Source organism: Vulpes vulpes, chromosome 10 (assembly GCF_048418805.1).
Source record: "Vulpes vulpes isolate BD-2025 chromosome 10, VulVul3, whole genome shotgun sequence".
NCBI lineage: Eukaryota > Metazoa > Chordata > Mammalia > Carnivora > Canidae > Vulpes > Vulpes vulpes.
The window spans coordinates 81652746-81796924 of record NC_132789.1 but is presented as its reverse complement, the minus strand read 5'-3'; the positions used below and the strand labels follow the sequence as shown (position 1 = coordinate 81796924).

Here is a 144179-nt window from a genome sequence, read left to right as displayed (position 1 = left end):
TCTGCCTTTGACTTAGCTATTTTAGCCAATATGAAATATGCTATTTCTTTTCCTACATTAACAGCAACTTATTTTACAGAAACACAACACTGGAAATTTGTACTTTCAGAGATGTATACTTTGTGTTTTGGAAGGAGAAAAAGTCAACATAATCACCTGCAATTCGTCTCCTCCCGCTGGTGGCAGCAGTAAAACAAACATGTCAACCATATCAGCAACAGCAAACTCCGACTGGCCCACACCTGAAATTGTAAATCACAACTATATACTAAAATATTCATAGTGATTAGACTTTCTCAACTACCTTGACCATCATTTCATTCACTCGTACCCATGGTCACACACTCAAGCAGATCCCACTTTAAACACCCCACCTCTGAAGAATTTATTAAATGCACTGCCTTCCCTATGAGAAGCCCTGTGACCTCTCCTCTCTCCCTCACTTAACCTAGACCATGCCTGTCAAGACATTCAGCTTTCTGGTCTTGTCATCGTCTTAGGAGCCCTGCAGACCCCCACCCACCCATGGGTCAGTCCAACTCCCTGTGTTCTCTCCTCTGTAAGTATGCCGGAGAAATGGCCAAGAAGAGGCACCACCACAGGGCCATGGCATCTACCATCTGCCACCCGCCCTGCACCGCCTGGTCAAAGCAATGACCGTGAGCGCCTTCAGTCAGCTGCTTTCCAGACGCTTGTCACAGTCCCATGACCTCCCCCACAAGGAGGATCATGGCACCCACTTGGCAGTGAAATAAAGGTGAGGGCTCCCTCAGCTTCTCCCTCTGCCCCTCCACAGACAGACAGGTTCCAATACCAGCTCTGCTCCCTGGCACCTCTCAGGTCTCTGAGGATTAGCCTCTCCTTCCCTCCCACTTCCTCTGGGCCCTTGCTCTGCTTTGTCTTTGACCTCTCCTCAGTCCCCCACCTCTTGTCCCTTCAGCACCTCATAGGAACTGTGCTCATGTCTTTTCCATCCAAAAACTAAACAAGACAAGAAAAAAGCAGGACAGAACTCACAACCTCCTCCAATTATCACCATATTTCTCACTTTCTCTTTATAGCTAAGTATCCAGAAAAAAAAATCAATGTTCATTACTTCACATTAATTTCAATCCACTTAAATCTGATTTCCACATCACCTGCTACACTGAAACTCCTCTCAAAATTCTGTCCTTTGTTGGGTTGGCAGAGACTTCTAGTTGTCCAGCCCATATTTATTCTTCCCCATTTCCTAACCCCGGCGTTGTGAGGAGCACCTACACACCAGGTGAAAGCCCACATCACCAGACCCCAGTTCATCTAAAGATGATTAATGAGTAAAAACAGAAGTCACTAGATGGGGTTTCCAGGAAAATTCTTGAAGGGGGCTAACCCAGCTAGGAGGTACACCTCCTCTGCAGGCCCTGGTCCCCTCCCTCTGACTCTCCCTCTTCCCCCCTCCTCCTCCTGCCTGCAATGCAGATGTGACTGTCAGAGCCCCAAGAGCAATCCTGCGGATGGAAACTAAGCGCTAAGAATGGGGAGCAGGGACAGAAGCCAGAAACACTGAGGGTACGGTGGAACTACCAGGCCTGCTTGGAACTACTTGCCTGTACATTTCTGGTCTCCAGCCCATCTCTCTTTACCCTCTATGCACCTCCACACTCTACACGCCAAGTATCCTGAGCAAACCATGGTTCTGTAAAGGGGCTGTCTCCTCCACTTTCTCTATTTAACTACAATTCCTCCTTCAACACTAAGTTCAACTGTCACCTCCTCCTGGAAGTCTTCCTGATCCCTCAAACCTGAGTCAGGTTGTGTCACAAACATTTATCACTCAGTAACAGGAGACTGTCTTTCCATAAGCAGGTGGATTTCTTGGGGTTCCCATTTCAGTATTTTCGTTGTGTATAACTATGTACTAGGGATATAAAGATGAAATAAAACATGGCCCTGAATTAAAGAGATACCCAACTACATGAATTTTCTCAGCAAATATTGTAGACATGTGAAATGTACTTAAACAAAACAGGAATTAAGTATTGTTTCCAATGGTTACAGTACTCCTCTGGCACTTACAACATACCACTCTGTGTAACAGTTCTCCAGATACATGGCTATTCTTTTAAGGTCAGGATTATAGCCTGTATTTTTATATCTCCTATAGAATCCAAGCTACCTTTAGTAAATATATGGTGAGTGAACACAATGTTGTTAGTTATCACTTATCTTTATATAGCATTTGTTATAATAGTATTTTATTGTTATGAAATAGAAAATCACACTCACCTACAGTTTCAATAAGAACGATGTCATATCCCCCTCCTTCACACAACAGAATAGCTTCATTTGTGGTCCTTGTCACACCTCCTAAAGTACCTCTAGTAGGAGATGGCCTGATGTATGCATTCATATCTCTTGATAACTCAGTCATTCGGGTTTTATCACCTAAGAGTGATCCTAAAATAAAGAGTTACATTTTATAATCATGGAACACCTATAAGGGCCAATTGTCAGCCAATTCCCAGGTTAAGTGCTTTATGACATTCCTCCCAAAACCTCAAAATTATTTCATATTATTGAGCTTTGGTGCAACACTGTGTATGTGATGCCAAAGTAATCATGTATAACATTTCAAGCCCCTCAAAATTTGTAATGGTTTTCCACTGACTAGAGGTTCCAGTCTGGATTCTTTAGCCTACCACAAAAGGCCCTCAGGATGCAGCCCTACCTTACCCGTCCAATTTCAGCTTCCACAGTCCCTAAACCAATCTTCCATTCAGCCAAGATGGTTTCTTTACTGTCATCTTAACATTGTTATCTTTATGGTTTTCAACAGGGGATGAGTTTGCCCCCAGAGGAAACCTGGCAATGACTAGCGAGATTTTTACTTGTAACTGGAGGTAGGATGCTACTGGTATCTGGTAGATAGAGGGCAAGGCTAAACATCCTTCAGTGTCAGGAAGCTGCCCCAAACAAGAATGCCATTTGTGCCAAGGCTGAGAAATTCTGCTTTAATATAAGCTCCCTGCCCATGGAATCATGCCTTACAGATTGTGTAATGAGTGCTTGTTCACAGTAGGCACTGAATATAATGCCTCCTATGGAATAAAACTAGTGATGTTCCAGGGCTTACTTCAGTATTTTGGCAAATATCACTCCTCGCAAATTCTAGAAGACTAAAAGACCTGGAACTATGAAATTACCTCAAACTTTTACTTTCCTTTAGCCATATAACAACATTTGAAGGTATAGTGCTATTCTAACTTGGATTTTAATTTTCCACTCTGCCTAAGAGCTAAGTTTTCCACATAAAGTTGATGCTAAACATTGAGAAGTCCCTCACAGATAGATATGATCTCTCCCCTCATGGTTCCAGTTTAGAGTTCTCATAGGTTCTAATTCTAGAGAGCATACTTCTACCACATATCTTAACTACCTTATTTATTGCACACAAAACTTTTTTCTAAAGTCATTTCCTACATGAAATCATCTCTGTGTAAGTCAACAATCTGCCAAAGCTGTACTTGAAATTATTATCTGATAGATCCTAATATACAGAACTAAACATTATGAAATTACTCTCTCCTCTAATGGTCTCGGCCAATGAGTACAAAACTGTCTGTTGTAGACTGCCGGGGTGGTTTCAAAGCTCCTGCAAAGGGTCTGTGAATCCAAAGCACAACAAAGATTGATTCCAGGCCAAAAAAGTAATACTTCTCAACTTTAGCATCATGCTGTTTTTCAAATATATGGTACTGGAGCAATAACAGAAATGTAGAAACTTAGAGTGTTTCTACATAAAATAAAATTTTATTTTATGGTTAACATTTTTATTATAGTGAATTAAAAATTGTGCATATTCTCAGCTAAAGTTCTCAATAGGTGGTAACAGAAATTGTTGTCTGCCTCTCTACTGACCTAAAGCCCTTGAAATATGATATCATCTCTATTTTTTTTTAACAATAAACCCATAGTATGTAAAGCAAACACTTCCACTAAATGCCCTGTATTTTCCCCTCGCAACACACATTATGTTGTAGTGGCCTGTGTTTACATGTCTGAATCCCTCATTAGATATAAACCTTTAGAAGGCCAAGAGGACTGTGTCTCAGTCACCATCACACAAGACAGTGCCTTCTTGGTACAGTGCCTTGCCCATAGTAGACATTCAAATACTTGTTAAATGAGGAACTGCAATGTGAGAGGGGTAAGGGAAGCAAGTTTCCTGAATATTCATATGGTATGCTTGATATTTTCCTGAAATGATCCTTTGAGGAAACTAAGTTCATTCATTTTCTCTCTGATGAGCTGCAATTAAACTTTGAGTGACTGTGTCCCCTCAAACCAGTTACGTAGTTGCTGAGCCCTAGAAGGGACACACCAAGCTAAGTGCTGGAGGGAGAACAGTGGCGTGTTACATGGTCCCTCTAAGAGCTTTGTTTCACTGAACATGTAATGTGAACAGGTGACAAGTTATAAAAGGCAGTAAGATACTCATAAGCTTAAGAGATGTTACGACAATATAAGAAAAAAGTGATTGAGGACATGGACCCAATTTCTGAACCGTGTAGGGGCTGATACAGCCAGGAAAAAAAACAACGAAGGGAAGAGGGGCCTAGCGTCAGCTGAATAGACACAGAGTTGAAATTGGCTTTTGATTTTTAACTTCTGGCCCCCTTTTCCTAGTTCTCTAAGAAGTCCCCAAGTTCCTCCTGGACTACCCACAAACTAAGGAGCCCAAGGCCCCAATCTCTGCCTCGCCCCCTAAAACTCTCTCCTTTCAGTGAGACCAAACTCAGCTGGAGGTTAGAAGTCACAGGACTGTGCAAATTCCCATTAAATTATGTAACAGGGAGCCCGATGAGCCCCTGCTCTGCAATTTAAAAAGAATCAGCAATACTTACCACCACTAGTACAAGAAGAAGGGTCCACAGCTAGTACAGATAATTTGTGGCCTCTCTCAGTAAGCATTTTTCCAAAATACTCTATAAAGGTTGATTTTCCAGCACCAGGGGGCCCAGACAATCCTATGTTAGAGAGAAACCTAATTTAATGAAAGGAATGAGATCAGCACTATGATAAGTTCTACTCAAATATTAGATTACTTTCTATTTCTCATAATGTATTGAAGCCATCATTAAAGTATTTTAACATTTCCTAAACAAAAAACCATTTATCTAAGTTCCTGAGTAATAGGAATATAGGAAGAAAACAATTCTGAGTTCCATATGTTCTTCAAATTCACTTTGTAAAAATATGATTTGCCTTTGTACAATAACATAGATCTTTTTGGACAGACTTCATTGCCTATGTTGTTAATGTGCCGAATTCCCACATTTCATCATGATCAGTGATTATTCCACCTACCCCATTGCTGTACACTTTATCTCCCCATCAGAAAAACAACTCACTACTCTAGAAATTCCCAGTGATTGCAAAAATAATTTTCTATTTATGAAAGATAATTTTTCTTCATCTTACCCATACTCAAAATATAGGATATAAGCTGAATCCTGAAAAAATTAGTCTTAAGAAAGGCAGAAAATTTTTCTGCTTGGAGAGTTCACAGAGCATGGCAGCTAAGAGCACCACACCCTGGAGCCAGGTGGCCAGTTTTGGTTCTAGCACTGCCTCTTATGCGCTATGTAATCCTGGTGAAGTTACTTAACCACTCTGTACCTGACTACACTCTGCAATAAAACGCATACGATAGTACGATAGTACGTATCTCTTCAGGTTGTTGTAAGAATTAGATGAGCTGATATTTGCAACGTTTAGAACAGCACATGGCATTAAATATATATATTTAAGCATTTAATTGTAATTATATTCCAAAGTATGTATATGTCATAGGTATGCTTGGCTCCTTTCCGTAATTTTCAGGGCAGGTCTCTTTCTTAAACATCTTTATGGGTGCGGAACAAACATTTGTTACTTGTATCTATGATGGTGATAAAATAGCTACAATAAAGACAGGTTTATCTGGCCCCATAAGACCAAAATGAAAGAACCAGAATAGCAATGAAAATTTGTGAGTTACTAGTTAGTTACTGTTGAGTTGCTGGTTAACTCAGTGTATTTCTGGGATGTTTTCTCTTCAAATATCCTTTAGATGTAATAAGTAAACACTTTGTTATAACTGCAATTTCTCTTTGGGAGTCTGCTATTTTGTCTGTCTACACAATACATAAAGATTAACAACAGTCAACACAGTACTCTCGAAATGAGAGTTCCTTCAGGACAGAAGAATAGGATTTATGAACAATGCAGACTAGTACCAGATATGTTGGTGAACTCTTTTTGAAATGATCTTTAAAAATTTATACCCTGTTACCCTAAAATTAGAAGGTTTTAATCCCATATCTTCAATAAACTAAGATATATGTCTAATATAATGACAGTCAATTTTTAAGTGTATTTACTCAATCCTCACAAAATTTCTGCACTTCGTCTACCATTTCAAGTTCTTTTCAGTGGGACGGTTGGTTGGAATCACCTACTTTGCCATCATGAAAAGCTCTCATTCCACCCAAACATATTTAAATTGTTTAAAAATGCACAATTAAAAAATATATAACAAGCTTATTTGCAATCATGTAACCTCATCAATTGTTCAAGAAATCAAGTGAACATCTCATATTTTTAGACAGCAAATGAATATGGTCTCTCCTTTAAAACACATTTTGGTATTGAGATCGCTGGGCTTAGAGTCAAGCAACTCCCAGAAACTTTAACAAAAAGTACCTGAAAGAAGTGAGACTTGCCGTAGGGAGACTAATAAAACACCTAAGAAGTAGAATTTTGAAATGTGCTAAGGATAATTATACTTGATATAAATACAAAAAACAAGGCATTCACTTCAGACCATCAAGCAGAAGGACTACCAAGAGAAAGCAGTAAACCAGTTAACAGTTATTCATATGCATATTCTATTCTGGGAGCCACAGATTCTTGCCAAAATAGGAGTCTTATATTATTCTCTTAAAATATAGAGCCTCGGTTCAAATGACCATGATATTTTCCCCTCAACATAAAAAGACTAATATTTGGGGAAAAGGGGGCAGGGAGCATTTAAAATCCAGCCCAAAATTCTGGAAAGAAAAAAATAATTTCCATTAGATTACAAAATGTTTAGACTTACTTTAAAGCAGAAAATTTAGAAAAATAGTTACTGAATGGACCGAAAGGAAAATAAAAAAAAGACTGACCCACTCGAAATGCTAGTGGTTTTCCTTTATTTATTTGTTCTCGCTCTCTGTGGTAGACTAATACTTTCTGAAGAAGCACCTGAGCTAACTCTTTTTTCCTCTTGTGGGTTGATTCTATAAGAGTTATGGCCTCTGCTAAACAGGCCCTGTGCCCTTGGATTAAACCGGTATAAAGTTTATCCACAAATCTTTGTTCTTTATCAGAAAGTTCTTCCGTGTGTTCCTTTAAGGTTGTTTGTACACATAATTTTCTCTTTAAACCATTTGACAGCAGTATCCATTCTGTACAATGGAGTCTGAGAGAATTAAATGGCCCAGCACAAGGGAGTCCTGATCCGAGATGAGTACTTGAGTGAAAGATGAAGTGGTAACGACGGAAAGGTGTTCTTAAAAGGCCTTTTAGGAAACGCTGGTGAGAATGCTGCAGTAGCATGGGAATATTCATTTTGTTTGTAACCACAGAAAACACTGGATGTTTTTTGGCTCAATGTGATTTGTGACTCCCTAGAAGAAAGAAAAACATAGTTTTTGCCAATTCAATATACAATTAAGATACTGAAGTTAGTAAAACTGCAAGCTTAGTGTTTTCCCTATATTCTAAACACACATAATCAAGCTTCTGGGCAGTACAAATGGGTGAAAATTTCTTATCAAATCTAAGAGAAGATCTCCACCCCCCAACCACCACCGACAGTTAATATTCAGAGGAGCCCAAATGATGGATTATTGCTCTACTGTGAAATACAAGGTACATTAAAATTTTCTTCTAAACAAAAAATAATATTAAAAAAATCCTGTTAGGGTGGAAATTTTATGTCATGCTTATTTTCTTCTGTCTACAGACTTAACAATTTCCTCAGGTCAAATACATCCTATTTTGCATTCTAAAGGTAAAAAAAAAAATCCTCCAATGCTAGCCTTTTATTCTTTTTCTAAAAAAAAAATAAATAAATAAAAAAAGTGAATAGTAGTGTAGACACTTGTGGCATAAATTTAGATAAATTTATGTATTCAATGGGCTCACCCTCGAACACAGATATATGCAAATAATGGCCTAACATAAGCACACCATTACCACCCCCACCCTACCCCCAGGCCTTCATGTGAAAAGAACTGTGAGGTTTGTATGGGAACTAGATCAGGGTATTTCTAAGTTTGGCTCAAACTGCCTACAAAAAATGCATATTCCCAGGTCCAGGCATCACAATCTCTGTAGGTAAAAAAGCACACTGAAGTCTGAACCACTATGGAATTAGATGAGGAGGCTTTACACAGACTTACTGATACTCTCCATTTCAAACCGTATTCCACAATGAAGCTGACAGTACACGGAAAGTCGGGAAAGTGCTGAGGTTATGAGCCTTGGCCACTGTGAGTCTCTGCCAACTTAAGCTACCATGATATGACCACCTTGTGCCTCGGCATCCTCTTGAGTTAACAAAACAGGTAAAGAGAATAGGATGGCTATGAAAATGAATTCAGTTAATTCATGCACAAAACCTCAAGTAAAAAGCCTGGAACAGTGCCTAGCATAGAGTAAGACCTCAATAAACATTAGCTTTTATTATTATTATACCAATTTATAAAACATTAGTACAAATTAGGTCATAGACCTAGCTTCCAGTGGCAAACTAGACTTTACATACAAATGATACATATGGCCTACCAAATTTGTGTTTACTATTTGAAAATTTTGATTTTTCAACTACCTTATAGCAGAATGAAATAAATTACCAGTGTGCTCCAAAGTACATCTCTAAATTGTATTTCAAGGCCAATCAGCATGAAATTAATTTTACTAAATAAATTCTAATAGGAAAAAGAAGACATATTTTAAGTTTTCTATTGTTAGAACTACAACTGCTCATTATTTTTCCATGGGGGAGGGGGGACAAAGGGGCATTAGGACTTCTATTTGTACAAAATTAGTCTTATTCTAAAAGGACAGTTTATGGAAAACCTAGTAAAACCAGTCCTAAAAAAATTTAAAAACATCCTTCATGCAAACATACAAAAAGACATCTAAAAGAAGAGTATTAAGAAGGGATCTATTTTGGAAACTCTCTTTAAGCACACTTCTCAACAATACCACTGCCATTCCTACAGACTGGAAGCTCATAAGGAAGAACTGTTATTTTTACTCAACCACTCACTATTTTCTGAGCATATACTGCTTTTCAGGTCCCATACTAGGTTTAAGAATAATAATCATGGGGATCCCTGGGTGGCTCAGCAGTTCAGCGCCTGCCTTTGGCCTAGGGCGTGATCCTGGAGACCCGGGATCGAGTCCCACGTCGGGGTCCCAGCATGGAGCCTGCTTCTCCCTCTCTCTGCCTGTGTCTCTGCCTCTCTCTCTATCATGAATAAAAAAAAAAAAAAAAAGAATAATAATCATGACAGTGTTAGTGTTGGTGGCGACAATATTATTTTACTATGGTCCAGTCATTTTACTAGGACCTTTTATATTAGGTTCCTAAGGCTGCTGTAACAAATTACCACAAACTGGGTGGTTTAAAACAACAGAAATTTATTCTCTCACTGTTCTGGAAGCTGGAAGTCAGCAATCAAAGTGCTAGCAGGCCTGCACTCTCTATGAAAGCTCTAGGGGAAGACTCTTCCTGTCCCTCCTAGCTCCTGGTGGCTCCTGGTGTTCCTTGGCTCACAGCCGCACAACTGCAATCTCTGCCTCTGGCTTTCATATGGTCTTCTATCCTCTGTGTCTCTCCTCTGCGTGGAGATTTGTCACTGAATTGGATCCACACAGATAATCCAGGATGATTTCATCTCAAGATCCTTAACTTAGGGGCACCTGGGTGGCTCAATCAGTTAAGCATCAACTCTTGATTTTGGCTCAGGTCATGATCTCAGAGTCGTAGACTGAGCCCCAAGACAGGCTCTGTGCTGGACATGAAACCTGCTTGAGATTCTCCCTCTCCCTCTGCACACCCCTGGTTGCACACACTCGAAAGAAAGAAAAGAAAAAAAAAAAAAGAAAAAAAAGAAAAGAAAAGAAAAGAAAGAAAAGAAAGGAAGGAATAATGAAAGGAAGGAAGGAAGGAAAATAGAAGAAAGAAAGAAAGAAAGAAAGAAAGAAAGAAAGAAAGAAAGAAAGAAAGAAAGAGGGATCCCTGGGTGGCGCAGCGGTTTGGCGCCTGCCTTTGGCCCAGGGCTCGATCCTGGAGACCCGGGATCGAATCCCACGTCGGGCTCCTGGTGCATGGAGCCTGCTTCTCTCCCTCTGCCTATGTCTCTGCCTCTCTCTCTCTCTCTCTGTGACTATAATAAATAAATAAAAATTAAAAAAAAAAAGAAAGAAAGAAAGATCCTTAACTTAAATATCATCTGTAAAACCTCTTTTTCCAAATATAAGTCATATTCACAAGTTCCAAGGATTAGGACATGGGTATATCTTTTTGAAGACCACCATTCAATCTACTACACCTTCTAAGGCGGACTGTCTTATTATATTACTCTAAATGACATAATCCCAGCACTTCATCTCACTTTATTCTCCCAGACAATTCTATGCTGACATTTATTATTATGATGATTTATTCTCATTTAACAAGGGAGGGAAAGCAAGAGTGAGTTAGGTGACTAATGTCATAGACAATGGGAGGGCCGGGACTGACTATGGCATTTTTTTCTTAACAAATTATTTTAGGATTAAAGAAAAGTCCTCTAGCTAAAAGGTAAAGAGATATTACTAATCCTGGCCTTCCCAAAGCAAGTAAAAAGCATTTTTTTTTAAAGTGTGTAGTGAGGGGCACGTGGGTGGCTCAGTCAGCTAAGCATCTGACTTAGTTTGGTTTTGGCTCAGGTCATGATCTCATGGGTCATGAAATCAAGCTCAGTGGGGAGTCTACTTGAGATTGTCTCCCTCGGCTCCTTCCACTCTCTCTCTCTCTCTCTCTAAAATAAATAAACTTAAAAAAAAAAAAAAGTGTGCAGTGTGGTGGCATTAGGAAGAGCCAAAGAACACAGAAGAGGAAATGCTGACCAAGATACAGAACATTCTTACTACCAAACCTAGGCCTACCCTCCCTTAGGGAGAGATGCTATGTGGTCTAAGAAAAAAAAAATTAGCTATTTAAAATATGCCCTTTAATTAACAAATCTTACCATGACTATCTCGTTACCCAACATAGTTATGATCAAAAAACAGCAAAGTAATATGCTGAGAGAGAGGGAGAGAGAGAAACAAGATTATAAAGCATTCATTCAATGAATATTTGAGCATTTACCATGTGTCGTGCAATAGTCTAGCACTGGGGATACAACAAAGATCAAAACAGAACAAAGTTCTTGCCCTCCTGAAGCTAACACAGTAAGGGAAGAGAGACAACAGACATATAAATAAGGAGGCCAGTGTGGCTAGACGTGAATAAGCAAGGGGGAAAGCATAAGAGAGAAAGCCAAAGAGGGGGTTAGATATATAGCCATAGATATGACTGAAAGAACTTTGACTTCGAACAAGAAGGGAAGCAAGAGAACAAAGGAGAACCTGATCTGACTTCTGTTCTAAAAAGATCTGATGGGGATGCAAGAACAGAAATGGGAAGACCAGTTAAGAGATGACTGCAATACTGCACATGAGAACTGAGAACTGATGAGGACATGGATCAGGTGGGGCTGGTGTTAAATCAGATTCTGGATGAATTCTAAAGGATCTGCTAATAAATGAGATGTGGGATGGAAGAGAAAGAAAGCAGTCAAGGATTCAGCACAGGTTTTACCCTGAGCCACAGCAAAGATGGAGTTGCCCTGTCATGAGCTGGGGAAGACTGATGCCTACCAAACTGCCAAGTGGGGTCCTAAGTGGGAAGTTGCATTACTAGTGTAAGAAAGAGGTCAGAGCTTAAGTGTAAATTTGAGAATCATTAATATTTAGGTGTTAATTAAATCTATAAGACCAAATGAGATCAGCAGAAGAGTGGCTAGAGATAAAGAGTTGTTACACCATTTTTCATAAAATTTTACACACACATGCACAGAAATGCATATGTCAAAATGTCAACTTCGTCTGTAGCTAAATGGTATTATAGTGCTTATATGTTGTTTTTTAGCTAATCATATTTTTCTGTTATAGGCAAAATAATGATCCCTCCCCCCAAAGATGTCCATGTCTTAACAAAGGGCTACTAATGCCTTGGTTTTAGTCCAGTAAAACCCATGTCAGACTTCTGACCTACACAACTGTAAGATGATAAATTTGTGTTATTTTACGCCACTAAGTTTGTGGTTATTTGTCATAGCAGCAAAAGAAAACTAATACAATTGCTATTGTAAAAAAAATCTTTTTAAAAGATAAAACAAAATTTGTATACTTTTAATAAGAAATATCTAATAACTACTCATGATTTAATTTTACTTCTATATCTATAACCTGTAACTTGCTTCCTTCTGTATTGAGATTTCTTCATAATGTGAGAATCAAACTTGATGAGTCCTTAATTTAAACAGTGACTATGACTATCAGCATTACATTAAATATATATTTATGTCAGTTTCTAAATTAGACATAAAATTAGCATATATACTTTTAAAACCTAGTAAAAAGAATTATGTACAAGGTGAAAAAAGTGATAATCATGTTTTAGCTATGCTTCTATGCACATTCTATCAGAATCATCACATTAAGATATGAAGTTCAACAGTACTCTGAAATAATGGGATACACACGGGCTAGTAATCATTTTGAGCATGGCAGCTTTAAAAAAAGTCTTTATGCTATAATAAAAATTAGGTGTCTAGGATGCTTATCTTCTACTTTTTTGCCTGACAAAGTCTTACTCAGTTCAAATATCACGTCTTCTAAGACACATCTTCCCCTACCTTTCCCAGGCAATCAACTGTTCCATCTGCAAAGCTCCACAGCCTTTTATTCATCTTGTTTTCTAATTTATCCACTTACAGATCTCTCCCCACTAATTTTATCCCTCAGCCCAGCTGATGATCCTCCTAAAGAAAAGACAATATTTTATTATGTTTCCTCAGAATCCAGCATAGTAATGTGTTAAATTTTTTTCAAGGTTCCTGTTCCCTGTTTTGAATCAAAGCACCGTTGACATCTAATGTTCCAAAACAGAAAAACAGAAAGATAAGTTTGTAAGGAATCAAGACCTAGTAATGAGATTTACTAGATGAAAATATGTCCACTTATAATAATGCAAGCAAACAGTAGTCTCTAAATGAGATGAAAAAATTGTCTAATAAATAGTACGCAGGTTGCTCTAACAGAAGAGTTATTTCCTACAACAATGTAATCGAAGTCTTTCTCAGAAAATCCGTGCTGACAAGCTCATGGTTTATATTGCAGGGTTTAGTACAAATTGGGATTGCGAAGTGGTCTGCTCTTTGATGCCAATACAAATCTTAAAAGGCCTTAAGTAAAAAAAAAAAAAAAAAAGAGCCAGGAAAAGGATGACATCATTTGCTAAAACCAAAAAGCTATCCAGATGTATATAATCCAAGGTTTTTACACCTTCAAATCTCTCCATGGAGGCTGATTTTCTTGCTGCCCCCAAACCTTCTGGACCATGGGAATGGCAGAGCAGCAGCTACCTTTCACTGACCATTTATCATGTTTGAGATATTTTTGCATACATTTCTTCAGCTGAGCCTCACAACAGTACACACGATTCTCTTTTACAGGTGAGGCTCAGTAAAGTTACACTGATTGACCAAGGCCTCACAACGAGCGGCAGAACTTGGGAGAAATGACAGATTTTAAAAATCCAGATGTATACGAGAGAAGTGGTGTAATGTTGCACCAAGGGAATACCAAATAACATTTAAATATGGAATGAGGGATGCCTGGGTGGCTCAGTGGTTGAGCTTCTGCCTTCAGCTAAGGGTGTGATCTCGGAGTCCCAGGATTGAGTCCCATATCGGGCTCCTTACATGGAGCCTGCTTCTCCTGTCTCTGCCTCACTCTCTGCTTCTCTCTTTGCCTCTCTGTCTCTCATGAATAAGTAAATAAAATCTTAAAAAAAAAAAAAAAGGAATGATTATGGCAAACTGTCTTCTTCATTTTGTTTCTTTTCTTTGCTTAGGCCAAAATGAAAAATAGGTTTACATTTTCTGGGCAAACCTTACCAGTAGGACATCCCAATAGTGTATTAGTTGACAGAACAACCAAATTTCTACAGTTTTAAAATGTTTTTCACTCTAGAGAATAATTCACATTTGACAATCAAGGGCATAACATGTAACTCATTCTTGTATGAACAACTCTTATAACATGTCACCGACAGAAAAAACTAAATCTACTAGAGTGGCAAAATCATCGAGGTAGGGAGAAAGACCTCCCATCTACTTGTGTAACTAAGCACCTTTTCCTGCTTTCTTATGGAAAGACATTTTAAAACTTAGCCAAAAATCAAATCAAACAGTTTCAATGAATTTTCATGATTCCTGAGAATCATGGAGGTCTCATCCTATAATTTTAAGCTCAGTACTACCTAAATACACGAGAAATTTCACATTTACAACATTCAGTAAGATCCCTCAAAGCCTTGCCATTCTTAATAAACCAGGATGTTATTAATATACAATGAAAAATATGAAGTAGGCATTTTTCCCCTCTCAGGGAAAAAGGTTCGATATGGACGGCAGCATTTAAGATTCACATTTGTTTTCCTCCAATATCTCTTTTTAAATTCTCTCTTTCTTTTTTTGACAGAGAATGAGAGAGAGAGAGAGAGAGTGAGAGAGAGAGAGAGAGAGAGAGAGAGACCAAGTGTTGGGTGGGCTGGGGGGAGGGCAGACAGAGAGAATCTTAAGCAGGCTACACACCCAGCATAATGCCTGAAGTGGGGCTTGATCTCACCACTCCGAGATTATGCCCTGAGCTGAAATTAAAAGTCAGAGGCTTAACCCATTGAGTCAACCAGGTGCCCCTCTGATACCTTTTATATCCATTTCCTCCTTCTCCACCTCCTTCCCATATTTCTCTACTCTAAAGGCTTTCAAGCTATGATCAATGCCCATAGGAAGAAATGTGCTTACATCAGTCAACACATAGGAACATAAGTGAAAGAAAAGTTTCACAAAACATTTCTCATTGTTAGTATATGTGATACATTCTAATATTATATTTCTATTCTGTATTTTATTTTTTATTATTTTTTATTTTTTAAAGATTATTTATTTATTTATTCATGAGAGACACACAGAGAGAGAGAGAGAGGCAGAGACACAGAGAGAGAAGCAGACTCCTTCAGGGAGCCTGACGCGGCACTCAATCCCAGGTCTCCAGGATCACACCCTGGGCTGAAGATGGCGCTAAACCACTGAGCCACCTGAGCTGCCCCTCTATTCTGTATTTTAAAATGCAGACTGCAAACGACCACAGGCGCAACATTAGGTTTGAAAAACCCTGATCTACTACAGCTACCTCTATGACCATTATTAATTCACCTTCCATATTACCACTTATCATAAAATGTAAAATTTTACTCCTCTGCTTAAAATACATTTAGAGTCCCCTTTGCCTTATCTGTAAAAGAAACCGTTTTTCTTTAATTCAGCCATTCATTTATTCAGCAGCTATTTATTGAAACCTACTGCACACACTAGGTGCTGTGCTATACATTGGTGTATGGACCCAACATAGGTCCTAACATCATAAAGTTTACCATCCAGTGAAGACAGTTATTACAAAAATATTACATACTCTTTAGGAGTGCTCTTATCTACCTTTCCAATTTAATTCATTTTCCTCCTTCACTTTTACCGCATTGCTGTCACTATTCTGATTTGCACACAGGTCCCAGAAAAAACATACTCTTTGCCCATTGTCTGTGACGTTCTTTCTGATTGGAATGCCCTTCTCTCCTTTAATAATCTCACAGATTCCTCTTCAGCCTTCAAGAACTAAGTTCTTGAAACTAGAAACAATGCTCCCCCTTCCCATGCCCTTTCAATTGTCACTCCTATCTCTTGTCATCATGTATAGGTCACATCCCTCTACTCTAATATTGGTCACATTGTTTTGAGTTGTTCGTCCCGCCTACACTATGGGTTATCTTTGTACCCACAGCATAGTTTATTGGTCATAGAATGAATTAACGTATACTATAATTGTGCTTGGGTCAATAACTCCATTAGGCTGATTGTTCAATGTTTGAAAACATACATTTTTCTAGATTTTACAGTAAATATGTTTATTTTAAGGACTTTCTTTTTAAAGTCTTATTTCAATATATGGATGTTTTCCTTCATTAAAAATTTGCTCAGCAGCAGCCAGTCTAACTTGGGATATTTGTCTTGACATTGATCCAATGAATATTCTCAATTTCAATAACTACTCTGGCAAGAAAAAGCATACAGGATTTCCAAAATCAATACATTAGGTCAGTGTCTGCAGCAAAGCACAGTTCATACAGGCAATACAGTGTTACACCATGTGTTTCCATTTCTCAATGCTAATCATTTTTGATTTGAAGATAAACTGTCAGATGCCAATAATCTGTTTCCCATTTCCCACCATCCCCCACAGAAGATTTTACATTGTCCTTTTCAAATAATCTCAGGAAATTTTAGTAGAGAAGAATGACTTTTTTAACAAGCAACCCTTAAATAGGTCATTGTTATATAAGAGTAGTACCAAATACATACTGAACTCATCAGGGAATATTCTAAGGTTCTCTGTCCACTTTACCTTTTATTACTTTTCCAGTTAAGACTCAGATTTCCCAATTTCCACTTTTTAGGTTTCAATCTGTTGGAGAAATCTCTATTTTTCTAAATTTCATCACCATTAAACATTTTCATTCACTCCCATTGCTATCACTTAAGTTCAAATCCAAAATGGTCTCAGGGAGCCCTATGTGTGATCTGCCTATGAGGGACTCACATGCCCACATGGTAATAGTCAGCTGAGGGGCAAATGTTTCAGGCACTCACCAGTCCTTTCCATGCTAAATACACGTTTTCTTTAGACATCTTCAAATATCTCAAGTTGAGATTTAGATTTCTTGTGATTATCTAAACTTTCATGTTTCTTTTGCCTCTAATAGCAGCCCTTAAAATAGCTGAGTTGTTCCTTTATAAAAATTCTTATTACCGTGAACACAAAACAGTATTAAGTGTTTACCAGTAAAAGAGTATTTTGGACATTGCAGATGACCCCGAAATGATTAAGAATCTTCACAGGCGTCCTGGAAACTGGGGTTTTCTACCAACTTGGAAAAGCTACAGCAATCTATTCGTTTTCCAAAGTATACGTATTAGGGCACAGCTCTTAAGAAAGGTAATAAAATAAGAAATTTTATGCCCTTGCTGCTTAGATGCTCTTTCATTTGCTAAAGACAAATATAAATTTGAATACGGCACGACTGCTGGAAAGGACTTGGCCTCTCCAGAGTATCTGACAAAGCCTAGATTCTCTGGGCGACTTTCAGTTTGAGCCCTACTTTTACACCCTGGATTTTTTTTATAATAATAAAAAATTTATTTTTTATTGGTGTTCAATTTGCCAACATATAGAATAGCACCCAGTGCTCATCCCATCAAGTGCCCCCCTCAGTGCCCATCACCCATTCACCCCCACCCCCACCCTCCTCCCCATCCACCACCCCTAGTTCGTTTCCCAGAGTTAGGAGTCTCTCATGTTCTGTCTCCCTTCCTGATATTTCCCACACATTTCTTCTCCCTTCCCTTCTATTCCCTTTCACTATTATTTATATTCTCCAAATGAATGAGACCATATAATGTTTGTCCTTCTCCGATTGACTTACTTCACTCAGCATAATACCCTCCAGGTCCCTCCACGTTGAAGCTAATGGTGGGTATTTGCCATTTCTAGTGGCTGAGGAATATTCCATTTTATACATAAACCACATCTTCTTTATCCATCATCTTTCGATGGACACCGAGGCTCCTTCCACAGTGTGGCTATCGTGGACATTGCTGCTAGAAACATCGGGGTGCACCCTGGATTTTATTCCACGGAAGGGGAGTTTTGATTTCACTCTTTGGTAGTAGCTACACTGCTCCGTGCTTTCTCCGATCCACTCTCCGCTTACCCACCCGCCAGCTCTGGCAGCGGAGGGACCAACGCCCTTTCCAAAAGCCTCCTTACTGTGGCAGAACGGTCAGCTCACAAACCTGCCTAAAATGATGCAGATTTTAAATCACCGCGTCGAGAACGTTTCCTTTTCAAGGAAAAAAAAAAGCAACGAAACTTCTCTGTGGAACCCCTTTTGCCGACGCCTGCCAGTGGGCGTCATACCCCGCATTCCCAGGAGCACCCAACATAGTAACAGTCTCCTTTTCCCTCCCCCACCCCAAATCCTCCAGGGGGCGCCCCCGACGCCGGGGTGGGCCCCCTACGGCAGCCCAGCCCCGGCTCCGGACTCACCCGCCCGAGGCCGCGGAAGCGCAGCCCGCCCCGCCCCTTCCGCCGCGCGGGGCCCGCCCCGCCCCGCGCTGGCCACGGCGCGCAGGCGCAAGGCGCACCGCCCGCCGCGAGAAGCCCAGGGGCGCCCGGGGCCCGGACGGGGGCGCGGGGGCGGGGCTAGGGCCCGGCGGACGTGGCCGCGGAATTCCGGCGGGGGGGGGGGGGCGCGTGCGCGCGGAGGCCTGCGGGCCCGCGTCGGCGCGGCGGTGGGCGGGGCGCCGGGGAGCTGTCGGGAAGGGGTGGGGGAGGGCGGCGTTCGCGGCTTCGGGAGCTCTGCCGCGGCTGGGCGTTGGCCGTCGGCTCCGGAGCCGGGGGTAGCGCTCGCACCGTCCCGCCAGCGCGGAGGCTTCCAGGGTGGGGTAGAGGCCGAGCCGTGGGGTCCCGGACACCCCGGCCTCCCCCCCGGCCCCGGCAGGAAGACTCCCAGCCCCGCAGAGCACTTCCCAGCCTATGGGCATGAATGTCGCCCGAAGTACAGCTCAAGCGTTTAAGTCGTGGCAGAGTTTTGTGGTTTTCATCTTTCTTAAAAGTTAACCATTGCTATTAACATTTTAACTCGGGCCAAAAGTAAGGACCCGCGACTGCCCTTGGACCGTCGCCGAGGGCGCGAAGGCTCCGCGCTGAAGCGGAGATGGACGCGAACCTGCTTAATGCTCGCTACGTCGCTGCGGGGGCAGCGCGGGAACTAAGTTTTTGAAAGCCTGTTGGATTGTATAATACGTGATAAAACCTGAGTTGTACCTGAGTTCTAGGGTTTTTAGGGAAAAATGAAGTCTCCCAAATGTTTGCTGTAACCGATAGGCAATAAATAGGGACCAATAAGGCAAATAGAAATGGTCATCATTGGGGCTCTGTTATAATCAGTATCTGAAGCCGAGGCTGCAACCCGCCCCCCCATAATGCGCATGTGCCATTGTGAGGGGTTAGGCCTTCCTCAAGTGCTTGATATGGGTTCATTGTTGCTGGATATAGAGCAATTTTAAAAAATGGACTGCTGGTTTTCTTCACTGTCTTCATTATTTTTGAGGCTAAAAGCCCACCACTTTTACCCCAACTGTAATTTACTCGAGTATAGTCAGTTACAGAAAACTAAACAGTAAGTCCTGGAAAACATGGATGTACTCAAATCTGGTTTCAAATCCCAGCTCCTGAACACAGTAAATACAATAAAGACAAAAACTGGGGAGAAGTTACTTCATCTCTTTGAATTGGGGGTTATTCGTCTGACAATGTTTTGTGTGTGTGTGTTTTTTAAGACTATTCATGAGAGACACAGAGAGAGCAGAAGCAGGCTCCATGCAGGGAGCCCGATGTGGGACTCAATCCCAGGACTCCAGGATCACGCCCTGGGCCAAAGGCAGGCTCTAACCCGCTGAGCCATCCAGGGATCCCTGTGTTTTGTTTTGTTTTTTTTTTTTTTTATTTTTGGGGTTTTTAGCAAACCTCTGTTTGCATTACCGAAGGAAATGAGGCAGCTTGTTAATTTAAAAATGGTTTTTAATCCTTACCGGTTTTTATTCTACAAACTGTTTAACGCTTTAGTTCATTTCTCATCTCTCTCTCTCTCTCTCTCTCTTTTTAAATATATCCAGGTGTTTCCTAAACTGTTCTATGGAACATTAGTCCTTTGCAAAATGTTAATAGATGCTTCATGGAAAAAATTTCCAGCATCAGTGCTGGGAACGCCGTACATTTTGCTTATTGCAAGTTCATCTATGTAGCATTCTTGCCAAAAACATTTAGCCTGAATTTGTGAGGAGCACTCAGATAAATTCACAGTGTGATTTATTTTGACTTTTCAGTAAGGTCGAAGCATAGAAGAAATAAAAAGACCGATCTGCCATTAGGGCAACTGAACTGGATAGCATTGTGGATTGTTTTTCTTTTTAAGTTTTCAAAGAATCCATAGACAATTGAAGAAATTTGAACACGAGAGCAAAATAGAGATGTTGTTGACTTAATTTCTCAGGTATGATAAATTGTGTTTATTACAAAAATGCTTTTGTTTTTAGGAGATATATGTTCAAATCTTTAGGGAGAGATCATGATATTTGTCTGGGAACTTCTTTCAGATAGTCCAGGCCAAAACAAAGCATATATGTAAAGAGACAACATAGCACTGTGTTAATTATGGTTCTAGGAGAAGAGTATATGTCTTTCAACTCTTCCATAGGTTTAAAATTTTTAAAGATTAAAAGTCGGGGAAGAAATTGTAGCTAGCAGTTACTAGCTTTTATTTTTTTGCTAGCAATTACTTTAGGAAATAAAATATACTAATAATGCTTATTTATAGGAAAATACAAAATTCATTTATATACTGATTTTCTTGTAATCTGACCTTAAGAAGTGGTGTGCCATGTATAAGAACTGTAGGAAATTGAGAAATGACCTCATTCTTAAAGGCGTTATATTGAATCTACACTGAGGCTTATTCACTAGAGTAATGTTCATGTACATCGTCTAATGATCCCTGCTCTATGCCGTGTATGTTGCATCAGAATTAACAATATTAATGAACTCTTGTAATCTGTTAATAATTTTTTAAATGTTCATTTATTCCTACAAGTATTTCTTTACTGCTGTGTGCCCAGGCACTATACTAGGTTCTAGAGATAAAGCCTCCATCAATAATGTACAGATAAAGTTCCTTCCCACACACAGCTTACATTCAGGGAATAAGAAAGAACACAGAGTACAAGCAAATACCTATCGAATGATAAGTGCTATGTAGAATAATAAACTCGGCTTTTGAGATTAGGGAACACCAGGTAAGGATGAGCAAATACTACTTTATACAGGGTGAACAAAGAAGACTTCACTGAGAAGGTGACATTTGAGCAGAGATCTGAAGGAGGTGAGGGAGTGGGTTGTGGATATAAGTAAAGTGTGGACTGAAGGGGATAGCATGCTTAGCATGTTTCAAAAATAGCAAGGAGACCAAGAAGAATGAATGAAAGAGGTAGAAAGCAGGAGGTAGAGTTGTAGGCGATGAGGTGAGAAAAGTAGCCAAGGCCAGATCATGTAATATGCTTTCAGAGGTGTTTTTGCTCCTTTAGCTATCATCTGGGAAGCACTTGCTGTAGTGCTGGTACATGTAGGACACAGTAACTGCTAACTCTTATTGTATTCATTTTCTGTTGTGGTGGTGAGAAATTACCACAAATTTAGTGGTTTAAAAGAATGTAGATATATTGCCTTATAACTCTGTAAGTCTGAAGTCCAACACAGGTCTCACTGGGGGTAAAATCAAGGTATCAGTTGACTGCATTCCTTTCTGGACAGAATCTTCTCTAGGGAAGGCTCTGTTGCTTTGCCTTTTCCTGCTTATAGAGGCCACTTATATTCCTTAGCTTGTGGCCCCTTTCTATCTTCAAAGCCATTAACAATGGTCAAAGATTCTCCAGTGTTAAGGATTCTTGTGATTAAATTGGGTACACCTAGATAATCCAGGATAATCTGTCCATATCAAGGTTCTTAACCTTAATCACATCTGCAAAATCCCTTTATCCTTATAAAATAACTCACAGATTCTGGTAATTAGGGTGTGAACATCTATGGGAGGGGCATTGCTCCTACCACAGTCCATCGTCTGGCCTCCAAAGATTCATGTCCATTCATATGCAAAATCTACTGGCCTCCTCCCTCGATCCCCCAAATTCTCAACATATTACAGCAGTCCATCTAAACTTCAAAATTCCCAACCTCATTTAAATTATGTATAGATGAGGCTCTGATAATCCATCCTGGGGAAAAATCCCTTTCCATCTATAGACCTGGGAAGCTAGAAAACACGATGTCTGCTCCCAGACAGGCCCTGGAAGAGGAGGCACAGGAGAACAAGTGCAGCCGTTTCCATTCAAAGAGGGAGAAAGTGGAAGAATAAAAGTAGTCACCACCCTGAAGAATTTCAAAACCCAATCAGGCAATCTCCATTAAATTTCAAGGCCTAGGAATAATCTGTGGTTCTTGGTTCTGCTCTCTGGGCTCACAATGGCTCCACTCTGGGCACTGGGAATTACAGCATGGATATCTTTGTATGACTATTTTTCTGCCCATCACAAACATCGTTATTAGATTTAGTATTATTTTTTACTAATCTTCATTCAGTAGTGGCTCTTTACCTCTTAAGTTTCTCCATTAGCCCCAGTCAAGAGGTTAATTACCTTTACACAAATACACAATCAATACTTGAGAAGCTCACCATTGTAATGAACTTTATTGTACATCATTTCATGGTAAGTGCAAATATCTCATCTAATTTCTCTTAGGTAGAAAAGAATGCCTCCCAATTTTATATACAGATCATATTTTCTTTATCTGCAGTTAATTTATTCTAAAATTATTGATTTCTAAAAAAAATTAAAATTATTGATTTCTTTCAGGCCCAAGGGTACCTATATTCTTCGTTTTATGGGATAAGCAAAGTTTTACAACGTCTAAGGTCATCACTCTTGCCCTTTAAGGACACTGGAAACTCACTTCTGCCTCCCAGCAGGTGGCAGCAAATCAATATTCGATAAGGTACTGTAAAATTATTAAAATTTTCTTGTCTCAATAAGCGTTCTGGTGTTGTAGATTGTGGCTTTTCTTAGCTAGAAGAGCAAAAAGGCTATTGTTACAGATTGTAGGATTTTTTAAAAAATATTTTATTTATTTATTTGTAGAGACACAGAGAGAGAGAAGGAGAGAAAGAGACAGGCAGAGGGAGAAGCAGGCTCCACGCAGGGAGCCCGACATGGGACTCAATCCTGGGTCTCCAGGATCACACCCCTGGCTGCAGGCGGCGCCAAACCACTGCGCCACTGGGGCTGCCCAGATTGTAGGAATTTATATCAATTTATCAACTATGTGGGAGGGTGTATTTATGTGACTTATATTTAATACTTATATTAATATTGTTCTTCATTGTCTCTCACAGATCCCAAGTCCATTTGTAATCAATTTGGAATAACAATAATGCTCATATAGTCTCTCCATAGATAAACAGTAACTCTCCCTAGCCATTATTTAGCTAATATCAATCAACACAACACAGCATTTAAAAATTTATGGGAGGGCATCCCTGGGTGGCTTAGTGGTTTAGCGCCTGCCTTTGGCCCAGGGTGCGATCCTGGAGTCCCGGGATCAAGTCCCACATCAGGCTCCCTGCATGGAGCCTGTTTCTCCCTCTGCCTGTGTCTCTGCCTCTTTCTCCCCCTATGTCTATCATGAATAAATAAATAAAATCTTAAAAAAAATAAATAAAAATTTATGGGATACAGATAAAGTGTTCTAGAGGAAATATGTATAGCTCTTTTATTCCCTTATTAAAAAAGAAAATTAATGATCTAAGTCAAGGTCAGCAAAATGATCCATGGGCCAAATTTGGGGCAGAGCCTACTTTTGTACACATTACAAAGCTCTTAACAGAGCTAAAAAAAAAAAAGAGAGAGAGAGAGAGAGACAAATTACCAGTATTTGGAATGAAAGATCAGTAAAGATCCTACAGACATTAAAACACTGGTTCTCAACTGGAGGAGTTTTGCCCCCAAGAAACATTTGACAATGTCTACAGATATTTTTGGTTATCACACCTGGGGAGGCTGCTACCAGTGTCTATTGTGTAGAAGCCAGGAATGCTGTTCTGCACAGGAGAGTTCCCCACAGCAATTTTCTGGCCCCCAAAATCAACAGTATTGAGGCTGGAAAATTCTAATTAAAACAATAAAAGGAGAATATTATAAATTTAAGGTACTAAAGTTTGATAACTTAGAAGAAATGAATAAATTCTTTGAAAAACAAAACTCAACCAAAACTGACTAAAGAAGAAGTAGAAAATCTTAGTAGTTGTACATCTATTACAGGATTTGAATTCACAATTAAAGAACACTTTGCAAAGGAAACTCCATGCCAAGATGCTTTCACTGGTGAATTCTATCAACACTGATACTGTCAATTTTACATAAACTCTTTGAGAAAACAGGAGGAGAGAATACTATCCCACTACTTTTATAATAACATCATAACCATGACAGAAATATCTGACAAAGACATTAAAGGAAAAAGATCGCAGGCCAATAATCACTCATGAATATAAGTGCAAAAATACTGTATAAAGAGGATCCCTGGGTGGCGCAGTGGTTTAGTGCCTGCCTTTGGCCCAGGGCGCGATCCTAGAGACCCAGGATCGAATCCCACATGGGGCTCCATTCATGGAGCCTGCTTCTCCCTCTGCCTGTGTCTCTGCCTCTCTCTCTCTCTCTCTCTCTCTGTGTGTGACTATCATAAATTTAAAAAAAAAATTTTTTTTAAAATACTGTATAAAATACTAACAGGTTGACCCTAGCAATAAAGGATAAAATGCAATGGCCAATTGGGGTTTTTTCCTAGCATGCAAGTTTTGCTCAACATTAAATAAGTTAAACAATGTAGCTTACCGTATTAATAAAAGAGAAAAAATTTTACAATAATTTCAAAACACTTAGAAAAAGCATTTGGCACAATTTATTGCCAATTTATGTGGAAAACATTCACAAAACTAGAAATAAAAAAGAACTGACTTTGGGGATCCCTGGGTGGCTCAGTGGTTTAGTGCCTGCCTTCAGCCCAGGGTGTGATCATGGAGTCCTGGGATCAAGTCCCACGTTGGGCTCCCTGCATGGAGCCTGCTTCTCCCTCTGCCTGTGTCTCTGCCTCTCTCTCTCTCTCTGTCTCTCTCATGAGTAAATAAATAAAATCTTAAAAAAAAAAAAAAAGAACTGACTTTGTTTTATAAAGAGCACCTATGAAAGACCAATAGCTACTATCATGCTTGATGGTGAAATATTCAATCCTAGGATTAGGAAAAAGTTGAAAATGTCTGCTCTCACCGCTTCTATTCAACTTTGTGTCAGAGATCTTAGATACTGCAATAGGCAAAAATAAAATAAAAGCTGTAAAGATTAGAAAGGAAGAACAAAACCATCTATTCACAGGGAGCTACATTGAAAGTTATTTTTACTTCATTTTTTAAAAGATTTTATTTCCTTATTCATGAGAGACACAGAGAGAGAGGGAGAGCACAGCAGAGACACAGGCAGAGGGAGAAGCAGGCTCCACGCTGGGAGCCCGATGTGGGACTCAATCCCAGGACCTCGGAGTCAAGATCTGGGCCGAAGGTGGCGCTAAACCTTTGAGCCACCCAGGCTGCCCAGAAAGTTATTTTTAAAAACTATTAATTATTTGCCTTTAGGTTAATATCTGTCCATGTAGAAAATATTTGAAATCTACTAGAATGAATAATGGAAATTAGTGAGCTCAGGATAACAGATCAGTATATAGAAATCAGTATCTCTATGTATTAGCAAGCAGCAAGTAGAAAATTAGTTTTTATATATAACATTTAAAATAGCATTATAAATACCTGGGAATAAATTTAATGAAGGACATGCAAGAACTGTACTACTCTAAAATATTGCTGAAATGAAAGACCTAAATAAATGGATATGTGAGTGTGGATGGATTTCTCTCTCTTTCCTCCTATTCATGCACACAGAGCATACACCAAGAAAGACCACATTCTGGGCTATAAAACAGGCTCAATTAATTTGTAAGGATTGAAATCATGCAAAATATGTTTTCTGACCACAATAAAATTAAAATAGATGTCAATAAGTTTCTGGAAAATCTCCAAATCTCAGTAATCAAAGGCATAGATTTTCTGAACTGCTGGCCACAGGAATTCCAGCTGACACTGAAGACATGTTTCTTCTCTCCACAGCCAGTTGAATCATACAGGAATTGATTGTGGACATACTAGCACCACATTCTAACCAACTGCACTAACCTGGCACTCCCCTGAGCGTGGGGTATGCTGTGAGCAACTGTAGACGGCTGTTATATACTTGAATATTGCACTGGAACAGAGTTATAGCATATTTAAAATTCATGAGATCATTCCCATTTTTTGCTTTCTTTCCCTCACAGCCTGAAAAAACTGATGAAAAATCTGGGAACAAGACTGTGGGTGTAGTTGACAAAACAGAAAATCTGTTCCTGGACAGCTTTTGATGAATTTAATAAGTGAACAGATAATGAACCTAGACTACATTTGCATAATGGCATAACAAAAATTCATTGAATGATGCTAACTATCTGGGGAAACTACACTTTGGAAACTGAATATAAGATTCTGATCCTGGCAAGACTATCCATTCTGTCTAATGATGTACATGGCTTTCAAGGGGAGGGAGGGATACCCCACATGCTTTATTCTCACTGATCTTAAATATCTTTTCATCCTATTTTTCTGGAAATAGTTACAATTCATTTTCTAACAGAAAAAGTTCCAGCATCCAGATTCATCCTAAATGTATCTCTTTCAGGAATTTATAAAAGTATACATTTCTCTTTAGTAGACCTTCAGAGGATTTGGGGCTATAAATCATGTTTAATATTAAAAGGTTTTTTCCATCCTTTGAAAGAATTTTAGGTTACCTCCCACCCCATAATTATTGATTTTTACTGTCAATTATGGTTAATTTAACCAGATAATTTTCAAATTTCACTTTGTAAGAATAATTTAGAAGATCTTTCTTACCAGAAGTTTCCTTCCTTTTTTTCTAAAAATATATCTTTATTTAACTGTTCTTTCAATATCTACCTTTTGCAGTTTTTAACTTCATGCTACTTCTGATCATTCTGAAATAATTATACCATTTTGGTAATTTGTTATACTATTTTGGCATACATTTCTAAAATCTCATGGGAAGTTTTCTTTTCTAATACTCTTTCTATTCTAGGATTGAACACAAAAAACCAAATGTGATGGTTTGTTAATAGCTAATCATAACTGATATTATTGAGCTATTTTATGGCCATTATGCTATTATCATAATACTAATTGTTCCTCCCAACATTCCTATGAGATAGATACCACTGGTGTCCACATACTTATCAGGAAACGGAGACTCAAGGAGATTAACCAAAGTGCCCAAGATCCTATCATAATGAGTAAGAAACCCAGGGCTTGAGTTCTTATAACTGACTACAGTCTCCACATAATTAATCATTGGTGTTTACTAGGTCTAATTTTGCTGTGCATTAACTAAAGTCATAGGATTGTTTCAGATCCCCCAACTATTATGACTCTCCAATTTCAGTGCTCTCTCTATAAAATGTGCTATAATGGTACCCTGTCTTCCTCTATGTGGCAGGTTTTCTAATGTTATACACAATTCCACCACATGATGGTGCCAATGAAGTGAGAAGCCTTGTGCTGCCGGTAATTGACAGAGGCTCAGACCTAAATACAAATGTCAACAGAAAATAATTAAAGGTGTTAAAAAATAAGATTAAAAAAAAATCGGCCACAAAGAATTACAGTCTAGAATATCGCTTTAAAACATAAGGAATGAAAAGATCATAACTATAAAAAGGCTAAGAGTAACTGACTCATAAAAGTTAAAAATAAAGATAAAAGATGAGCCTTTGTATTCATAAAGAAGTATGTGGGACAGATGTCAGAGACTTCCCACAGGAAGGAAAACACCAAAGGAAATGAATTAAATGAGAGCAGGTGACTTACAAAAGAAAAAAGAAAAGAAAAGAAAAAAAGAGACCAGCTGTATAGTGATGCAGCTCCAGGGTCAAATGGGTAAGTGTTCCAGTAAGATTCCACAGTAAGTGCAAATGCGGTAGCAAAAGCCAGTGAGTAAGGATTTTAGAGAACCTTTTAATAGACATCACTATTTCTTTCTCTAGCCAAGATAAGTATTACTATTTTTTTCTCTGCAATATCAAAGATACAACTTACTGTGGAAGGAAGAAGCATTATTTTTCAGAAATTTATTGAAGCAAATCTGTATACATCCTGTTAATTACAGCTATTCCAGTGATGCTATATGTGATCTCTGGACAATCAGCATCACTTGAAGTTGTTATAAGTGCAAATTCTTCAGCTGCATCCCAGACTGAATCTGAAACTATGGGCACGGGGCTCTCCCAGTGCTTCTGATGCACCCAAAAGATTGAAGTCCAGCTGTATCACTTAAGAAAAACAAAGAAAAGAAGAAATCCATCAAAACATTATTCATACAGAGATATTGAAATTTATAACATTAAAAGAATATTAAGTAAATAATGAAATGTTATCAGGGCATTTAAGCAATTCTGATAGTTTTTAAGAATAAAAAATAAATGTAATAGTGGAAAATTCAGTATACAAATAGTGGAAAATTCAAAATACAAAATTGATCTCAATTATGTAAAAATAGTTCTGGAAAAAATAGAAGGAAACAAGCAAGACCAGTTAACAATGGTTGCCTTGGAGTGATAGGATTATATGCATCTTTCTTTCTGCTTCTTTATACTACAGATGCTGTTTTCAAAATTTCTATGAGAAGCCATTTTACAAAAAAACCCAATCCTATCAATATAATGATTTAAACAACTTTTAAAAACCTTAGACTTTCCAAAGTCAAAATACTATTTACAGATTATATTCTTGCCCATTTGTTTCTCTATATATGGTTAATTAGGGGAAAGTTGACATAGTGACAGCCTAAAGCATAAAGAAGAAATGTACTTATGTTGCTTACTGGAGAGACAACACACAGAAAGATCATAGAGTTGATGTATTCAGTGTTGAAAGTGGTACAGGAAGTAAAAATTTGAGAGAGAAAATAATCTTTTTACATACACTAACCAGGAGCTTTACTCTTTCAAGTATCATTACTTAAAGTATTAAGCATTCTAAAGTAATGTAAAGGAAAATGTCTTCAAATTTAAGAGAACAGGCTTAAACATCTTACTCCCAAAAAGCTGCTTATTTTGTCCCTATGTCATTTGAATAAATGGCCTGACAAATCAAGTAGGGGGAAAAAATCCCTCATATGACTATAATTTTAAAGATTAATATCTATGTGTATAAATATCTTGAATGCTAGACCCTACATATGATTCTTTTTTTTGACAAGCACTTATAAAATATATGTTGAAATTGATAAATATATTAGGCCACAAAAACTCAGTAAATTTCATTTATTTATATTTTTTTAGTAAATTTTTTTTTTAAATCTGAAACTAAACAGGCCATACTCTCTAAAAAATAATAAGATACAATCAAAATCAATAATAAATGATCAAATAAGAGGGGGAAGAAAGGAATTGTTTGAAAATGGAGGAGGTAAATGATTCCAAATAAGTCTTAGGGCAAAAAGGAAATCAAAACTACAAACCTTCAGAAAAGGAGCATGTGAACAATAGAACTAATGGGATGCATCCAAAGTTGAAGTCAAAACGACATTTATTAATTAAATATTTTCATTACTCATTACTTAAAGAAAACTTAAATGAGGTACTCAACTCAATAAGTTAGGAAGAATTTTTTTAAAAAATCATAAGAAAGCAAATAAAAATAAAAAAAGTTAAATAACTATGAAATAAGAACTATTAGACATATAAGTGGACCAAGTTGTTTCATTAGAGGAAAAGTACTATAAAAATGTCCTGGGAATTTCTTATTAAAACACACACACACACACACACACACTAATACATTAAGAATGAGGAAGGGGATAGAAACACAAGTTGAACATAATTTTTTAAATTATAAAATAAGACCTACCTTTCTAATCATATGGCAGGCTACACTATACAGGCCAACCCTCCCAACTGGAAGGAAGGACAACTTAAAATAGTGAGTTACACAAAAAGTAAGTTCTTAAAAGCAACACAGATCTGATGAGACTGTAAGGAATTTCTGGGCCAAAATTAAAATAGAGAAGGACCCCTCAGATGTTAGCAGAGCACTTCAGTTGCTTTCCCCTTAAGAGCATTTGCTAAATTAAGCAAACTTCCACTTTATTTATTTATTTTTAAATGTTTTATTTATTTAGCCATGAGAGACACACAGAGAGAGAGACAGAGAGAGAGAGAGAGGCAGAGACAGAAGCAGGCTCCCTACTGGGAGCCTGATGTGGGACTTGATCTGGTAACCCCTGGATCATGCCCCGAGCCAAAGACAGGGCCCAAAAGCTGAGCCACCTAGGCATCCCAAAAACTTTCACTTTAGTGACCTTGTAGAGTGTGGACAACAGAAATCAAAGCCCAGGTGAAGATCTAAAAGGAAACCCTTCCCAAATAAAGTCAAGATACCCAAGGATATTCCCTCAATCTAAGGATGAATCAAAAGTTAACCTACCCCACTTGTGCAGGAAGGTTGCCTGAGCTCTAAGCAGAGCAGGGATGGGAAATAAAAAACTTCCCTGAGATGTTTTAACCAGATGAATGCTTCAGGAGCTTGCAAATCATAGTACATCACCAAGATGGTTCCAAAACAATTAAGCTGTTTTTCAATTGATAGTGTTCTTCTGTACCAGGCAGAGACAAAGATATCAGCACTCTAGGCCTGTAGGAATCCTTAAAAATAATTTTCCAAGGGAAAACAAAAAGCAGCTCACAGTCAAAAGTAACCAAGTGCCACAGGGAAATCACCAAGAAGAAAAACCAGAAGAAACAACAAACTGCAGAAACAAAAAACATATATTGAATTTAGCTATTGAATTTTTCAGGGACAGGTAATACAATTACTATGCTTACTTACTATGTTTTAAGAAATAAAAAACAAGCTTAAAATATTTTTGGAGAACAGGAAACTATAAAATATAAGCTAGCATGTTTGCAAGAGAACAAAACAGAACTTGTAAAAATAAAAAATAATTAAAATAAAAAACTCAATGGAGATTTAACAACATAAAGAAATAGTTGAAAAAAGAGTTAATGCATTTGAAGATAGGTAAGAAGAAATCATTCCTAATGCAGAGATACAAAGAGGTGTTAAGTATGAACAAGAATTTATGTAACATGGAGCTTAGAGTAGTAAAGTCTACTACACATCTAATAATAGTTCCAATTAAAGAGGAAAGAAAAAGAGATGAGGCATAGATAATGGCTGAGGATTTTCCAGAAGTACCCAAAACACTAAAAATAAACCTCCACCTGGAAACACAGTGTAACTGTAGAAAGCAAAACTTAAGATTTTAAAGGAAGCCAGAAGGAAAAAAAAAGGATATTATATTCAAAAGATTTTCAGTTAGATTGACAGCAAATGATGAAAGCCAGTAGATAGTGAAATATCTTTAATATGTTGAAAGAAAGTCACTGCTAATCTAAAATCATACATCCAGCAAACTTTTTTTTTTCAGCAAACATTTTTAAACAAAAAATATAGTTTACCACCAGTGCAAAAATCCCAAAAAAGAAATTACAAGATACAACTTTGACTGAAGGAAAATGATCTGAAAGGAAGAGTCTGATAGGCAAAAGGAAATAAAGGGCAGAGGAAAGGCCAAATGGTATGAGTAAATGTGAACAAGTATTGCACGTTTCAAACAAAAAATAATAGTGTTTAGTGGAATGAAAAATTACTTAGACTTAAAATCTATTAAAATAATGAAATGTTATTTGGGCACAAAAAGTAAATGGATTTAAAAGTGTTGTAGGTCCTGGTAGATAAATATATTAACTTTAGGTTCCAATAAAATTAAGTATTAATATTGTAATTTCTATGTAAACACTAAAAGGAATGGGGGAAACTGAAGTGATAAAAATGACTCAATCAACCCAAAGGAAGACCTAACATAGAAAGAAATGAATATGAATGTCCATTAACAGTAGGATAAATAGTGATATTTTCAAACAAATAAACTGCTACATGGATGAATACTAGGGAGTCACAACAACAAAATATTCAGGGAAAGAATTTAGACACAGAATTTTTATGCTATATGATTCAATTTAAAGTTCAAAAATAAGCAAATTACAATGTTTATGGATACATACCCGGGTGAGGAAACTAAGGGGAATAAAATAGAAAAGTGATTGTTTTTCAAGTCACTATCATGGTTACCTGAAGTTGGAGGCACTTGTGTTTGGGGAGAGGAATGAGGGAGCTAAGCGAAGGTATGGAAGCTCGGTACCTCTGCCCCGCACTCTGTGTATCTCCTCATCGGGCTGCTCGTTGTACCCTGTATTGTATCTGTAATGGACTGGCAGGCTGAGTGCTTCCCCGGGTTCTGCCAGCCGCTCTAGCAAATTAAAAGGACCGAAGGAGGAGGTGGCCAGAACCTTCAGTCTGTAGCCAGTGGGTCACAAGCATGTTACCAGCCTGGGACTCACTGGCCACTGGCATCTGGACTGGGGCACGGGACAGTCTCAGAGAGCTAGACCCTTAACCTGTGGCATCTGATGCTGCTTCCAGGTAGACAGTGTCAGACTTGTTTTGTGTGGTGTTCCCCGCAACCCACACTGGAACTGGGTCTGGGGAACCCAAAAAGAATTGACTTCATTAGAAGCAGGAGGACACAATGGAAGGAAAACTCTGAAAGTATAGAGAGGAGATGAATTGATTCAGGACCCCAGGACAGGAGAACATCTGATGCGTTTACCCAGTTTTGCTGTTGTCATCTGACTCAGAGAAGTCTTTTCTAAAGAAACTCTAATAGTGGATAAACAGCTTTGTTCCAAAGAAGTTTTAAGCAAAGAAAAATTAGGGTTGCCAGATTTAGTAAATAAAAATACTGTGTCTAATGCAATATTCCAAATACTAAAAATGTTTTTATTGTTTATCTGAAATTCAAACTTGTCTAAGCATCCTCTATTTTATCTGGCAATCTAACCTAAACCTAAATGCATTTCGGACTTCTAGAAGTTTAATGGTTAAATTACCACAATTATCTTAGAGCAGTGGTTCTTAACTTTAATGACAGATTACAATCAACTAGGGAGCTAGGATCTCAGGGGTGGGAATGGGGCATCAGTATTTTCACAATCAACCCCCATCCCCCACCCCTCTCCCAACCAGGGAATCCTAATGTGCAAGGTATAGAAAAACTGGATCAATGTTTTCAAATGTTTGAGTATTCTCCAGTTTATACAAAATGACATAAAATGAAAAACCAAACTTCCACAATAGTTACCATAATCTAATTTAATGTCTTTAAATACATTGTCCTAACTTGACAGTAGTATGTGCAATTTAGCTGACATTACCCCATCACTTTACAGGCAGCCTGTTTTTTTACTACATTTCTCTGGAAACATTCAAGCTTCCTTTCCTCTCTTTCAGGAGAAAAATTGCTAAAGGTGATGGTATAAAAACAAGCAAGGGCTCTTTCTTAAACCGAAATGAAAAGCAATTCAATGTATTTTTTAAATTGTATTTGGTGATGGACTTTTATTTCAAAGTAGAAGGAAATAAATTTTTAAAAAACAGATTATATTAAAGTATGAGAATTGCCTTGAAGCATAATTCAATATTTATCAAATTGTTTGTGTATTTCTGCTGAACTTGGAAAGAGTAGCTTTGGTCTCAGAAGACTAATATTAAACTGTCTATATCTTTAGTTCCCTTTACACCAGATTCAATGTGCTTATTTTGTTTCTTTTCAATTTCACAAAAAAGGGAGACAAGACCAAACTGCTGAATGTTTTTTTTAATCTCATACACTATTTCAACTTGTTAGAATAAATAAGAAATGTCTGTTTATTTAATTAAAAGACTTCCTTTGGCTGTTAGCCCGTCTTCCTACTGATAGTGAAGGTAACTCTACTTAAAAAAAGATCAAAAGTTGCAGGTACAATTTCCCTACATTTTCTAGTCTGTTCTGATAGTTCTTAGTAGTATCAGCCAATTTTTTGAAAATGGTTTATTCTGAGACTTGAAATAACCATTTCCTACCTCACATTTTAAATCATTATTTCTTCCCTAGGGATTATTGATGGAGTGCCTCCAAAATATCTCATGATTTTTGATTAATGAAAATTCCTGATTGGAAAGAGAAGTTACCCTAAAGCCAGGAGTCTCATAGGAAAAGCCTGCTGGTCACCCCAACATGGGTAGTGGGGTACAGCCAAACTTCAGCCTGGCAGACTCACATGTGATTTATGATCTCTCAGGTAAAGACTCATTGTAAGCACTCATGGACACTAATGTGTGTGACCAGAATTCCAATTTATTGATTGGTCATAAAAATATAACATTTAGTTGTCAATAATTTTACAGGCCAATTTCCACTTGAGGCCAAATTTCAATCACAAGAGGAGTCAGATGATCTTAGTAGTAGCGTTATTGATCTATAATACCTAGTACACCAGTTTCGTTTTAGGGTTTTATCTCCTACACTGCTGATCACCAGTTTTGACTGATAGATAGTTTTTTTTTCCACATATATCTAAATATTCCGTCAGATGACAGTAGAGTGTTGTTAGGTAAGAGTACTTTTCTTTATCCCCATGGAGATCTTGTGTTATTAGCGAAACGATGCTTCATAAGCTTTTCTAATGGCTCACTCCAGAGTTTAGTCATATTTTTCTCTTTTCTTTTCATATTCTGAGTAGCATCTTGACCCTGAATAAAAGCTTCATGAAAAGCTCATTCACAAGTACACCTCCAGAGTCTAGAACAGTGCCCATAAGGCAGTTAAGCACTAATAATAATAGTAATAGAGCGAAGGAACAAGCAAGCCTGTATTTAGTTATTTCTACACTACACAAATGTTATCAGGACAAAGAACATGTCCTAAGTACCCATGGATTATTCTTCTTTGAGGATCTCAAAGGAAATAGCTCACACAGCACTTGCCTTTGACCCATCAGTTTCAATTAGACCTTGCCGTTCTCACCCACCTACTTTATTATTCTCTCTCATCTTTTTTCTTTTTCCTTCAGCACTTACCACAGTTGGTAGCTTGCAATTTATTTGTGTTTATTTATTTAAAGTCTCAATCAGAAGCTCTGGAAGGTAAAGACTGTATGTTTTATATATAGTCTCTATCTATAGTCTACCTTTATGCTTTATGTGCTTCATGATATTTAACAAATATCGTTGATCTATCTTGTAGTCATAGGAAGAATAACAAATGACTTGGGGATTTTGGATATCAGGCTAGTTGGATGATGAGCTATTTCTGCAGGTAGCCATCCCAACACCTCAAAATCGTACCCCATAGGAAAGTGCTGCCCACAGGCAAACCACGGATCATTGGTGTTCCCCTGGCTATCTACAGAAGGACAGAGCAAGGAAACAATTTCATGTTCATTTTGTAAATTTGGAAGTTAAGAATAATTTATTATATTTTATAGAAATCTATTTGCATACTTAATTATTATTGTGTTCCTAAAAGTTGCCCATCCCAGCTAATATTCCATTCATGGTGAACTTTGCCTTGACTATTGAATTTTATACATCTAAGTGTGCTATTTACATCTGCTAATTTTACATTTTGATTGCATGTCATGATAGCCAATTCACAGGAATAAATCAAGTGCTTAAAGGTAGCTAAGTGTAAAAGTAGTGTTGCAACGATAACATAAACATAATAGAACCCTATAAATGTAAGCAGTGAACAAGAGCCCAATGCAAATATCAATGTGAAACTGTATGCTAGAACAAGTGAATCTTGATGAATATGTGAAAATTGGATTTTATCAGACCAGCAATCAATTTGCCTCTAGTTTCTATTGCATTGTCTGTTACAAAACTTTGTTAAAGAATGGCAAGAAGCCACAGAAGCTTTTGCATTGCTTTCAAAGTACCGTGACCTTTCTGATAAACCAATTGAGTTTTTCCTGAACAAGCACAAAATAATGCTTTCTAATATGAAATTGATAAATTTTGTCATTTAAAGGTGAAGAGACCCAAACAAAAGAAACATTATTCAAAATTGTACACCAAAACCCCAAAACCAAAGAAGCGAATCACACTGTTGCTAAAAAGTTTATAAATCCAATTGTAAGGCTAATGATAATAATTACCATGCCCAGGAAGAAACTTAAATTAGCTACTGGGAATTTCATAATCAAAGCGGGCCATTGTACATCATGTAATATTAATGGCATATAGCACAGAAGGGCAATGTCTATCATGAGTGCCTGCTAGCCGACATTTGGCTTACATTTGGAAAGAATCACAGATGTGCAGAGTATCAATCAACACTTGGCAGAAATGTGCAGAAATGTAGAAAAGGGAGGTGCTCAGGGACTTACTGGTGAGTTTAGTGCTCCACTCTCGTGCCAGAGGAGATATTTCATGTAGTTGGCGATTTTTTGTGCCATGATGCAGGCTGGAAAGACACCCACAGCACCAGTAATGTTTTCAACAAGGAAGTGTTTGCCTATTTGGATAAATTGTCCCTTTACCTATTGCTTCATCTCACAACATAGTTGGCAAACATAGTTAATGTGTTCAAACCGTGGTCACTGAGTGTTTACCTTTTAAGCATGCTTTGTGAAGAAGCTGGCAGTGAGTACAAGCCTTCCTTTCCACACAGAAGTAAACTGTTTATCAAGGTCAAAGTGTTTAGACAAGCTTTTGAAATCAGGGATGAGATAAAAGCATTTCTTCGTGACACTAGAAATGGCAATTAAAAAAAAAAAAGTAGTTTCTTCAAGTGGCACATTTCAATGATATATTCTATTTTTTAATAGCCTCAGGGTATCACGCTAGAGTGGGAGTTTTGTCATTTTAAATGTTGTCACTATAAGTATTTCTTAAGCCAAACTATGGTATAAATATTTTAATCAACAACTTGATCTTAAAACTTGATTTTTTCATTCACTGGGGAAATCCAACATAGTATGGGACATCCTTATATGTCATGTTCTCCAAAAATAAGATAAATAAAAGAAAGCAATCCAAATACACTTTTCCCAAACTAGAAAAACACTTTTTAGAGACAAATAAAATCCAAGTGGAGTAGGATTCCATTTACCATCATCTCTGAGGTTGAAACAAAACATTCCAAGTATTAAGTATGGTATGTTCTTTTATTCTAGTGCCTGACTTATTGCCAAGAGAGAAATCAGAACAACTTTCTGGGTGTATGTTTGAGCCATATATTTAGGATTATCAGATGGAGATCCTGAACAATTTCGCCAATTCTGATAACCAATAGGTATGGTTAGAACTTCTATTTCAGTAGAAATAGAGTAAGAAAAGACACTGACTCAAGCCTTCCATCTTTTAGAGAACTACAAAAGCCTTGGAAAAAGATTACAAACAGTATCATCTTTTTTCACTGATATAAGATACTTACTACTAATTGAACACTTTTGTTTTAGATGAACCTTGGCAACATACTAAGTGAAATAAAGCCAGATGCAAAAGGACAAATATTGTATGGTTCCACTTATATGAAGTACCTAGAATAATCAAATTCATAGAGACAGAAAATAAAATAGAAGTTACCAGGGACTTGGGAGGCAAAGAAGGGCAATGGGAAGTTGGTGAGTACGGAGTTTCTGTTTGGAGTGATCAAAAAGTTCTAGAAATGGATAGTGCTGATGGTTGCATAACAGTGCAAATGTACTTAATGCCACTGAATTAAACAATTAAAAGTGATCAAAATGATAAATAATATTGTATTTCCCCAAAGTAAAAAACTGTTTTATTGCTATTTTAAAATTATAATGAAAACATATTTCAATATTCTCCAAATTGTTAGTCTTATGTGTGCCAACATCCAGCAAGTGATCTGTGCATGCTGAAAGCCAGCTCTGGAAATTTGTCTTATTTGGGACATTCGAAGCATCATTTCTACAGGATGGAAGAAATGAGAACCCACTGGAAATGACCAAGAAGATGCCTTATGGAGTTAAGGCCAGCAAGTGAAAGTTGGAGGTTCTGTGGTTTGTTCCAGGAGAATACGCTCTCTTCTTATTGGGGAGATAAAGAGAAATTTAGCATTTGGGTTTCTTCCCACTGAGGACAACTCTGTCCATTGTCAGGCAACAAAGCACATTCGTTGCTGTTTGTTTGATAGTTCTGTATTTATTTTGCATTTTAACTCATTTGGCATGTTAAACTGAAAACCTTTGGTTGTGGAGTTTCTTCTTAGGCAAAGTAATCAAAATAAGAGGCCTTTGGGACTTCAAACGAAGAAGCAGTTCTCTTTGAGCTTTACTAAAGGACAGTATTTCCTGAAGGGGGTCATGGAATATTCATAAGTGTTCCATGAAAAGAGGTATTTGTGGTAAGTAAGCAATTGCTGCCATAGGTTTCTTCACTGCAGAACTTACTTCTTATTGCCAAAGTACGTTTTGAGACAATGCTGCTGACATTGCCATACGTATTAAAATAGACCTCCTTTTTATTTTTCTTTTCTTTTTTCTTTTAAATTTTTATTTATTTATGATAGTCACACACAGAGTGAGAGAGAGAGGCAGAGACATAGGGAGAGGGAGAAGCAGGCTCCATGCACCGGGAGCCCGACGTGGGATTCGATCCCGGGTCTCCAGGATCGTGCCCTGGGCCAAAGGCAGGCGCTAAACCGCTGCGCCACCCAGGGATCCCTCCTTTTTATTTTTCATGCAGCATTTTGTGGGACCTGTGATCTGGGAAGCACACTTTGGGAAAGGCCGGCCCTATACAACTGTGATATTGTAATTTATAATAAGAAATACATATGTGGTCTTCATCCCCATTTCTGGTACAGAGCTCCTAAAATCCTTGGCATTTCCTAAGTGTTAAGAGCAATAAAAGTGTGTTGATAGGCGTAACAAATTGCTTTCAACCTTATCTGAGTTTATGTTAAGGAGGTGACTTTTGAAAAGTACCAAAGACTGGGGTCTAGTGGCCAGAGGAATCAACCAGTTGAGAAGAGGGTTGATACTTCTGGTTCAATCCCACTGCCTTCGAGATGGGAGAGGAGCTGGAGATTGAATTAATTGCCAATGGCCCATGATTTAAATCAATCTGTGTTTTGTCTGTATGATGAAACCTTCATAAAAACCCCAGAAAGATAGGGTTGGGAGTTTCTGGGTTGCTGAACATGTGCAGGTGCTGAGAGAAAGGCCTGTTCACTGAGCATGGGAGCTCTGCCCTTCCCCCACACCTTGCCCTGTGCATCTTTCCGTCTGGTCCTGAGTTATATTCTTTGGTAGTAAACCAGTGATCTGGTAAGTAAACTGTTTCTCTCAGTGCTGTGAGCTGCTCTTGCAAACTAACCCAACCCAAGGAGGGGGTCCAGGGAACCTCTGATCTATAGCTGGAGGGTTGGAATCACAGGTGACAACCTGGACTTGCATTTGGCATCTGAAGTATGTGTGGCGGAGGGAGGGAGAGGGATGAGGGAGAGGGAGGAAGGGAGAGGGACTGAACCCTGAACCTGTGGGATCTGGGGTGATCTATCTGAGTAGACAGTGCCAGAACTGACTTGTAGAACACCCAGCTGGTATTGGACAATTGCTTGGTAGTAAGGAAAAAACCCACATGTTGGAATTGGTGTTAGAATTAAAGGAATCATTTACATCACCATTTCTTGGCTTTTCACCCTGTTCTATGTGATCACAGGCTATCATTGGCTCAGTTGCTGTCAAATGATCTTAACACTTTTTGTTATATGGTATGTTTAAATCTTACTGGGTTTTTTTCTTATTCGAAAAGCAATGCGATCTTATTGAAGAAAAATTGGAAAACTCAGATCAGCAAAAAAGAGTAAAATATCCATGATCCCACCATCTGGGGGTAATCACTGTCAACAATTTTTACATATCAATTCAGCCCTCTTCTTATTATAAATATATACATTTATTTACTATAAGAAGACCATTCAGTACACACTTTAAACCTGATGTTTAAATTAACAATCTAGCATAAACTTCTTCCCATGCCAGTATTTGTCTACAATATCATTTCTAATGGCTAAAAACTTCAATTGTAAATACATACATATAATATTAAAATGCAGGTCTGAACTATTGGCACAGACTTTGTAGGCTCAGGAAATACATAGAGGCCTTCATTCATTTGTCTCTTCCGAGTTCACTTTAATGCCATTTTTAAGAAAGGATTTGGTCAGCTTTTCCTAATCCCTCAACAGCTGCATTTTGACTATTTAGTTAGAGTCACAGCTGATCAAGGTTATGTGTGTCTCTAATACATTTGCCTATAACATAGTTCTTAGATGAATCCTGAAAAGGGACTATAAGGTCTATAGGCACCTGTTAGCAATTCACGTATATTTATTTGTGCATTGATTTGTGTCATCTCATTGCATCCTCTGGATGACCAATGGTGGTTAGCAACAGAAACTCAAAGTTCAAGATAGAAAGCGAGAAGAAATGCAAACCTTCTTCCAGGAAAGGAATTTGGCTTTTGAATTGAAATCTGTAGAGAAATCACCCTCTTTTCCAAAGATGATGCTACCTAAGTATTTCCATGTGCCACCCAAAGCCTTATGTGTAATTATGTTCATATTTCAAAGGCCCTCGGAGATCAAAAAGGATTGAGGACTGCATGTGCTGGCAGAACCACTGTTTTCAGGAAGGAAAGGATGTGTTGGTGAAAGCCAGGGTCTTTTTCAAGGACTCCAGCAAGGCCCCTCCCCCCCTTGTCATCATGACTCCTCCTTTCTCACCACCTCAATACCACCCATGAAAGTCAGGGTCCAGCAAGGTACTTCTGCGACTTTAGCTACACTACACCTGACCATGAGGAGAGGGATCACTTCTCTGCTAAAACAACAAACTCTCTTAAGTTTGAGGACCTAGTGGATCACTGACTTGAAGCTCCAGAAGGCTAGAGGGTTTACTCCAAAGTAGGAATTAAAAGTAGGAACACGAAAAAGGAAAAAAAAAAAAAAGGTAGGAACACCTGGGGGATACTTTGAAATTAAATTCAAAAATGGAAGTGCTTGCCTTTATTTTAAAAATATATGGGTGGTTGGTTCGCTTAGTGATCTTATCATTTCTAAACCATAAACTTACGTGTTCAGGTGTAAGAATAAACACAAACTGATTGAAGATGAAGGATCGCACACTTCAAGAAACAGAACTAGCCTAATTCTAAAACCTACTTTGGTTTATTTATCATGTAGAAGTATCCCCTTTCAATTTGCCAAATCACTCAGACCATTTCTAAGGATGTTTCTATGGACTTAGAAAATAGTATCTTGTGTTTCTGCCAACGAGGGTTTTTGGTGTCAGTAAATAAACTCCATAAATATGCACTCATGCGCGCAGACACAAGCTTCCATCTCGTTTCATGAACAATATTTCAAGAGCAGTCAACACTACTGTATGTTAACATTTTAGAAACTTTTACAATTTAAAATGAAGCCAGGAGCAGGAGTCCCAAAGGAATACTTAATTAATGCTCAAAAAATAATTGATTGAAACCCTAGTTAACACATTTCCAAGAAAGAAAACATATTTGCTGACATAGAGATGTATTTTTATTTTCACTCAAAATGGCTCAACTTACTCATATGTGCTTAGTCATTCTCTTGTCTCTCCACACACTCATGCAATTAGATAATAATAAGCTCTAAAAAGATACTTCTTGAACAAATGATCCTTAGAACTGCAAAGTATATGTACATGACAGGAGCAGAATTATTTCTTAAGACACTTAACAGAGACAAAACTCTTAATGAAATGTACATATTTTGAGAGACATTTATTTATTTATTTAAAAGATTATATTTATTCATGAGAGAGACACAGAGAGAGAGAGAGAGAGGCAGACAGAGGCAGAGGGAGAAGCAGGCACCATGCAGGGAGCCTGATGTGGGACTTGATCCTGGGACCCCAGGATCATGCCCTGAGCCAAAGGCAAACACTCAGCTGCTGACCCACGCAGGCGTCCCTTGAGAGACTTTTATTTTTAAAAAAATTTTTTTTTATTTTTTTATGATAGTCACACACACAGAGAGAGGCAGAGACACAGGCAGAGGGAGAAGCAGGCTCTATGCACCGGGAGCCCGACGTGGGATTCGATTCTGGGTCTCCAGGATCTCGCCCTGGGCCAAAGGCAGGCGCCAAACCGCTGCGCCACCCAGGGATCCCCCTTGAGAGACTTTTAGATCAGAAAACGACCCAACAGATAATTTCATTGGACCCCTTCATTTTACAGATAAAGGGCCTCCTGCCCCAGGGAAGTGAAGTCGAGTCATCCAAGGCCAGAGAGCCATCTGTTGGCAAAGCTGAAACTCAAGGACTCCAGGCCTCTGGAAACTTCAGCTGAATACTTTCCACTCCTACTCTACCATTTCTTACATGGTGTGTGTTTGAGGAAATCCACGTACGCAATAGCAATATATACACAAAATATACAGTGGCATGTATTGAAAGTTATACTATTCCTAAGTATTGATGTATTCGCATGTATTGATAGTATACTAAGTCAGTTCCTCACAGAAATCTTCACCTATCCCTCAGATTTGGTCAGCAAGCCCCCATTCACTCTCATAGACTAATGTCCCCCTCATTCAGAGCACTAACCCCAGACATAATTTCACATTTACTGGTGTGATCACAAGACTGTTAACTCTGTAAGGACATAGAACACATCTATTTTGGCTCACTATTATATCCCAAGCCTCTAGCAAAGCATCTGGCACTAATTAGATGCTTTTTAAAAAAAGATTTATGTATGTATTTATGTGTGTCAGATTGAGAGAGAGTGTGTGTGAGCAGGGGGAGGAGCAGAGGGAAAGAAGAGAATCTCTAGCAGACTCCCTGCTGAGCGCAGAGCCTGATGGGATGGCTTGATCTCACTATCCTGAGATCATGACCTGAGCCAAAATCAAGAGTTGGATGCTTAATTTATCCACTGAATCACCCAGGGGCCTCCTAAATAGATGCTTAATTATTTATTGAATGAATGGTGATCACTGATGCTAATGACTGCAAAAAATGCTGAGTTAATGTAAACACACACATGATTACATAACTATCTATATGTATATAAATTTATTATAGGAATTGGCTCACATATTGTGGAGGTTAAGAGAGATGCAGGAAAGCCAGGGCTATAATATGGTCTAGGTCCAAATGTCTGAGAACCAGGAGCACCAATGTCAGGCAGGAGAAGATGGAGGTCATAACTCAAGCAAAACAAGCAAATTCATCCTCCTTCTGCTTTTTTTGTTGTATTTCGGTCCTCAGGATATTGGATAGTGCCCACTCACATTGGTGAGGATTATCTTCTTTACTCAGTCTATGGATTTGAATGCTAATCTCTTCTGGAAATATCCACACAAACACACCCTGAAATAACATTTTACCAGCTCTCTGGGCATCCTTTAGCCCAGTCAAGGTGACACATAAAACAAACCATCACAAGGATGCATGTCAACACTGGAAGTGCTTCCTTCATGGCCCACTTAAAACTATTCTTAGTAATTCCTATACATACACACACACATATACATATATATATATATATATATATATATATATATATATATATATATATATATATATAGGAACCTCATGTTATTTCGTCTGTGGTTGTATTTCCTGTCCTTCAAGGCACAGTCAAGCCCATTTGCCTCAGATTTGCTTTTGTGGATTCTCCCTTTGACCACATTCTGGCCCACTTTTTGCTGTGTCAGAATTCCACAGCAGACCTTATTCAAGATGGCAGACCAAAGTGCACACATGGAGCTCCATTCTCTCCTTTAGTATAACATTATACTAAAGTAACTTAATGTTAAAAAAAAAAAAAAAACCCTCTCAGCAATAAAAAAAATAAATGGCAAGGGGATCCATCAGCAGATAAGAGAGCTCAACACATTTCTGGAATTCGTGATGAAGATGATGTGTGTTGACCATGAGGCAGAGAGGAAGCAGCAGCTGCCTAGAATGTAAGAAGTGAGAGCTAGAGCTGCTGGAAGGGGACTGGAAATGATAGACATCACAGCACAAGAATGAGAAGTGAGGCAGAGAATAGAAGGACTAATATTTAGAAGCATTCTCTCATCTCCCTCTCCAACTTTTGCTTGAGGACTGCTCCAGCCTGGCAATTACTCCAAGACAAAGAAATTGGAGGATTCTTTCCCATCAAACTCTCCAGAAAGAACCAGGCAGCGAGCATGGGTCTTAGGCTCCAGAATAAAACCCTGCTCATTTTGGCATTTAGGATGCCCCTAACAGAGTGCCTATGAAGGGACCCCTGCTGGTCAATGAGCCCCTTGCTGACACTCAGAGGGTGTTAGGCTTCTAATCAGCCTTTCCATTGCCTGTTTCTCCACGATGAATGGAACGTAGCGGTTCAACAGACATTTGAGAAAAGCAAACACCATGATGAGAAAAAGTCCAAAATTAAGAATCAACAACAATAGCAACAACAAACACCTGGAAAAATCTATAGCAAGGAAGAAAAAAACAGAAGATATTTCAAACATTTTCAGAAAACACACGCAGCCCTGGTAGCTCAGCAGTTCAGCGCTGCCTTCGGCCCAGGGCGTGATCCTGCAGGCCCGGGATCGAGTCCCATGTCCAGCTCCCTGCGTGGAGCTTGCTTCTCCTTCTGCTTGTGTCTCTGCCTCTTTCTCCCTGTGTCTCTCATGAATAAATAATAAAATCTTTAAAAAAAATTTTCAGAAAACAGAAATTTTGAAAATAAAAGATATTTCAAATTCACTTTGAGATACTCTATCTGAAAGAAGATACATGTCCATAAAATATAATGTATATCTCTAAAGTAAGAATCAGATCCTATAGAAGAGAAACAATCAAGGAACAACAGGCAGAGGAAATGTAATATGATATCTGAAATAAAGCATTCTTTTGAAGGGCTGGCTGACAAAGATGAGTAAATCTCTCAGAAATCTGTATTGGTTTATATTATTCCTATACAAATTGCCACAACCTCACTGGCTTAAAACAACACAAATTTATTACCCTGGAAGTCAGACATTTAAAATGGATCTTCTTGGGCTAAACTCAAGGGGTGGGCAGGTCTATGTTCTAGAGGAGGATCAGTTTCCTTGATGTTTTCAGCTTCTAGAGGCTGTCTGCATTCCTTACCCTGTGGCTCATTCTTCCACTTTGAAAGCCGGCAGTACAGTGTCTTCCGACCCCTCTCTCTCATCTGTTTCCCAGTTCCATCTCCTTCTTTGATTCTGACTCTCCAGGCTCCCTCTATCCCTTATAAGAACATTTGTGATTTCACTGGGCTCATCTGGCTAATCTCTCCCTCTGAAGATCTTTAACTCACATACATGAGGTTCCTTTCACCATGCAAGGTAACATGTTCACAGATTCTAGGGCTTAGGATGTCCCTAGCAAAACCCAAAAAATAATTTTAATAACAGCTAGAACTATCATTGTGACTTTCCACATGACAAAGAAAGAGGAGATCCCACAAATTTCCAGAGGAAAAAAAGATCATCTAAAAAAGATTGGTAAGCAGTCTGGCATCAGTTTCTCATCAACAATCCCAGATAGCAAGGAAAACCTCTACCAGTGCCATCAAAGTTCTTTCTGGGAAATATTTTCAACTTGCAATTCTGCAATCAAACTATCCATCAAGGGAGAGAGTGAAATGTAAGACATTTTCTCAAAGTCTGTCTTCTTCTTTTTTTTTTTTTTTTAAAGAAATAACTTTTAGTTGAACTCCAACACAACGAAGAAGTAAGCCAACAAAGAGGATGATACAGAATCCAGGAAACCGAAGTTCAACCTGGGAGAGCCGTGAAGGAAGTCCTGAGAAGGTGGCCATCCAGGCCTGCTGACTTACATAGATGGGGCAGGGGAGACAGTTCCAGGAAGGAGAGCTCCAGAAAAAAGTTGGGGGCAGCATGTGGTAGACCAAAAAATAACGATGAAGACTTCAGTAAAACTTGAAGATGTGATAAAGGACGAGAAGCGTTCAAGGAGAAAAGAACTAATTAGAGATGACAGAAGATTGATAGATTAGACGTAGGCATAGGTGGATGAGAGATAGATAAGAGAGGTCAGTTACAAGGAATTGGCTCTCATGATCATGGGGCCTCGCTCTGCAAGTCCGAAATCCACATGACAGGTTATCAGGATGGGAAGATGGCAGCAGGTTGAAACCATAAGTACTGGTGAAGCTGAATCTGGAAGCAGGAAGAATTTCTTTTCCTCTGAGGGAGACACCAGCCCACCACTTTAGTCTCTCCTTACTTAGAATCATCTGATGGGGGCTTTGCTTACATCTTCAAAATCCCTTCACAGCATTGCATAGATTGGAGTTTGAATAATAGGACCGTAGTCTAGCCGTGTGACAATATCAAAGCTCTCATGACATGCAGGTGAAAGGAAAGGAAAGGAATGGAAAGGAAAGGAAAGGAAAGGAAAGAAAAGAAAAGAAAAGAAAAGAAAAGAAAAGAAAGGAAAAGAAAAGAAAAAAAAGAATCAGTAATTTGGGTTGCCTGGGTGGCTCAAGCTCAAATGGTTGAGCATCTGCCTTGGGCCCAGGGCACGATCCGGGGTCGCCGGATCGAGTCCCACATCAGGCTTCCCACATGGAGCTCGCTTTTCCCCCTGCCTGTGTCTCTGCTGATCTGTGTCTCTCATGACTACATAAATAAAATCTTAAAAAAAAAAAAAAAAAAAAAAAACAGTAACTCTAAGAAAAACAAACAAAAAAATGCCATCATTAGAAGTTATGGCCAGGCCACCTGGGTGGCTCAGTCGGTTGAGCATCTGCCTTCCGCTCAGATCATGGTCTCAGGGGCCTGAGGTCACAGCAAGTGAGGCTCCCCTGTCAGTGAGGAGCCTGCCTGTCCTGCTCCCTCTGTACCCCATCACCCCTCGTGTACACACTCTGTGTCCCAGCAGAGACACAGGCAGAGGGAGAAGCAGGCTCCATGCACCGGAGCCCGACGTGGGATTCGATCCCGGGTCTCCAGGATCGCGCCCTGGGCCAAAGGCAGGCGCCAAACCGCTGCGCCACCCAGGGATCCCCTGTCTTTTCTTTAATTAACCGCAGGCATGTCACCTGAATGAGAAACGTAAACAACTGTATTTGTAAAAAACAAAACAAAACAAAAAAACAAAAAAAACAAAAACCACCCAACCCCAAGCCCCAAAGGCTGTGTGAGATAAGGAAAGGGAGAGAGCAGGGGGGTCGTCGCCGCGTTGCCATCGGAAACCCAGCACTACCCCAGGCCCCCTCGGCCGCGCTGGGCGGCCCGGGGAGGAGCGCGCCCACCGCCCGCGGCCCATCCAGCCGCCTCTCGGCCGCCCGCGGGGGAAGCTGGAGGCGAGGCCGCGCGGCCCGTGACCCGGGCGGGCGATCGCGCTGCCGTCGAGCGGCGCCCGGCTTCGCCCTCCTCGCGGTTTCCCGGCAGGAGGCCCGGTGAACCCCGGTCTCCCGGAAGCCACTCTCGATAAGCTTTCGCCGAACAAAGGCTCGCACACGGGGAAGGTGAGGAGAAGCTGGCGGGAAAAGGCTCCAAGACGGGCCTGCAGGGGGCGCGCAGGGCGCGGGTGGGGCGCGTTCTCTCTGCGGGGCGGGCAGGGCGGGCACCCGGGGGTGTGGGGCTGGGCCAGGGCCGACCCCCGAGCCGGCCGCCGCCCGCACTCCCAGGCCGCCCCGTCACTTCCCGCCCAGCCTTCCTCCCTCCAGGCTCTCGGCTTCCTTGGGAATTCCAAGAGAGGGGGACAGCCCCCCGCCCCGGCCTCCGGACGCCGACGCACCTCGCGGAGCTCTTGCGCCTCCTCCCCACGGTGCGGGCGCCTCAGCGGCGGAGCCCGAGCCCCGAGCGGCATCACCGCGGGCGCCCGTGCGACCCCGCAGGGCCCGCGCTCCGCAGCGGTACCTCAGGCCGGCGGCGCGGACGCACCCTGACGGCCTGCTCTTGGCGCCCCGCACGCCGCCGCGTCAAGGCCGCAGTTCCAGAGAGGCGCCTGCGCCGCGAGCAAAAAGAGAACCTCCTCTGGCCGTGCCACACGGAAGGGCTGCGACGCTCGCTCGTCTTTCTCAAAGCACAGACATGGAGTTGGAACGAGAATTTTCAAGGGAACGTCTCTTTGTTCTTCCCCACAGAGAAAACGAAGCAACAAAACGCAGAGTCCCTGAGAGGAAAGTTGAACGACTCGGCCCATGTATCAGTTAAGCAGGTCGCCACAGTTTTAAGTGCTCCCACACAGCTCAGCAATTTTATTAGGGAATTTGCATTGTGACCTGCAGTCCGAATTTAAATGAAATTTAAAAGTATCTCAAAAGTGGGGTTGGTGTGTGGGGGGCTGGGGGTGGGGCGGGACAAACCAAAGTATCGACTAGCACTCAGCGGTGGCACAGTCCCATAACCTGGTGTAAAACGGAGGGCAGGCGCCGGTGCAGACGCCTTAGCTCCGGCTTTAGAGTGGCTCCCTTCCTTACTTAATTTAGGGCAAACGGAATACTGCCATCAGTTTAAGGACCCTTTCTTTTTTTAAAAAAATTTTTTTTATTTTTATTTATTTATGATAGTCACAGAGAGAGGGAGAGAGAGAGAGGCAGAGACACAGGCGGAGGGAGAAGCAGGCTCCATGCACTGGGAGCCCGACGTGGGACTCGATCCCGGGTCCCCAGGATCGCGCCCTGGGCCAAAGGCAGGCGCCAAACCACTGCGCCACCCAGGGATCCCTTAAGGACCCTTTCTAACAAAACTGCCGGAAGCGTCAGGCTTCTCTGATGGGAAGGCAACAGGGGCGAGCCGTGCAAAGATGCCTGGAGACTGGGTTCCACCCAGAGCTAGGACACCCAGGTGCCAGGCCGCGGACGACTCCCCCAACCCCCCAGGCCGAAACTTCCTTCGTTGACGGAAGGCCGTCGATATTGGGCTAGAGCTTAACCTTTTACTGGTCACAGGTGGTTTTGAGACTGTAATGCAAGCTATGGGCCCATCCACCTGCAGGGAAAATCCACCTTTGTACATGCACAAAACATTGCACACGCAGCTTCTGGAGCTCACCCCACCCTCCCAGCCCCCCAGCCCCACCCCATGCACCTGGAGGTCTGAGCGCTTGGGGGCCACCCGCTCTCTCTGGTTGGTTCTCCAAGCTCTCTCCTCCTGTGACTGTCGCTGGGCCATCTCAGCTTAGTTGTGCCACAGGCTGGGCCACGTCCTCCCCTCTGGAAACCCCCTCATGACAGCTTTCTCGTCACAAATGCACCTGGTCAAAGCTTGTCGAATTTCGCCTTCATAAATATTCACCTGCCTCCGCGAATCTTCTGTGTTTTTACTGAACACTATTCTGAAGAAGCAGAACCTGAGAATCCCAAGGAAAGGCAGCACAGATCTCAGTCAGACTCGGGGTGAGATTACCCTATGGAAAAAGCAAATCATGTTCAGGTGTGAGAGGGTAAAAATCATATTTAGAATAGCAGTTTTTGGAATATCAGTTTACCCCTGCAAAAGATCATAAATGTTTAGGTAAATTTATTTTTTCATTCAGGCAAGCATTCACTGAGTGCCTATTGTATTCTGAACCTCGGGTAACACCTGAGAGCCTAAGATAAATGAGATACTGTCTTCCTCTTTGCTTTCAAACAGCAGCTAGTTGAGTGGAGGAGCATAAGGAGACAATTATCCTAGGAGTGTTCGTGGGAGTGTATCAAGGGTGTTAGGTTAGCGTAATGGAGCGGGAGGTGCAACGCCGCCCAAGACAGCTGCAGGGAGGCCCCAAATACTTCTTGATAATGTGTTGGAATTTTCTGGGAGCAGAAGGACCTCGGACAGAGGCTGTGTAAAGGCACGTGGTCATCGTGGTTGAGGATAACAACTTTTCCAGAGTGACTGGAGCTTAGGGCCTGTTCAGGGACATGCCAGGAGGCAGGAGCAGCCAGCCCAGGCTCTGCAAGAAGGTGGCACTTCACTGAGCTCATTATTATACACGCCATATATGGTGATAAGGCCTAACTGAAGGATTTCCTTTGGAGTCGACTGATAACACTGGTATTTTAGAAAGAGCGTGTAGAGGATGGATTGAGGATGGGGGAGCCTGAAGGCAGGTTAGTTGACACTCTTTACACAGATCTCTTTTTGTATGCCCTCTTGATAAAAGTTTTATTTGCCTAAGCTCTGTGCTTATATGTCAGGTTTTCTGTTTTATATTTTTAGTTTTTCAATTTTCAATTTATTTTTATTTGCATTTCTTCCCTGCAGAATTTACTCCCAGGCCATAAGCTTCTGTTCTTCAGTTTCTTCTGGAATATCTTTTTCTTCTGTGCAACCTCCTCTTCTGGTATAGGAACAATCTGCTCTTTTTCAGTAAGGATCATCTCAATGTGGCAGGGAGAGCTCGTGGCCAAGAGCCCTGTAAGTGCTACGCCACATCTAGGGCGCTTTGTTCACCTAGATGTGCTAAATGACCAGAGAATCTATACCTAAACCCTTAAGTTCAGCATTACTCTCTGCACTTTTAAGCATGTGCAGTGAAAATTCAGCACTCTTCTTGGGCCACTGACCCTGTGTCCAGCCCCACTGTTTGGCCTGGGCACACCTACCAATTCCACCACTGTAGTGACAGAATGGCACACACTACTTCTGCAAAGAGACACCCTTCAGATATTTGGTGGCTTTTCGGATATGCATACCCTTGATGGCCTGGGCAGTTTCACATGTGTTCTTAAAGTGAACACAAGGATTTGAACCTCTTGATTTGCATGGTTTTGTAGGGTTTTCTGGGTCAAGAGGATAGCAAACCATTTTCAGAGGTCACCTCAGGCCACTTAGGGGAAGAGCTATATGCCAGTTCTTGATAAATATTTCTTTGTGCTTAATTGGTAACCAAGGTTTGCTGGGAGACATTTGACCTCATATTCTTCCAGTATGATTTTGTTTTTAACCCCAGTTTGTACAAGAAATCATTTATATGAGATTTTATACCCTGCTTTTGTGACCACAAATATATTTTATACCTAAAAAATACCATACATAACCAGAGGAAATAGCTTGCAATCTATTTATTTTTATTTTATTCATTTATTAATTGGAGTTCAATTTGCCAACATTATAGCATAACACCCAGTGCTCATCCCGTCAAGTGCCCCCCTTAGTGCCTGTCACCCAGTCACCCCAATCCCCTGCCCACCTCCCCTTCCACTATCCCTTGTTCATTTCCCAGAGTTAGGAGTCTCTCATGTTCTGTCTCCCTCTCTGATATTTCCCACTCATTTTGTCTTCTTTCCCCTTTATTCCCTTTCACTATTTTTTGTATTCCCCAAATGAATGAGACCATATAATGTTTGTCCTTCTCCGACTGACTTACTTCACTCAGCATAATACCCTCCAGTTCCAACCACATTGAAGCAAATGGGGGTAGTTGTCATTTCTAATAGCTAATATTCCACTGTATACATAGACCACATCTTCTTTATCCATCATCTTTCGATGGACACTGTGGCATCTTCCACAGTCTGGCTATTGTGGACATTGCTGCTATAAACATTGGGGTGCAGGTGTCCTGGCATTTTACTGATTCTGTATCTTTGGGGTAAATCCCCAGCAGTGCAATTGCTGGGTCACAGGGTAGCTCTATTTTTAACTCTTTAAGGAACCTCCACACAGTTTTCCAGAGTGGCTGTACCAGTTCACATTCCCACCAACAGTGCAAGAGGGTTCTCCTTTCTCCACATCCTCACCAACATTTATTGTTTCCTTGTTAATATTCACCATTCTCACTGGTGTGAGGTGGTATCTCATTGTGGTTTTGATTTGTATTTCCCTGATGGCCAGTGATGTGGGGCATTTTCTCAAGTGCTTGTTGGCCATGTCTATGTCTTCCTCTGTGAAATTTATGTTCATATCTTTTGCCCATTTGATGATTGGATTGTTTGTTTCTTTGCTGTTGAATTTGATAAGTTCTTTATAGATCTTGGATACTAGCCCTTTTTCTGATATGTCGTTTGAAATATCTTCTCCCATTCTGTAGGGTGTCTTTTAGTTTTGTTGACTGCTTCTTTTGCTGTGCAAAAGCTTTTTTATCTTGATTAAGTCCCAATAGTTCCATTTTTGCTTTTGTTTCCCTTGCCTTCATAGATATATCTTGCAAGACGTTGCTGTGGCCAAGTTCAAAAGGCTGTTGCCTGTTGTTCTCCTCTAGGATTTTGATGGATTCTTGTCTCATATTTGGATCTTTCATCCATTTTGAGTTAATATTTATGTATGGTGTAAGAGAATGGTCTAGTTTCATTCTTCTGCACATGGCTGTCCAATTTTCCCAGCACCATTTATTGAAGAGACTGTCTTTTTTCCAGGGGATGGTCTTTCCTGCTTTGTCAAATATTAGTTGACCATAGAGTTGACGGCCCATTTCTGGGTTCTCTATTCTGTTCCATTGATCTATGTGTCTGTTTCTGTGGCAGTACCACACTGTCTTGATGACCACAGCTTTGTAGTACAACCTGAAATCTGGCATTGTGATGTCCCCCGGCTGTGGTTTTCTTTTTCAATATTCCCCTGGCTATTCATGGTCTTTTCTGATTCCACACAAATCTTAAGATTTGTTCCAAGTCTCTGAAGAAAGTCCATGGTATTTTGATAGGGATTGCATCAAACGTGTAAATTGCCCTGGGTAGCATTGACATTTTCACAATGTTAATTTTTCCAATCCATGAGCATGGAATATTTTTCCATCTCTTTGTGTCTTCCTTGTGTCTTTCTTGTGTCTTTCAGAAGTGTTCTGTAGTTTTTAGGGTATAGATCCTTTACCTCTCAGGTTAGGTTTATTTCTAGGTATCTTAGGCTTTTGGGTGCAATTGCAAATGGGATTGACTCCTTAATTTCTCTTTCTTCAGTTTCATTGTTAGTGTATAGAAATGCCACTGATTTCTGGGCATTGATTTTGTATCCTGCCACACTGCTGAATTGCTGTATGAGTTCTAGCAATCTTGGGGTAGAGGCTTTGGGTTCTATGTAGAGTATCATGTCATCGGCGAAGAGGGAGAGTTTGACTTCTTCTTTGCCAGTTTGAATGCCTTTTATTTCTTTTTGTTGCCTGATTGCTGAGGCTAGGACTTCTAGTACTATGTTGAATAGCAGTGGTGAGAGTGGACATTCCTGTCTTGTTCCTGATCTTAGTGGAAAGGCTCCCAGTGTTTCCCCACTGAGAATGATATTTGCTGTGGGCTTTTTGTAGATGGCTTTTAAGATGCTGAGGAATGATCCCTCTATCCCTACACTCTGAAGAGTTTTGATCAGGAATGGATGCTATATTTTGTCAAATGCTATCTCTGCATCTATTGAGAGGATCATATGGTTCTTGTTTTTTCTCTTGTGAATATGATCTATCATGTTGATTGTTTTATGAGTGCTGAACCAGCCTTGCATCCCGGGGATAAATCCCACTTGGTCATGGTGAATAATCTTCTTAATGTACTGTTGGATCCTATTGGCTAGTATCTTGTTGAGAATTTTTGCATCTGTGTTCACCAGGGATATTGGTCTATAATTCCCCTTTTTGGTGGGGTCTTTGTCTGGTTTTGGAATTAAGGTGATGCTGGCCTCATAGAACGAGTTTGGAAGTACTCCATCCCTTTTTATCTTTCAGAGCAGCTTTAGTAGAATAGATATGGTTTCTTCTTTAAACGTTTGATAGAATTCCCCTGGGAAGCTGTCTGGCCCTGGGCTTTTGTGTCTTGGGAGGTTTTTGATGACTGCTTCAATTTCCTCCCTGGTTATCAGCCTGTTCAGGTTTTCTATTTCTTCCTGTTTCAGTTTTGGTAGTTTGTGGCTTTCCAGAAATGAGTCCTTTTCTTCTAGATTGCCTAATTTATTGGAGTATAGCTGCTCATAATATGTTTTTAAAATCGTTTGTATTTCCTTGGTATTGGTTGTGATCTCTCCTTTTTCATTCATGATTTTATTAATTTGAGTCTTTTTTCTTTTTCATAAGGCTGGCTAATGGTTTATCTATCTTATTAATTCTTTCAAAGAACCAACTCCTGGTTTTATTGATCTGTTCTAAAGTTCTTCTGGTCTCTATTTCATTGAGTTCTGCTCGGATCTTTATTAACTCTCTTCTACTGGGTGTAGGTTTTATTTGCTGTTCTTTCTCCAGTTCCTTTAGGTGCAAGGTTAGCTTGTGTATTTGAGTTTTTTCCAGTTTTTTCAGGGATGCTTGTATTGTGATGTATTTCCCTCTCAGGACTGCTTTTGCTGCATCCCAAAGATTTTGAACAGTTGTATCTTCATTCTCATTAGTTTCCATGAATCTTTTTAATTCTAATTTCCTGGTTGACCCTTTCATCTTTTAGCAGGATGGTCTTTAACTTCCACGTGTTTGAATTTCTTCCAAATTTCTTCTTGTGATTGAGTTCTAGTTTCATAGCATTATGGTCTGAAAATATGCAGGGGACAATCCCAGTCTTTTGGGATTGGTTAAGACCTGATTTGTGACCAAGTATGTGGTGTATTCTGAAGAAAGTTCCATGTGCACTTGAGAAGAATGTGTATTCAGTTGCATTTGTATGTAGAGTTCTGTAAATTTCTGTGAAATCCATCTGGTCCAGTGTATCATTTAAAGCTCTTGTTTCTTTGGAGATGTTGTGCTTAGAAGATATGTCATTTGCTGAAAGCGCTGTGTTGAAGTCTCCCAGTATAAGTGTATTATTATCTAAGTATGTCTTAACTTTGGTTTTTAATTGATTGATATACTTGGGCAGCTCCCACATTAGGGGCATAAATATTCATGATTGTTAGGTCCTCTTGTTGGATAGACCCTTTACGTATGATATAGTGTCCCTCTTCATCTCTTACTACAGTCTTTGGGATAAACTTTAATTTATCTGATATGAGGATTGCTACCCCTGTTTTCTTTTGAGGACCATTTGAATAGTAAATGGTTCTCCAACCTTTCATTTTCAGGCTGTAGGTGTCCTTAGGTCTAAAATGAATCTCTTGTAGACAGCAAATAGATGGGTCTTGCTTTTTTATCCAGTCTGAAACCTTGCGTCTTTTGATGGGATCATTAAGCCCATTCACGTTCAGAGTTACTATTGAAAGATATGAATTTAGTGTCATCATAATACCTATTCAGTCCCTTATTTTGTGGACTGTTTCTTTGGACTTCCTACTTCTTTTAGAGTCCCCCTTAGTATTTCTTGCAGAGCTGGTTTGGTGGTCACACAGTCTTTCAGTTTCTGCCTATCTTGGAAGTTCTTACCTCTCCTTCTATTCTGAATGAGAGCCTTGCTGGATAGGGTATTCTTAGCTGCATGAATACTTTCTGGCCTGCCAGGTTTCTGTGGAGAGGTCTGCTGTTAACCTAATATTTCTCCCCATATAAGTTAGGGATCTCTTGTCTCTTGGTGCTCTTTATCTTTGGAATTTGCAAGTTTCACTATTAAATGTTGAGGTGGTGAATGGTTTTCATTGATTTTAGGGGGGAATCTCTCTATCTCCTGGATCTGAATGCCTGTTTCCCTCGCCAAGATAGGGAAGTTCTCAGCTATGATTTGTTCAAATACGATTTCTGGACCTCTGTCCCTTTTGATGCCCTCTAGAGCCCCAATTAAACATAGATTTTTCCTTCTGAGGCTGTCATTTATTTCCCTTAACCTTGCCTCATGATCTTTTAATTGTTTTTCTCTTTTTTCCTCAGCTTCTTTCCTTGCCATCAACTTGTCTTCTATGTCACTCACTCTTCTACCTCATTAACCCTCATCATGAGGACCTCCAGTTTGGACTGCATCTCATTTAATTGATTTTTTATTTCAGCCTGATTAGATCTAAATTGTGCAGTCACGAAGTCTCTTGAATCCTTTGTGCTTTTTTCCAGAGCCACCAGTAGCTTTATAATTGTGCTTCTGAATTGGCTTTCTGACATCGAATTTAATCAAATTCTGTAACTCTGTGGGAGAGAGGACTGTTTCTGATTCTTTCTTTTGTGGTGAGTTCTTCCATCTAGTCATTTTGCTCAGTGCAGAGTGGCTAAAAACGAGTTGCACTGGAAAAAGGAAGAAAAAAAACAAAAGAAAAAAGAAACAGGCAAACAAACAAAAAACCCAAGGGTCAGTATCCTCTGGTTCTACATACTGTAAATCCCTTGAGTTCCCCTGGAGCTTTCCAGCGCTGCTTGGTCAAGAACTTGCTCTTCCCCCGTCCTTCCAGCTGGTCTTCTGGGGGAGGGGCCTGCTGCGCTCATTCTCAGGTGTGTGCACCTGGGGGAGCTGCCCTGCCCCCTGCCAGGTGCATGGCTCAGTGGGAGTTGTTGACCCTGTGAGGCCTGTGTTTCCTGGCGGCAGTGCTCCGTCCCCGGCACAGGGTGACACCGTGAGGAACAACAGCACTGGCGGAGGCCAGGTCTCCAGCCCTGGAGTCTGCTCCCGCAGGAACTACTGCAGCTCCCAGTCCGCAGGGGCCTGGATGCTCCGGGAGCGGGGGGCGCTGACCTGCACCGTTGGAGGCTCCCGGCGGCAGGAGCCTCCTCGCTCTCCTGGGCCCTCCCCACCTCTGCCTGTCCTGAGGGAAGAGCAGGATCCTGGGCTGTGTCCCCCGGTGCCCTGGGCTCGCTGCTGGAATCGCGCTCCCGGGCCGTGCAGCCCCCTCCTCGAGGAGCCCCCCTGAGCTGCTCCCGAGGCTCCGCTGGGCGCGCTCCAGGCTCCAGCCCTTTCCCGGGCTCTCCCCCGGGCGCCCCTCCTCTGTTAGTGACCCCGGGAGCCTGGGGGCTCCACGGCCCCTTCTGGGGTCCTGCCCGAGCTCCCTGCGAGCGCCTTTCTGTCCGGGAAGAATCCGGTGCGGATTTTTTTTTTTTCAATTTTTATTTATTTATGATAGTCACAGAGAGAGAGGAGAGAGGCAGAGACACAGGCAGAGGGAGAAGCAGGCTCCATGCAGGGAGCCCGAGGTGGGATTCGATCCCGGGTCTCCAGGATCTCGCCCTGGGCCAAAGGCAGGCACCAAACCGCTGTGCCACCCAGGGATCCCCCTTCCGGATTTTTAAAGTTCCTGCTTCTTGGGGTTGGGCTTTCATGTCCGGGAGGCTCTCACCGACCCCTTAGCCCGGCTCCTCGCGGAGCCCCTCCCCAACTGGATATTTATTTATTTATTTATTTATTTATTTATTTATTTATTTATTATTTTTTCCACCTTCCTACCTTGTTAGAAGCACAAACTCTTCTCTCTGTAGCATTCCAGCTGTTCTCTCTTTAAATCTCAGGTCGAATTCATAGGTTTTCAGGATGATTTGAAAGTTATCTAGGTAAGTTGGTGGGGACAAGTGACTTGGGGACCCTACTCTTCCGCCATATTGTCCCGCCCCCCAGCTTGCAAATCTATTGTGAATGTACATTCAGTTAGCTCTAATTTCCAGTCTCTGAAATGGTAGGCATGGGTGCCACTGATGTCATCGTATGGGTTCAAATGTCTTAACATTTTATTTCATAATGCAAGTATTTACAGGTTTGTGTGTTATAGTATGAATGCTATTTTTGTGTTACCGCCAAAATGCTTTATCTTGCCTCACCTTATTGATTCTTTAATTCTACAAACATTTACTGGGCCCTTACCATTACCCAGGCAATGCTCACTATTCTGTTGTGTAAGACAGATAAGGTCCCTGATCAGGTGGTGACCCCTGGTGACGTGATGGAGAGTGCCTCAGGGCCTCTACTGCCAGAGAGGTCCGAAGGACCGAAGGAAGTAATACCCATTGTGCAAACAGCAGGGAGAGGAGCCATTGGAGGAAGGGGGAAGTAGTGGCTGGTGCAGAAGTGCTCAGGTGGGAATGAACTTGGATTGGAGTGGGATGAAGCCAGGTGGAAAAGGTAATTCAGAGCCAGAGCATACAGGACACTGAATCTTTTTTTTTTTTTAAGATTTTATTTATTCATTCATGAGAGACACACACAGAGAGAGAGAGGCAGAGACACAAGAAGAGGGAGAAGCAGGCTCCATGCAGGGAGCCCGATGTGGGACTCGATCCCAGGTTTCCAGGATCACGCCCTAGGCTGAAGGCAGTGCGGTAAATTGCTGAGCCCCCCCGGGGCTGCCTGGATACTGAATCTCAAATCTGACACCCACTGCCTCTTTACAAAGAATTCTAGTGCTCCTCCTACTGCTCAAAATAAAATTCCTGTATATGTTAATTTCACCCTAAGTGTTTTAAAATTTAATCTATTGAGAAGACCTAAGCTATCTAATTCCCCTATGAAACATAAGAATGGTATTAAACCATAAATCCCTGCCCCCGGCTTGTAAGTGGCCAATAAATTGATGGACTTCATCTGCAACTTTCTCCCGTGAGAAGAGTAAGACCTCTCCTACATGGCCCATGTTCATTGTTTATTTTGTTATGAGATTGTTATGACAACCATAGTCTATGAATTGGGAAATAATTTATGCTGCATGTAGAAGTTCCCTCATCTCATCTCTCAACGGATGAATATGATTAGTCCAAAATTTTTGCTCATAAGCCCAAACTGGTATTATCAATCAACCATTACTTCTTGTTAAAGGACTAGTTTTTAAAAAGCAATTTATAATACAGTACTTTGTATTTCAACATGTAAATTCTCAGGTACGACTCTGCTAGAAGACGTATGTAAGTGCATTAATGGACAAGTTAGAACCAATGTGCATGTGAAGGGATGTTGTAATAGTGACTCAAACACAGCCAGTGGCTTCTTCTGCAGTGAGGTGATTTTCTGAAATGGGGAACAGTTCTAGATAAAATTTGGAACAAAACACAGCACATCCTTTTCTACTTTGCATTTAATATATGGTACGGAGTCTGGATCCAGGCTCAGATAATTATCAACAGGCAGATTGAAGGCCCTTCCTTCAATTTCAGGACATCTAGCATTCCTCACCCTGCCCCCTAAATGCCAGTTGCAGCAGCCCCTTTCAAACACTATGACAATCTCAATGTTACCATAAAATTCTAATCATCCCTGGCAATGAGAACCACTAAGACACGGCCACATGAGCCACAGGAGGGAGTTTGGATTTGATTCTATGCACCTATGGGAACTCAACGAAAGGTTTAGTGCTAGGAAGTGACAGAAAATGATTTTAAAGGATTTCCCTGGGTACCATGTGGAGAATCAACTGTGGCAAGAGCAAGATTGGTGATAGGGAGACCAGCCAGAAAGTGATGGTTGTAGTCCAGACAAGAAATAATGGTGCTTTAGGCAAAGATGGAAGGAGCAGAGGTGGAAAGAAATGGATAAAGGTGTGCTTTGAGGGTAGAGTCAATGGGATTGACTGATGGATGTGGGATGAGAAAATATTTTTGGCTTTAGCAACTGGATAAATGATAGTGGTCTTTACCAAGAAGGGGAAGAGCACATGAGGGAGTGGTGTGGGATCATGAGTTCAGTTTTGGCCATGTTTGACACCATGGGGAGATTCAAGCAGGTAGTTAGATGTCTGAGTTCACAAGGGATGCCCTGGCTGGAGAAACATCTGCGAGTCAATGGTCTATAGAACCCAAGCCATGGGATTGGAGAGTAGAGGAGGTCACCCTGGGAGAGTGAGTGTATGAAGGAGAGAAGGACAGCCAGGATAGTCTTAAGGCCCTCAACACCATTAAATGAGGCCTCTACTCTATTAATTATTCCATTAAAAGAAACACTGAAGTTTTTACACTAATTTTAATGGGAATATTTAATGATTAATGATACTAGTTTTGGCTTATGAACAAAAATTTTGGAACTAATTATACTCATTTATCAAAGCATCAAGATGTACTTCTTCATGAATTTCAAATTATTTCCCAATGCATAGAGTATGATTATCCTAACAATCTTATGATACAAAAGTACTAATTAATGTTTGGATCAAGGGCAATCTACATGAGGGAGAACTTGGGCTTGTGTCCTCATGAAAACTATAGATGAAGTCTATTAATCAATATTTATTGGTCCCCTACAGAATAGGCACTGAGATTTTTCAGCTTAAAAATCACTTTTATATTTTCTAAGGGAATTTGATAGATTCTATTTTCTAAATTTAAGAAATCTTTCTTTGGAGCACCTGGGTGGCTCAGTGGTTGAACATCTGTCTGCCCTTAGCTCCCAGGACCCCAGGATTGAGTCCCACATTGGACTCCCCACAGAGAGCCTGCTTCTCCCTCTGCTTATGTCTCTGCCTTTCTCTGTGTCTCTCATGAATAAATAATAAAAAAATCTTTTAAAAAGTTAAAAAAATAAAAAAATCTCTTTTTCACAAGCTTTATTAAGACATAACTTCCATACCACAGAACTTTAATGTTTTTGAATTTGAAGGCAGTTACGGTGAACTTTCAAATAGACCTATATATAGGTTGAAGAATAAATCACCCTGGCAGCCTAACCACACATAACGATGGCATCTCTTGTTTACTGGGCACAGAGTCAGGTAACATAGGACAAGCAGACTTTACATCACTATCCCTCTTCGTCACGACATTCCTGAAGGGTATCCCCTCCATTTTACAGAGAGAAATCCAGGCTCAAGGAATTGAGGATCTTCACAGAGATCACCAGAGGTCACCAGCAGCCAGGGTTTGGATACAGGTCTCTGACTCAGACCTTTTCTCTCTCTCTTCCTCCCACCCCCAGTCTCCTGGAAGACAGAAGCTCCAGTCTGGAACGTACATAATGATCTCCCATTTTAAAGGTAGATCAGTGTCACAACTCATGGGGATTGGCATCTAAATGATTCAAATTTTAAAGCGTTTTACTGTCACATGGGGATTAGTTTTAGAGCCATTTCTTACTGGTGTTACAGTTAATGCCTTATGCTTAAGTAGAATTGCAGATCCTGTAAAGGTTAAATTGGTTTATCTTGTCTCCTACCTCTCAAAAAGCCCTATGCTAATTCAGATTTCAAAATATATTTAGGCAAGTGAGGTGGGGGAATAGGAAAATTGGTAGGCACATGAGTTAACGGATTTTACTAGATACGAGTGAGTTATGAATGTATGATGACTGGTGACCAGTAGAATCTGCTGTGTATTTGGGCAGACCCCCAGGGCCGGGTGGCCACCCGTTCACCCAGTTAGGAATCACACACTTCCAGAAGTCGAGTAGGAGCCTTCCATGTCCTGACCAGAGGAGACACAATTACACTACTAAGTAAATCCTTGCCTACAAAGGGATAAACAAGAATTTGGAATGTTGGAACCACACAGAAAAAAAAATGGCTAAGGTTGTGGGAAAGGCATCCGCAGCATGGGAATTTCCAGTGGGGTCGCCTTTCAGCAGACCGAGCAGACTCTGGGTAAGGACTGAAGGGAAGCTTGACTCCTTCAGGGGGCGGGACACTCTGAGACCAGTGGGGCAAGTTTGGCTCTGTGATCAGGTTTGGCAAATACTCAACATAGAATACCCCAGGATGCAACCGGGAATTAAGAAATTATTTTAATATTGGAAAACACAAGTGTAAGAAGTGACCTAATGAGCAGCTAGTCTATAAATTAGGGGTGGTATTGGGAGTAATGTAAATCAATATTTATAAGTACTCTGAAAACACAGTTATTTAGTAAATAGAAAAAAACTGGCAATATTGTCACAGTCAAGAATCCATAAGTAGGATTCTTATGGGAAGCAGCAGGGGAAGATGGATAAGGTTTATGTCTCATTAACATCAGTAGCGCGATACACCGGGCATTGCTTTTTTCTCCCCCCTTCACTCTAATGCTTATTATTGTTGTGGGGATTTAACAATTTTTACTGGGTTTCAAATCCTCTACCATATCCAAAAAATACTGAGAATGCTCAAGAGCTCATTAGGCCTGTATTTATGAAGCCCTCTAGGTCATCACCACCACTGTACCCGAGCCACTATTAAGTGCTTACTGTGTGCCTGGCTCTGTGCCAAGTATTTAGTACACATCATCACACAACCTATGAGAGTGTGACTATTATTTTTCCATTTACAGATAATGAGACTGAAGCTCATACATTAATTCACTTCCCTGAGATGACACAGCTGGGAAGTGACGGAGTCAGCATTAAAAAATAAGTCTATAATAACTCATGTGTCCAGGCTCTTTAACTATCACAACAGCAACAGAACTGTAAATCCACTGGCTGGAAATATGGTGGAGGTGAATCTGTCCTTTGTCCTCCATCTGATCCAAGACCAGCGGAAGAAAGAAGAATTTCTCTCATGTTCTCACAAGGTATCTAGTCCTGAAGAATAATGGCAGCTCAATTTCAATTTTTTTTTTTTTTCTAAAAGAGAAGGGGAGGAGACCGGCAGAGGAAGAATCTGCAGCAGACTCCCTGCCGGGTACAGAGCTCATCTCATGACCCTGAGATCATGACCCTGAGCTGAAACCAAGAGTTGGACACCTAATTGATGGAGCCACTCTAGTGTCCTTTTCTTTCTTTTTTCTTTTATTTATTCATGAGAGACTAAGAGAAAGGCAGAGACATAAGGAGAAGCAGGCTCCCTGCGGGAAGCCTGATGCAGGACTCGACCCCAGAACCCTGGGATCACGACCTGAGCCAAAGGCAGGTACTCCGCTGCTGAGCCACCTAGGTGCCCCTCTTTTTTTTTTTTAACCTTTTTCAAAGTTACTGTGTTTAGGGACGAAGAGTGTTGGGTTACTTTGATATATACTTGTTTTTCGGATCAAGGGAGGCATATTTACAAATTGTCAGGTTTTCACAAAGTCTTCCTTAAAGCAGTCATTTCCAACCTTTTAAATATAACAGGGCCCTGCCTTTTAAATATTGGATGCATACTGCATCCTGACGAGAATGTAGAATGGCTTCTCAGCTGCTAGCCCTAAGCTTCCAGATCTGCTGCGAAGAGGTTTTCAGTTCCACTGCTCGGAAACTGCAGGCCTGAGAATTCCCTACAGCACCATCCGTGGGGACCACTGCCTTAAAAACCACTTAAGAATTACAAGAATTATAAAATTACACACTCAACAGACTCAATTTAAAAAAAGAGCTTTTTCAGTAAAACTGCCTACAATCCCAATTCCCCCAGAACAATAATATATTTGTAACAAAGAAATCAATGAACATTGAGGCCAACAGCCCATCTGTGTTGGGTGAAACCTGAGTTATGAGATCTAAATCTGGTACAATAATTTGCAAGGCATTTGGCACCATCCTCTCTGAGAAGTCTTCCCTGACTCTTCTGGTCCAGTTTATGTTCCCTTTTGTGTCCTTTGCTGACACAGCACAGTGTTATTGTCTGTTCGTTTGTCTCCCCTCCTCCTCAGGGTTGCAGGCTCCTTAGGCGGGGCTGAGGATTTATTCTCTTTTATCATTCAGCACAATGGTTGGCACAGGGTTGCTGCCAGTAACTGTTTAACAAATGGAGCCAATCATCGTCTCTGTGCTAATAGGACTAACCTTTAGACCCGAATTTCCTATAGCGTGTTGAATATCTCCATGCCAGCCTGTCATAACCACCTGGTTCAAGGATAAACTAATTTAATTACCAACGGTTGGTACAGGTGACTTTTAGTTTCTTTTTTTTTTTTAGACTTTTAAAATGTCTATTGTTTCGGCTAAAAGAAAATTATCTACAGAAATGTTTTTTTTAAAGATTTTATTTATTTGAGAGAGAGAGCACTAGAGAGAGTGAGCAAGTACAAGCAGGTGGGCAGAGGGAGAAGCAGGCTCCCCGCTGAGCAAGGAGGCCGACGTGTGGCTCTATTCCAGGACCCTGGAATCATAACCTGAGCTGAAGGCAGACACTTAACCGACTGAGTCACCCACGTGCCCCAGAAATGATCTATCTTTACAAAAGTCAAATACATTCGTACTGTATTGCTTAAACCACATACTCTTGCAGGCTGATAGTAAATCAAACTACATGAAGCAAAAGAGGGGATTATCCATAGATTCTGGTGTCCCAGGAAAATCAGGAGCAGGAATGTGGGAGCGCTTGGTAAGTCCTACACTCCACAATCTGGATGCCCTTAGAACTCCCTCTTACCATCTCATCTCCAGCCCATGTAGCCATACAGTCCATACAGGAACAATCCCAAGGTTTACTATAGCTTCAGCCAGGCACAAGAAAACCCTTCCTCACTTCCAGTCCCAGAACTCCCAAAGAACAGGTCCCTACCTAGATCTCCTAACAGTGGCCAGAGGGACGATATAATAAATCCCACAGAAATCCTGTGGGTTGGAAGCATGTGTTCCTACCGGTAGGCAGATGCTGGGGTTCTGGGGTCTACCAAGCAACAGGCATCTGCCACACATACTTTCACTCAGACTGTTCTCTTGCCCAAAAGCTTCTCCAGTTATCAAAATGCTTCCCATTCTTCGAAGCTCAACCTTAAATACCACTTCCTCCATAAAACCTTTATTGATTTCTACTCACCCACGTCTGAATTATATCTTTTTCCTTTGTTCTCCACTGTGCTCTTCATTCTGCCTTATTTTATACTGTTTCTATGTCTGCAAACTAACAAGAGAAAAGGATATACATCCAGGAGAATCTTTGTGGATAATCCCCTTTTGTTCATGTAGTTTGAGTTTTTGTCAGCCTGCAAGAATATGTGGTTTATGCAATAATACAGTATGAACATATTTGTCTTTTTTAAAAAAGAGATTAAGTCTACATTTTAAGTCAGACCTGAATGCTAACAAGCTAGCTGAGATAGTTTCCTCACGTATAAGAAACTTGACATGAGTTGATGACGCAGTATTCTCTCTTACATTTTTATGAGGATGATACAGACAATGTATGGAAACACCCTGTGCAGTGCCTGGCATGGAAGGAACTTCCAAATTGCTAGTATTCTTCCTTTGGATTTCTCTCACTAGATTACAAACTCCTTGAGGTCAGTCAGGATTTCCCACTGTGCTTATTAAATATTTTAAAGGTAAATAGTCTTCATTAAATGTTTGTTGAACTCCCCTTATTATCTTCCCAGCCAGAGTTAATTGGTCATATTAATATCTCTAGATAAGTTCTAAGTGCTTTGCATTTATTGACTTAATTTCCATGATAACTCCATGAGATAGGCTTTGTGGCCTCTATTTTATAGATGATGAAACAGGTGCAGGAAAGTTAAGAAACTTGCTGGAGCTCAAAAACCATTAAGTGATGAAGTAAGGCAGTAGCTCCAGGGCTTTCACCTCCAATCATCCCCGTTAGTGGTTCCTTAAGGGGCAGAAAATATGTCTAGTATGAAACAGTTCACATTGCTTTCTTCTTGTTTGAACTAGTTTAGAGTAATCCAAACAAATAGTTGCTCTGATGTTCTCATTCCTTTAATTAGAAACTTCTAGGTGACTCATTAGCTTCCTATGGCTTATGATAATGACTGTCACCAAGATTTTACCAAAAATAACAAATAATTGCACTTAAGCATGAAGGGCTGATTTATGGGCCATGCTGCAAATTCCTAGGATCTCTAATTCCAATAAGTTTCAATCTCCTGGATTATTTTGGAGTTTGACCTGGTCAGTCTCCAGGCTGCCCACAATGTGCTACACCCAGTTCACAATTTGCATAACTGTACCAAAGGCAGCTGTGGGATGTGGGGGAAAACAGAAAAATAGCTTTCCGTTAGGATGAGGGTGAGAAATCCTGACCTGTGTCCTTTACTAGCAGAAAATTTTCAGCGATGCTTCATTGTAGAAGCTCAATAGCTTTAATTTATTCATCTTCTCTTATTATATGGCACAAATTGCCATCATCAATCCAGGTCACTTGTGCAAGGAACGATTTAGCAGGGAAATGGGAAATTGGGAGTACAGGGGAAAGCTTAAGAAAACAGTGACACCTATAATTACACATGGCGATTAGGTTTCCAACCTATTTTCACACTTTTTTCTTCCAATATATCTTTACCTCAACTTTGTGATAAGGAAACATCAGCTCCTTTTTTACAGGTAAGAAAACAGAGGTTCATAAAAGTTAAGTGACCCAGCAGACATGCATAAACATGTGTTCTAATATAGGTATTCTATCCAGGGCTGTTTCCACGTGTACCATGATGCTTTTGGAGGCAGCAAGATGCAGGAGAAATTTCTGTGTGACCATAGTTTGGGGAATAAGTGGAGCTGGTAAACAACTGTGGGGAAAATGGTATGAAAATACACAGGAGAAAGAGTGGCATCATCTTGGCCAGGGAAGAATCTAAATCTTCTCAGGTCTGTGTGGGGCCAGGGTGGGGGGTGGGAGAGAGGCAGCTCATTCCCCCGGTAAGAGGATAGGCAAGTGAGCCCTGTCCAGTTGCACTGTTAGTTCTCATTCCTTCCCAATGTCACACTTGCATTCTCGTGTGAAGTTTAGATATTGGAACTTCTGGTTGACTGAGTGAGGTCCATCAATAATTGCTGGTGCTGTAATTCCTCACATAAACAAGCATATACTTTTACATCTAAAATTCCAAATTTTGCAAGTTTTTTCTTAATTTCTTAAGTTCCACATGTCTGTTCTGAATTGAAGAGGCCTCTGCTCTCTTCACAATTCAGTTTCCCTGTCTCCATGCTAGTAATTTAGTTACGTGTGGCAAGGAATACTTCAGAAAAATCTCTCGAAAGAGTAGTAAATATTCCTATTCCTAAAATCTAGTGTGTGAATTCAGGAAGGAAACAACAAATTTTTAATCAAAGTAAGCAATAATGACAGGTTTATTTAAAATTCCAGTAGAGAAAACCCACTAGTTTTGGAATAAAAGTACTCAATGTACGAGAGCATAAGTGAATATAAAAGGTTAGCAGAAGAAAAATAAAACCAAACATAGTACAAAAAAATTTAAAAAGTTTGAAATGGATTTAAACAGGGATGTTCTTTAAATCCTCCAAATATTTAACAGTTACTAGGTTTGGCAAACAATTCACTTGAAAATTAAAGCCTATATCTGTAAACTCCATAGAAACTGCTTATTACATTCAAGCACTCCATACAATTGGTACTGAAACATGTAGGCAGTCGATTTCAGAGTAGCAGGAATTACTCATTTGCTCTCACAGTTATATGAATTAACCAGCTGCATAACTGCTTTTTGGAGAAGAAGGAAGAGAAGACAGGAAAAAAAAAGTAGGATAAAATCTTTAAAAAACTGAAACACAGCAAAATTCAGACATCAGTTTGTTTCTTAAAAGCACCAAACTGACTCTTTACCGTATATTCTACATTTGCAGTTGTCATTTCCCTCTCCCCCACCCCCCTCAAATACTCCTAAACCCACTAGTCTAATCAATTCTTAACTTCCAAATATTCTGTACATATATAATTAGCAAAGAGCATATGTCTAACATTATTCTGACAGCAGTATGGTCAGCATACAATTTTAGAAAGATTACTATGTATATCATCAAGATTAAACTTTACTTAAAAAACAAACAAAAACCATTACTAAACAAACAGTTTTAAAATATTATGAAAACCCATGAAAAGAAGATTCAACATGGGTCCTAAACCTGATAAAAACACACTTCAGAGAGACTATTAATGCTAAACTTTTGCCAAATGATGACCTTAAAGTGCCAAACACAAAAGAATCTCTTAGGACCATTTCTCCAATAGATAATTTGTCCCTGGCTTGGCCATCTCTCCTTTAACTATATACGAAGTCCTGCTGAAAGTATGCATTTTAGTTGATTTTACCATAGAACGTTACATTGTAAACTAAACAGGTTCTTGATATCAACAGTATGTTACCAAGGCTTTTTTATTTCTGAATCCAACAGTTGGTCACAGAGGTCAAGTATTATCAAGGCTCCTTTGTCAGTTCTCAATCGTGTCTGATTCCATCCTTCAAGTACATGCAAGGCTCAATAGTTTTCAAGAGGCAGAAGCCTGAGGCCGTTTAAGACACAGATGAAATAGGATTGTGAGGTGAACCCATCTGAGTAAGAACTTTATCCAGCCACTGGAGGGGGCCATGCAGGTGGATCTCAATCCAGCAGGGGGTGCTAGTAACATCCTGGCGGTGGTATTCGGCTCCCCAACCCTAGAAGACACATTGGAGGTCATTTCACTTGCTTAACTCCGTGATTAAACTTATAAGAAGAGTTCTCATAATCAGACATGCTGATTAAAGACATGGATGCTTTCCATGACAGGTGCTTGTGCACACAAACACACGTAAGAGGCAGGCAATTTCAGGGAATGGGTGTGTTCAAGGCTCCCTGAAGTCCTTACATAGATTCCAGGTCAAGAGTACTGGTCTTGGGGAATGGAAGTTTCAAAACACATTATAAGGCTGTTTTAATGAAGGCACTTTCTAACTTTCATTTTCATTGCCCACTCACTACCTTACTGATGGTACTGTAACATCTTAAATTCTCATTTTACCATCAAGAAAATAAGACAGAAGTTACTGTTAGGCAAACAGACATTCTGCTTCTTGCCTACTCACTCACTGGTGGTCCTCCTATCAACACAAGAGCTTTTGATCTTTCAATCTCCAAGCAAACTGGCAGAAGCACATACATACCCAAAAAGCTATAATTGACACCTAATAATTGCTCTGAATCAATAGATTCCATTACATATTGTATACACAGATGTATATGTATATAATAGATCTATACATCCATTATACATCCAGACATCTTCAGCATTACTGAATTGGTACACTAAAATTGCAAAAGAGAAAGGTAATTTTGCAATTGCAAAGATCAAAAACTCACTGGTGTGGGCAATGGAAAATAAAGCTCTGATAAATCCTTGTTTCATGAGGGATGTTAGAGAAGGTTGGGTTCTATTTATCTCTGACACCTACCTACTCCAGGAATTTCAAGAAATACATATGAACATCAAAACCTCCAAGAAAAAGTTGTGATATATGAACTGCATACCGATATACATCTATGCATTTGTACTTATATCAATACATTGCTAAATTTAAAGGTTTGTGTGCATGTTTCCTACATTAGATAGTAAGTTCTTTGAAGACAGGGAAGACCAGATCTTATTTATCTTTGATCTCAAACACCTAGCACAGTGACTGGCACAAAGCAGAAGCCCTAAGAAATACCTGTTCAGCTGAATTGACTTGGACTTTTCAGATATATATGGGGAGTTCATTGTGCAAATAATTTATAAAATGAATGCTTTAAAGTCCAAAATGATGGTCTTCAAAATAGCACAAGATTGGCTATTAATATTAGTAAAATGTGCTGTATCATTTCTCTAAGATGCTAAGTGACAGGGCAAGGTATGTAATCCTTATCATAATAAAGAACAATACTGCACAAACACTATTGAATTTTGTTGTTGTTGTTGCAAATGTATAAGCAGCTGCCCTTTATCATGTCAGCAGGAGTTTTAAAACGAAATTTGTTTACCCATAACTCTCCAAATCCAGCTTCCCAACTATGTCCATTATATCTTTATTATATATGATTTATTATATGTCCATAACCTTCCATTCCATCTCATTATTTTATAGTTAAACATGTAATAGGCTACTAGCATTGTGAACCTAGAGACGTTAGGTGCTTTTACATCTTTGTGTTAATTCTCTGGAATGGTGCTAAAAATATTTGCTTAATGAATGAAATCTAATACATTGTTAATGCATATCTTTATATCATAAACACTTTTTATTAGTGTAAAGTTTGTACTTGTGTAAAAATATTTTAAAATGTATAAAAGTAAAACCATTAAAATTAGGTAATCAATATGAAATGAGCATGAGGAGAAAGCCAGTTGGAGCAGTAGAGTCATTAATTTCCTCTTGAGTGGTTCTTCAATAGTAGTAGACTCACCAAGGGACCTTTGTAATGATTACCACAGTTCCCAAACTCCACCTACCGGTCTTAAAGATGACAATCATGAGGATCAGCAAAGGATCCCTGTGCCTTAACTGCACAGTTAAAATGGCAGATAAAACTAGAACCTGGGTCTCTTGACTCTCAACAGGTATTCTTTCCTCCATACCAGTAAACAACAGACAAAAAGCACTGTGACTGTCCTCATTTTAAAATTCATTTTAGCTAAAACGCAAAGTCAAAAATGAAACAGTGAATGTTAACTGTGGCTGAGAAAGATCTTTATAGTCCCATAGGTACATAGCATATTGGTAAATCCCTTTAAAAGGTAAAAACCCTCCTTTAATACTAAAAAGGCACCAGACTCAGCCACAAAGAACTACTGAATTATGTTTTGAGAAAGCCAACATTCAGAGAACACAGTCAAAATCTGCTACTATGATTCAAAGAAGTAAGAAAACAATGATACTCAGGGAAAGGTATCTTTGATCTAAAGGATGATTAACAAAGTAAGTTTCCAAAATTACCCTCTGTAACACATACATTACAAACAGGTTTAACAACAAGTTAGGTGAGCTTCTAAAGAGAGGACATAAAAGGTGATTGCCTCACCCAAATATATAATTAGTTCTGTTTCTCAAGGTAACAGAGGATGAAAATTTATCTTTGAGAATTCAGAGACAAGTCAGTCATTAGAATAAGTTACAACTCAAAATCTAACCAGATATTTAATGTTTTTACATTTCAATGACATCTTAAAACTTTTTTTCAGAGGCAAATGCATAAAAGAGATCACTTAACCGTGAACAATGTCTTTAACCTTCCCCATCCTCAACCCTAACAATAATCTTAGAACTAAGGCATTTGTGGGCAAAGGTCTTATTAATTTTTGAATTAAAAGAAAATTGTGAGTTTTTGCCGCAACCATTAAAAAAAGTCTGACCAATCAAAAGTGAACCCCAGTGTTACGAATTTTTATTTACAAAAAGATTACTTGTTCATTGTCAAAACTAAAGCAACAAGCATTACCATCATAAAGGTATTAAGAACACAGAATAAAAAGAAAAGGAGGGGGGGTGTGTTTATTGAATTGATCTCTTAAGAAAACCACGCATTTAAATTATACAAGTTAAATGTATAACAAGACATTCTTTTATGGTACTACAATGACTAAAATAGTGCTTATTCAAATAGGACAGTTAGTCAAGCCGCCTATGCTGCTAACATGTAATACAAACTCTCCTATATTCTAATGATATTCTCCTGGTAACTGACATCCTCACTAAAGTTTAAAAACGTCTAGGTAATAAGTTGGCTTCTATGGGCACATACCAAGAAGATACAGATTTATATACACTAAGAGAAGGCGCAGCAAGTGTGTCAAACCCTGACCAGAGGAATCAGAATTCACTTACCTTTACAAAGCTCATGCGGATAGTGCACATTTTAGTGAGCTCATAGACTGTCTCGAAGCCATGGTTCACAGACTGTGCCAATAACTGAGCAAATTCTTGGTTATTAAAAATTTTCAAACTACACCCACTGGGGATCTTGCAAACAGTAGTGGGGTGAAATCCATGATGGTAGTTGCAGTTCCGACTTTGCACAAAGATACTGCTGTCACTGAGGCATTCGGCGTACACCTCCCCTCCAACATAGTAAAGATGTACTCCTGTAGGAAGACAATGCATGCAATGTCTTCATTATCATTTTTCACAGCTGAAAAGCATCTGTGTAACTTCAATATATGAATCTGCATGGATCTAAAATTTGGCTAACTAGACATTCTCCAAATCTTGCACAACTGATAAAATCTTAGTTAATTGTATTAGTTCATACAATGTCCCTTTGTTATTTTGTATATTTAAGAGGTTTCTAGGAAATAATATAACAAAGAAAGGAGGATCAAGAAAAGTAAAAGAACTAGAAAACCACAGGTGGAGGAAGTAGTGCTAAGAGCTGTAAGATGTAAGGTCGAGGGGAAAAGAAAATTATAAAAATAATTCATACTATGTGGAATCTGATCTCCCCGAACTACCATCTGCTCCAAACTTCTTCCTGTGACATCTTAGAGTGCCAGGAGTGTAGGAAATCGATCCTACCCGGCCTTTAAAAAAAGGAAAGTGGGGGCGGTGGGGTGGGGGAGCATTCTGACAAAGTCCTACACCATTAATGGCAGATTATTATAGGCCACGCAGTGAACACAGTCACATCCCATGTGGCTTTAAACTAATCTATCTTGCAGGTAACTCTAGCATGGCTCAGCCAATGCGAAAACTATGGTCTCCAATCCAATCTAAAAAATTATGTGTTGTGTTTACATGTACACACAATGGCTAAGACTTCCGTAATGATTAAATAGCTGCTAGAGCAGAAGCCCATTTTCCTGCCTGATGTAGAGAAAGCAATTTAAGAGAGAGAGAGTGAGTGTGTGTGTTTAACTCTTTTCCCCGGTAATAAAAATGAGGAATTTGCATTTTTGAACATTTAGAAAGTAAAACAAAATATGAAGCAGCAAATACCATCCCTTGTTTAGTAACGTAGAGGTAGTAACTGTAAGTGTTCGATGCACTAGATTACAGGTTTTGAGTGTTACTAAACTTTCTCTGCAAACATTCAAAGTATCGATGGGATTATAAGGACACAACAATTTACGTTAGCCATTCTGCTATTATTGGATCATAGTTTTGATACCCATTTTCTGCTGTTATACCAATGCCAGGATAAATATCTCTGGATAATTTTTGATAATATCCTTAGGAGAGATTCCTGGAAGTTAAATCACTGGATCGAAGGCTCTTGATTCACTTTGCCAAATGACTTTCCAGAATGCTTGTATCAATTTACACCCTACAAGCAGTGTATGAATGCCTTTCTAATTTTGCCTATGCCAGGACTGAGCTTAAGACAAAAACAAATAAATTAAAATAAATTATAGCTGAAAAACAGTATTGTTTTAATTTGCATGTGAGACTGGATATGCTCTCATATTTTTATTAGCCATCTGTGTTTCTCTTACAAACTTACTGTTCATATTTCTTACCTATTTATCCCACTGGGGTTCTAGCATTTTTATTACTTTTTTATGAGCTGCGTGTAAGATATAAATAATTTATTTCCTATTTGTTTCCCCATTAGTCCTTTGTATTTTTTTTAATCTATAGAAGTTTGAAAGCTTTCAGTAGTCAAATCTCATGATCTTTCCTATTGCTTTTTATGCTTAAAAATTTCTACTTCTATGATCAAATGTATTTTCTTCTAGTTTCTTAATAGCTTGCCATTAAAAAAAACCTCAGTTCATTAATCTATTTGCATATATGATACTGAGGTCAGGGTTTCTCCCGACAGCCTCACTTAGAAGCTAATGTCGTTCCTGCAGGACCACTAGGAGACTGCTGGTTTGTTATGCTTCACTTAATATACATTCATTTTGAAATACAATATAGTTTGAGTTTAATTTATTTTGCCATTTAGACCCTGATTTAACTGTAGTTTTATAATATTTAATTAGCCTAACATCAAGAGTTTTTCCTTTACTTCTCCATTAAAAAATGGAGCTATTTTCACTCGTTTGTTCTCCCAGGTAATATCAGAACATATTTGCCAACTTTCAAAAAATAACACATTATGATTCTGGCATGGATTGTTTTAAACCATACACTGAAATAGGAAGAACAGACATCTTTAAAATAGTCTCACAATATTAAGTCTTCTCTTTAAGGAACACTGACTGCTTATTTATCTAAATTTTCTCTCTCAGTAAAATTTAGTTTTCTTTACATAATTCTCATATATTGCTGATTCAGACTATTTCAAAAAAGTTATGTTTTCTATTGGTACAGGAAATGTGATTTTCTCCTCGACTATATTTTCTAACTGGTTATTGCCAGATTAAAGAAAACTGGCACATAGTTTCTACAAATAAATTCTTGGGGATCCCTGGGTGGCTCAGCGGTTTGGCGCCTGCCTTTGGCCCAGGGCGCGATCCTGGAGTCCCGGGATCGAGTCCTGCGTCAGGCTCCTGGTGTGGAGCCTGCTTCTCCCTCTGCCTGTGTCTCTGCCTCTCTCTCTCTCTCTCTCTCTCTCTCTCTCTGTCTGTCATGAATAAATAAATAAGTAAATCTTAAAAAAAATTCTTTAGAAGTTTCTAGATAAACAACCATAACTTTTGAATAAACACAATGACCATAAGTATCACCATACTAACTACATATTACTAACATAAGTAATACTGACATGGGTGAAGGAGGAAAGCCATTCATACACAGACTTAATTTGAGCAGAAATTAATAAAAGCATTTCGGAAGTAATTTGGCACAACATCAAAAGCTTTTGACCTACTAATTTCACTTCAAGAATCCATCCCAGGAATATTATCAATTAGTTAATCATATCATCTGCAATAATGGTAATTTTGGCTTATTTCCATTATTGATAATTCTACATTTGAATACTCCAGTCAAGGCATCTGAAACAATTTTAAATAACAGCATTCCCAGAATCCTTATTTTCTTCCTGTGTTTTTTTTTTTTTTTTTTTTTAAGTAGGTTCCACGCTTGGCATGGGGCCCAATGTGGGGCTTGAACTCAAGGCCCTGAGATCAAAACCTGAGCTGAGATCAATAGTCAGATTCTTAATCCACTGAGTCCCCCAGGTGCCCCTCTTCCTAATTTGTAATAGAAATGATCCAGAGTGTAATGACTTTTTAGTACTTTGGGGTAATGGTCAACTTTAGAACTTAATTAAAAATATAACCCTCCATCCTGAATATACGTAAAATTGTGTTTGTATACAATTTTCAGGGTTTAGAGATCATAGTAGGGTATCTATATGTTATGAACTTAGGTTTTAGCATTTCATCATCAAATGTAGAGTTTAGGGTTTGTTTCCCCCCACCCCCAATCATATAAAGGAACTATCTATTGATTCCTGTTTTAGGAGGTTTTTTGATTTTTTTAAGGATCAAGTGTTAAACTTTATATCAAATGCCTTTTAAGCATTTATTAAATAACCACTTGATCTGGTCCACTGTTCTAAATTTTATGGTAGGTAATTTTTAAAAAAATGTTTACTCTGGAAATAATTTCAAACTTTTAGAAATAGAACAAACAGCCAAAAAAAAAAAAAAAAACCAGAACAAAGAACATGCATATAACCACTGTCCTGATTCATCTATGGTGACAATTTATTCCATATGTTTTATCATTTGCACCTCCTTCCCCTCTCTGCTTTCATACACACCCTCATATACATTCTATATATATAGATAGATAGATGTATATATACATATCCACATATATATGTATAGTTATATGTGTGTATATATATATATCCACACATAGATACATGTATATGCATGTATCTATATATATTCTGACATAGGATTTGTTTTAGATGGATATATAATCATATACACACACACATTTATGTATGTATTTCTTAAGAATAGGGATGTTCTTCTATATAGCCACAGTACAGTTAGCAATGCTAGTGCATGTAACATTGATATAATACTCTTATCTAATCTACCACTCATGTTCTAACTCTGTCTGCAGACCCCAGTAAGGTCCTCTGTGGTCTTTTCCCCCTTTTCTGGTATAGATCACGTTCAGGGTCAACTTATTACACAGCTGACATATCTTTTTAATCTCTCTTAATGTGGAACATCTTTATACCTTTGTCTTTTGACATTGATATTTTGGAAGAATACAGTTCCTCCTCACCCCCCCACCTCCTTTTTAAAGATTTTACTTATTTATTCAGAGACACATGGAGAAACAGAGGCAGAGACACAGGCAGAGGGAGGAGAAGCAGGCTCCCTGCAGTGAGCCTGATGTGGGACTCGATCCCAGGACCCTGGGATCATGACCTGAGCCAAAGGCAAATGCTCAACCACTGAGCCACTCCGGCATCCCCGCCTCACTCTTTCTAAAAGAATTTTGGCTTTGTCTGAAGTTTCCCCATGATGAGGCTCAGATTTGCATTCTCAGTTGCAATTCTGCATAGGTGATGTTACTTCCTTCTCAGGGCATCACATCTGGTGGCATATGAGATCTATCTGTCTCTCATTGGTAATGATAATTTTCATCTCCCAGTCAAGATGCTGTCCAATGTTTCCACTGTATAGTTACTGATTTTTATTCTCTGTTGTACCTAACAGGCAGTCTGTGTGGAGACACTGTAAGACCTTGCAAATACCCCAATTCTTGCAAAAAATTTCTCTGCAAATTCAGGAATACACTGAAGATTCCTGACGGCTGCAAAATGATGACTTTCCAACTCTAGCACTCACTCTACATTTACCAACCAGCCTTCCCCATTCATTCTTTATCTACTTATTATTGGCATGGACTTACAAATTACTATTGTTTTTCAGTGGTTTAAAATCCATAGCTGGGTAATCCCTGGGTGGCTCAGTGGTTTAGCACCTGCCTTTGGCGCAGGGCATGATCCTGGAGTCCCGGGATCGAGTCCCACATCAGGCTCCACGCAGGGAGCCTGCTTCTCCCTCTACCTGTGTCTCTGCCTCTCTCTCTCCTCTCTTTCATGAGTAAATAAATAAAATCTTTAAATAAATAAATAAATAAATAAATAAATAAATAAATAAATAAATAAATAAATAAATAAAATCCATAGCTGTACTCAATTATTTTGGTGCTCAAACTGTCCCAGAATTGGCCAGGGGAAGCCCCTCCAAGTTGGCTCCTGTGACATGCTCCATCTAAACATTTCCTTGCTTTCTGATATAACAAAATGTTCCAGGGTCATCTTTGTCTATCTGTTCTGGCCTTGGAGTCGGCGCTTTTCCTGAGAAGCCCTGGATCCTCCCAGTGGGAACTGGTGTTAAGAGATGAAAAGCCGAGCAGCAGATGTGCTTATTGCTCCTGGGCATCTTTGCCTGTTAGCCCTTTCAGCAGACAGATCAGAAACCATATGCATGTCTGAATCCACCTATCTAAGTGCACACACACACACATACACACATCCATGAGAACATAAACATGCATATACGCATATGTACACATATTCTTAAATCATGATTTCACTCTGATACCACCATGGGGTTTATTTTTGCCCTCCTCTACACTGTATTTTTCTTACTCCACAGTGAAAAGCCAGGTTCTCAGCAGCAACCATACATTCAGTCATTTGCTTAACCTTCTCTCTATAAGTTTCATAACTGTTTCATTCATACTGTTACAAGATAATCAAGTATACTAACAAAAAAGAGTTCTGGATTTGTTTGCAACCACTCTACCCTACTTGGCCCAGACTGAAGATAATATAGCCAAACAGGACATTCATAGCTTATTCCGGATTAGTGCTTTCTTTTTTCCTCCCGAGTTATGGGGCGCATTTGAAACACATTAGGTTTTACTCGTTTTTAACTTATTATTTAGTTTTAGGTTGTAAGTCACTTTCTAACAGCTGTTTTTATTCTTCAGCAAAATCTAAGATAGACTAGTGCCCCCTGCCCTTCCTCCAATCACTATTTCAGCTAATTAGTATCAACTCCTTTGGGGTGGCAGACCACAGAAACTGCTGATTGGAAAGCAAGTAACTTCCAATATTTGCGTACTGGAGCCAGTGTTTATTACCAGGTGTTTGCTATACGAATCTGCTCTAGGAATGACTAGGTCAGTTCTAGGGGAACAGGGACACAGCAGACAAACATCTAAAAAAGTTTCAAGTGCAAACTCACCTTTTCCAATGTGCCGCCTAGTGTTTTCAATAGTGGAATTCCGATTAACGTTGGAGAGCAGCCCAAGGCAGAAACGGTTCTTATTGTTGGAAGGATCGGTGAAACCATCCACCAACACACTTGTGGAGGAGGCATGGAACGCTTCACCCACACGATTATTGAGCTCATAGTAGACAATAGAGCACCAATGTTTAGGTTCCTCATAAGCAACTGCCTGAACGTCTATAAGAAAGAAAAGCTCACAGTCAACCTCGGTAAGTGCCTTGGGCTCTCAAAAACTGAAACTGTATTGTAAAATTGGCTCCGGATCATGGAATGAAGATATGGAAAAGCAAATGCTATTACAATGTATACGGTTTCTTGATGAGATCTAAAACAGGTACTCCTTACTATGTGTGACATTCCTCTTTAATTGGAAAATAATCTCCAATTACTATCAGATCCCCAGAATACCAGCTAAGCAAGCATACCAAAGCATTTGCTGAACACTCACAATATGCTACTTGCTCTGTCATATGCCAAAATGGAAGTCACCCCCACCACAGATGCTGGCTCCCCATCTAAAGAAACACAAGTGGCAAGTGAAAAACAAATGGGAAGAGCACAATAGAGGACAGGAAATGTGCCAAAGGTGCTGGCAGAAAAAGGGTGACTTTCAACAAAGCCTTCATAGGCCTATGCTTTTTCAAAGCAATGAAAATCAGTTTCTAATTATTGATAAGAAGTTCCTTTACTTCACATTCAGCTGCCAATAACCATCACGGCCACGGCTCTGCTCCGGTCCTCAAATGTAGGAAGAAATCTTGCCAGCTGGCCATTTTTACAGAATGAATCATATCTCTCTCATCCAGATTTCATGCTAACTTCCTTATATTTGCTTTAAGTCATGCAGAGCAGGTGTGTTTTGTCTCTCCATTCCCAGAATGGGCCAACAATGGAAATTACCCAACTTTACTGACAGGATGCAGCTTGTTAACTCAAATCTCTTAAGACTAACAAATCTCCAAACAGAACATGCTTCTAAACATTTGCAACTAAAAGGTTCTAAAGATAAGTTCCTTCTGTAGTAAAACCTCTTATACCACTGCTTTAGAGATTCCAGGAATACAAACCATGTATGCCCAGTATGCCCATACGTAATGATCTAAGGTTTACGAGGTCCTGAGTGTACAATTGTAAAAAGAGAAAGAATATCCAAATTAGAAGCTTAAGCTAGAACTGTTTACTTCTGCGTTAACATCAACCTCCACAGATATCACAACATACTTAATTTTAGAATTTGGTAAAGAAAACAAAGATAAAGATCATTTTTAAAAAATCCATGCATATGGTAGCTGCTCTACACACTTAGCAGGTGAGCCAAAAACAGGCATACACTATTTCTCTACTGAACAATTATCCCAGGTCAAGTTGCTATATTTCAAAGAGCAAAATTTTACTGATTTAGCTAGTGCTAAAACTGAAAGGAAGGCTGTAACGTCATTAGAGAAGGCTTTTTATAAGTTATCAGGATTGTTTAAGATACTATCCATTTAGGGCAGCCCGGGTGGCTCAGTGGTTTAGCGCCGCCTTCAGCCCAGGGCCTGATCCTGGAGACCTGGGATTGAGTCCCACATCGGGCTCCCTGCATGGAGCCTGCTTCTCCCTCTGCCTGTGTCTCTGCCTCTGTGTGTGTGAGTCTCTCATGAATAAATAAAGAAAATCTTAAAAAAAAAAAAAAAAAAAAGATACTATCCATTTAGGTCAGAGGACGACACATTTTTTTCTGTGAAAGACCAAAAATATTTTGTGGGCCACATGGTATCCACTGTAACTATTCATCTGTGCCCTAGCAGCGTTAAAGCTGCCACAGATAATATGTACTGGACATAGCTGTGCTCCCATAAAATTTTATTTACAAAAACAGGCAGCAGGCTGAGTTGGTCTGTGGACTGTAGTATGCGGACTCCTGCTTTAGGAAAACCACCAAAGGTAAAAGAGTAACAGAAAGGCCAACATTCCTTCCTTAGGTAGATATTAACTGTAAACTTATTCTAATGGGGAAATTTTTTAAAGCTATTTAAAGGAAAAACCTTAAAGCAATTTAGAGGCCTATTTCCTGAAATCAGACATTTTAGGCTTAACCGCAATAGCTAATAGGGCCCACACTCTCCTCATCATACAGTTGTGCCGTGCCCATTCTCTCCTGCTATCCTGCTTTTGAAATACAAATTCCAGAGATGTGTAAGACAGGATTTTTTTTTTTTCCTCAACCAGAATCTTTATTTTTTGGTCCATAATTATGTTTGGGAGCTTGTTCTAGACATTACGAGAAACACAGAGCCAATAAAATAGATGGAAAAATATTTTACAGATTAAGAAGGTATACATTCCAATTTATTATACTGCACATCTTAGAAAGGTTGAGTTTATGGTCAGATTTTAAGAACTTAAAAAACGTAAGCAACCCTGACAAAGTCTGAGGTATCTGCCATTTTAATAATAAAAAAAAAAAAAATAGTAAGAATGAAATGAGACCAATGCCTTGTAATGAGATCCCAGTGTAGCTTCAATTTGCATAAAATGCTGCATATTGAAATGATCCATGCTACATGGCACCAGCCAAACACTTTCTTCTGTGAGAGGCTGTTTGGGAACGGTTTTCTGCAACAATGTGGTCATAATCTCCTACCCCTGTGCTCAGGGATCCTCCAGAAGTTCACTGACCCAAGTTCTCTACTTGTCTAGGCCCACCCCACTTGCCAGCACAGAATGACAGCATTCTCCCCTCAGCTGCTGCCGGTGGTCACACAGGGCTGGAAACATACCCACCCTCTCCCAGAAAGGCAAAGAAATGCTCCATTCTGCTTAGAGGTTCTGCTTATATGTTCTTCCAGGTAAGAACAGGAAAAACATATACCTTGATCCATTTTTGTAACACAATTTTATTAGAAACAAATACAGCGAGAAAGAAACAAATGTTATTAGTTGGTTGCAGTTGCAGCTATATATGGATGAGATCTAGAAAATAATGATACTTATGAATATCTATCCTAACAACAAAAGAACCTTTGGAAAGCCGTGTTATATGAACTTCTAATTTTGGAAATCACCAGTGACAACTCCACTTCGGCAATATTATTGTTTCTTAATAACCCTTTGTCCTTCCGCTTCAAAATACTCTTTTACCACAAATTCAAAATTATTAAGTATTGTGTTCTCAAGAGAGGACTGAACAATTACACTTAGGCCTTCATTAGTTCAATCAGTGTGTTTGTTCTTCATATGAAAAAGATTTTGTAATCCAAAAAATTCTATCTAGCTTCTCTTGCTGTGTTCTTTCTCCTATAGCTATCTTTTTTACAGAATAAACATTTGGGAGGGAAAGTTACATTTGGACAGATAAACTTTAGACAGTAAAAGAGGAATAAACAGCAATCTATTTTACCTCCTCTGTTGATTTCTGAGGGCAGGGAAGGTGCCATCATATTTGTGTCCATTGGCTGAGAGCCATCTTGGGTCATGGGGTCTTCAGGAGGAAGGTAAGCAGGTGGGGGCGTATCAGCTACAAGAGTTAAAGAAAATGATTTTTTTCTCCATAAATAAACACACACTTAAAAACATATATTCTGTGAAATTCTTGAGATTTAAATTGCCCATTTCAACCTCCCTATCAGAAAATAGCTGCTACAGACACTGAACTGGGTGTATACTTTTTGAAAGTGACTAACATCTCATCATCTGGTACAACCATAGTGAACATTCAGTGGTATGAAAAGCACTGTATGCCAGTAACAGAAGCTGTCTGCCTACTAGGTTCAGGCTGTTTTAAAATAATCAGAAGAACACTTAAACACACTTTCACACAAGCCACTTTGAGAGGACCTGTGCATTTCATAGTTTCACTGGTGGATGGGAAACCTTTGAAAGCTACGTAGGATTTCTTCTTCTTTTTTTTTTTTTTTTTTAAAGATTTTATTTATTCACGAGAGACACCAGAGAAAGAAAGAGGCAGAGACACAGACAGAAGGAGAAGCAGGCTCCATGTGAGGACTGGGACTCGATCCTGGGACTCCAGGATCACGCCCTAGGCTGAAGGCGATCCTGAGACTCCAGGATCACGCCCTAGGCTGAAGGCGGCACTAAACCGCTGAGCCACCCTGGGATCCCCAACATAGGATTTCTTAAAAAAAAAAAAAAAAAAAGCTTCAGGGTCTCTTACATTAAACACATAGGCTCCCAGGAATTTACTGAGTTTCATTACAATTTACTGATTTAAACTGTTAATTTCTCATGACTTTAAACAATCTGTTAAGAGTACCTACTTAATAATAATCATTAGTTTTAAAACCTCTAGGAGCTGAATAATAATCAGTTTATCACAGCTATGTTCTAATTCAGATTTTACATATGTTTCTTCTAAGAAAGCTCACAGCCAGCTGGCAATAAGAGGCAAACAGCATGACTTCTGAAACAAAGAACACTAATATAGATCTTGTGTTTTCTTAAGTTAAATAAGGGGTACGGGTTGCCCACAAATAAGCCTTTGTGATCAAAAAGCAAGTGCTTCACTGGCTATTGTGAGCCCGTCTAGCACATGTGACAGAGCAGGGAACAAAGCTTTACCTTAGGGAGCCATGAATAACTTGGATAAGTAGCCTAGATCCCTAAGGGCAACTGGGGAATACAAAAACTGGCTGATACTGCTGCTCCTTTACAGTTTTTTAGAGATTTCTAAGACTGACTCTCCAGCTGAGTCACAACCCAGTAACTTCCACTGTCCAGCTGCTAACCAGTGAGGGCTCACAGCACAAAGACAGGACTAAGGGGATCTTATCTGGATGCTTCTGTCACCCTGTCTCCAGCTTCTTCCCTGCAGCTGTAACACCGACTCTGCTTTGCTTGCAGCCAGGAATGAAGACAAAGAGCATCCTGCGAGACCGAATCCAGTAAATTTCTGCAAATGAGCTGGTGAGAATATCACCAGCACCCTATGGCAACAACACTACTGCATAGCTATGGGTGATACTCTACTTTTCCCACAAGTGCCTTTTCTCACCCCTGGCAGCTTTCTCTCTTCCACATTTCCTTTATTTGGCTTGTGCCTTATTCCTTCACAGCCAGGAACAGAGTGTAAACTCAAGCAAAAATCTTCCAGTTTTTCATTTTTGGGCCTACCCTGGGTTTGCCATTGCTCAAAAGCTTCTGGAACTGTCTCTTCATCACTAACCTGGTTCACCAAACCCGATGGGTTTGGGAGACAGTGGGATAAATAAGAAATCATCAGATGATATTTAGTTTGACTTTTAAACTAGTCTATATTCTCAATGCCCTGCTTCATCCTAAACAGTTTTGGATGGAAAAACAAAATGCTGCAGAATAAAAGGCTCAAAAAGAAAAAAAAAGTAATAAATAAATAAAAGATAGCACTATCAAGTATGTACCACTTTTCAATTTTTTAGGACATACCCAGCACTGTTGTCAAATTCACATTTACTTAAAAACATCTCAAGTGGCCTAATAAACAGGCTTGCCCACCCATTTCCCTTCTTGAAATGTTAATCAGTGTTAAGTACATCTTTGTGTAGAGTATGCTCCTTGAGGTCTACTAGCAAGAAATTTGGCACTAATTATTTTTTTTGTGAGATGCTTGCTTACTAACCTATAATTTGAAAAATATAATGCCGTAATTAATCATTTATTTTGATAAACATTACACCATCAGTTAAGCCTAAAAAAGGAAGATAATTGTTTTTGTCTTTGCTAAGTTAAACAAGCAGATGGTCTCCAGTACTTCTGCTGCATTTCCTTTGTTGCTAAAGTATATGTTTCTTGGGATTACATCACCACTTAAATGAATTTGATTAAGTGGGTGGGGGGGTGTGATCCCTCAGGAAGTATCTTTTCTGAGATTGCACTTACAACAGGGCTTTTTCCATTTTCGGCAAATGTGTGCAACACATTATTTTTCTCTTTCTTTTATCAAGAGCAAAGACTGTAACAATTATGCCACTCCCAGAAGGATGCAGCTGTTTCAAAACCCTTCAAAATAAAAAATAAAATATATTCAAGCATCTATGTCTGGCAAATAAAATAGGACATTTGCTTCCTTGACTACGAGGTCTCCCTTCAGCCACAGCAGTATCTTGCAACCAAGAGCAGAGCACCAGGTACTAGAGCTGAAGAGCTCTCGGGTAGGCAGGTGTACCCAGCTCCCTCTGATGCTTGCAGCGGCAGCAGCACCATCTACTTGACTGGAAAATCACTGAACATTTCAACCTACCTGGCATCTGGAAAGGGCTTCCTGGGTCTGAGCTGGTGGGCGAGTGCGGGTAGGTACCACTGCTGCTTCCAGGAGAGTTGGGGTAGCTGCTACTAGGGGAGTGAGGGAATGGATGGCTGTTGGGTTGCTGGAAAGAATCTGGAAAAGTGGCGTTGAGCGGCATGTGAGGCTCGTTTTGTCCTAAGTTACGGAACTGAGCTAATAGGCTGTGCTGAGGATTATATTCGCTGTGTCTTGGAACCAGCACTGGAGGAAGAACTGGAAAAAGGGAAAGAAAAGAGAAAGACAAACATGAAAATGATGAAAATCTGTAATAACGTCACAGTAGAGCAGAAACATAATCTGTAAGTAACAATAAATTATCTGAACCCTGCCCTGCTGCCAGCTCAAAAGCATCATTCAGATGCAAAGCCATTTTCTACTCAGGAATAAATGCGGTAACAAATAGTCTCTTTAGAATTGCTGTGACTTGTGCTCGAGATCTGTAGCACTAACAAACTGCTCAAGAAAAGCGCAGGACACTTGTTATGTTCAAAATGTTAAGGTTCCCGCTTCTGAATTTTTCCATTCACTGAAAACCAAAGCACAATTAACATATGCCACCATCGACAGTACCACGTTTACAGCCTCCATTGATAAGACGTTACATTTAAAGAGTTAATATTTATTGAATGGTATGAATTATTCATCACAAATGTTTTAAATTGACACATTTAACTCACTTTACAACAAAAGGAGGCCCAGTATATTAACAAGGAGAGGATAAATACAGCTGGCAGCAAAAAATCCAAATGCTAATAAAGGTAGTTAATTAGACAAAATACAACATCTTGGGGACAGACTTTATGTTGTGTCCAAGTAGTCATACTTCACAAAAAATTTTTCCTCTGAGGATATTAATGCATTTAACCCACTTCTCAGTAACCCTCAGAACTACCTGACAGGGAAAGGAAGAAACGGGTCATACAAATCACATTTTGCTAACTGGATACTCAAAGTATAAAGGTCAAAAACATCCACACCACTGGAGAATGAAAGAAAGCAGCTCAAGTCACTAATAAGCTCTGTATGTTAGGAACCTAAGGAGTTAATAATTAGCATGGTTTGCAACCTCCAGAAACCTCTAGAGGCAAAGCCACTATAAGTTATGATGCTTATTAAAGTGAAGGCCTGGCTAAGAAGCCCTAACTGGGTTAGATCCTCAACTCCCCACTACAGTCTCCAAACGGACTCCCCAGGAAGGAAGGCCGTCAGAATCCCTACTACTCTCATGGCCTTGGCTAGAAAAACCACCCATTTGGAAATCTGCACGAGGAAAAAGGAGGAGATTTAAAATCCGCTATTGTTGTTGGGAGTTAGAATATATTCTCTCGAGAGGATGCGGAGAAAAGGGAACCCTCTTACACTGTTGGTGGGAATGTGAACTGGCGCAGCCACTCTGGAAAACTGTGTGGAGGTTCCTCAAAGAGTTAAAAATAGACCTGCCCTACGACCCAGCAATTGCACTGCTGGGGATTTACCCCAAAGATTCAGATGCAATGAAACGCCAGATACCTGCACCCCAATGTTTATAGCAGCAATGGCCACAATAGCCAAACTGTGGAAGGAGCCTCAGTGTCCATCGAAAGATGAATGGATAAAGAAGATGTGGTTTATGTATACAATGGAATATTACTCAGCCATTAGAAATGACAAATACCCACCATTTGCTTCAACGTGGATGGAACTGGAGGGTATTTTGCTGAGTGAAGTAAGTCAATCGGAGAAGGACAAACATTGTATGTTCTCATTCATTTGGAGAATATAAATAATAGTGAAAGGGAATATAAGGGAAGGGAGAAGAAATGTGTGGGAGATATCAGAAAGGGAGACAGAACATAAAGACTCCTAACTCTGGGAAACGAACTAGTGGTGGAAGGGGAGGAAGGCGGGGGGTGGGGGTGAATGGGTGACGGGCACTGAGGGGGGCACTTGACGGGATGAGCACTGGGTGTTATTCTGTATGTTGGTAAATTGAACACCAATAAAAAATAAATTTATTATTAAAAAAAAAAGAATATATTCTCTCAAAGAAACAATTATGTTGTGGCATTAGGAATTAAGTAGATTTTTGAGGGCTTTTCAGGGAATCTATCTGTAACTTATACCATTTCTGCAGGAAAATGTGCCCCAAACACTTGGATTATCACTTATTCATGAGCTGAACATTGTTTTTCTTTTAAAAATAGGTTTTTGAAGGTCTTAAATGGTCTCATAACTCTATCTTAAATTGCTAATCGGTAAAAATAAATTCCCCACTAACTGACTCCTTAAAAACAAATCTTTTTAGTAGAATAAATGTATTTCCTTTTCTGTACAGTGATGGAATCTAACCCAAATTAAGTCACCAAAAGCATAATTACTCCTTCTACATTTCAACAGTCACCTGAAATATAGGCTATTTTGTTGAAGAAACAAATTCCTAATGGTCATAAAGGCCCCCCCTGGGTCAACAAAAATCTACATTCCAAAGTAAACAAAGGCTCTGAAATGGCACAATACCTTTGAATTACCTATGCAACACTGCAGCTTGAGTTACTACTTTCCAACTTGCCTTTCATGGTCATCTGAATTCTGATTAGTGCCTTTAAAGTAGGGTAAAAACTGGCCTCTAAACCCTACCCCCAAATGCAGCACCAGACAACACCCTGAATCCATCCTCTATCTTGACTCTTCAGAGGATCCCCCCCGCCCCCATATACATATACATTCTACCTACTGGAGCCACTGTTTCAGCAACTCCTATTGCCTATAATTTTAGAACCAGGAATTTGCTTCTTCTCATTGCCCACAAATGACAGTGGCAGCAGGAGGCAACGTACACCTGAAGTTCATGTCTAGTACCTGTGTTCCTATAGTAACTCTGTTCTGTGCTGTGGTGGTCAGTTCTATGGACCGAGCCAGCCAGGCATCCCAAGACAAGTATCTTTTAATAAACTTTAAAAAAAGTATCAAAAAAAAAAAAAAAGTATCAAGGGGCACCTGGGTGGCTCAGTGGTTGAGCCACTGTTGGTCTGCCTTTGGCTCAGGGTACGAACCCCGGATCTTAGGATTGAGTCCCACATCAAGGTCCCTGCAGGGAGTCTGCTTCTCCCTCTGCCTCTATCTCTGCCTCTTTCTCTGTGTCTCTCATGAATAAATAAAATCTTTACAAAAAATGTGTTGAGATATCACGCATCTATAGTAAAATGCGCAAGTATTCACATAAATGGAATATATACTCCTGTGTCTGGTGTCTTTGGTTCAATACTATGTCTGTAGGATTCAATCAATGTTTTTATATGGCATCTTATTTTATATATATATATATATATATATATATATATATATATATATATATATATTACAATTTGTTTACTCAGTGCCCTTGTCTAACCTCCTCAGAGGCTAATCAATTTCTTTTTACCCCCTGGTTTATCCTTCCTGTATTTCTTCTTGAAAAAGTTAACCTGATAAATATGTACTTTTTAAAAGATTTTATTCGTTCGTTCGTTCATTCATTCATTCATTCATTCATTCATGGGAGACACACAGAGAGAGGCAGAGAGCTAGAGGGAGAAGCAGGGAGCCTGATGTGGGACTCGATCCCCAGACCAGGATCACGCCCTGAGCCAAAGGCAGACGCTCAACCACTGAGCCACCCGGGCGTCCCAAATGCGTACTTTCCTATTTTGTCTTTACTACTAAAAAGGAAAGTAGCCTACTCTACATATTATTTTGCACTGCTTTATTCACTTATATCCTAAATTAACTTTCTAGTTTAGAGAGATCTTCCATATTTGTTTTTACAGGTAATGTAGCACCATAGTTTCTTCAACCAATCTCCCATGTCTTGGCAGTTTACGGTATATTACCATTACCATAACCCTGTAATGAAGAACTCTGTGCACATATATTGCAGTATTGTTAAAGGAGTACCTTCAGGGTAAATCCCTAGAAGTGGCCATTCTGGGTGAAAATGAACATATAACTCTGTTAAGTACCCCTTTCCAGGGGTTGTGCCATTTCACATTGCCACTGGCCACATATGAGCGTGACTTTCCCCTCAGAGCCCCCAAGACAAGACTTATTTTGTCAAGATTTTTTTTTAAAGGAATTTCCTTCATCTTCTAAGATTTTATTTATTTAAGAGAGAGAAAGAGAGAGTGCAGTGCATATGGTGGGGAGATGCAGAGGGAGACAGAGAATCTCTAGCAGACTCATGCTGAGCATGGAGCCCAATGCGGGGCTCGACCCCACGACCCTGACTGAGCAACCCAAGTACCCTATGATTTTCATTTTTTGCACAATATGAGTGAGAAATGGCATTTTGGTGCAATTTTAATTTGCATTTCTCTTATGGTGAAAGTTGAACCTTTTCCATGTATTTCAGGGGACATTTTAATATATTTTTTGCAACTGGTCTGCTTGAGCCTTTTGCTCATTTTTTAGTCTTTTCATTTTTCATTTAAAAAATATGTATTAGAGATATTAGCCTGTGCTATTTTATATGTTACAATATTTTATCACAATCTGTCATTTGTCTTTTGACTTTGCTTATGTGAAAAAGTTTATTTTTTATAATCAAATTTATCAATATTTTCCTTTATTGCAGATGGACTCTGAGTCATAAAAAGGCTTCTCCTACACCCAGACTGTCAGGAGGAATTCAACCATACATTCTTCTAGTGCATACAGAGTTTCCGATTTTACTTAGATCTCTGATCCATCTGTAGCTCAGTTTTATTTGCTCAGTTTTATTTATACATGAGGAATAGATCTAATTTTATCTTTTTCCAAATGGTTGGCCAGTTGCCCCAACACCATTTATTAAAAAGCCCATCTTTGCCCCAATGACTGGATATACCACTTTTTTGATAAAGTTCCATATATGTTAGGGTCTATGTTTAGACATTCCATTCCATTCTATTCTAGTCAGTGCCCCACTACCACTGTGTTAATTATAGAGGCTTTAAGTTCTAATATCTGATAGGGCTAATCCCCTTTCACAGTTCTTTTTCAATGTTCTGCTTACATGCTTACTCCACATCAACTTTAGTTACCACCCTGTCTACCTCCAAAAAAAGGAGATTTTGGTGCTTTTACAGGGGTCACAATATACTTACAAATTAACTTAGTAAGAATACCTTGATGTTCAGATGTCCTATTCAAAACCTAGGAAGGTTTCTTCAAGTCTACTTTTGCATCTTTTAGGAATGTTCCATGTTAACTATATTCGTCTGCTCAGGCTGCTGTAACAAAATATCACAGACTGGGTGGCTTAAATAATAAACATTTATTTAGTCAAAGTCCTTGTGGTTGAAAATCTGAGCTCGAGGTGTTGGCAGGTTGGTTTCTCCCAAGGCCTCTCTTCTTGGCTAGCAGATGGCTATTTTCTTTTTGTGTGTCCTCACACAGCTTATTTCCCTGGTGTCTCCCTGTATGTCCCAATCTCCACTTATAAGGACACCAGTCAGACTGGATAAGGACTCACTCTAATGGCCTCACTTTAAATTTTTTTTTTAAATTTAAATTAGCCAATATATATTACAACATTAGTTTTAGATGTAGAGTTCACTTATCTTTTTAAAGGCCCTATCTCCAAATACAGTCAAATTCTGAGGGACTCATGATTAAGGCTTCAAAATACAAATTGGTGGGGGAGGATGAACAATTCAATCTAGAAAACTACATTAAGTTTTATACATTTCATTTATTACATTTACTCCTCTATTTTTTCTGTTGCTACTGTAAATGGAGTTTTCTCTTCCATCATATCTTCTAACTGGTAACTACTTTTATATATGAACGTTATTGATATTTCCACGCTTTTATATACTGCCACCTTGTTGAATTCTTTTGTTGTCTTAGTTTTATCACTGATTCCTTACAGAATTCTCCAGGTAAATTATCATATCACTGACAGAGTTTTCCTTTTCCCTTCCCAATTGTTTTCTCTTGTCTAGTCGCATTGGCTAATAGTGCCAATATAATGTTAAAAAGTACCAGAGACCGTGAACTTTCTTGAAGTATTCTGGACCTTGGTGGGAATGCCTCTAGTATTTCCCCTTAGGATGCTGACTTTAGGACTTTGGTATATACGTTAATTATGTTAAGGAAGTTGCCATCCATTGCTATAGTTCAGTGTTGTTATTAGGAACAGGCATTAGTTTTTTAAAAGATTTATTTTGAGAGAGAGAGAGAAGCAGTGCATGTGAGGGGGGAAGGGGCAGAAGAAGAAGGAGAGACCATCTCCAGCAAACTCCCCACTGAGCGGGGAGCCTGACTTGAGTCTCGATCTCATAACCCTGAGACCATGACCTGAGCTGAATTCAAGAGTCAGACATTTAACCAAATGAGCCACGCAGGCACCCCCAGGTGTTAAATTTTTGTCAGAGAATTTTTCAGCATTTCTGGAGATAGTATTATGATTTTTCTTTTTAGATCTAATTAACAGGATTAATTATTCTTGCATTCCTGGCATAAAACCTGCTTGGGTCATGAAGTATTATTTTCTTAATGTGGGCTGAGTCTAACAATTAATATTTAGAAATTTTATGTCAATATTCATAAGGGATACTGATTCGTTTGTGTGTCTGTGATCTTTACCAGGTTAAAAAAAAAAAAGCTTTTTTGGTAAGAGAGAGAGAGAGAGAGAGAGAATAAGCAATGGGGAGCAGCAGGCAGAGGGAGAAGTGGGCTCCCCGCTTGGAAAGGAGCCCAATGCGGGACTTGATCTCAAGAGCTTGGGATGCAGATGCTTAACCAACTGAGCCACTCAGGCACCCCTTTTATCAGGTTTTGATATCAACGTTGTATTTGCTTCATAAATGTTTCTGTGGGGGCCCCTGAGTGGCTCAGTTAAGTGTCTGCCTTTAGCTCAGGTCGTGATCTCAGGGTCCTGGGTTCGAGTCCCATGTCGGGCTCCCTGTTCAGCAGGGAGTCTGCTTCTCCTTTTACCCCTACCCCCTTCTTGTGCGTGCGTTCTCTCTCTCTCTCATGCTCTCTCTCTCAAATAAAATCTTTAAAAATAAATAAATAAATGTTTCTGTGCTCAGAAAGAGTTTATGTTCCTAACCAGCCTCTAAATGTTAGGCAGACTTCCCCTGTTCAATTATTTGGACTTAGTGCTTTCTTGTGGAGTAGTTCCTTAATAACTTTCTCAATTCTTTGTTCCATAGAAATAAATTTAAACTTTCTACGATTACTGAGGCTAATTCTGGTAAATTGTATGTTTCCTGGGAAATTATCCATTCTATCTAGGTTTTCAAATTTACTTGCATAAAGATATGCAGAGTAATCCTACAATTAAGTTTTATATCTTCTGTATCAATAACTGTTTCCTATATCTTTTTTATATATATATATATTTACGCTTTCTCCCCATCTGATCTTTTTTTCTTAATTACCTGATCCTCGGTCTTTTTTTGAAACCAGGATTTGGATTTGTTCATTTGATCTTTTTCTTTGTTCTCTCATTAGTTTTTGCTTTTATCTCTACTCTCTCTTTCCTCATACTTTGATTAACTTTGTTGTTCTTTTCCTAGTTTTTCTGACTGGAAGTTTAAAATTAATCTATTGTTTTTATTCTTTCATTTTTACTGACATAGGTATTCAAGGCTATGAATTTTCTTCTGATCACTGGTTTAAATGTATCCCATAGATTCTGATACGCAGGTGTTTTGTGATCATTATTTTCCAGTTGGTCAGTTTTACATGCTCTTTTGACTCTTATCTGTTATCTATACAATCAATAGTCTTATTTTGGTTTTCTCCTTTTCTATTCTTCTATTCCATTTTTAAATTTGCACTTTACTACTTTGTCAGAACATCTTAGGTTTACATATTATTTTTCCAACTATATCACCAATCTTATTTTTGCCTTATCTCTACAACTTCACAACAAGATTTCCCCAGTCATCTCTTAGTTGAATAAAACTACCCCATCAGACTTCTCAGAGAGAACTCACTTTAACAGTATCCATGAGTGCATATTTAAAACTTTCTTTAATCTTAATACTGAAGGGGAGTTTGGCTTGCTTTTGATTTCCTTAAGCTTTCTGAAATGCTTTTGCACGGATGCCAATTTCTGTGTGATGTTTTTGAGAAGTCTGGTTTCAGCACATTCTTGCCTTTACAAGCTATGTACTCTTCTTGCCTGGAGGCCCTGAGGACTTTTCTTTGTCTTGAAAGTCTAATACAGTTTTACTAGGGTTTGTCTCAAAGTTCATTATTCTAGATGTTTTCCCAAGTAGTTGGTAGGTCCTTTCAATATGGAAGTTTAGGTTTGTCTCTAACTTCTGTTCCTTGGTCTTTAAGAACGTAGGAGCTCCAATTATACATATGTTAGATCTTCTTTGTTGTCCATTCCAAATGCTTTCACTAAGACCCTTACAGACTTCTTTTCAAATCTCCAATTCGTTGTTTTCCTGCCTTCTTCAGTAAATCTTATTACATTTTAGTAAGAATCTTGTCTCCCTTTGGCACACTGCAACTTATTCTTTATTTATTAAGTGGTTTTGTCTTAAAATTTATTTCCTGAGTTCTATCACTTTCATTGATTTTCTTCTAATTTTTGTCCATATATCTGTACTTAGTTTCTGAATCTCTGATTTTTCCTCCAAATGCTTGAGGATATTTATTATGAAATGTTGTCTTACACTGACGTTCAAGCCTCAAAGAAAATATTTGCAAATCACATAGATGATAAAGGATTGTATCCTGAATAAAGAACTTTAAAACTCATTAAAAAAGAAAAAAACAACAAAAAATCCAATTAAAAATTAGGCAGAAGATGTGAAAAGAAGATGGACCATAGAATCATCATGCTTAATGAAATAGGCCGACACAAAAGGACAAAGATTTTGATTCTATTTATACAAAGGACTTAAAATAGGCAAATTCATAGATACAAAAAGTAGAATATAGGTTACCAGGGGCCGGGAGAAAGAATAAAAAAGGAGTTATTGTTTAATGAGTACAGAATTTTTGCTGGGATGCTAATAAAGTTTTGGGTATGGATAGTGGTAATAATTATATAACATTGTGAGTTTATTTAATGCCATGGAATTATACATTTACAAATGGTTAAAGTAATAAGTACTATGTTATATATATTTTACCACAATAGATTTTTAAAAATTATTATTATATTGCTGGCTGTAAAGTGGTATAATCGCTTTGGATAACATCTTGGCAATTTCTCATAAAATTAAACATACCTACCATATAAGCCAACCATTGTAAGTATTTACCCAAGCAAAATGAAACACATATCCATACAGATGTGTGTTTTATCTGTGATAGCCAAAAATTGGAAACAAATGTCCACTGACAAACAAATGAATAAATTATGGTATATCAATACAGTAGACTACTATTCAGCAACAAAATGGTATGACATACTGATTCATACAACATAGATGAATCTCAAAAGTGCTGAAGAAAGCAGACAGTAAAAGGAGGTAGGGGCGCCTGGGTGGCTCAGTCAGTTAAGCGGCTGCCTTTGGCTCAGATTCATGATCCCAGGGTCCTGGGGTTGAGCCCCACAATAAGCTTCCTGCTCAGCAGGGAGTCTGCTTCTCTCCCTCTCCCTCTGCCCTTCTCCCTGCTCATGCTCACTTGTGCGAGCTCTCTCTCAAATAAATAAAATATTTAAAAAAGAAAGAGTGTATACTGTGTAATTCCATGCATATAAAATCTAGATTATGCAAACCAATGTATGGTGACAGAATGCAGAGCAGTAGCTGCCTGGGGATGATGGTAAGAGCTGGAGGGAGAAATTGCAAAGATGCAGGGGTAAACTTTTAGAGGTGATGTGTATGTAAGTCTTCATTGTGGTGATATTTTCACAGGACTATGTCAAAACTAATCACGTTGTACATTTTAAACATGTACAGTTCATTCTGTCATTGTTTCTTAATAAAACTGTTCAAAAAATAAATGTGAAGAGGCAATTTAAAATTGTCTTCTACCAAGTTTTAAACATGGCTAAGATACTCTATTATTAATTCCCTTTTCCAATCCTATCTTCAAAGTTTTAGAAGCATTACTCTGAGCTTTTCAATAGTATATTAATAGCCAACTAAAGCAGCTTTGTCCTACTGTCTCTACTTCTGGCACCATATAATGTGTATCTCCCAATGCAGAATCCCCATCCAGGAGAGGAATTCCAGTTGGTTATCACAGACACACCAGCTCTTGTGGTGAAAACCAACTTAAGAGATCAAAAGTAAAGAGCTGCAAGAAAGCTCCATGTTAAAGTGCAGATAACATTTAAGAGTGTTTTAGATCTTCTTTAGATCTTTGAGAGACATTTTTGCAGTATTCCTCAACATTTTTTACCAAAGTGAACACCAGTGACAGAAAGTGAACTCATCTGGGATCCCAGCAGCTCCACTAGAATTGTGAAATTACACTGAAATTGGTTCTCTGCCTTACCAAATTCATACACACTTTATGCCCTATTTCTTATTACTTACCAAACACAAAGGTGATATTTTAAGTAACTTGCCATCAAGGAAAACTGATACTGCAAGAAGACGTACCCTGTTACCTACGGCTCTGAGTACTCAAAATGCCACACTTCGTTGGGATGGGTGGTAGTACCCTAGACTCTGAATGTATGAGTTTTCTATTTACTAAGTGTCACAATTCTTTTTAATTTAATTAATTTATTTGAGAGAGACAGATAGACAGCATGAACAAGAGGGCCAAAAGGAGAGGGAGAGAATCTTAAGCAGACTCCCCAATGAGCTTGGAGCCTGACATGGGGCTCAATCAATCCCAGGACTCTGAGATCATGACCTGAGCCAAAACCAAGGGTTGGCTGCTTAATTGATTGTGCCACCCAGGTGCCTCTCAGTGTCACAATTCTTAAGTTATTTATTTCTCGGAAAACTACAGCAAAGAAGTGACCAGTAACAGCAAGAAGGGAGACAAATAATATGCAGAATAGACTCTAGAACTAAGAGCATTTACATATAAGCAAGGAGACACTTATCTAATTGATCACTGTGTTCCACAATATTTCATTAATATACTACTATCACCACAAATATTTGTTCTAAACCTGGACCCCTGCTGAGCATGTTCTATTACTTAAGAAGAGGGCTTACAGGGTAACTTAACTAAGGTCACACAAGAAGTATCAACAATTACGAAGGCATGGAGCACTCTTCAACCATGATGTTCTACTGCCTCAATGACTCTAAGTCTCCAAGAATGTTCAATTATGTCCTATACTGTTTAAGGGATGGGTAGGTAAATTCCAGAAGTGTTTCTTGACAAATTAAAGTTAAGATCAGCTAATTTAAAGGAAAAGCTGTAGTCTAATTTAACAAGTTCGGTTATGAGGTACTTCTAACTCTCTGATGATACATAATAAATAATTATCAAATCTGATTTTTGTGAAGACCTAGAAGCAGGATGTCTCTATGTCCCGGCTTGCCTGGCACAGTTCCAGTTTGTATGTGCTGTCCAGGGGAATTATTAAGAGGTGACCCACTTCCCTCTCAAAAGTGTCCTAGTTTGGACAACGAATTATATGGGCATCCAAACTATCAACAATAATTGATATTGTCAAACTCCTATTTGAATTCAAGAAAGGAAAAGGCTGGGTCTGGGATGTGGAAGAGCTGCTAGTCCTAGAGAGAAGAGTCAATGTGAAAGAGACACACGGAGGCTAGCGGTGCAGGGTTGTGCCTACGCGCACACGCTGCTCTGAAATGACGGGCTCCAGGCCCCACTCACTTGTGCAGGCCCTAAAGAACAATGCTACTGCCCCCTCCCAGATGTCTCTTCACCCTGCCACCCCCCAGACCCTGGTCCCTTCATTCAGGGAAGATTAAGAGATCTGTTTTCTACTGGGGGAAAAGGAAAGAATAAACATACAGATGAATACCCATGTTAAAATGCAACTTCCATGTACAATTCTTATTTCTTAGGCAAGAGGTTGTTGATGAACTAGCTGAAAGAAACAGGACTGGCAAACTCTGGGGCTGACTCCAGTCAGGAATGGGAAGGGGAAGAGGATGAGAAATGTCTTTAATATTTCTTTCTGTGTTTCAGGCTATTTCTTTTTTATGGAAGCACAGGCTCTTCTGGGGAACCAACGTTTTCTTTGGTGTACCAAAAAGGTTACTCCTACTTGGCAATTTCAAACAGTGACTCAAATTTGTGGCTTCTCTTCCAGGGCTGCTCCTGGTTAATTTGAATTGTAAGAATCTCTTTGGAAAGAGAAGCCCAACGGTAAAACACCTTTCTTTACACACACAATTTCTTTTTGATTTCAAGCACTTAAAAATCAGACTGTGTTGTGTCATTACTATATTCTAAGAGTCCTAACCCTGGTAAGACTCTGACTGGCTTCACACCACCTCCTCAGGTGTATTTGGGGGTGGATGGGGGCAGGGAGAAGACTCAGGCAATTTCACAATGCCTCCTTCCACCCACTTGAAAATCCCTCATTGCTGTTAAGTCTTTAAGAGGAGGAAGCTCTCTTCCTTTCTTTTCCTGACTAATCAAGGGGGAGGAAGGTCAGATGGCTGCCTTTTCTCAGAGAATACATCTTAGAGATGTATGCTGCTTTTCAAAGTTTTTAGAGGTCTCTTTTAGTTAAAAAAATAAATAAAAACCCCTTCTCAGTTGACAGGGAAACCAAACTAAGAAAGTTTCAGGAAGCGAATTTCAGGAGACATTCATGATTCTGCTACTGGACTCTGCTTTTCTGTGTTGCCAAGACACAAGGAAAAGGCATGAAAAAGAAACAGCTAAAATTGGAAAGAGGAGCTGAGCTCTGGAAAGCATTCATGCACACCCTGTAGGGTTGTGAGCTTTTTCAAGATTTTGAAATACTGCTTGAAATTCTATCACCAAGTCAGTGGTAGCCTAGTAATGAGACTAAGGCTGACAAATCCCTACCTAACTTGTGACGCATCAAATGCTGGTGAACAAGTTTTGTTTTGTTTTTTAAACACACGAGAGTTCTGATAACAAAGTGGTCAGGCCCTTGCCTACATTTGTCCACATACACATGGTGGCTAACAAGCTAGATGCTATCCCCTGGTACATAAATGCTTTTGAGTTCTGAAGGCTTGGAAAAGGCATTTAGGTAACAGGACATACAAGTTCAGCCTTGGCTAGGATAATAACTACTTTCCTGACTTTGAACAAATCACTTAACTTTTCAGTCTCAATTTCCTGACTCAAAAAAAAAAGGACCCGAATTCCAAGGGACCTTCCTGCCCTGAATTCGCAAGTCTTCTAAGGACAGTGCTGTTTTATGTACATCTGGACCTTCACATGTATAAAATTCAGCGCCAGACCCCATCTCTGTTGGGTCTCAGGACACCTCAGGTCACCTCAAGGTGGCGCAGGGCTAATCAAAGAACGGCCCAAGAGCCACTCCAGTGGCTGCAGTTCCCATGTGAAAACAAGGGACGGCAAAGCTGCCAGAGCAGCTGTGCCCAGTATAATATCTGTACTAGACAGATGTCCCTAGATACAGTGTGTGTTCTGTGACCTTCTAAACAGAAACATTTCAAGCAGACAGTGATGGAGAGGGGAAGACCACTGGAAAGTTAACAGTATATGCATTTATGAAATAAAATTCCTCACCTCGGGATGTATCAGGAAGAAAAGATTCTCAGAACCTTTAATCAAGGTTAATTAAGTTTGAAGAGAAAAAAAATATAGCCCCAAATCCCCGAGTGCTGGCATTTTATCTTTTTGTTTGCTTAGTGGTGGTAAGGCACCAGTAAGGAGGGTTTTGAAATATTAGTGTTCACTGAGCACTACATGTATGCCCTCTGAATACCAACAAAGGGCAAGGGCCTGCACATGGCACCGTGGATGCGGAAGCCACTGTCCCAGCCTCCGTGGAGGTCCTAACAGCTCACCAAGTCTTCACAACTGACAAGGAAGCAGGCTTGGCCAAGCTCAGTCATATGTCCAAGGTCACCACAGCTGCAGCACTGAGGGCCAGGCTTTGAATCAAGGCCTGCACATCGCCACCATGCTGCACTGCTCAGCCCTGAAAAACTGGAAGGAGATTCAGGAAGTTTTTGCTAAAAATGCTCTTTCCATTCTTTTGTTTAGTTTTTTGGGGGGGAACATCTTTTTTAAAGTTACGACCATTTTTGCCTAAAGGGAGTAATTTCTTAATATCTATTTTCTAGGAATATATCAATTACTCTTAAGTACAAACACATTAATAGAAAACAAATATGTGAACACAGTTTGAATCTAAGCAAAGACATGAACTGCACTCAATAACAATACCTTCAGGCTTAAAAGAAAAAACCAAATGTTAAATTTACTTAAAAGTAGCCTGTATCCAACTCAACTTTGAGAATTCAATTTCCTAGACAGTTCCAGGCCAGTGATTCTTTCTGTATCCTACAGTGCTTTCCTTGAAAGACATCTTATCTGTGAGATTATATGCCCACAGTACATCTTCTGTGACTCTATGACCTAGCCCAGATTTCTGTTCCAATCGCCCTCTCTTCACTCAGTCATCCTGAGCTTCTTGCAATTTCCATCTGCTAGTTTCATGCTTCCATACCTTTGCTCACTTAATCATGTTTCCAAGTCTTAATTAAAGGAAATGTCATTTCCTTTATGGTGCCCTTCTTTTGTTTTTCTACACCCAGTAAAAATGAATTCTTCTGTTCTTTGTGCCCCACTATTGCCTAAAGAGACCTCCATCATAGCATCTGTAACATTTTATTGCTAATTTGACTCTACCTCACCCAGACCCTAAACCCCTAGAGGGTAGAACTGAGTTTTGGGTTTTTTCCCTTCTGTATCATTCAATGCACAGCACAGAGTAGATTCTTAATATTTTTTTTCAATTAGTGTATGTTTGTGAATTATATTACTATTCCCAAACTACTTTGGGAAACTACTATACTTACTGTCATAAGCTGATTAATATAGACCAATCTTTCTCAAAGTTCTCATACTACCTGCATCTGAATTAGCAAGATAATTGTTTAAAAAGGCAGATTCTTTTGCCTCATCCCAAGTATGCTGAGTCAGACTGTCCGGGAGTCTGGGTGCAGGACAGTGAGGGGTTACTGTAGGCACCAGCAATGCAGGACTGGGCAGCTGTGAAACATGGAACATTCTTGGTCAGGTGGCATGGTAACATGGAAGAAGTGCTGGTTTGGGATCAAGACCACCAAGAGTGCCAGCTATATGAGCTAGGCAGTATAAGTTCTTACCTGTTTTTCTCGGGATAACGGGATAACGAAACAAGCTCCGCAATGGCTCTGTGAAGCTCCATGGCTGCGGCACAGGGCAGGCTCTAGACTAGACGCTGGCTCCCTCCCTGTCTCTTCTCCTCCTACTCTTCCCCCAGATTCCTTTCCTTTGCCGAATGTTTATTTGCTTAACTACCATAGAAGGAAGGTGCTATGTTATTAGAGCTTCAGAGTCTGTTAGAGGAAGAAGAACTTCAGAGTGTAAGCTAAAAATACCAGGGGGAAAAATCCTTCATAAGGTGTATACACAGCAGAACAACAATTAGAGGCCGATTTTAGCTTTAGATTCCAAAACTGGAATTCCTGCTCAATTTCTTGCTAGCCAATTATCAGAACCTCACTTTCTTAGAAGTAAAATGGGAATAACAGTACTTCTCTCAGATTTTTAAATTTAACCCTTACATAGTGCTTCACATAGGACAAGTGCTGTACAAATAACTCCTTTCGTTCTCTTAACTCTGACCCAGGCACTGTCATTACCTCCATTTTACAAAAATGGACACTGGGGTACAGAAATTAACTTGCCTATGACAATATAACCAGTAACCAGTGGAGACAAGATTCAAATGTGGCTCCAGAATCTAGGCTCCTAACCACTGAGTGAAGGTGTCCTCCTATGTCACACAGGTCAGTTCACGGGTCACAAAGGCACTCAGTGAGGGGCAGTTACTGTTCCACAAGCAGTGGCTGGCTAGCAGGCCTTGTGTGCTTAATCATCTATTAGACACTGCTGACATGTAAATGACCATCCCCAAGGGTCAAACCAGGCAGTGTGGCTTAATTTGTAATTGCAGCTGAATGTAATTAGTTCTCATTCAGAGTTCAAATTTGATTCTATTAAATATATTCCATGAAACAGATACTTGTTATCTAATGATGAAGATTACTGACCAATGGGAAATAAACACACAGAAAGCCTCCAGAGACACCTGAAGCACAGGGGCCCCTCACTGTACTGTTATGCACTCTGACTTCCAGCCACCGGTATATAGTTCAGATCACAGGCTCTGCTACTAAAAATGTAGTGCCTTTCTCCTTCACTAGAGAGAGAAAACTGATGGGGGCAGGGGGTGGGGGGGGGAGGGAGGAGCTACTTCTCTGGGAAAGCAGCACAGTGTGGTGGTGAGCACCATAGATTCTGGAGTGACTTCAATCTGAGCCCCAGCTGGCCCGTTACAGTAGTGTGACAACTAGTTTAAGTGCATCTCTGCGGCCCGTTGGTACTTCTACCTCTTACAGTTGTGGTCAGTGTTAAATGAGAATACATGGGATGTGACAAGCACAGTGCCTGGCACACAGCAAGTATAAAAAGTAACTGTTTTAATTTTCATGGTTACTCTTATTATTATTGTAACTATTGTCATTAGTTTTCCAATGATTTGTTTAGTGAAAGTTTACTTACATTATTAATTTCATTTTTTAGTCTGCAGATGTACACAGAAGTTGTGTTCCTTATTTTAGTCATGTTACATTTCAAGAATGCATATAGAGCCTTTTCACAGGCATTATTTAATTCAATCCTTGCCATAACCCTGGAGAGTAGACTCTATCTCATAGGTTAGCAGGCAAATTCAAAAAGGACAAGTAGCTGGCCCAAGGTTGAGGATACCACGTGCCCAAATTTTAGTCCAGGCCTTCAGATCCGAGACTCCTCCCAACTTATTTTAACCTTACAACTAAAGAGAAATAAGCAAGTGCTTTCAATAGCCTTATTTGTTCTGAATATCCTAAAGAACTCCACTCCACATTTACCAGTCAGCAGCTGGCATTGTACCGTGAATAAGAGCTCTCTCCTTTCCCTCCATTAATTTATCATAGGATTCCTGTTTCTAGCCCTAAACAGTTGATAATTATTTTCTGTCCATAATTATTTTGTTGATCAAATTGTCTCTGATTAAGCTATGGGCAGCCCCCTGCAGGCTGATCCCTATGTCCTTCTGACATGCTCCCATCAATTGTCTTTTCTCTACATAGCTCATTTTAAAACTAGCTCTTCCTTTTCCTATTTAAAAGTTGTAGGTTATATTGTTTCAAAAGCATTTACCCCAAACTGTTTCCTACCTTGGCCATTATACTTAAATATCTGCCTGGCACACCACTATACCCTAGATAAACAGTTTAGACACTCAAGGAAGGATAGTCACAGAAAAAATACTGCTAAATCTGCTAAAGAGCTAGCTAGACATAACTGTAAGGGAAATGATAGGGAAACATGAAGGAAAAAATATCCAAGGCAAATCCACTCTGGTGTCTTACATATGTTTTCCTTTACTTTACAAAAAGCTGCCCAAAACCACTTATAGAAACCAGTTAGACATAACTGAAGATCCCAGACAGGCAAGCAGGTAGGTGGTCAAGGGAAGGTGATATGCGACTCCTCGACTCCTCGTGTGAGAGGGTTAAGACCTAAGAACAGCAGCCTGTCTTGGGGAGCAGTGTTAGAACTGAGGCAGTGGTGTAGAATGAAAACCTCATCTTCCATCATAAGGTCTGCTAAGATTCCAGAGCATAAAACTGATGATACAAAGAACTGGAGGAAAATCTGCCAAACAGTCCTCTGTTGCCCTCAATCTTTTTATTTAAACATGGCCCCTGTTTCTAGACTCTAGACCTGTTTTCAGGAAAGCTGCAGTTACTTCCGTTATATAACCCCTGTCACTCACAGCAGTTTTATGAAGAGTGGACCCACAACAGAGTATTACAGGCTTTGGTGCTAAGGTCATAGGAATGGAGAAATCCTGTGGAGGGCACTGACAATTAGGAAAGTAAAAGAGTGAGCGGCAAGTAAAGTGTTTATCTGCCCACCTCCCACACATGGGGAAGCACTGCTGTTGACACAGAGGGAGCCCAGGCCAGACTAAACTCAGGGGAAACAAAAGTATGCAGCCTTTCAAACCGGTCCTAACACCAATATCTAAAAACTACACTAATTTCCAGCCAAGCTGGCAAATTAACAAAACTGGTTGGTTTTTTGCTTTTTTTTTTTTTTTAGCTTTCCTATTCTTCAGGCTCTCTGAGATGTTTAACATAGGGCTCGTGGCTGCCCAAAGTACCCCAGCTCTCTTTAAAATAAACATCCTCTCTTTCCTTCCCTATCTCTTCCCCAAAGAAATATCATTTTTCCAAATATCAGGACCAAGGTCTGATGATTTGGCTAATTCAAGACTATCAGGCAGGGTGGTGAGTTTTTCAGAACATTTGCATTTTGAAGTAGAAAAAGACAAAAGAACAGGACACACATTTTGCGGAAAAGAAATCTCCAGTCTTCTTTGAGCCTTTTGTTACCTAGTACCAAGGAGGCTGGAAGTTAACATTGAGATACTCAACCTAAGAACGTTCTATCCAACCTTCCCTTCTGTTTCTCCCACTTTTGCAAGTATCCATCAAGAGCACAGGACACTCCCATATGGGGCAAATAAGCTATCACTCCCCTACTCCAACCACATAAAACATCCCAAACCTACAAAAAAAAAAAAAAAATCACTATTTGTGGATGTTCCACATGTAGGGACAGTAAGTCAAAAAGCCAACTCACAAACCTCATTATTTTACTCAGTTAGTCTTGGAAGATAAGCTTTCCCTTTTAATTTAAATTATTTTCACACAATTGCAATCATTATATACATTACTTCTTTCATTTATTATGAACTTTTTATGATTTTTGAAATTGTTTTTCATAAGCCATATTTTTTTTTAAGCCATAGTTTTTTGTGTTTTGTTTTTAACAACTGCTAGCTGGTGAGTGTTCCTTCGGCCCTAATACATTACCAGTGGTGGATGGAAGAATGTTGAATTTTGAATGAATCAGAAAGATGTGAAAATACCTTCTCCTGCCCACCTAATGTTGCAGAGGTAGAAAAAGAATGAAATATAAGATAATAGTTAGGAAATCAAAAAGATGACAAAGATACCTTGTATAATCTGTATATTCTTAATATTTCAAATTGGAGTATATTTGCCAACAGAAAAATTCCATACAGAAATAAATCACATAATTGTCCAGATATCTGGACCTCAATATATGTACTTATGCAATTTTTGTAAAAGTAACATATAGTAACTTTTGTAACTTTTCATATGTTCAATTAATACATTAACACAAAACCAATGCCCCAAATAAAGCACTAAAAACAGTTGCTCAGGAAAAAAAAATAATCAGAATAAACTTCAGATTTTGCCTTTAAGAATATGCAATCTGCTAAAAGACTTGAGTATAAAAATCCTACTCATGATTATATTCCTTCATCTGTTTCTAGTAATATGGTAGATGATAGGGATCCCTGGGTGGCGCAGCGGTCTGGCTCCTGCCTTTGGCCCAGGGCGCAATCCTGGAGACCTGGGATCGAATCCCACGTCGGGCTCTCGGTGCATGGAGCCTGCTTCTCCCTCTGCCTATGTCTCTGCCCCCCCCCCCTCTCTCTCTCTGACTATCATAAATAAAGAAAAATTAAAAAAAAATATGGTAGATGATAATGATGAAATTGTCAAACACAAGCCAAAGGCCAATGATAATGGCATGGAGAAAAATCCACTACCTAAACTCCATGTCCATTTGGTTGTGTGTTGAGCTTTTATAGAAGCAAGATCAGTGATCAAACAGAATGGAGCTCTGAGAGGACTGAAGAGCAACTACAAAGGCAGGGACATTCTTGCCCCTGGGTATCCCAACTGCAGTCAGCCTCTGCAGAGGGTCTCAAGGTCTCTTCCAACTACCCACCCTTCACAGGTACAGATTCCTTGAAACACTTCTTAACAGCTTTCAAAACATTCTTCCTTCATCTAAATATTGTACACATTTCTCTTCCACACTGGAAATATTAGAGAACCACCCAGACTCTGACAGGAACATACTGTAACTACATACAGGTATGTATCTATCATAGTAACTCTTATGGAATGCATTATGTGCTAATTTTCCTCATAGTTTTGACCTTCCATTTTAATTTGTTTTCCCTGGTCTACTTTATTAGTAATACTTTCTACTTTCCCATATATCTCCTTATAAACGGATTTAAAGTCTGTGTACAATGAAATATACATAAACCTACAGATCTGCACCACCACACAGACTGGAACACAATTCCAGATGTGTTAGAGTTGAGTGAGTTTTTTTTCTTTTTTAAAAAAATATTTTATTTATTTATTTATTTATTCATGAGAGACACACATTGAGAGAGAGAGAGGCAAAGACACAGGCAGAGGGAGAAGCAGGCTCCGGGCAGGTAGCCTGACGCGGGACTCGATCCCGGGTCCCCAGGATCAGGCCCTGGGCTGAAGGTGGCACTAAACCGCTGAACCACCTGGGCTGCCCAAGTGAGCTTTTCTGTAGCCACTCTCAAGGCTTTAAGAGTTAGCTGCAACCCCTGTCCGGATTTCTACTATTTGACTTAGCAACCTTGTGCTATAATTGTATACTAGCCCTTCTTGGGTGGACACAGTTCCTGAGGAGTTGTATATGTGCCATAAATGTTTAAATAGAAATTTAGATATAATTATAAGGTGTGATGGTTAATTTTATGTGTCAACTTGCCTGGGTTCCAGAATGCCCAGATAGCTGCTAAAACATTTTTTCTTCAGGCTGTGTCTGTTGAGGGTGTCCCCAGAGGAGATTAGCATTTCAATCAGTAGATGGAGTAAAGATGATTGCTCTCACAAATGCAAAGTGGGCATCATCCAATCTGTTCAGTGCCTGAAAAACACAGAGGCAAGGGGAGGGGCAAACGTGCACCCACCCCCACCCCTGTTGATCTGGGACAACCATCTTTGCCCTCAGAGGTGGGTGCTCTCAGTTCTCAGGCCTTTGGCCTAGGACTGGGACTTATACCACGAGCTTCTTGGTTCTCCAGACTGTAGACAACAGATCACAGGGATTTCTGGCCTCTATATTTGTGTGAGTCAATTCTTAGAATAAATCTCTTCATATACATATATATGTCTCTATATATCCTATTGGTTGTTTCTCTAGAGAACCCTAATACACAAGTCATAATGTTTTATTTTAACTTTTATAGTTAATATTGTTGGCTAATTAATCCCAAATCTTCAGAACACTCACAATGATTATATCTTGATATCTGGTTTACAATTTCCATTATCAGAATCTTATTAATCACCACTCAGATAAACTTAAGAAAAAGCCAATACTTCCTCTCCACTCCCATCCTCCAAATGAATATACTAACACAAACCTAAGAAAAATAAAAACCAACAACTTTACTTGGATGTAAATTTCTGTTATCACTGCTCAAGTGAAAACAGATTCGCAATATGAAGAAACTTTTTTTTAAAAGACTTTCATTTTGGTTTTTAAAAATATTAATCTTAAGTGTGCCTGGCTGGCTCAGTTAGTTTAGCATCTGCCTTTGGCTCAAGTCATGATCCCAGGGTCCTTGGGATCAAGCCCCTCCCTGCTCAGTGGGGAGCCTGCTTTTCCCTTTCCTGTTCTTTTTGTTTGTGCTGTCAGAAAATAAATAAAATATTTTAAAATTAAATAACAAAATATTAATTTTATTAAATCTCAATCCCTAAGTATATATCTTTTTAATAACCTGTGTGGGAAATAACAAGTGCGCACAGAGCATCTCTGCTGTATTTACCAAAGTACGATGGTTTTGAGGAAAACCACTAGCGTGATTGAGTCATGAGCTGAACTAAGGGCTTTTGCACAGATCACGGTTTTTAAAATTGAGGTAACTATAGATTCATTCACATGCAGTTGTAAGAAATAATACAGAGAAATCTTGTCAGTCCTTAACCCAATTTCCTCCAATGGTGACATCCTACAAAACTAGAGAACATCACAATCAGAAAATCAACATTGATAGTCAAGACACAGAAAATTTCCATCAACCCAAGGATCCCCTCATGTTTTTGCGCTTTTATAGTGACACCCACTCCCCTTCTGTCCATCTCCTTCTCAGCTCTTTGCAAGCACTAAATTCGTTCTCCATTTCTAGAATTTTAAGACTTTCTAAGGTAAAATTTTCCAAGGCAGGAATTACATGGTGACTAAGGTAGCCAAAGAGTCAAAACTCGCATTCAGCCAACAGGTGAAGAGTATTTTACATGTATCTGAATTTTAACAGCTGGGAGCCATTACGCTGAAAATAAAAGCACCCAAAGCGAGCTCCAGAGTGTTACTTTAAAGATTAAAATTAAAATCTCAGAATTTCAAGCTCAGGTTTAGTATGGTCTTTCAAGTTGATTAAAGTAGAGAAGACAGTTTCCAAAAGCCATGTGAAAAACATAAAAAATAAATAAGGCAAAATGACAGGAAGTCTCCATAAAGGCATGTTAGTATCAACAGCTAGCAACTGAATGGTCTTCTTAACACCACAGTTAGATGACTGACTTTACCACTATCAGCATTTACTTTGGTAAAGAAAAAGAAAACCTATATTTAACTCAACCACTAATAAGCAGCCTTGATTCTAAAGGCTACCAAAAGTCCAAGTAAACAGTCACCTGTTACATCATCAACAGGGTCACAGTGAGAAGCTTGCACGAACTTTCTTTCCTGTAACTGTCACATTTGTAGAAAAGAAATCCTTAACGTTTACTTTCCCAAAGATACATTTTCGGTAATGGTCAAGGTAGTACCTTTCACCAAAAGGAAGGTTGTTTCCCTTTCACCCTCTTTACCACATAGTTAACAACTATGATGAATACAAGTTGCTGCAAAGTGCTTCCGTAACTTCCAGTCCCTCCCACTACAATTTTTAGAACTTTTTATTTTTAACAAAATAAATGACATAGGTTAAAGAAAAAAACCACAATTCCTTAAATCCATAAAAGTACTTTTGGTTGAACAAACAGTATCAGGTAGCCAAAAGAACAATTATAAAATCTGCATTGGGCCAAATAACAAAGCATTCCTTTCTCTCTGACTCTTCCACCCCCTTAAAGACACCATATGCTATTTTATCAGAGTGCCGATCTTAATGAATATCAGAAAGAAGGAAAATTCTGGAAAGAGCAGGTCAATTTTATACCTGTAATAAAACATGCAAAGTTTAAAAATGCGGAATGCCTTTCAAAGACAAAACCTTTTAGCATCTCTTTTCAATAAGAGACAACTTCATATAACCAATTGGACTTTATGACTTGCCTGGATACCTTAAACCAGCAGTTCTCAAACTGTAGCCTGTGTCAAATTCACCCAAAGAGCTTGTCAAAACACTGATTGCTGGCTCTATCCCCAGAGTTCAATCCAATAGGTCTGTGGAAAGGTCTAAAATTTTGCACTCCTCAAAAGATGATCCCAGGTGATGCTGATGCTGCTGGTCTGAGGAGCATACACTTTGAAAACCACTACTCTAAACCTACAGACACCCAATTTTTGTTGATTTTTTCTCTAGAGCTCTCAACAGGGATTTCTGCACAAAACACCAAGTTTGGGAGACCTAACTATCTTATGCTTAAACTGCTCAATTGCTCTTTGAGGTAATTTATGTAGTTCAAACTAATTCAGTGTTGAGCTGTTTATCTGCAGCTTAGAATTCCAGACCCCGTTTACCCTAGTTCACAGAAACGATAACCAGGTGTGCTCCAAAATGCCTACTGAACTCTGGGAGAGTAAGGGGATTAGGCTCCCTTGTACTTCTGGTAAGACTTTTCCCCAAAAGGTGCAGGGGCAGCTTCATAGTGATCTCTGGGAAAAGTCCATCTGTTCTTATCCCCACATCAACCATTTTACAATATGTAGAAGAACTTTAAGTAAAATCCTGGTATGTTCAAATACAACAGACCTTGGCCTCAGCCTCAAAGAACTTCTAGAACTGTTCTATGTTTCCTGACAAGATTCTTGGCTAACAGGCGGGATGAAATGACATTTGTGCAGTTACAAATGTCTTATTTTAGCTGGTTTTCCACCACATCCCTATCAAACCTTTTACATATAACTTATTAAGAATAACACAATCATCTCATTTTTTAACTAAAAACCTTTAACGTGTGTCAGAGATGTTACTAGTAATGTTAGGTATTTCACCATTAGCAGTAAAATAAATGAATAAATGAAATAAACAAAGGAAGATGGTGTTTAAAGGATACAGGCAAGCTGAAAATTCATCTCCAAAAAAATGTCCATACAGAGAAATTAAAACCAGTATTTTCATTTAACAGCAAAAATTGACTGAGCCATGCTAGTTGCTAAAGTAAAAATGCTAATAATATATATGGTCCCTGTCCTCATGGAGCTTTACTTACTATTTTGCAAAAAAGACTAACAGAAAGATAACTGTAAATGTGAAGAACATTACGAAGAAATTCAGATATGGAAAGGATGTATAAAGAGGGGGTCCTCAGCAAAGCTGACCTCCACCAAGCTTAGAGCTAAAGGATAAATAAGAGTGAGCTAGGCAAAGTGAGAGGGAATGAATTAGAGATGGAGGACAAGAACACTGAGTGTTCCCACACAACTCAAACACATGAAACATGGAAAAGTGGGAAAAGCAGCTGGAAAGGTTAGGCAGGACCAGAACCTGCAGAGCCCTGCGTACAAGCAATAGGAAGCATGAAAATAACATGATCATAACATGCATCTTAAAAAAAAAAACTCTCTCTATAGTGCAGATATTGGCCTGATGGGTGTGACAGATTAGGGACACAAGACGCAATACTGCAAGGATGGACTGGAGTGGCAGGAGGGTACACGGAGGAAATATAAGGAGTCTTAGTTGTCTGACACACAGGTCACTTAACTCATAGGGACCTCAGTTTCATCACTAATGAAGTAGGATTAGAATCTTCCCTGTGTATCTCTCTTAAGGTTACTATGCTGATCAAAAAAAAAAAAAAAAATCACACACCTAAATAATCTTGTTTGTATATATTACTTATACAGTACTTTTTTTCTTCTCCAAAACTCTTAACTCCATCTCAACTTCTGGCTAAAAGACCATGTATCTCTGCATTGAGTTTTTGCTTTTTAATTTATATCACAGCACGTATAACAGGCAGAAAAGAATATCTCTATTAGAATAAAGAGAATTCAGCAAAGTTGCTGGAAAAAAGCAAATGCAGTCCTAGCCAAGATCAACTCTAACAAAATGTTACTTTTACAATAAAAACCAACCTACTATCTAGACATAAATCTAAGAAAAGACCTACAAGAACTTTATGAAGGACACTTAAAGAAAAAGACCTAAATAAATTTAGAAAAAGCATAATTAAGTCAATCCTTCCCACATGAAACCAATGAAATTCCAAAAAAAAATTTCCAGAGGATTTTTCATAAAATTTGATAAGGTAATCCTAATGAATATAATATGTAAATCACAAAAACATAATGTTGAATGAATAGAACTTGTGGAAGGCACTATGACTGATGCCCTGGGTTGCCAGCCCAAGCCCTGACTGTAAAGGCCAAGAGTAAAACCGAGCCATTCCCAACCTTCCTAGGTCAGCATCCTAGGCTCTGTGTCCTCCCTGCAAGAGGAAAGATGGGTTTTGTGAGCACAGAGCTGTGTAGATTAGAATGAGTGAAGGCAGTCAGGTGGGTTTCACTGCTGCCTTTTCTTCCCTCTGAATGTGAGAACACCAAACCCTGCCACTGCTCCTGGCTCTCTGCCCTGGAAATGGGCTAATAAATCCTTTTCCCTCTTGAAAGAAAACAAAACAAAAACAAAAACAAAAAACAAACAAAAAACTTGTGGAAGGCTGTTCCAGTATCATTAATAATATATCTAAACATATAATATTACATGTTGTCATGGATTCATACAAGCAAGTATGTATGTATACATATGTAACAACAGTATTAAAAACATGCATGGGAATGACAACTCTAACCAAAAAATTCAGAATAGTTACTGAAAGGGAAAAAACGAGCAGAGAGGCCTAGAGTTTCAGTTTTATTTGTAATCTTTTATTTCTTAAACTGAGTGTATGCAAAGATGTTTATTATATTATTCCCTAGTCTTTAAACTTTTTGTAGGTCTTAAATATTTCATTAAAAAATACCCAAAACAGAATGCCTTTTATTTGAGAACCACATTAGCACATGATCTAGCATAGTAGTTCCTAACATCAGTTCAACAGCTACTCAACACCATATGAAGTATTTGTTAGAAACATGGGCTATCAGACTATGCCCGAATCAGAATTTCTGGGAGGGGAGCCATGTGATTCTAATGCACAGCCTCATTTGGGAACCCCTGGTAACCATAAGCTATTAATAACTAATCCATCAACAAAATGGGTTCCAACATGACAAGAGATATATTTAAGTGCTTAAGATTGCCTAATTACTTTCCAATTGATCCAACTGTCTAGAATGTGGATTCTAATCTGAGGAAGCAGAACCATAAACATTTTAAGGTACATCCTTTACTATGCCCCCCCCAACAAAAAGGTCATAGTTATAAAACACTATGAATATCCTATAAAGTAATAGCATCTGATGATTCCACAGCAAAACATAATTCCTTCATACCCTTTGCAACAAAATTTCACCAGAGGTGATAAAAGATGCTCTCCTTAAAAATAAAGTGGTACACGACATCAGCAATTGCAAAAATGTATCTCCCTCAAGTAATGTAGACCCCATGTTTCTTTCCTTTCTGAATTTCTTCTCTTGCAATAAAATCACAGCTAAGATTATTAGAGAAATTCACAGAACCAATGAGAAACATAAAAAATAAACTTAGAAAATGATTGATTGATTGATTGATTGATTGAGGTGTTAGTGCTGCTATAACAATTTGCCCTGTTCCTGAGAAATAAAATTAACTAGAGAGGACTAAGTTCTTAGAATGTACGAAGCCCTTAAGGGCTGACATATTTTCCCTTAATATTTAAAAATCACAACTGAAAACACTTGAAAAGGGATTATTTTCCTATTTTAAACAATATGAATCAGCTAAATGTGTCAATATAAAAGGATTCACTTACCAGGGCTTTCTACACGCTTATAGTGGTAGGGATTGATGCATACCTCCTTCTGCTTGGAACCAAAAGGAAACTCACAGCATTCCAGTGGTTTTAGTTCATGGTGGCTCTGAAGATCGGGCCAGCGCCATACACGGCAATAAATGACATGAGGCAGTCCCTTCCGGTGGGAAACTTGCAGCCTGCCATCCAGGGAGCGGGGAATGGTGACACAGTTACTTGGTTGCCCTGGGCAGCTCAAGGCTTTTTCCAGTTCCTCCATGGCACCCTTCTTTTTCTTCAGTTTTTTCACCAAAGCATCAACAGCTTTCTCTGCCCATTTTTCTTCTTCATCACCCTGTTTCCACCCAAGGAGTCTCTTCACAGCAGGACTTGTGAAGGAAAATAAACTTGTCACATTCATAATGACTGCACTAGTTATAGACTCCTTGGGTAGGGCAAAATAAAGAAGTCTCCAAATGCAAAAGGACAAGGGAAGAGATTTCACTTTATTTACATAGGATTCTCTTTAGCTGCTCGGTTTTGAGGTTCCGAAAGGCAGAAATCACCATTCCTGGTGTTTTAAAAAATAATCCAAAGCCAGCACCTAGAAAGGAAAAAAGGAAAAAAAAATTTTTTAAATAATCACTACCACAAAACTACCATTCATTAAGCAACTGCTATTGTTGCTGTTTTAAGTAATTTTCTGTATTAGATATGCTACAGACTGAATTATGTCCCCCCTAAAATTCACGCGGAAGCATAATCCCCAATGTGACTATATTTGCAGATGGAGCCTCAAAAGAAGTAGCTAAGGTTATACGAGGTCACAAGATTGGGGCCATAATCTGGTAAGAGCGGTGGTGTGGTTAAGAGGAAGGGACCCCCTCCATGCACATGCAACGAGGAAAGGCTAGGTGAGAACACAGAGAGAAAGACAGCCGTCTACAAGCCTGGGACAGTGCTCCCCAGAAACCAAACGGGCTGGAACCTTGATCTTGGCCTTCTAGCCTCCAAAACTGTGAGAATAAATTCCTGTTGTTTTAAGCCACCCAGTCTGAGGTATTCTGTTGTGGTGGCCCAAGCACACTCACACACTCAGTATTTAGTTTTTCTTAAACAGTCTTTTCGGAGAGGTTATACAATTGTTGCCCTTCTACAGAAGAACTGAGACGGTTTAAAAAAAGTAGTAAGTTACTGTTCTGAGATAGAAGCAGTAGACATCTTAGTGCACAGAAGTCCAAGTTCTTGACAGATATTTTATTGCTTTATATTTAGATTTATAGGCTCTAACAGGCTCTAAACATGTATTTCAAAAACACCTCAATCAACAAAAACTGAAAGCAACAGGAAGAAAAAATACAGTAGTCTTAACATCTGTTTTTGGTGTGTTCCTCAAGTATCTCTCTTATGCTAGAAGAAAAAGTAGTTATAGTTATACTATGTAAACATTACAGTATTTTAGGGTATTTATTCAGTCAACAAGCCTGTGCCTATGGGCTATAGGGCAAGTAAGGTAGGAAATTTATTTGGTTTTTACTGATATGAAAGGAATGAAGCACATGAACACATACTCTACCAAATTCCTTAGTCCAGCTGTCTCATTTAAACCTTCTAATTACTCCTCCCCAGATGAAAACAGAAAAGGTAAGGAACCTTCAAGAGGATAACTTTACACCAAGTCCAGCTACGATGCAGTAGAGCATGTAACACATCAACCTCCCAAAATCACTAATACAGCTAATAAAATATAAACAAACAAAAATGTCCCACTTTAATTTTAAAGACATCAGAGAGCAGTCAAGGTCCTCAGGACTAGAGAGGCCAAGATGCTGTGAAGGGAAAAAGCAATGAAGTGAGCTGAACCTTTTTTCCTGCTCTTCTTCTCAAGGCACTTACCAATGCCTGTGCTATAAACAGCAAGAAAGCTGGGTAGCCAAGCTGAAGGAAACTCAAGAACAAAGCAGAGACTTCAGTGGCCTCACGTAGTGGAGGAGACAAAAAACAAAACAAAAAACTACAGTGGAGGGCATGCAGAGAAGGAGGTCCTGGTGAATATACTAGGCTCTCAGTTGAGACCCTCAAGAGGTATACACTCATGTAAGGGCAAAAATGAAATGGACCAGCTTTTATACTAAAACACAGTCTGAAATCTTTTTTTTTTTTTTTAAATCATCTCAATACTAGACTTGATCAAGGTGATGGGAGAAGAGGAGAAAAAACTGTTGCAGAGGCACTATTTGTAGATACTGGCCAAGGATTTTCCAAAACTGTCAACAGATATCTAGACAGAGATACATGAAACTCTACAAATCCCAAGATGGATAAATACAAAGAAATCCATATTTCTGATGTGTCATATCCAGTTAAATTGCTGAAAACCTGTGACAAAAATCTTTAAAAAGACATTACTCTCAAGTACAATAAGGCTGACAGCTGATATTCCAACAGAAACAATGGAAATAAGACAATTCTGAGTGTGACAAATGTAAACAAATAACTAGTAACTTAGTAATCTATAGTTACTGGAAAAATCATGCAAAGGTGATTGTAAAATAAATGTGTTTTCCAACATACAAAATCTGAGACAAATGACATCCAGGAGGAATTTGTGAGACAGAAGGAAAAAGATCCCAGGAAGAAGCAAGGAATGGCAGGAACGAATGAAGAGCTCCAGAAGGGTAAACAAAGGTAAGTCTAAATGAATACTGACTTTACAAAACAAGAATAGGAATCTTTTATGGTATTTAAAAAATAGAACTAGGGCAGCCCAGGTGGCTCAGCGGTTTAGCGCCGCCTTCGGCCAAGGGCGTGATCCTGGAGACCCGGGATCGAGTCCCACGTTGGGTTCCCTGCATGGAGCCTGCCTCTCTCTCTGCCTGTGTCTCTGTCTCTGTCTCTGTGTCTCTCATAAATAAATAAAATCTTTTTTTTAATAAATAAAATCTTAAAAAAAAGAACTAAAATGCATAACAAAAAAAAAAAGTAGAAAGGGGTAAATGAAATTAGTGTTCTAGGATCCTGTATTATCCAGGCTGTGATAAAGCACTGAATTATTATTGATACAGTCTTGTCATAATAAAAAAACTACTGAGAGAGGAGCACCTGGGTGGCTCAGTTGGTTAAGTGTCTGACTCTTGATTTTGGCTCAGATTTTGGCTCAGAGTAGTGAGATCAAGCTGCAGGTCAGGCTCTGTGGTCAGGCTCTGTGCTTAGTGAGGAGCATGCTTCTCACTCTCTTCCTCTCCCTCTGTCCCTCTACCCACTTGCACGCATACACTCTCTCCACAATAAATAAATCCTTAAAAAATAACAAAAATAGAGAAGTTAAAAAATATGGAATTATTTTTTTTTAAAATATGATTAATCCAAAGAATGTAAGAAGAGAGAAAAAAAAAAAAGAGCAAACAGGACAAATAGAAAATGGTAAGATTTAAAAAAGAAAAAAAAGAAAATGATTAAAAAAAAAAAAAAAGAAAAAAAAAGAAAAAAAAGAAAATGGTAAGATTTAGATCTAATCCCAAAAGTATCATTAATTATTTAGATATAAACAGCTTAAATATGCAAGTAAAAGATGGATAAGGATGGATGGTGAGCACCATTTAACCATACTGTACTAACAAGAGACACATATTAAATACAAAGGACAGAAAAAGGTTGAAAGAAAAAGGATAGTAAAAGATAAACTACACATATTCTAACCAAAAAAGCTGCTGTAACTATCTAATCAGACAAAACAGACTTTAAAATAAGAAGCATCACCAGAGATTTAAAAAGGAGCATTTCATAATGTTAAAAGTTGATCTACCATGAATATAGCATAATCCCAAATTTTCATGTAACAGTGTCAAAATATATAAAGCAGAAGCTGATAAGTAAAATAACAAACAGACAAGCCCACAGTCTTAGTGGGAGATGAAAATAGTAACTGATAAAACAAGTCAACAAGAATCAATAGATATTTTTTAAAAACTTGATCCAATTCATGTACATAGATCACTACACTCAATGACTGTAAGAATACATAATACTTTCAAGTGCACATAGAATACTTACCCAAATTGACCATACAGAATATGTCCTTTGATCATAGTACAAGAAATCCGCAACAAAAATATTGTTCTTAGAAATAAATGCACTTAAATAACTCATGGGTCAAAGAAGAAACTACAGTGAAAATATTAAAAATATTTTTAACTTAACGATTACAAAAATACAACACATCAAAGCTTGCAGGAGGTGACTCAAGCCACACTTACAGGGAAATTTATACTCTTAAATGCACATATTAGAAAAGACAAAAAAAACAATGAAAATTAATGTTCTATGTATCTACCACATACACACAAAAAAGAACATTAAATTAAACCCAAAGAAAGTAGAAAGAAATGAGAGCAAAAACGGGGGCAGGGGGACAAGGGAGGAATTCTAACAGAGAAAATCTACAAAATCAAAGTTGCTGCTCTGAAAACACTAATAAAATTGGAAACTTTAGCAAGACTGATCAATAAAGGAGTAGGCACAAATTACCAACAAGAGGAATAAAAGGGGAAAATTATCATGGATCCTCAGAAGTTCAAAAGATAAGGATTACAAACAGGTGTTACAGCAAACGGTGCCCATCTGCAGCTACTCTGTGGTAGTTACATGTTGTATTCACTACTACAGGAAAGTGATTGAGGAATTCCATCTTATCTATCCCCTATCTTTAGAACCCAGCACTGTACCGGGCACACAGCAGACTCTCAAATGTTTAATGAATAATTTAGCTCCCTGAAGAATCAGAAGGCCAAATGTGGAACTTCAACTTTATTCAAGAAATGTGAATAAATATTGCTAAATATACATATTATACAATGGGCTGTAAGGAGCCCATTGTCTCTTTTTATTATTTTTATTTTTATTTATTTATTTATTTATTTTAATAAATTAATTTTTTATTGGTGTTCAATTTACCAACATACAGAATAACACCCAGTGCTCATTCCCTCAAGTGCCCCCCTCAGTGCCCGTCACCCATTCACCCCCACCCCCCGCCCTCCTCCCCTTCCACCACCCCTAGTTCGTTTCCCAGAGTCTTTATGTTCTGTCTCCCTTCCTGATATTTCCCACACATTTCTTCTCCCTTCCCTTATATTCCCTTTCACTATTATTTATATTCCCCAAATGAATGAGACCATACACTGTTTGTCCTTCTCCGATTGACTTACTTCACTCAGCATAATACCCTCCAGTTCCATCCACGTTGAAGCAAGTGGTGGGTATTTGTCGTTTCTCATTGTCTCTTTTCTTAAAGAACTGTACCCAAATTTACTAGTCCTTTTGAAGCTGATTTTATTTTCTTTCAACAGAAAGGGAAGGAGAAAACAAAACCATGCCACTATCAAAAGTCACAACTGGTGAGAGTGTACCTACTAAAATAATCATTTACTTTTAGGTTAGCTTTGCAAAAGAACAGGACGACTTTTTTCTAGTCCTCTAGTAACAAATTACAAAGGGAATATATTTCTTCTTATTCTATATGGCCCCTTCTATTCCAATAACTGCTTTTTTATATTTTAGCCAATGATTTTCAAATAGAAGGGAGTAGGTTGGGATCCCTGGGTGGCGAAGCAGTTTGGCGCCTGCCTTTGGCCCAGGGTGCGATCCTAGAGACCCGGGATCGAAACCCATGTCGGGCTCCCGGTGCATGGAGCCTGTTTCTCCCTCTGCCTGTGTCTCTGCCTCTCTCTCTCTCTCTCTATCATAAATAAATAAAAATTAAAAAAAAATAGAAGGGAGTAGGTTTATAGAAAAAGTCACCTGGGGCTATTTCAAACTCTGTTAGTGATGGGTTATACAAGGCACGTATGTTGAGGCGGGCATGAGATTAAGAACCACCATTTCAGACCGTTGTTTCTACTATTCAAATTGACAATCATTCAACAAAGCTATACTGAGTGCCTGCTAAGTGTTTGGCACTGTCTAGACACAGAGGCCAGGGGTAAAAATGTCTACATCCTGAAGGGGCTCACAGGCTAGGAGAAGAGCCAGTGAGTAAACAACTAACACTCACAGGGGTAAGCTGGTGTCCCTGCTTGCTAACGATAAGGGATGGGGCTGAGAAGTGTTAGGCCATCTCCAGGGCCTCATTGCAAGGCATGTGTGGCTGTACCAAGGTAGACCACGCGTGCAGGAATAGAAGGGGAGGCCCAGGTGCTGTGCATTTGCCCACCGTGAACTAACTATAGCACTGCATGATGAAAGCTCTAAAACAAGTATAAACAATATATAAAAGAAGAGGAGAACAATTACTTCCAGGGATTTCAGGAAGTTTTCCCAAAAAGGAAATATCAGACACGTCTTAAAAGCTGAGCAGAATTTTATGAAACGGAGCTAACATTTTGAACTATCACTACACAACAGATACTGTTCCTAGCGCTTTATATCTCCTAACTAATTTAACCTTCACAACAAATTGAGTAAACAGTATCATTTCCCCCATTTTACAGGTAAGGAAAGTGAAATATGGAAAAGTTAAATAACCTGTCTAAAGTTTACACACACAACCGTATGCCAGACTCAGGGTTTGAATCCATGCTATTTGGCTCTAGAACGTCAATTTTTTAACTGCTTGTTTAATTTGCTAGCTCTCACAGACACAAAGTAGAAATGCTGGAGTTCAAGGTGGCTGGCGATGACACAAGGCTACTAAGAAGGGCAGAGCAAGACTGTGAGGGGACTATGACGCATCTTATCCTGCAGACAAGTGGAAGGTTTTGTGTCAGATCACTGCTGCGATTAGCTCTACGTTCAAGAAAGACAGCCAAGGTGATCTCAATACAGGAAGGCTTCTCCAAACAGAGAACAAAAAACAGACTACTGCCTCTAAACACTGCAGGAGCCAGCTGGAGGGTGCTCGTCCTGATGCCACCCACACAAATTAAAGTGGCAAGATCACAAACCTTTACGTATAAATGTGCGTAGATGAAACAAAATGCGGACCGATGACTAATTTCTGCCTACTTGAATTAAGCTTTTTTTTTTTTTTTTTGTATACAGGTCAAACAAGCCACTAACCTCCCCATCAGGAACTCAAATGAGTCCATGATAGCATGGCCTTGGCAAGACAACTCATTTTTTTCTGCCGCTTTTTGTACTTCCTGCTTTAGTTTATGTCAAAAGCTAAGTGGCCTTATCAGTTTAAAGTGCAAAATAAAAACATGAGTCAGCAAACAGAGATTTCCTTCCCTCTTCTCCAAATACAAACATTTCACGCGGACACACACACACACACACACACGGCATACATCTAGTGAAGAACTCACCAGAAGCCTTAAAAATACTCTTTTGTTCCAACAACTTTACTTTTACAAGCTTATTCAAAGGAAAGATTCTGAACTAGAAAGATAAAAAGGTCTTACATAAATATTTTCATCAAAGCATTATCTATTTTAGGGGGAAAAGGGTAATAATATCCAATAACTGGAAAACAGTTCAGTAAGCTATGGTACAATCCACTCATGTAGCCCTTAAAAAATTATGTCCATAAGAGGTATGTAACAACTTAGAAAAAAACCTTAAGCACAACATAAAATGGTATATACAGCATAAACAGTTATGTAAATATACCAAAATATTAACAGTGGCTGAGTTTGGAAGGTGGTAATTTCTCTCTCCTACTTTTCTAAACTTTGCAAACATTTAAAGAAAAACTTTAACTTTTGAATTTTAAAATAGCTTCTAGATGCAAATATTGCAAATTGCAAAAACCAAAAATCAATTTCATGAGGTCAAGCCACATACAACCTCTATTTCTAACATCAGGTTGGATGTATAATATGATCTGACGTAGAAATAAAAATACAGTTTAAAACAGGCTCTATATAGGGAGTGTTTCCCTATGGAGTCCTTCCTATGGGAAGGATTTCTATTAGCACTGCCAGAGGTCAAACAAGAAAAATACTCTTATAATACTCCTTTTGACTTGGCTATTTAATTTTGCAACCTACGTGTCATTCCTTAATGTTAAAAGGAAAAAAGCAAAAAATTTTAAAATACCTTAAACTACTATGTAACTTGCTTTATATTTAAAGGAAACCTAATTAGCCAATTGTACAACAATGGACATTTTCTTCATCCTGGCCTCATCTAGTAAAGAAACCAATAATTATCCAACTGTGTGAATAAAAACAAAATACACTATCTGGTGTTCAATATCGTTCAGATCTCAGATTCCCATACAAGTTTTAAAAGAATTATTCTAATTTGTATCTGAAAATACATTTTTTAAAAAAGGGCAGAGAGAGGATAGCTGCCAAGTGGTACAAACCAAGTACCTTTATAAACGGATGAGAGAGACAGGAGACAGGTCAGGACCAAATTAAATGCCCTCCGGAGCTTCAGACTAGTATGGTTTATAATTCTTGCATTGGCATGGAATTCAATGCAGTAGACAAAATAAAGGACTCCACTAAATATTGAGGGAATAATTAAACAATTCAATAAAATAAGGATAAAACATGGTCTCCAAAACGTGACTGGCAAAAAAAAAAAAAAAAAAATCAAAGACTCCTAGTACCTTAAAAAAAAGTAACTGACAGAAGATAAATGGTCTATTGTCAATGAAGCAAGCAACTCACGTTTTCTCTTCCCATTTCTTGTTCTTTGGCTCATTACTCTGTCTTAACTCTAATGGTAAAACAGCATGGCACAAAGATCAAAAGAATCGAGGTACTAAAAGCACAAGGTATTGATTAACTTCACTTTGGAACTGTTTAACAGTTGGATAAGTTATTTCAGAAAAAAAGACTTTACAAAAATTAGTCTATCTATAAAAATGTTTGAACCATTTTTTAGGAAGCAAGCATTTCCAATGAGGATATAAACTGCATATTTCCTGACTTAAACCACTAGTTTTTTTCTTAAACAGATAATCTTGTGAATAAGCGGGAAAAGACTTGAACTCCCAAAGACAGAGCTACACTGGGGATTCAGAGAAATCCTAAGCCAACTGTATGATTTCTGTAGCGTGATAGTTTTTTATCTAAAATGTTTCAACATATACCAAACTAAAATGCCATGGAGATGTAAAATACCCCAGAGATGTGTTGTATAAATAATTGGTGGCAATGTTAGTACTATGGAAAGGTATGTATCATCTATCCTAACTTTCAATTTTAAATAGGATTCAAGGCTTGATAAGAACTCTTGCTTCCTCTGAGATGCTCGTCTAAATTAAAACATCAGAAAGGGCCAAAAAGTGAACATACTAGGGGATCTGTAATGTAACTTTTCATTACTTCATTTTTTTAGCCTACTTGTTTTCATTTGCGTACCCAAGTCAACTGTATACTTTTACCAAAGGGAGAATTGCCAAAACAGATCATGATTCTCAAGAAGAATAAAACAAAGATAACCTAAAAATTCATGACACTCACAGAAACGACAGAATCACAGATGAGTAGACACTACATATTAGGGTTAAAAATGCTTAAAAAGATGAAGGCTGCAAAGAAAAACATTCCAGAGATTCAATGCCAGTAAATATTTTAAAACATAAAGAGCAATCCATCATAAAGCCAAGAATTACAATGAGCTTTGTTGGTTAAGAGTAAGATGGAGAATTCACAAAATGGCAGGAGAAGGTGAGGGGGGGAGAATTATAACGATATTCATTAGACCTAAGTAAAATTAGGCTATGGAGTCAAAAGTCCTGAAGAGTAGGTATCTTCACAAACTTTTGATAGAACTAAATTACATATTACTTAAAAGAGGAACAGGAGACAATCCACATACTGTCTTAGGAGTGCTGAAGTAGAAGCAGCACATACACTCACATTTTGATGTGGAAAAACCATCCAATGAACAATACCTGTGAAAAACAGTAATGAACACAGGTGGAGACAGTACTCTGGAACAAGTAAAATACAACCATAAGCAGTATCAACTCTAAACAGTCCTTAACAGGACACCTGGGTGACTCGGTTAAGCTTCTGCCTTTGGCTCAGGCCATGATCTTGAGGTCCTGGGATCAAGCCTTTTGAGCCAAGCCGAGCTCCCTGCTCAGTAAGAAATCTGCTTCTCTCCCTCTGCTGCTCCCTGCTGCTCATGCTCCTGCGCTCTCTCAAATAAATAAAATCATTAAAAAAAATAAATAGTTCCAAACAAAAGCACACGAGACTATTTATTATACAGCTCCTTAAAGAAAATAATACATCTTTATCCACTCTTAGACCAGAAAAAATAAAGTTTAAATCTGCTATACAAGTATAATGCCATTACAACGAATATCAAAACAGAGACAGATTTTCTCTAGCTATTTTGGTCTCAAACAAATACCCCAAAGTTAAAATACTCTGAATAAGGGGGGAGAATTGTAGAAGAAAATGATGAAAAAAAAAATGAGGATGAACAAAATCTCTCCAACTTTTACAGACCTGAAAGCACTTTTTTTTACTTTTTTTTTTTTTTTTTAATTTATTTATGATAGTCACAGAGAGAGAGAGAGGCAGAGACACAGGCAGAGAGAGAAGCAGGCTCCATGCACCGGGAGCCTGATGTGGGACTCGATCCCGGGTCTCCAGAATCGTGCCCTGGGCCAAAGGCAGGCGCCAAACGGCGGTGCCACCCAGGGATCCCCCTGAAAGCACTTTTTAAACTACCTACTTTGCTGCTGGGAAGCTTATCTAAAAGGAACTCTACCTCGACTGAGTCCTCAGAAAAAGAAAACGTATTTAAACAAATTCCTACGCAAGAAAGTGCTATGAAGATCCACTGGAGATCACAGAATTCTACTGGTCTTAGATCAAAGCAGCAGCAGACTCCTGCCATTACAAACACCCAGAAGTCAAATTTCACCTTACTGAGGTCTCTTATTATTATGCCTTGTTATTGTTCTTTCCAAATACTTCCCAACTTTCTAAACGTGTAACTAATGACATAGAATAATTTGCTGTTTTTTCAGAGATTAATTTTCCAGATCTGGGGCAATATGGGGAGGGAGTGAAGTTGGGAGGGAAGAAAACTCTTGAAAGCTTGTTTTTAGTAGCAAGGCAATGATGCAGGTATTACTACCTTAACACATGGGCTAATAGCCAGTTTCCCAGGCTCTCGGATGTGACTTAGGAGACATGCTAGCAAGAGCTGCGATGTGCTCTCTCAACAGCGTTAACTGAGTGGAAACTGTGGAATCAAAGGAAAGGAGTAATACGTAGACTTTGAATAGCAGCTCACCACTTACCGCGTTTAAGTTCATTGCAAGCTGTGCCATTTCGGCCAGATCATGTCAAAAGTAGCGTCCCTTTGATGAAAATGAAGCAAGGAACTTATGGATGTCACAATGACACAAGACTCTAAAGAGTACAGGACTCTAGTTTACATATTTAGGTGTGCCAGGTATACTCTTCAGTACCTCTCCACTGTGTCAGGAAATTCCTGAAGACAAGAATGCTCTCTGGTTCTGTTCTGCATACACAATTTCTTCCATCCTGACAAACCTAGGCTGCTTATAGAACTGCTCAACTTTTCTTAGTCACAGAGACTCCCTGGAGGATAGCAAGTGTCGGCTCTGTTTCATTTCATTAGATGATTACTTGTTGAATAGATTGAAGGTACTTAGAAGTTTTCTCACTGTCCTCAACTTCAATAAACAAATTTGGCTTATTTGTACATCTCCTTGCAACTTTCCATAAAAGTCGTATGGCATTCTTTAATCCCATTGAATCGCTGCTCTCAAATTCATGCTTGCAATGGAAGACTGTCGTTCAGCTCAGGGTAGCCTTCAAGATATGCAGGCCCTAATTACCTCACTCTGATAAATTTCATCTGTATTCACCTCAACTCAAACACTGGACAAGTGCTCACTCCTTAAACACAGGAGATTGATGACCAGAGACATCAAGAAAAACTCTACCACAGTTTTCTCTTAGAAAAAAGAAAAATACTCTGAGTCACTGTTAAAGTAGAACAGCAATTTCACAGATTGCAAAGAATGCTCAATGTGGTAAATTCCCATAAGTGGTCAGTTATGATTCATCACTAACAAATGAAAAAAATTATTCTTTTTTTAAGATTTTATTTATTCATTCATGAGATGCAGAGAGGGAGAGAGGCAGAGACACAGGCAGAGGGAGAAGCAGGCTTCCTGAGGGGAGCCCAATGTGGGTGGGGCTCAATCCCAAATCCCGGGATCACACCCTGAGCCGAAGGTAGACCCTCAACCGCTGAGCCATCCATGTATCCCGAACAAAATTATTCTAATTGTATTATTACCTTATGTAAGCTCTATATTAGTTGTTTTTACAAACATTATCTCATTGACTCCTATAGCAATCCTTCATGGCATGTATCATTACCTCAATTTTACTAATAAACCTGAGAATTAGAGGTCAAGTAACTTTCTTAAGACTATCTAAGTGGTAGATCTACATTTAAAACAGATAACTACACAGAACAGGTGCTACAGTCCATTAATCAAATTTTTAAAAAAGTAATTCAAATGCCAAATTCACAGATGAAAATGGAGTAGGCTAGAGGAGGGAAAAAAACTGCTCTACTAAAAAAAAAAAGTCCTGCTGTATTTCATTTTTTGGAACATATTTCTCCTTCCCCACTGATCTCACAGGTGCTGTTTATGACAACAAACACATCTGTAGGGGTGAGCTGACATACACAAGGCAGGACAGCTTGAACCCTCTCCCTATATTTAGATCCTTCTGCTCAGGTTTTAATTGAATAATTTAATCAGGACCCTCTAGAAGGGAAACACATCCATATTCATCACAGGCATCAAAGGAAACATCTTTACAAGTTATATCCTTTTACAAACCAACATATGGTCTCACGCCATTCTCCCAATTGTTGAACTCCTCCTCTGGGAAGAACATGGAATTTTATTCCTTTTTATCACTTGAAAAAATCACTTCCCTCCTAATTCAGTAAAACTGGGTGGAGGCCACTTCCTCCACAGGTGAGAGAAATAAAACTTGTTGATCTGTCATTGTCAGGAATTTTAAAGTTAACTATTTATTCCATGTACTTTCAAAATAGAAACAAAAGGCAGGATAAGTCCAAAATAAGAAATCAGGGCACATGTCCCACATTTTCAAATAAAACCCCTACAATTTTTCTGTCATCATAAGATGTTTCTAAATGAGAAAACAAGAGCCCTTCACTTGAGAGTGAAAAAGAGGTATGTTGGAATAGTTGCTTCCACTTAGAAGCTGTACTCTGAACAAAACACCTCTCTGAGCTCCAATTTGCTTTTCCACAAAATTTTAATTCCACCACCAATCCTGCTGGGTTGTTACGAGGCTTAAATATGAACCTATAAAACTGATTTGAAATTAACAACATGCCAGAGAATATAACACATTTTATTAACACAACAGTTTCACAAATAAGGAACTTAATTTTAATACTTTGTACACACAAAAAAACGAAGTTTCCATCCTAGTTTCGCCTGTTCTGTAAAGTTCTAACTTTATAAGAAAGAAAGAAAGAAAGAAAGAAAGAAAGAAAGAAAGAAAGAAAGAAAGAAAGAGGGGGGAAGGGAGAGGCATGGCACGGCACTTAACAAAAAAGACAAAAAGCATATTTTTAAGTCTGTGCCTTCATGAGACCTACACTGCAGTGGTCAGAGAAGGCCTCACTAAGAAGGTGACACTGGAATAGAGCCTAGGAAGGTGATGGATGGGCTGTGCTGTGTGGGGTAAGTGGAGCAGCACACCGGGAGCAGTGGGAAGAGCAAGTGCAAAAACCACAAGACACAGTGCAGGGAGTGAGGACTGAGGTGGGACAAGTAACAAGCGGACACACAGGGAGCCAACCCCCAGGGACATCACAACCCTCACTCTAAACTGAGCTGGGGGCAGCCCAGGTGGCTCAGCAGTTTAGCGCCACCTTCAGCCCAGGGCATGATCCTGGAGCCCCGAGATCCAGTCCCATGTCGGGCTCCCTGCATGGAGCCTGCTTCTCCCTCTGCCTGTGTCTCTGTCTCTCTCTCTGTTTCTCTCATGAATAAATAAAATCTTTAGAAAAAATAAAATAAAATTAATTAATTAAAAAAATAAACTGAGTTGGGAACCACTGGGTTGATGTGAGCAGAGTCTGGCAGGATAATCACGGGTTGGCCCGCTAAAGAATGGAAGTAGGGAGTAGCTGGAGTGGTGATATAGTGGTAGGGGCAGGAGAAAGAACTAGGTAGACGAATTAGGAAGCTACGGCAATTATGGTTTGAGAGGGTCAAAGGTTTGGATCAGTGTGCCAGAACAGTCAGATCTTGGATATATTTTGAAGGTATGGCCATGAACAAATATACTTTATTACTGAAGGAAATAAAGAAGATAATTAACCATAAAGTTGGAGAAATCAGTTTCATTTTTAGACATGCAAAATCCTATATTATGGAACTGTGAGGCTGAGTGTCTGAGGTGGGGTCACAAGTCACTGGAGAAGCAGTCTGAGAATTATCACAGAAACAGTAGAAGGGCATAACGATTGGAAGCTAAAATTTCTTAGGAATGAGGGTGAATGATGGACACTGGGGTGATAAATCACTAACAAGGAAGGAAAGTGAGAGGTATAATCTGACATGATAGTCAAAGCTGGGTGTTTCTATGGAGGATGGTGGAAGAATGGTGTGGTGGTGGCAATGAACTGGACCCTCACTTCCAGGCAGCATGATATGAGGGCTATGAGAGAGAACGGCCACGCCTTGAGACAGCTGCAAGGGAAGTGACATCCTCAGATGAATATACACAAACATATTCATGTTTTAAATAACCCAGATGTTTAACAATAATGGAATGATTAAATAAATTATGGTACATCTGACAATGATGTAACTGTTAAAAAAGAAAAAACAGACTTTCATGTCTAACAGGGAAAGAAAATGATATTGTTAACTGTTCAGTTACAAAAAAACCTGAAAAACAATAATATACAGTATGGTTCCATTTCAAAAACACAAACAGAAACAAAAAATGCACAAATGCACAGGTATAATATACATGCATTTTTAAAGGCCTAGAAGGAAATGCAGGAAACCAAGTAAGCAGTTCCCTCTAGGAGTAAGTTGGAAAGAGGTGAGTGCAGAACATTTTTACTTATAACCAATTACTGTTTTCAATTTTAAAACTCCAAAAATAAAAATAAAGAAAAATCAAGAAGGATAACATTTATTCTACATTGCTCTGTAAGACAGTATTATGACCAAGAGGTGGCAAGATTTATCTTTTTATAAGGAAGAAAATAATTGAAAGTGTTTCTGCACAGAGTGAAAGTATCAGTGTGCTGCGATTTTTAAGAGAAATGTATTCCTGTATACAGAGTTGGAATATATGACTTAATTCCAGGTGAATAGGATATGGATGGGAATGCACTTTTTTATTAAGCAATTCAGCCACATGATCAAAAAGTTCAATTTTACAGAACACATGTTATAACAAAAAATTGTTTTTCTTCCTACTGTAGTCCCTTAGTCCCCTTTCCACTAATAATTCAAATATCCTTCAAACTTTTTAATGCATGAATTTCTTACTAAAAAAAAGTTCACTAAAATATCTTCAAAAACAATTTGGTCCTGTCACTTTCCCAGTGTATAAATCTGTTACTTGAAAGATTGAAATAATTTCTAAAAATCAAAGTTTACACAACCATTGAAAAAAACATTGACATTAGCCATATTTCACTCTCTTCTGCATGACAATCAGTAACAGCCTGTTTTCAATCTGCCAAAAACTAGACAGGACTTACATAGGTTTGCTTGGCAACCTCAGAGAAAAAGAACCTAACAAAACAATAGCAGCCCTCTTCCAGAATAGGACCAGCTCCTGCCAGTTAAGAGTTAAAACAAGCAAATGCAACATCTCCCACTGGGTTAGAGGAAAAATGCTTTGGATAAAGGCAAGTATAACCTACAGAATTAGATGAGAACTGTACCATAAGTCCAGACCTTCTGTGCCAGACATACAGATGGCCAACAGGCACATGAAAACATGCTCGACATCACTACGCATCAGGGAAATGAAAATCAAACCACAAAGAGACACCTAACACCAGTTAGAATGGCTTTTATCAAAAAATTGTCAAAAAGACAAGAAATAACAAATGTTGGTGAGGATATGGAGTAAAAGGAACCCCTGTTGGTGGGAATGTAAATTGGTGTAGTCACTATGGAAAAGAGTATAGAGGTTCCTTAAAAAATTAAAAATAAAAATATCATGTGATCCAGCAATTCTACTAAGGAGTATCTACCTGAGGAAAATGAAAATACTAATTCAAAAAGATATATGCACCCCTATGTACACTGCAACCTGTGTCCAACTATGAATGAATGGATAAGGAAGATGTGGTACACACATACACACAGAGAAATAAGAAAAGAACGAAACCTTGCCATTTGTGACAACGTGGATAGAACTTGAAGGTATTATCCTAAGTGAATTAAGCCCGATGGAGAAAGACAAATACCACAAGATGTCACTTACGTGTTGAATCTAAAAAACAAAACAAAACCCAGACTCACAGACAAAGAGAATAGACTGGTAGTTGCCAAAAGGGATGAAGGTTGGGGGAAGGGGGCAAAATAAGTGGAAGGCATTAAGAAGTACAAACTTCCACTTATAAAACAAATAAATCATGAGGATGTAATACACAGCATGACAGATACAGTCAATATTGTATTAACTTTGTAAGGCGACAGATGGTAACTAGACTTATTGTGGTGACCATTTCATAAGGTATACATACAAATGTCGAATCAGTATGTTGTATACCTGAAGCTAATAATAGCGTACATCAATTATACCACAATGAATTTTTAAAATTAACCATTATTTTTGGAGTATATTATGCTATTAAAGATTTCAATTCCTGGGACGCCTGGGTGGCTCAGCGGTTGGGCGTCTGCCTTCGACCCAAGGTGTGATCCTGGACCCAGGATCAAGTCCCACATCGGGCACCCTGCATTGAGCCTGCTTCTCTATGTCTCTGCCTCTCTCTCTGTGTGTCTCTCATGAATAAATAAATAAAAATAAAAAAATAAAGATTTTAATTCCTTATCACATTTTGTTTACACTAATATTATATACTAATATTTTTATACTATATACCCTGAGAACACAGCAAATTCTACCGAAATGCCTATTCAAGATTCAAATATTGCTGTGGAAAAATCTCTAAGTGGATGATGCAGTTAACCAGAATGGTTTTATTATATTATAAAAATGTATAAAGGCAAACATACCTTATCATGTAAATCTCTCATCTTGAAATTCCTACTATAGGCAATAAACAGCCTTAATAGAACATCAGAAACACACCAATTTGAATACTCCTCAAACTCTCATCACCATCACTACCAACTTCAAAGGGAAGGAGTTATGATGCACATGGTTCAGTGGGTGACATCATATGAGTGCATCCATGGTCTCCATTAATTTTCAACACAGCTCTAGGATTCAAAAAGAATCAAAAATCATCCTCCTATCACTACCACCAACACCACTACTCACAATGAAGCACCAAGCACCATTCTGACACTTTATACCTAGTAACTCTCCTAATCCTTAAAAGAATCCTATTAGGACTACTTTAGGGGTACGTGGGTGGCTTAGTTGGTTTAGCATCTGCCTTCAGCTCAGGTCATGATCGTGGGGTCTCAGGCTGGAGCCCCTCATTGGGGTCCCTGCTTAGTGGGGAGTCTGCTTCTCCCTCTCCATCCCTTCTCATGCTTGCTGTCTTCCTCTCTCTAGTGCTCTCTCTCTCTCTCTCAAATAAATTTTAAAAAAACAAAAGGATTATTTTAGAGATGATGAAACAGAGGTTAAGGAGCTTGCCAAGGCAACCACTCTATCACGCTGCTGCTCCTCCTAAATAACCTCCTCCTGTGTCTCATGCATAAAACAGAACTAGTAAGCAAGGATTTACTTAAAGTTTTGTTTTAGTCCCCCCAATTCCTTCCTTTCCCAACTTATTTTTGCTTTTGTTGTTCTTTCCTTCTTGATAACTTCCCACTTTCCTAGAACACGGGAAACCAAGAGTTTTATCAGGGCAGCAATGACAAAATTAAGTTCATTTTAATATAGAGCCTAAAATAGGGGATCAGAGGTCATAAGCTGTTAACTCAACAAGACATAAGGAAATGCACCATGGCTTTACATCAACAGACCATGTGTTTGTTCAATTCATAATATTCTTTTCTGTTAAGTGTGGGACATTAAAATTAAGCTCCTTTTAAGAAATACATTTACTTTACATTCCAAATAATTATTCTTAGGTTTCTTCACTGAAAACATAAAACGAATCAAAACGAAACTACTGGCTCATTTTTTTTTTTTAAGGTAATACTTTTCTACTCATGCAAATGTAGGGATGGAGAAAATTTAACCATAGGAAAAATATTAAAATATTTATTTTAATGGCTAACACACAGCTGACAGTCACAATGCTGTCTATACCTAGTGGCAAAAAATAATACTCTGAACTCTGGAGAATTTGGGTGAGGGAATGAGGAGCAGAGAGGAAGACAAAGCAAACCGTGTACTGGTATGGCAGAAACATTGGCTGGTGGCACTACCACTTCAGTTCTAATCCGCCTTCTAATCCCCCTTTTCAGGCTCTTGCGAGATTTCTCAATCTTAGCATCATGGGATGTCAAGCAGCATGCATCCCTGCCTTCTACCTACTAGATGCTGGTACAATCACTCTCACCCTGCCTCCCCAACTTGTGACAACCCAAAATTTCTCCAGACATTGGCAGATGAACCATGGCTCTACTCCTCTACACTTTTTCTCTCCTTTTCTCCTTGTAATCTAAGTGCCTCAGGCTTCACTACCTTTATATAGCTCCACTTCTAGACACTAAGACATAAGGAATTCACTGCTGATCTCTGCAAGAATGGAAAAGAGAAAGATGTCAAACATACATATCCTTTCTTCCCATCTCTTTTTCTCCTTGAACAAAAAAAAGCAAGAACAGGGGAGTCTAGGTGGCTCGACTGGTTTTAGATTTTGATTTTAACCCAAATTGTGATCTCAGAGTCCTGGGATTGAGCCCCACATCAGCTCCACGCTCATCAGGGAGTCTGCTTGAGATTCTCTCTCTCCCTCCCTCTGTCTCTGCCTGTTCTCCCTCTTGTGCACACACATGCTAATATAAATAATTCTTTCAAAAAAAAAAAGCAGGAACAAAACAATCAATCCTCAGAATTAACTGGTATGGCTTGAGCACCTACAACAGGTATCACACAGGGCCAAGTGCCTCTAGGTATAAAAGACACAGTTCATACCCACAATGAACTTTAATCAAAATGAAAAAAATTCACTCATCAAGTACCTATTGTGTGCCAAGCCAAAAGTTCTTAATGCTGATGTATATTAAACTTACCTATAATACTTTTATAAGAGCACCCCACCATAACTCTTGAGTAGAATCCCCCCAGAGGCAGATCCATGGATTTCTGTGTTGGTTGTTCAAGTGATTCTGATGTGCAGACAAGGTGAGAATAATCGTGCTACCACACAGATCATAAGACACTGCCTGTGTACCCCCAAGTAATTCGGTCATAATAAAAGCTATTAAAACAAAAGCTAGACTAGACAAGCTAGTTTGTTCTGTTCCTTAAAGTTACAAGAGTTTTAGTATAAGTCTAACATTTATAACCACTGATTCCAACTTTATCAATGGTATAGGACATACCTATGAAGTGTTAATATGGACGCTTAAAAACTCCTGAAGGTCAGGAAGCAAGAGCTCTACCAATTGCATTAGCTTTCTTTCTTAATTCCTTGATTTTGAAAGGCTATCCCAATTATAGGAGAAATATCTTCAAACTAAGAATATGTAACATTAATAATGATGGCTTGTTACTTAACTTTCTTATTATTGTAGTCTCTTCTTACTGATAGACTGTTTCTTCCAGGCAGAAACTGACATACATTTCTCTATCCCTGCTCCTAAACCTAGCAGACACACAACAGGAGCAGGAGCATACAAATTACTTGCTGAACTGATTGATGTGGGCTTAACAAAAGGCAGGACCCCAGAGTGAGGATGCACCTTCTTAAAGGAGCCTTTCCTGGAATACAAATCAACATCACAGCCTGCACAATTTGACAAGACAAAACTCTTCAATGTTTAAATGCAAATAAATGCTATAAATACAGTTTGTGTGCCAATCATCTGAATGTTAATCAAGTTAATTTTGTTCACAGTTAACAGGAAAAACATTTAAAACCAATCAAACATTCCCCCAAGCTTGAACAAACTAAATGGAAATCCTGAGCACACAAACACAAACACAAGGAAAATAAAGAGGGTGTTATTAATCATGCCAGACTGTAAAGCCTGCAATGGGCAAAAAGCAAAACAGGAAGCTATAACAGATGAGATGGCAAGCCATATACAATCTGCCATCCTGGGTTCCAACAGAGACTAAGTGCTAACGCAACATGCACTGCATTTTATTCCCTTTCATGAAAAGCTACAGTGTCTGATAAAATTAAGACCCATTTTCAGGCGTTCATCCAACCTCTCTGGTTCAGCTTTTAAAGAGTCTGAGACTGACCAAGGCATATCAGTTCAGGGTTCCTACTCAGTCTCTCACTTAGAAAACGGAGAAGGGAAAAAAAAGAAAAGAGAAAAGAAAAAAAGAAAAGAGAAGAGAAGAGAAAGAGAAAAAGAGAAAGAGAAAGAGAAAAAGAGAAAGAGAAGAGAAGAGAAAAAGAATAAAGGAAGAAGAAAGGAAGAAAGGAAGAAAGGAAGAAAGAAAGAAAACGGAGGAGGTGGGTATGGGCCCAAGTCATAAGCGTGTAAATGAGATTTAAAGGTGTTTCCCTCCCCTCTCCCAACTTTAAAATATTCATAGATCATCTAAGGGGTACCTGGCTGGCTCATTTGGTAGAACATGCAACTCTTGATCTTGAGATCGTGAGTTCGAGCCCTACACTAGGTACAGAGATTGCTTAAAAAAAAAAAATCTAAAAGAAAGGAGATGGTGAGGCAGAAAATGCTGATGAATAGTTCTACTCTAACAGCTAGGTAAGAACTCAATTAATGCTGAGGTAAGACTAAGTATACTTCAGTCAGGAATGGATCTCACCCACAAGCAGCAGATGTTTTCCTTACAGGCAACATACCAAAAGCCTTTTATATACACTTATGATCATTGTTATCCTTCAGAGAAAATCTGGGAAATTAAATGCCAATGCCTAACTCTTTAAATTCTTTTCATTTTATAAGAACTTCTACTACATGAGAGGACTTTTCTCATTTTGATACCACCTTATAAACTAATTCATTTCAACAATCAAAACCATATTCCAAGACATGTCTCCTATGAATAAGAAAATGCCACTATAAATAGAATCTAATGCTGCAACTCAGGTAGGAGAGAAAGAGGCCCTGAAATGTGCTCTACGAAGCACTGGTGTCTCCAAGGTGCATCAATCATGTCAGTGGATTAAAAAACTGCATATAACTGATAACCCCTAATGGGCTGGGAACACCTCACATTATTCCAAGACCCTGACCCCAAAATCATATATGGAAAGGAGCAGTGTATTATTAAGGAATAAGAGGGAGAAGGCCTGTCTCTTATAACTCTGGCTCATATATATGGTGTACCTCCTAGTAATTTTGCTTTGGCAGCTGGGAAATTTGGGCTTCAATGAAAAAAAAAAAAAACAGTTTTCCCAGGCCGATACTTCCTGGCACACAAAGAATAACTCAATAAAGTAAAAGAGATATCATCCTTACTCCAGTGAAGAATCTGATCAGGACACAGGAGAACCTTTTTTTAATAGCAGTTATCAGCATTTCATGTATGTTTTAAATTATTTGTTCATGTCCTTCACCAATTTCATTTTTTAGGGGTGGTGATTGATTTTTAGAAGTTTCTTAAATAGAACAGAAACTTGCTGCAAATATGTCACCTAAAAAGTTGTATTTATGAGTCCATGTTTGGTTGTTTGTATTTGGCCACATAATTGCTGTCAAATCTATAAAATTTTCCTTTATTGTTTCTGCCTTCCACATTTAAAAGGGCTCTATAGCTGGCTATTAATTACCCTCTCTTGTCTCTTGATAAAATGGCATGAATCAATCTCCCCCTTTCCTTCTGACACTATGATAAGAATCCATGCCAGAATCGTTCTACACTGAGCACAGTGTATTACTCCACTAGAAAAAAAAATGTAACACTAATGAATGCTATAAAAAAAAAAAACCACAGATAAATTTGAATACTTATCTTTAAAAGCTCTGGGCAATTTAAGTAACTTCTTTAAATCATTAAGCAGCATTCTTCTCTTAGTTCAATTACCATATTTTTCTCAAAAACCTTTATCTACAATTATCAGGGAAATGCTCCATCTACAAATTCCCAAACTTGATATTTCAAATTTCATTACCAGGATTCCCATTGCTTAACTCTTCTCAATTCATTTAAGTCCATTAGACTCCTTATAACCTGTGACCCTTAATCTAGATTGGATTCAATACGGCTCTTATTAACATTCTAGATTCTAAAGTCACATTAATTTTTACAAACAGCTAACGTTGGGCAGCACGGGTGGCTCAGCGGTTTAGCACCGCCTACAGCCCAGGGCGTGATCCTGGAGACCCGGGATCAGGCTCCCTGCATGGAGCCTGCTTCTCCCTCTGCCTGTGTCTCTGCTTCTGTCTCTGTCTCTCTCTCTCTCTCTCGATTAAATAAATAAAACCTTAAAAAAACAAAAAAAAAGCTAACATTTTCTGAATGCTTATAATACACCAAATCCTACACTGACATAAATGCACCTCCCCTCTCTCCCTTTTGACCACCTCTGAAACCAGGAACTATACAATTGATGGCTAAGTCATATCTAATTGACAGGGTTTTTTTTCCCCTCAAGTAGTACATGAAATAGTGCGATGAAATAATTAGCATCTTAGATTAGATGAAATATGAAAGTATAACTCATTTCATCTTCCTATCGATCCTGAGGCTGATACTATTATATCTCTATTTTTCAGATGAGGACAAGCGAGGTACCAAAGCGAATGATAGCTTCAGCTTCCCCCAAAGCTATAAAAAGCAAGTAAGTCTTCAGGCTTAGCCTGAAATCCAGCCAATCTGACTCTAGAGCCTCGTCTCTTAACTGATTTCTATGGCTAGGCCAGAATCCTCTTTGCCAACATTTCTCTCCTATCTAACTATCAGGCCATCAAGTTACCCCAGAAAGTAACAATAACCTAGTTCACAGCCACATCAAACTTCCCACCAGGCTTTGCCCTTGCTGCTTAGACTTTGAATTTTCCAGATACCCTGGCACACTACCTACAACGGTTCTTTCGAAACTTCTGCATTATTCTTCCAGTACCATTTGCTAAGTCGTCCACCTCACCATGCCGGTGAAGGGGCTCGCCTCCCACACCACTAGGAAAGTCAGGGCAAGCTGGCACACACTCCATCATCTCCTTTCTTCTAACTCAGACTCCATTCTGCTTCTTTCTCAGACAACTCTCCCTCCTTACCGTGGTTAATATTTTGTCACCTGTGCTTCAGATCACTAATTCCATCATCTTTAATTGCTCTCTGTCCATTAACTTCTTTGCTTCAACTTCGGAATCAACGCAATGGCATCTATTCTGAAATATAAGTCACGCATGCAAGGGCTTTTGAGAATCTACTTCTCATTTGTTAATATGTTCTGCATCTCTTCATACCTCCATTCACTTCATTACCCTGACCTTTTCTCCTTTGCCATAAACCATACAACATTTTCCCACTCTGTACCTCCTTCTGGAATCTCTCTTCTCTAGACTTTTTGGGTTCGCTGCTCCTCTGACCCCACATCCTTCTTCCAGTTTCTTCTTCCAACCACTTCAAACATGCCTCTTCCTTCTACTAATTCCCAATTGTGGACTTAAGACTCAACCCACCAGCTCTTTCTTTTCCATGGTGTCCTCAGAATACGTATCCATTCTTAGTGGTTTAACCATCATTTCCAGGAGGACTCCTAAGAATCTACATGTGAAGTGAAGCTCTAAGCCCTTCCCGAAGCTTTGGTTATAGATCTCCAACTGGCCTAGAGGATATTTGTACTTAGATATCCCACCTTAATTTGACATTCAATCTCTATTCCTTCCACAACCAGTTCTTCCTTATTCTTATGAAAAGACTTTATTAGGGCACCTGGGAGGCTCAGTTAAAAAAAGACTTAACATTAATTTTCTAGTCACTCTGATTAGAAACAAGAATACTCTCTGATACCTCTCTCCCATTACTCTATAGCCAAATAATCACCAACTGTTTTTTTGCTCACAAAACCCATCTCATACCACATAGGTAACTAAATAGCTTTCCTATTATTCTCCTGGCATCCAGGCCCTACTTTCTCCAATCCTCACTGCACGTTCCCCTTCACTGACTTCCCAATGCTTTCTTATTCTGGCCCTGTACTCAAATTCTCACCCCAACTTAACCTTTTGAATGTGTCTTCCACCTCAGCATACTGAGCCCCATCGGGAATAGCCCCTGTGGTGAGGCAGGGCTGCTCACTAGCCACTAGATCTGTGCTGTCCAACAGGATAGCCACAGGATAAACAGTTTGTTATGTTTAAATATAACATAATAAAAATTAAAAAATGCAACTCCCTTCAGTTGCACTGGCCACATTTTAAGTGCCACTATGGCTAGCAGGTATTATACTGGACAGCGTAGATAGCAAACATCTCTATCACTGCAGAAAGTTCTGCTGGGACAGTCCTGCTGTAGAGATCCTCAGCACTCATGCTTAGCCTCCCTGGTCTCCCGTATCACTGTGCTACCTAGGATGTTTCTCCCTCCTACCTATGCCAATCTACATGTCCTTCCATACCACAATGGCCTCGTGTGAGTTGTTTGTCCAACTTCCTCCTACATTATCTTGTAACAACTCTTTCAATGTTGTTTTATTCAATTTTTCATTTTTGTGTGTCTTCTAATTATTGAGCCACTCAGAACTAACAAATATTCAAGGGAATAAATGAAGTGTATACTCACTATAATACTGCATCAAAATTATCAAATTAATGGTATATGTAATACCCCTCCTTCCATCAAAAAAGATGTTTTCTTTCAATCTAAGCAAATAAAATATCATGCATTTAGCTAACTAAACTACTTAATTCCTAATTATAATACTTAAAAGATAATTAGTTCCCCCCCCTTTTTTTTTGCTTGTGGTGTTTGAAACCAAAAGAAAAAAAAACTTAAAGGTCTGAAATACTTCCACTTTGCGTAAGTACACCGCAAAGAAACCACAAAAGATAGACAAGGAAAGGAAAATGATTGAACAGTTTAAGTAACTATACCCTAACTATCTGAGATTATAGGAAAAAAATATAGTACAGCTAACCTAAAATTAAGGAGAAACTACAAATAAAGCATTTAAAAATTATGTATATAAATATATTTTTGAATCAATAGCTAGACCCCTCTATCCTCCTTTTTGTAAATATGACATAGTAAATACTTATTTATATTCTGAGCTCAACAGCATATAGATACATAATTAACTGCTGTACATATGTGTTCTTTCTTTAAATTCAGGATTATTGTCTAAAGAAAATTAGTTAAGAAACCAATCCACCACACCATGGACCTGGGATCTTAACAAGGGAACAAAGCTCCTGATCTGAATACTAGAACTGAGCAGGGATTCAGGGGAAATGGCCAGGTAAGGATTCCCTCAAACCTTCAAAAGTTGGATGCTTTATTTTCAAGAGGGAGTCTTGACAGGAGTTCTGATTTGAGCTTCTAACAAAAACTGTAAAGATGTAAAATTGCTCAAATACTGCAGTTCCCAGCACCTTCCTTGAACTCTGATGTGATCACTGGAGTTGAACTATTTATGAAAGTCTTGACATTTTCTGTCTAAAAAATAGCCTCTTTTACATAAACGAATGTTCTACAGACCTGTTCATTTCTGCTAATCAGCCAGCAATTAGCTGTAAATGTTACTTTTTCAACTGACAGGACTTGTTGTACATCTCTAAAATTGACTCCATCTTAATAATGCATACCAAAATGAGAATTTTAATTTAGATTTTAAGCTACATTCATGCTACTTCGCTTTGCCTTTTTTTTTTTTTTTTTTTTTAAAGAAGTTCCTCCGGACTGTAAAAAATATTTCAGGTGTTTTTGCTGCAAATCAGGTGACAAATCACCACTATCTGCACTACCAGGTAATAGCAGAAAAGGAATATAGAGCCAAGAGGTTTAAGTTTGGAGGCAAAAGGTGATGCCCCTATTTGTTATCAAAGCATCCCCTGCTAATCTCAGTACAAAAAGTAAAACCAGAGCTCCCCAGTTGTTGAACACAACAAAGTGCTGGGAGAGTGGCATGCCTGGAGAGGACATGGAAGCTCTTTGTCCCTTCCTCTGTATCTTGCCCTGTGCACTTCTTCCATCTGGCTATTCCTGAGTTGAATCCTTTATAATAAACCAGTAGTCTGATAGAGAAAGAGAGAAAGAGAGAAAGAAAAAAGAACAGTAAAACCACACTTAAAAGTACCATTACAGAGGACACTTCATCAGTCTCATTTTATGATTTAACATCAAATTCCTCTACCCTCTGCATGTAAATTATCCTTCTCCTCAGACCTTTCCAATTCTCTCCCTAGTATCTACTGGCTGCTTCCTTAAATACTCCAAACTTTAGCTTTTGGTTAAGAATGGGATTTCTTTTTGAGAGTCAAGAGAGAAAATTCATATAGCAGAACTGCCTGATTTAATGTGATCTTTGTACAATCTTGGATCTCCCATTTTCTAGAAAGGTCCCACTGATTACATGAGACACAGAAATTTTCTTTTCCATCTCTAAAATGAAAAAAAAAAGTCAATTTTAATCTGTAAAAAACATCTCTTGGAGGTGGGCAGACTTGATTCCTATTCATCTAAATGGTTAGGTACACAGAAGTCAATACCATGCCAAAAATTCTTTCCTCCCCTCCCCAAATTACGCTGGATATGCTCAGACCAAAGCCTTAGGAACAGAGTGAGTATAACAGGAAAGGTTAAACAAATGAGAACTCAACAACAATAAGAGTGATCCGGGTTCTGGCTTTCTCTCTTCTTGTTACTTAGGTGGATGACTCTAGGCCAATCAGCAATCTTCTCTGGGCCTCAGATTGCTCAACTTGATGTGAACTAACGGGATTAGGAAATCTTCAAAGCAGCTTTTAACACTAAATATCTCTATTCTCTACAAAGGAAATTACACTCTCAATGTTTATGAATGCACTTGGCAAGGCTGCCCCATGGATGTCCTTCACCTGAAATATCATGCAACTTGGGTACTTGTGTATACAAGCTCACCAGGGAATATAAACATCTTTGGATTGGAGGATGGGAATGACCAGATATTGGATCCATGGTTTCATCAGATTCTTAAACAGCCTGACCAAAAAAAGAGTAACTGCAAGACTACACAAAAGTAGAGATTAAATGTGGAAAAAAATTTCCATGATTGGCCATGAACTGTTTTCATCTCAAAGTACAGTGTTCAGCAGCTAAGAAAGACTAATTTTGATGAGATAAACTGTACTACTAGAACTTTTCACTACCATCAGCTTGTAATATCACAAGAAACACACAAGGGAAAGTGGCAGGAATTATTCAGAAAAGCAGAGATGAATATAATTCAGCTTTGAAATGCATTACTTTTTTGTCAGATTTATTCTTCTAATTATGTTCTGCTTAGATACTGTATAATGTAAACATTATGTTTTTTCTTAAGCACGCAAAATAAGACAACACAAGAAGACAGCCTAGAAAAGCACAACAGAGGGCAGATTTGTCTAAAAACCTAAAAAATGTCTATACTGGAATGGTAAAGCCCAGAACAATGAATATTGGAATATTCTAGACAGAATATACATATAAATATACATTTAAAAAATATATATACATACATAGTTAAAAGTGAGGTTCTAGAGTCAAATTGTCTGTCATATCCCAGGTAAGATTATAAATCATAATCACTCACTAGTTATATGGCCTGAGGCAAGACACTGAATCATTCTGAACTCAAATTTCTTTGCCTGTAAAATGTGATAACAGTACTTAGGTAAGTTTTGGGGCTTAAAAAAGGTATGAGCATGGTATCGACTTTTGTGTACCTAACCATTATGATAAATATGATCCAGAGAAAAATCAACCTCATTTCATCCCGTACTTCAATTATCATTTCCAAACTTTCTTTTTTGAAAGATTCATTTATTTATTTATGATAGACATAGAGAGAGAGAAAGAGGCAGAGACACAGGAGGAGGGAGAAGTAGACTCCATGCCGGGAGCCCGACGTGGGACTCGATCCCAGGACTCCAGGATCACGCCCTGGGCCAAAGGCAGGCGCTAAACCGCTGAGCCACCCAGGGATCCCCTCCAAATTGTTTTTTATTTTATCAAGAGCAAGTAGTAGGTGGAAAAATTAATGATACATCTCCTTTTCCTGACCCCACAAGCTCATTAGAAGTAGTAAGCAGAGAAGTAGCTGAAAGAGTAGAAAGGAAAAGAAGTAAAAGTCCTAGAGCAGCCCTGTCCAGCAGACCCTTCTGTGATAACGGAAATGTTCCACATACATTGTCCAATAGGGTAGCCCCAAGCCACATGTGGCTAGTTCTACTGAGAAAATAAATTTTAATTTTACTAACATTTAAATACTGATATATAGCTATAGCTGTTTTATTGGATAGTACCTCCCCAGATGACCCATAAACTGAATAAAGATTGCCAGAAATTTCAACAAAAAACAAGAGTCTTCTTTTCCTAAATTGTTCCTATGTTCAATTCAAATATCTTTGCTTTCAGTGGAGACCTGGTAACTGTGGCTAGTTAAGAAAAAACATGCCAACTGATACATCAATACAGTGCAACTCAGTGCTAATGACAGGACCAGAGATAAGAAGTATGTGGTCCTCTGATATTTTAGAAAGTCCCTAAGACCACGTTAAATTCAAGCTCATATGAAGCCTGGTTCACTATAAGAGCTGCAAAAGTTCTTATCAGAACCCCCAATGCATCTGTTTCTCCACTACCAAACGTAAAGCTACTTAGACAATGCAGATTGAACATCCTTTCATTTATTTTAAATTTCTTCAGAAATTCAGAGTTCTGTAAGCCTTTCCCTCTTTCAGAAACACTTGGGTTCCTGGTCAGCTCAGCCTTTCCACTATAAACAAAATCCATGTACCACCCATATCTGAAGTATAACGCCAGACTCCTGCTTAGCTGCCCCTGTAATATGGTTTAATTATGATGACTGAACTAATAGGCTGACATCATAGACTTTTACAGGCTGACCCCATGTCATCCTGATGTATCATTTTGCACCAGTTCAGTGCTGTAAATCAATTTAAGATCTCAAGCAGGTTGAAAAGGCTGGTAATGATGCTTTCTCTGCTGTCTCTGGAGACTCTACATTATACACAACTTACATTATTTATAAAGCCTCAATGATGCCTCCATTAGCCTTGTAAGGCTACACAAATGAGATCTTTTATACACACACAACTTGGCCTTGATTATGTAGGTGACTACAGCTTAAACATAGTCATCTAATTACACCCCAGTTTCTTCTTTTTCTTATCTAACCAAGTCATTAAATTTTATCTTTAGCCCAGAATTACTATAAATCAGAATCACAAACTGAAATTTAGTTTTTAACTAACAAATGTATGGGGGTGGGGGGTGGGGGATGAGACTGACATAATGCTTCAATGAATTTCGTAGGGAAAAATTTACTTAAATTCCAAGAATGTAAGAGGTTAACATTTTCAAATACCTATAAAATGGTCATTTCTCTAAAATGCAAAGGTCATCCACTCTTCAAGGGTATAAAACCAATGGATACTGCAAAAAGGAAAAACGTATTTGGTTACATACCTATGGTCGGAGGGGTCAAAACTAAATCAAGGACAAATCCCTACACTCAGAAGAAACCCGATCTTGTCTGGATCCTCCAGAGGCTCTGGCATCACCCACTTCTAGAAAATCATCTCTCACGACCCTGGTTACAGTTTCCTAAGAATTGCAGTATCACACAAATGTACACCACCTGCAGAGAAATATCAAGTAACTGCAAATGGGAAAGAGAGAGGGAGTACGACAACCACCTTAATCATTTCAGCATAGGTAGGCCTGGCACCTACATCAGAAGAACACTGATGCAAAATATTTATACTACTTGAAAATGCTGGGTCCCTGAACATGGGTCCTGTCACTACCTTTTTTTTTTTTTTTTTTTTTTTGAAACAGTGGTTCCAATACAGCTCACATACTTCCAATAAAACGTAAAGTGGTAATTATAAACAACATGAAAAGTCAATAGGGGCCGAGAACAGTTTTCTTATTGTGTTACTGAACCTAAGCATGTTATCACCACGGGCAAGGAGAGCAAGAAATGCTCTGAAACGAAGGCATTCTGAGATTTAGGTGCTAAGAGTTCCAGCAACAGGATGACAGAGTGACATCATGCAACTTCTGTATCATTCCACATGCTTTGAAACTTCGGATACAATGGAAAAGAAGAGAACAGGAAGGGAAGAGGGGAAGAGGGGGAGGGAAGGCCGGTTGCCACAGCACTCACGAAAACGATGCTTTTCTCAAGAAGATGGTTCTGAGACGTGCCTCGATTTTCAGAAGGGAAGCGTCTCACGGGCGGTCTTGCACAGTAGATGGGAAAACCGTATGAGCCTCAAAATAAACAAAAGCCGCAGCTACTGTAGTTGTGGGATCCGGCAGGCGTTGGTTCCTCCTCCCTTCCTAAAGCGCATCAAGGAAACGTTCTCCCTTTAAGCCTTCGTGTGTAGGAAGCAACTAGAAAAACAAGCCCACGTCGGTCTCGCTCACACCCACTCCCCCCACCGTCCTCCAGCCACCAGCCCGAGAAACACTAACAAAGGCGGCGAGCGGAGTAAATGAACAGTTGTTCAACAGCGAACTCACAAATACACATGCAGTGAGGCAATCGGATCCGGTAAAGGGAAAGGAATGAGACGACTCTTGGAGGCGCACGGGGTGTAGGCGGAAGAGAGGAGGGAAAAAAAAAAAAAAAAAATACGCGCCGCCGCCAAGCCTTTGAATAAATTAGAGGGAATTTCGGTGCGAACTTTCCTTGACCTCGACCCCCAAGAGGCTCGCTGGGGCAGGGAAAGGACCCGGTGCGGGATGCGGAGGCGCGCGGGCCCCCGGGGGCCCCTGGACCGGCCCCGCTCGGCCGGCGCCGACCGCGCAGAGGGCAGCGCCCCGCGGCCGCCCCCCCAGCCGCCCCCCAGCTCCCGCAAGGGTCGCCCGGGCCGGCGGGACACAATGGGGCCGCGGGCGGCGCGCACGGGCCTCGGCCCGGCTGCGGAAAGGGAAAGAGATCGCGGAGCGGGCGGAGGGAAGAGGGCGGGAGCGCAGGTCCCGCGGCGGCCGGCGCCGGGGAGAGGCTCGGGCGGAGGAGCGCGGCTTCCCCACCGCAGAGCCAACAAAGACGCGAGGAGGACGGCGCCGAGCCCCGCCTGGCCGGCTGGGCGCCTCGGCAGGAGGCGGTGGCAGGTCCGCTCCTCGGAGCGGCCGGGAGGCGCCATCATGGGGGGGGCCGGTCCGCCCCACGCGGGGAAGAGCCCCCTGCCCGCCGCGGCCCGCGTCACCGGCCCCGCGTAGCCGCGGCAGCCCGCGGGCCCGCGCTCACCCCACGGGAGGCGGCGGCGGCGCTGCAAAGCGCTGGGCGCCGAAGGAGGGCGGGACGCGGCCAAGGAGAAAGTTGGGTTCGGGTCTGTTTCGTTTTACCGGGTTGGCGGCGCGCCCGTCCGCGCGGGCGCACGAGGGGCCGGACGAGCGGGGTCCCGCGGCCCCGGTCCGGCCGGCGGGGCGCTGCGCTCGCAGGGTGCCTCCCCGCGCCTCGGCCCGGGCTCGGCCGCTCGGCCTCTGCTTCCTCCGCCCGCCCGCCCGCCCGCCCGCTCGCTCCCGGAGCCTGGATTGATCTGGTCGCGCTGGCGTCAGGGAGTCGGAGCCGCCCAGCCTCCACTCCGCGGCTGCCAACAGCCGGCGCACTCGCCCGCCCGCCCGCACGCTCGCTCGCTCGCCTGCTCACACGCGCACCCGCGCGCCGCCGCCGCCGCCGCCGCCGCCCCCGCCGCCGCCGCCGCGCGACCAGGGATCCTCTCCAAATTCCCGGCCGCTTAGCGCGAGCGCGGGGCCGCGGGGCCGCGGGGCCCGCCACCTCCCTGCGCCCGCCTCCCCCAGCCCGCCCCCGGCCCCACGCCCCGTTTACTCCAAGGAGAAGAACCCAGCCTTCTGGCCCCTGCTTCCTGGAGTCCCGGCGGAGCGGACGCGCTGCGTTATCCCCCCGTGAAGTTCGACGTTTAGTCTTTTTTAGTTTCTGAACGACTCATCGGCCGTCTGCCGCGCCCTCCGAACGCCACCAGCGCACCCGCGGAGCGCAGCTCTGACCATTCTCTTTCTCTGACCTCTTCTTTTCATGTCCAGTTTCCATTGCCCTTCGCTTCTGCATGCCCCAGAAGTTGCACGGACCCAGAATCGGACAGCCTAGTGCTACCGCATGTGCTTACACCCGCATCAATGTTTCGTGTTTTGGGCCAGTTCAGTGTGTGATGCCTTGAGTGGGTAACGTGGTTGTTCTAAGTAATGGCAGATGCCACAATGGAACTCGACTTTTGGTCCAATTTCTATCATCTTTTTATATGACACCAACCCCCTAAAATAAAAACAGGCTGGCTCGCATCTAACCTGATCTGCATTGGGATCCCTGGGTGGCGCAGTGGTTTGGCGCCTGCCTTTGGCCCAGGGCGCGATCCTGGAGACCCGGGATCGAATCCCACGTCGGGCTCCCGGTGCATGGAGCCTGCTTCTCCCTCCGCCTGTGTCTCTGCCCCCCTCTCTCTCTCTCTCTCTCTCTCTCTCTCTCTGTGACTATCATAAAAAAAAAAAAAAATTAACCTGATCTGCATCGACATCGAACATATCTTTTGTAAGAATTAATTTTTCCCTTGGCTAGCTCTCTGGAAGCTGGCATGAAATCTTGGATAATTACCATAATGTTGAGTTATGTTTAGAGAGGAATAATTACTCTGAGGAATAAATTTCTCACGAACTCAAAGAACCATTACCACCAATATAAAGAAAATACCAAAGA

The 144179-nt window shown here is 39.5% G+C and overlaps 2 protein-coding genes across 27 annotated transcripts in view; both read right to left on the bottom strand.

The window, feature by feature from the left end:
• Nucleotides 1-48343, bottom strand: part of MMAA (metabolism of cobalamin associated A) — a 52229-nt gene extending 3886 nt beyond the window's left edge. Inside the window, exons 1-7 of one of the 10 annotated variants that reach the window (XM_072724771.1) lie at nt 48004-48189; nt 30755-30923; nt 28367-28599; nt 7191-7694; nt 4887-5009; nt 2269-2439; nt 157-242 (exon numbers count right to left, since the gene is read on the bottom strand). In XM_072724771.1, the coding sequence (XP_072580872.1) occupies nt 157-242; nt 2269-2439; nt 4887-5009; nt 7191-7635 (825 nt within the window). In that variant the 5' untranslated portion in view covers nt 7636-7694; nt 28367-28599; nt 30755-30923; nt 48004-48189. Of the gene's footprint in view, nt 1-156; nt 243-2268; nt 2440-4886; nt 5010-7190; nt 7695-8471; nt 8619-13025; nt 13153-17932; nt 18621-28366; nt 28600-30754; nt 30924-36597; nt 36670-48003 lie in introns of those variants that run through there. The other 9 variants (XM_072724770.1, XM_072724773.1, XM_026018151.2 and 6 more) reach the window with 9 other exon arrangements.
• Nucleotides 48344-66798: 18455 nt separating this feature from the next.
• On the bottom strand, nt 66799-143619 carry SMAD1 (SMAD family member 1). 17 transcript variants are annotated; one of them, XM_072724765.1, is made up of 9 exons: nt 143494-143601; nt 141627-141802; nt 140823-140890; nt 111057-111639; nt 83884-84141; nt 81049-81165; nt 77622-77843; nt 71335-71591; nt 66799-68154 (listed from the first exon to the last, which is right to left on the bottom strand). In XM_072724765.1, the coding sequence occupies exons 4-9, from the start codon at nt 111454-111456 to the stop codon at nt 68011-68013; spliced, it is 1398 nt and encodes a 465-aa protein (XP_072580866.1). In that variant the 5' UTR covers nt 111457-111639; nt 140823-140890; nt 141627-141802; nt 143494-143601; the 3' UTR covers nt 66799-68010. The 17 variants fall into 17 exon arrangements, with proteins under 17 accessions (XP_072580866.1, XP_072580862.1, XP_072580863.1 ...); XM_072724761.1 differs by lacking the exons at nt 140823-140890; nt 143494-143601 and adding exons at nt 140924-141095; nt 143298-143473 and having other exon boundaries at nt 141627-141856; XM_072724762.1 differs by lacking the exons at nt 140823-140890; nt 143494-143601 and adding exons at nt 140924-141095; nt 142965-143093.
• Between the last annotated feature and the right edge of the window lie 560 nt (nt 143620-144179).

What these genes read in the sequence shown, in the direction of transcription:
- SMAD1 (XM_072724760.1), bottom strand. Translation starts at nt 111,456, where the DNA reads ATGAATGTGACAAGTTTATTTTCCTTCACAAGTCCTGCTGTGAAGAGA. An exon ending in CTCAGAAATCAACAGAGGAG is followed by an intron (nt 77,844 to 81,048) that starts GTAAAATAGATT and finishes TCTTTCTTATAG; the next exon opens with ACGTTCAGGCAGTTGCTTAT. An exon ending in TCCGCATGAGCTTTGTAAAG is followed by an intron (nt 68,155 to 71,334) that starts GTAAGTGAATTC and finishes TGTGTCTTCTAG; the next exon opens with GGTTGGGGAGCCGAATACCA.